Consider the following 144,179-nt stretch of genomic DNA (forward strand, 5'->3'; position numbering starts at 1 on the left):
ACCACAAATGCTCAAAAGGAAACTTCCTATGCTGTTCCTTTAAAAATTTGTATCCACAAAGTACTCACACTAAAACCATACAAATACTGTGCTTTGCACCACCTATTTGAGCAGACAGTTGAGCAGGAGCGAAATAGCATATATTCATTTTAAAAACTGAACACATGCACAGTTTTCTTTTCCTGACCTAAATACACTTCCCATAGACTCTTGTTTCTCACGTATCTCTGTCTTTGACTACACTATAAGCTCTGGGGCGGATTTTAAAAGGCCTGCGCGCGTAAATCCTTCTGGATTTATGTGCACAGGGCCCTCGCGCGCCGGCGCGCCTATTTTGCATAGGCCGCCGGCGCGCGTAAAGCCCCGGGGCACGCGTAAGTCCCGGGGCTTTCAAAAAGGGGCGGGAGGGAGCGTGTCCGGGGGCGTTCCCGAAACGACGCGGCGTTTCGGAGGCGTGCCGCGGCGTTTCGGGGGCGGGCTCCGGGGCGTGGTGCCGGCCCGGGGGCGTGGTCGAGGCCTCCGGACCAGCCCCCGGGACCGGAGGAAGGAGCGGGGCTGCCGGCCGACGCGCGCAGATTTACGTCTGCTTTTCGCAGGCGTAAATCGTGCGATAAAGGTAAGGGGGGGGGGGGTTTAGATAGGGCCAGGGGGGTGGGTTAGGTAGGGGAAGGGAGGGGAAGGTGGGGGGAGGGGGAAGGAAAGTTCCCTCCGAGGCCGCTCCGAAATCGGAGCGGCCTCGGAGGCAACAGGCAGTGCGCGCTGGCAACAGGCAGCGCGCGCTGGGCTACGCGCGTATCTTATAAAATCCAGCGTACTTTTGTTCGCGCCTGGTGCGCGAACAAAAGTACGCGATCGCGCAATTTTTTAAAATCTACCCCAAATTGAATGGATATGTACATAATGGGGTAGATTTTAAATACTTGCGCGATCGCGTACTTTTGTTCGCGCACCAGGCGCGAACAAAAGTACGCTGGATTTTATAAGATACGCGCGTAGCCGCGCGTATCTTATAAAATCCAGGGTTGGCGCGCGCAAGGGGGTGCACATTTGTGCAACCTGCACGCGCCGAGCCCAGCTTGCGCTGCCTGTTCTCTCCGAGGCCGCTCCGATATCGGAGCGGCCTCGGAGGGAACTTATAAAATCCAGCAAACTTTTGTTCGCGCCTGGTGCGTGAACAAAAGTACGCGATCGCGCAATTTTTTAAAATCTACCCCAAATTGAATGGATATGTACATAATGGGGTAGATTTTAAATACTTGCGCGATCGCGTACTTTTGTTCGCGCACCAGGCGCGAACAAAAGTACGCTGGATTTTATAAGATACGCGCGTAGCCGCGCGTATCTTATAAAATCCAGGGTTGGCGCGCGCAAGGGGGTGCACATTTGTGCAACCTGCACGCGCCGAGCCCAGCTTGCGCTGCCTGTTCTCTCCGAGGCCGCTCCGATATCGGAGCGGCCTCGGAGGGAACTTATAAAATCCAGCGAACTTTTGTTCGCGCCTGGTGCGTGAACAAAAGTACGCGATCGCGCAATTTTTTAAAATCTACCCCAAATTGAATGGATATGTACATAATGGGGTAGATTTTAAATACTTGCGCGATCGCGTACTTTTGTTCGCGCACCAGGCGCGAACAAAAGTACGCTGGATTTTATAAGATACGCGCGTAGCCGCGCGTATCTTATAAAATCCGGGGTCGGCGCGCGCAAGGGGGTGCACATTTGTGCAACCTGCGCGCGCCGAGCCCAGCGCGCGCTGCCTGTTCTCTCCGAGGCCGCTCCGATATCGGAGCGGCCTCGGAGGGAACTTATAAAATCCAGCAAACTTTTGTTCGCGCCTGGTGCGTGAACAAAAGTACGCGATCGCGCAATTTTTTAAAATCTACCCCAAATTGAATGGATATGTACATAATGGGGTAGATTTTAAATACTTGCGCGATCGCGTACTTTTGTTCGCGCACCAGGCGCGAACAAAAGTACGCTGGATTTTATAAGATACGCGCGTAGCCGCGCGTATCTTATAAAATCCGGGGTCGGCGCGCGCAAGGGGGTGCACATTTGTGCAACCTGCGCGCGCCGAGCCCAGCGCGCGCTGCCTGTTCTCTCCGAGGCCGCTCCGATATCGGAGCGGCCTCGGAGGGAACTTATAAAATCCAGCAAACTTTTGTTCGCGCCTGGTGCGTGAACAAAAGTACGCGATCGCGCTATTTTTTAAAATCTACCCCAAATTGAATGGATATGTACATAATGGGGTAGATTTTAAATACTTGCGCGATCGCGTACTTTTGTTCGCGCACCAGGCGCGAACAAAAGTACGCTGGATTTTATAAGATACGCGCGTAGCCGCGCGTATCTTATAAAATCCGGGGTCGGCGCGCGCAAGGGGGTGCACATTTGTGCAACCTGCGCGCGCCGAGCCCAGCGCGCGCTGCCTGTTCTCTCCGAGGCCGCTCCGATATCGGAGCGGCCTCGGAGGGAACTTATAAAATCCAGCCTCGGACACGCCCCCCTCCTGCCCCTTTTCGAAAGCCCCGGGACTTACGCGCATCCTGGGGCTTTACGCATGCCGGCGGCCTATGCAAAATAGGCGCGCCGGCACGCAGGCCTTTTAAAATCCGCCTCAATTGGATTACAGCACAGACCATAAGGTTCAAAATATCAGTTTGATTGTTTCGTAACTCTGCCTCTTCATAGCATGACCTTGTTTATCGATTTACTGTATGCCATGTCGTAATATGTTTTTATTTCTCAGAATTTTATACTTTTGCATGAAAGATTTGTCTTGCTTTTAATAAGTTAATTATTCCTTGTAACAGTCTATGATTTCTTTCAGTTTTGCTTCCATTGTTATTTATCAGAAGCATTGACCTCGGCCATGCAATGTTCTCACCGTGTGAATGAAAATAAACTTTTTCACTATCTAAGGAAAAACAGCTTGGAGGACTGGCATATCGTGGAAAACTTGTGCAAATATCTTTGATGCCTTTTAAAGACAGCTTCCACTCCAAATCATATAATACATGGTTGGCTTCCTTTCAGTCCTTATGATTATCATTATTCATTTCCTGAAATATAAAGTTGTTCTAAAATATTGTCTCTTTTCCCAGAGTTTACACTCTCCAAAGCTATTAGCTTTAACTTGGCAGAGGAGCTACTGTGAGCATTATGATGCCTCCACAAAGTAAGCCAAAAAAGTAGGGAAGTGCACTGACAATTTTGAATTTTTTTTTTTTGTCTTGTTCTTTATTTAATTTCATGTTGTGTATTTAAAACAAAACAAACATTAAAGGAAAATAATGAGCCACTGCAGCTGCCACCAAGACCCCCCCCTCCCCCCAAAGTGCTCTCCAAACTCTTCAAGAACCTCCACCAACCATTTATCCAATCCGAAGGTCAAAGGGGGTAGGAGAGAACCTCAGTTGCTCCTGGCCCGCTAGGCCTCCATCTCAAAAAGGCACCAATGCCCATGACACAAGTACCATTTGCTCTACGCTTCAGAAGACCCAACAACGCTATGTTGGTCTTGTGAACAGTCCTCCGACCGTTCCCAGCCCTTTCGGACCTGCCGCAGGGTACGGCATGAAGCGGCAGGCCGGATGGAGGCCAGGGCAGCGAGGACTGGAACATAGATGCAGACGAGACTCAGAAACGAGGTACTGGTAGTGCAGACGTAGACTCAGGCGGAGGTACTGGAAGTGCAGACGAGGACTCAGAGACAAGGTACTGGACGTGCTGACGTAGACTCAGAAGCAAGGTACTAGAAGTGCAGACGAGGACTCAGAGACAAGGTACTGGACGTGCTGACGTAGACTCAGAAACAAGGTACTGGAAGTGCAGACGAGGACTCAGAGAAAAGGTACTGGACGTGCTGACGTAGACTCAGAAGCAAGGTACTGGAAGTGCAGACGAGGACTCAGAGACAAGGTACTGGACGTGCTGACGTAGACTCAGAAGCAAGGTACTGGAAATGCAGACGAGGACTCAGAGACAAGGTACTGGACGTGCTGACGTAGACTCGGAAGCAAGGTACTGGAAGGTATAGACATGGAGTCAGGAACGAGGTATGATGCATACAGGAGACTCAAGGGCGAGGTACGAGACTGGCAACATGGAGCGCCCTACACAGCCTCGCGGGCAGGATCGCAACACTTTATGACATAATTAGGTGAAGGAGCTGGCTGTTTGGGCTTGGGGTTGGTCTTCACTGGAGGCTAAGATGCAACTGATTGGAGGTAACAAATTCACTAGCTGTTTAATATCCTGTGATTCAGGGAATTCAGGACATAAGTCTTCTTCTGAATCAGCCTTTGCAAATGATGCCTCCTTTACCTCAAAAGCAGTAAACATGGAGAAGTGTAGTCTTGGTTCTCGCTGTGCATTTCTGCAGCCCTTGCCTTTTACTGTAGTATAATCCATCAAAGGCTAAATATTGCATGAGTGATGAAAAATCAGGGATTAACTAGTTAACAATTGAAACCAAGAAAATTCACTAGTTAATATTACTGTTATTGGCACTTAAATAAATCTTACAATTTGAAGTTGCATCGTACCATTAAAATATTACTTTTATTATCATGTGTTTCAAATTATCTCCTCGTGTAATAATATTAAATGTCACTACATCCAATCCCGGAAGAAGTCCTTTCCAAATGTTGAAAAATATTTTTTATATGGAAGATAAGACCTCAGCACCGGCATAGAATTCTGATAATGAACAGAAACATTTTGCACCGGTCGGTACAATCACTGGTCTAATGTCTTCCTTTTTATTTTTGCTTTTCTTTAAAAAAATGTTTTTTTGCTGAAACCTGCAATTTGCTCTGCAACTTCAAGATCTTAAACTTGAGCTTGAAATCACTTAGATCTGAAGTTGTCGATTTGAAAATCAAACTGAAACAGTTTTGTATTGTGCCGCCTGACTGTGTGATACTATAGCGAGCAGAATTTGTTATTTTTCCTATACTCCCACAATGTGGAGTTATAGTCCCGACAAACTTTACTTATCTTATTGAGCAGTTGGTGCAGTCGTTTGCAGCCCAAGAATATTCTTTTGGCTGACTGAACCGCTAGATTTATTCTTATTAGAAAGCCGCCAAACTGCCTCAGAAATTAACTCCTGCCGGCACTGGGAAAGTGTACAGAAAAGCAGAAAAAACTGCTTTTCTGTACCCCCTCAGCACCTAAAGTCTCTCGGGTATGAGAATCGAGAAAATTTCATAATTGAGAAATTTCATAAAATATATATTTCTGATTTTGATGGAGTAACCCGCACCTACACGGGAATGTTAGTATCATTTTTCCCCCCATACTTTCTACTTCAGATTTTAATACTAAAAATTTCCTCCTCCTCTCCTGCGTTAATCTAGAAAAGTCGGGATAGATCCAAACTTTCTCCCCATGAAAAATTTCCATTCTTTTCCGCATGTAGAGGCGAAACACTGCGTCTCTGTCAGAAGCAAAAGCAAAAGAAACATGCAATGTTGATCTAGAAGCAATAGCTGTTTCTGTAGTAGCTTCAATAATTGCAGACAAATTTAATGAAGGCTCCCCTGGTTTATCCTGTGATGGGATATAGTGCCTCTTGTAGAAATATAATAAATCTTAGAGATAGGCGGCATAGCTAGTTGCGGCATCTTTAGAATTTGACTTAAATATTCTTTGAACATGTCTAATCGTCATATTAAAGCATGCCTGGGAAAATTCAATACCCTAAGGTTTAAATATTTTAATGAATTTTCAACGGCCTCAAGCCTTTTACCGTACAATATCTCAGCTTTTGTAAGTCTTTGATGGCAACTTTCCAGATTGATCATTCTCACTTCCATGTGCTGTCTTTCTTTTCCAGATTTTGTAATAGAAGTCTCAATATCAGTAAAACGCTGATTTGAATCTATTGTTATTTTGGTTAAGTTAACAATCGCTGCCTCGAACAATTTAACAGTGGACCAGAGGGAGTCTAACGTGATCTCTGTCGCTTTTTCCAATTGCAAGGAAATGTTTCTTCCAGATCTCAATTCCCCTTTTCCCTCTTTTGCCTGGTCTCCTCCTCTCATCCCCTCTTCAACTATATGCAAATCTAGAAAATCAGGAGGAATTAGTTAAGGTGGAGGAGGGGTGCTCGGGGCACCGGGACTTAAAGATGTTTCAGCCAGAAGAACAGGCATCCGCTCTATGCCTAGTTCTTCAATGGCCCTTTTGACCAGTTCATTACCAGGTGCTGGTGAGAAAAAGGCAGGTATCTGAAGCCGGGAAGGCTCAGACAGGGGGGATGATGTAATCACCTCCCTAATTTTTGCCTTCCTTTTAGAATGAGGCCTGACTATCAGGAATATTCAAAAATAAAGTAGACCTCAGATCCCGGAACATTCTTCTCACAACACTCTCAAATCAATCAACTTCCTTCCTGGGTGGAGATTTCAGAGCGAAGAAGTAAGGAAATAAAAAGAAGTTCTTTACACCCAATTTTTTTAGAGGTGGAGTCCAGATCCCTGGAGTTTTATTTAGACAAATCTCCAAGAAAGCCACACGTCCACGGGATTGGAGATAAATTTAAGTGGATTTTAACCCCAAAGTAGGCAGGGCTTCCAACAGGACTAATTATATTTTTTAAATGGCCTCCAGGGACTGGGGAGTTGGTGTTAGTCAGGTGGACAGGGGCTTCTTACGTGGCCACCAACCTTATTTTCTTTTTATTTTCTTTAGTTTGCTCTATTTGTATCAGTTTTGGAAGATCCCCTCTTATGATCTCAGATCTCCTGCTGACATCACCAGTGACATCATTGGATCCAGCTGGTAGTATTCATCATGGCGATGGGGCTTTCCTAAGGCTCCTAATACCATTCTCTCACATTCTTAATGAAATACGTGGCAGCACAGAGTCAGGAGTCGCACCAGATCATGGCCCGGGTTGCTCAGGCATCTTTCCCATTTGCAGCGTTCAGCCACTGACCACTGCCTCCAGCCTCTCCTCATAGGCATGGCCTGTAGAAGATGACACAGTGGACGCCAGGGCTCCGATGCCGTACTTGTTCAGGCCCCTCTCCTTGATCGCGACAGCAGGGAACATCGGGGCTCTCCTTTTTCAGCAGTTCTGGTACCCTGCCCCACTCATCCCTATGGCTTTGTCACTCTCAATGAACCACCACTTCTGCTGTCTCTCTGCCCCGGACATCTGGCCTTTTCTCTCCATCCTGCCTTTTCTCTTGGCAGGCCTCACATGGGGATTTCCCTGCCAGACTCACTTCTGTCTCTTTCATGGAGTCTCCATTCAGGCTCTGGGCCAGCTTATCCTCCCTGGCACCAGGTAATTTAAATTAATATATTTATTTATTTTGGGTACCTACTCCTATTACAGCCAGATGACTTTATTACTTTAATTAAGGCGTTATATTGGTCTTCTAAGGCGACAGTTATTATGAACGGGGCACACTCTGTTTCCTTCCTCATTATGAGAGACACTAGACAAAGCTACCCCCTGTCACTGTTATTATTTAATCTGGCTATGGAGCCTTGAGCCCTCATAATCAGGTCATCAGTTACTATTAGGGGGTTTCAATTTCACAATCACATGCATCATCTTGCATTATATACAGACATTATATTTCTTATGGATGTAAATAGAGCCGCTCCAGAATTATTGAAACTGTTGGATACTTATAGCAAAATGACAGGATAGTTGGTGAACTATATATACGAAGTCTCAGATTCTCCCTATAGGACCAAGGGGCTGGATCCTGGACCGTCTGTCAGAATTTCATATAAGTTCAAGGCAGTTTTAAGTATCTGGGCATACAAATCTCTGATAATGTATATCTTCTGGGGAAGATATGAAGTGATCTGGATAGATGGGATGTTTTTCCCAATCACTTCTGGGCAGAGTGAACTTGTCCAAAATGGTTATTTTGGCAAAATTTTATTCGTTCTAACAGATCCCATGTGATGCTCCTTGTTGATTCTTTATGCAGCTGTGAGGGGTTTTCTCCTCTTTTACATGGCACAGAATAGTTCCCAGGATAAAAGTGGACATTTTGCAAATTCCTACAGTTTGTGGAGGGCTGGAATTTCCCAACATTTACTTGCCTGCAGAACATTGGAGCTCTGGGGTTGGATGGAGATGGAAGGAGATCAAGTTTTGCTGCCTTACTGTTCTACTGGAGCAAGCAGTCTTAACACTAAACGTGGGAAGCACCCTCTGATCTCACATTCTCAAAGATTTGGAGGCAGGTTTGAAAGCACTTAAATAGTGGTGAGGAGAATCATTACCCTACATTTCCCTTACTTGCCAACCCACACCTGTCACCTCTAAATTTTTTTTCCCAGATTTGGAGATTTGGTACAAACAGGGACTGAGATTCCTGGATCAACTTTGGTTGGGACTCTCTTTTTCTACTTTTGATGATCTGAGAGCTCGCTATCAATTGCCAGCGCACTACTTATACCTACAAGTTCATAGATTGACTTATGGGCGGAGTGAGGGGGCTACCTTCCTTCGCAAAATAAATTTTATTGAAAAAAATATTAACACAACCTAGCCAGGTATCCAGGGGTATTACAAAGAGATATCGCTTTCTAGCTTTTTGAGATGATGAGATGGATATCAACACATCTTTTATAGAGGGCTGGAGCTGGACGAAATAGACTGGTAAAGAACTTGAAGAGTGGCTACTACAATATCTAAATGTAATAGCCAAGAACTTAGGTACAACCTATTACATAGGGCTTATTGCTACCCTACTTTCTTCTTCAAGTTCAGTTCATCCAGCCCCATTTGCAAGAGGTAATGGAGGTCCATGGTTAGCTACTGTATTTTCATATGTGGTGGGAGTATGTAAGGTACACTATTTTTGGAGTGAGGTACAAGCCTCTATTCAGGATATCACTGGATCTCCCTTTGAATTAACCCTGAAGTTATGTCTCTTGGGGATATGGGGGGATGCGATATGAGAAAATATATGAAATGACTGGTGGGGCTGTGTCTTGATGCAGTAAGACTGATCATTACTTTTTTCTGGAAGGGCTCCCCTCAGATCTCACATTGGCAGACCACATTGACTGGGATAGGGCTGATGGACAAACTCATTTACAAGCTGCTGTAGGTCACCATGATCTCTTCCTAGTCCGTATGCAATGCCCAGGCTGGGTAGGTGGGGGCCAAGGAGGATCCTGGCACCTATATCTTTTCAGGTGGGAAGGATGGTTGGGGGGCATGGGAGGCCTTGGCCAGCTTGGGTTTTTTTTTCTTTTTTCTTTATTTCATTTTTTTAACTAAATAAATGGAATAAACATTCGATGAAATGAAATTCATGGGAAATCAAACCTCCAAAAACGAAAAGAAAACCGAACATTTTTTCTTCTTCCTTTCCCTTAATAATTGCTTTATTGTCTAATTTATTTTTCATATGGTAAGGATAAAAAAAATGAAATAGGCATACATCAAGTATAACTATAAAATATTTCACTACTATCTTGGAATCAGTAGCCTATGCAAACCACAAGTGTTAACCATCTTCCATACTCAGGCAGGTTCATTATTCTGATTTCACTCAACTTATGCTGTTCCTTGTCACCAGGGCTATACAGCTGAAATTTCTTGCCACTGAAGAAATAGAAACATATAGAAACATAGAAACATAGAAATGACGGCAGAAGAAGACCAAACGGCCCATCCAGTCTGCCCAGCAAGCTTCCCTCATTTCTTCTCCCATACTTATCTGCTTCTCTTAGCTCTTGGTTCTAATTCCCTTCCACCCCCGCCATTAATGTAGAGAGCGGTGGAGGAGCTGCATCCAAGTGAAATATCTAGCTTGATTAGTTAGAGGTAGTAGGAGTAGTAACCGCCGCAATAAGCAAGCTACACCCATGCTTATTTGTTTTTACCCAGATTATGTTATACAGCCCTTATTGGTTGTTTATCTTCTCCCCTGCTGTTGAAGCAGAGAGCTATGCTGGATATGCATCGAAAGTGAAGTATCAGGCACATTTGGTTTGGGGTAGTAACCGCCGTGACAAGCCAGCTACTCCCTGCTTTGTGAGTGTGAATCCTTTTTTCTTCTCCCCTGCCGTTGAAGTTATGCTGGATATGCGTGAAGTATCAGTTTTTCTTTTCCCCTGCCGTTGAAGCAGAGAGCTATGCTGGAAATTCGTGATGTATCAGTCTTTCTCCGATGCCGTTGAAGTAGAGAGCCATGCTGGATATGCGTCGAGAGTGAAGTATCAGGTACATTTGGTTTGGGGTAGTAACCGCCGTAACAAGCCAGCTACTCCCCGCTTTGTGAGTGCGAACCCTTTTTTCTTCTCCCCTGCCGTTTAAGCAGAGAGCTCTGCTGGATGTGTGAAGTAACAGTTTTTCTTTTCCCCTGCTGTTGAAGCAGAGAACTATGCTGGATATGCATTGAAAGTGAAGTATAAGAATGGAGTGATCAAGCTAGTTGAAAGGCATCAGGAATAGAGGAAGGTGGAGGTAGTAATCTGGATATTTGGTTTGGGGTAGTAACCGCCGTAACAAGCCAGCTACTCCCGTCATTGTGAGTGCAAATCCTTTTTTCCACATTTCCTCATGCTGTTGAATCTTAGAGTGATGTTGGAGTCACAGTAACCATGTGTATGTTTATTGACTAAGGGTATTGTCTCCAGGCAGTAGCCATCATTCTGGCGAGTCACCCACTCTTCATTGGCGGCCTCTTGACTTTATGGATCCACAGTGTTTATCCCACGCCCCTTTGAAGTCCTTCACAGTTCTGGTCTTCACCACTTCCTCCGGAAGGGCATTCCAGGCATCCACCACCCTCTCCGTGAAGAAATACTTCCTGACATTGGTTCTGAATCTTCCTCCCTGGAGCTTCAAATCGTGACCCCTGGTTCTGCTGATTTTTTTCTTATGGTAAAGGTTTGTCGTTGCCTTTGGATCATTAAAACCTTTCAAGTATCTGAAAGTCTGTATCATATCACCTCTGATATCATATCACCTCTGTATCATATCACCTTTGATGACAAAATGCAGCAATGTCGAAAGGCTTCTATGTCTGGAAAAAAAAAAAGAAAAGCTGATGATTACAGTAAAATTATTTTGAAGACTAAATTGTTTTGCTGAACATATCATCTATGTTACTTTTTGTATTTTTGACTTTCTGCTAAGGTTCCACTTCTACGTGAGCAGGGCGATAAGCCAAGGCATTTCAGCAAGTAAAACAGTGCTCTATCCACAGAAGTGGAGGATTTGATTATCGACCCTCAATGGGGAGAAATATGTCTGTTCCACAATGCACTTATGGGTTTCCTCCTCATTACAAAGAGCCATTCTCAAGGTTAGGGGAGGGAGTTTGCAAAGAAGGCAGGGGACCAAATAATTTCATTCAGTTTGATTATTCAAAGCTATATGCATTGGTTTTTTTTATGAAAAAGAATTATCCCAAGAGAAAACAGGTGCAGTTCTCTGTGGGGAAGTTTTAGGCATGTGCATTCAGATGTCGAATCAATTTAAAGTTTAGTTCAGTTCATTTGAACTGAATGAGTGCAGTTCCCCAGAAAATCTAAATCCTAAAGGGGAGGCAAAGTGCCTATGTGATAGAAAATGGGATCCTGCCTGGGTTGTGTGTGTGTGAAGGAATGGGAGACTGCCTGGGTTGTGTGTGGCAAAGGTTAGTGCTACCCCATTAAATGCATGAGAAGCTCAAGGTGACTGGAAATCAAATGTTTTCAGATATGGAGAGCAGGGAATTTTTCAATCCTTATTAGTTTGAATTATTGGGTGTTTGATATTTCTACTATTTTAAAATATTTCATTGCTGTTTTAAAACTTTTTATGAGTTTTTATTTATTAGATGTTATTCTATTTACTGTATCAGTTCTTTGAAAACATTCATTTTATTCTTATGATTTTATTACAATGATTGAATTATATTTCTTGATTTTATCATTTGATTTATGAGGACCGGTGATACTTCTGTTTTTCCATTGATGAACTGCATACAGGGCCTGGTTTATTACAGTTTCCAGTTCTGTTTCTGTCAAAATGTTTCTATTTATTATTTATGGTCTCTATGTTGTTTTTGGTGAGAGTCTGTTTGTGTGTTGCATATGTGTCTGAAATTGGATATTCTGCTAGCGTGTAGTTTCTGTGTAAAGATCTATAGCTGCCTGGCTTGTTCTGTTCTCCTAATAGGAGGTGTATTGATGTTTTAAAGCCTGATGTTAAATTTGCAATGTTACCTTTTCATAGGTAGGGTTGTTCCTGTTTGTGTGCTAGCAGTTAGTGCTGTTTTGCTATGGGAAGTTTACTATATTGTAATTGTAATTCAGTTTACCCAAGGCCTTCCAAGGGCCAAACCCAAACCTAGCATGCATTAGAGTAAGCCTAATACCATATCGATTCCAAGTATCTTTTTTTGCAGGTTTTTCTGAATGGCATCACAGCAGTACAACAAAATGGTGCTGGTTACAGAGTGAGCTGGCACCATTTTCACATATTGTTATGTGGGGCAGGAGCACCTGGGGATCACTGCTCTAAATTTAGGCATTTTGGACTTTCAGATGGGGTTAGATAGGTTTGGAGTAGGACAGTGTCAGTTTTGAAAGTTTGGATTGCCAGAAAGAGCAGGGCCTTTTGGGCATGGAAGGGGGATCTGGGACAGACTGTGCGACTGACAGTTTCCATTGTGTGTTGGCTGTTGGAAAAACAAAAATGCTGTGTTAAAAAAGCAAAATGAGGAGGAAAGAAGCACAATAATTGTTCATCAGGGCAGAAAAAAATACTAGGGCCGGCCCTGTGCACAGCACCATGCTCCTCACAGTCTCACAGGCCTAATCATTTAGAATTGATCTTCTATCCCCTCTAGCCCCTTATTCTATTATGTAATTTGTCAAGGTCCATATTCTACCTCTATGTTGCTACATAACCCACTAACTAGTGCTGTATATACTCGACTACCTTAAAGTTAGCGGGTTATGTATGAAACAGGCTAAATTTAGGGCAGCCCTTTAGCCCAACCAGAGTTGACCAGATAATTTATCCTACCAACTCGACTCCTCCCCATCCAACCATTTCCCGCTCCTGACTTGTCTGGCTAAAAACTTACAGGCCAATTTTAAAACAAGTGTGTGTGCACTCATACGTGTATCGGCGCGTATGCGAAGACATATTGTTGTTTTAATTCATGTGCACACTTGTGCATGTATGATTTAAAATATGCCTACCGTATGTAAGTATGCTTCTAATTTTAAGAAGTTACTTGAGGAGACCAACTTCGCGTATCTTCCATAGCACTTTGCCCTCTTTAATGCGCATATGTAAGTGGATTTTCAAACATGCTCGCATGAGGGACATTCCTAGTTTTTCCAATTAGTCCACCAGTTTGCCCAGTCCATATCAAGGTCTTCCAGACCCCTTTGATTTTTCCTTCCTGCATGACTCTCAGTTGACTCAGACCCCTCACCCTGTCCTGTAAGTCCTAAAACATGAAGTCTACAGACTTGATCCTCATCGGGAGCAGTAGTAAAGTTATGCAGCTAACTGTAGCGCCCCCTAGCCGCAATTGTTGGAAATGGCGACTCTCTCCCACTATGGTGGCTCAAGGTTCTGAGTGGCACTGGAGTAGGTGGATGGTACTGGAGTTGAGTTGCAACTAAAGGAGTTCCACACATTGCCTGCTTCCCGACTGGGTAATTTAAAATAAATGGAAAATCCCACGCAGCCAGTAGTGCTCCTAGAGGTTGGGAGGGGAAGCAGGGAGTGAGAAAAGATTTTATGTGGGAAAGAATCAGTTGAAAATAACAAAATCTTTATTTTTGTAACAATTACAGAAAAGTTTAACCAGCTTGACAATGACATTAAAACCAGGTTCAACGGTTAGGGCCGGATTTTCAAAAGGTTACGCGCGTAACCAGCGTATTTTCAAAAGGCCCAGCGACGCGCATAAAGCCCCAGGATGCATGTAAGTCCCAGGGCTTTACTAAAGGGGTGGGAAGGGGGCAGGGCATGGGCGGGGCGGGGTGGTCCGGGGGCAGGTTGGGGTCAGAGGTTCCAGGCACAGCAGCCATTTGCTGCTGTGCTTGGGATCATGTGCTGGCAGTTGGCCAGCGCGCGTAACTTACTTCAGCCCCAGGGCTGAAGTAAGTTTTGTAATAAAAGACAGAAAACAGAAAAGGAAGGAGGAAAAGGGTGGGGAAGGTAGGGGAAGGGAAGGGAAGGTGGGGAGGGGGAGTAGGGAAGTTCCCTCTGAGGCCGCTCTGATTTCGGAGCAATTTCGGAGCGGAATGGGAGGGAACGTGGGAAGGCTGCGCGGCTGGGCACGCCCAAGTTGCACAATTCTTGCACGCACTGACCCCTAATTTTATAACTTGCAGGCGGACCCTTTTAAAATCTACCCCTTATTGTTTACCAACTGTAAATATAATTCACTTTAAATGTTTTGCAATTGAGATATTAGAACAGTTATTAGAACAACCTTTACAAACTTACCCCTAGATGTATCAAAATGCTATAATTATAGCAGAAATAGCACCTGTGATTAAAAAAAGGGGTGTGGCTAGGCTGACTTCCCTGCTCCAGCATCGCACAAGGTGTGATAAATTTATCACACCTGCGCTAATTGTACAATGTGCTCTCTACCTAGCTTCACACACACTAGGTAGAGAGTGCATTGTACAAATCAACTCCTCTTGTACCTTTCATCGATTCAAACAGCAGAAAATCTTCAGTGATGTCAATTTTGCTGTTCGTACTGCCTACTAATATAATCATATGTGAAAACCATCTGCACATCCTAGGAAAAGCAACATTCTTTATTAAATTGCCTGCTGGTGACTTTAATGGGAACACATGTACAAACACCATAATATAATATTAAGAAAGACATGAGTGCCATAAGTGAGTGCCCAACACCGAGGAAATGGATGACTTATGTAGCCATGTATTATCTGACACCTTCATTTGTCAACCATTTAATAATTCTTAACATTACTGGTTCAACATAGTCATGAATGCCTCTGGCACACACAAGTGTCATAAAACTAAATGAGAGAATTTGTCATGGCAGAAAAATGTAACATGGATTTTTTTCTTATTTGGAACTTTGCAGCAAGCTAGGTGATACCAGGAAAAAGCAAAATTATGGCAATGTCCCTTGAGACTTCAGGTGAAAAATGCTAAAGTGAGACAAAGAGGCCAATATTCTAATGAGGAAAATTCTGCAAATGGGATTTTGCACATTAAAACCCCAAATGGTATGTGTTTGTTGCGACCATCGCTGCCCGACGTCTTTACTCCGCCCTCTTTACCTCTGTGGCGACTCCCTCCAGGTCTGAAGGACAGCTGGCTGCCTCAGCGTCTCCCTGCCATCTCCCTCCAGCGTCACCGGACCGGCTCGACGCTGCAGATCTGCCATGCTGCCTGAAGCCTAGGGCAGGCACGCACTCCGAGTGAAGTACCAGCAAGGGCGCGAACCTCAGGGGCGTTCCCCTGAGATGACGTCATCCGCTTCCGATATTTAAAGGTCTCTGATATCGCTAACATACGAGTTAGCAAGGGTTGGGTTACACTGCCTAAGCTACTCTGCCTCCTCGGACTTACCAGAGGTACCCGCTCTGCGGAGGCCTCACTTTCTCTTTACCTTTCAAGTTACAGACAGGAATCGGTACTTGCTCCTCGAGGGCCCTCGTTCCTGACTATCTACTGATTCTCTTCTGCCTGGAAGTCATCGTTATCTACATCATCGTGAGTTACCATTGCTCTCTAAGAGCTTTCCCTGGAACCAGGTACTCGCTCCTCTAGGGCCTATCCTTTCTAGCTCCTGAGCTCCCTGAGACCAATATGTGAGTGTTGTCATCTAGTTCTGTTCATGAACTCTGCATACCCTGCCTACTCACTGTCTACAGTTTCTCAACAGCTCAACCATCCAGGGATTGCTGTTACAGTACCTGAGGGACTTCAGCCCTGCTGGGCATATCAGCTCACTACTGCCACCTCTGGTGGTTTCAAGGCCTGTTTAATAAAAGAACTAGTGTGTGTCTGTCTCCATACTCTAAGCCTAGCCAGTGGTCCCTCTCGGGATCTTCCCCCAGGGGCTTGGTCATCTGCCACTGGCCCAAGGATCCACCTACTACTATCCTCAGCAGTCTATAACAACAGATTGCTAAGTCCACCTACGGATATATCAGATTGATACTCCTATCTGATTGCTCCTCCCATCAGCATAGCAGATTATGACAGTGTTATTTAGGGGTTGTGCACTATTTTAAATTTTAGCTCAAAGAGCTGTTTGCGAAACGTTTTGCATTTGCAACTAGTTAAATTTTGCATATAGTTTGGTACACCTGAAATATAAATTCATAGTTAACGAACTGCTATAATGCAAATTCATATAAAATAGCTCATTAACTATGTTTTCAGTGCAAACCTGCACAAAAATGTCTTTTCAAGCTATTTTCACAAAATGCTGTGTGGTCATCTTATTGTGATATTTTTCATTCCAAAATGTGGTGTGCACTTCTAACTACCCAACTTATTTGCATCAGTACATACATTTTTACTGCTTTTCTGTACTAGTTTTAAGAATGCTCAGCTATTAACGCCTGCACCAGGCAGGCGTTAATTTCTGATCGCTAAATGTGCGTCCTAGATGCACTTTTTGTTTTTGTATCAGGAGTGAATGCCTTATAGCCTCATTCACACGCATTTGCATGTGATGAGCGCTATTAGATTCACTACGTGTTGGACGTGCGTTGTAGAGGCGCTAATCCCCTTATTGCATAAGGGGATTAATTAGCGCCTGTACAACCCGTGTCCAACTGCGGGTTATACAGTGCACTCGGCTGAGCACACTGTATTGCATTGGCCCCATAATGTTTTAAATTTATGAGGTTACTTATTTGTTGTTGAAATTGTAATATATTGTGTTAAATCTTATTGTTTTGTTTGTAAAATATATGGATGTATTAACTGTACTCCACATCAATCACAAGAATAGAGATAACAGATTATCAGAATGGAAAAATTAAATAAATAAATATAAATTCTTAACTTTTTAATTTAAACAGACAGGTGTAGGTAATAACAGAATTGGGTCGAAAATTAACTTGCCAATTGGTCAAGATAAGAATTTGGCTCTGACAAGCCTCTGAGCATGTTTTCCTCACTTTCATATACATTGAGAAGGTAATTTTATAACAGCCCTTGTAGGACTGAAGTCGGCATGTAGAAAGTACACAGAGACTTCAACCCAAATTTTCAAAGTGGACTTATACATGTAAGTCCACTTTGAAAATTAGCGGATGTATGCTGAACTCAGTGTAAGAGGGGAACAAGAAGGGAGCCCAGAAAAAATAATAATAATAGAGCAGAAGGAGAGGCTGTTTTGCTGGCTGGGACAGTCAGCTGCTTGAATTGTCCATTTACGGAAGACACCAGAGGCAGTGTCATCCAGAAGCATTGCACAGCTACAGGGTCCTTTCATATTTAATAAATAAATAAATAAATAAAGAGTGCTTCCATGACCCTGGAACAGTGAAGGGAAGGCAGTGCTGGGCTGACGTCAGGCCACGGGAGCACTTTTGCTTTCTCCTGTGGCTGCCAGCTCTCTTGCTTGGTGTTAAAAGGAAAAAGGTTTTATCGCATGACTGCAGCCATTATCATGGATCGTAGCTATTATTGCTGCTATTATCGACTGCACAATAAAATGAGGCTTTCTGTCTGACACTTACCATACCCTCCTGTGCCAATAAAAACAAAACATATGGCGGTATCGCTGTGATCGACAAACTCCACATTGAAGGGTTTTAGGTTTTTTTACTTTTGATATGAATTTTTGACTTTCCATAGATGGGAATTGTTTGGGAGGATGTAAAGAAGGTGATTTTTCATTGAGGTATATAAGTAAAAATGATTGGGATTTGAAATTTAAAGGATACACGTATATGACTGCTATCTGAAGAAGCGTTTGAGAGAAAAGAAGTATAAAAGAGTATCGCCCTTTCAGAGCACAGGAACTTTGATCTAATTGTGAATTGAAATTGAGTGGATTCCCCTGAAGAAGTTCTGCGTGGCAAAACATGTTGGGAGAAAATTGGGAAATTTTGTTAAATGTTGTTAAATTTAGATTCTTATTGGTGTGAATGGTTGTATGTGTGTGATGATTTAATTGTTTTTTGGAAAATTGTGAATTGTAAATTGTTCCTTGCTTTTTTTACTGGTATTGTATTAATAAAATATTTTTTATATTAATTTTCTTTGTATAAATTATAGTAAAGGTTATATGGGAATATATATGATATCACTTTTTATTTTTGAGATTGTGATGAGCGTGATATATATTTGGGGCCGGATTTTAAAAGGTACGCGCGGGCGAACATTTGTGCGCGCAACCCAGCGTGTACAAATGTACGCCCGATTTTATAACATGCACACACAACCGCACACATGTTATAAAATCTGGGGTTGGCGCACGCAAGGGGGTGCACAATTGTGCAACTTGCGCACGCCAAGCCGCACAGCCTTTCTCCGTTCCCTCTGAGGCCGCTCCAAAATCCTTGGAGAGAACTTTCCTTCCGCTCCCCCCACCTTCCCCTACCTAACCCGCCCCCCAGCCCTACCTAAAAACCCCCCTTACCTTTATCCTATAAGTCGCGCCTGCCTTTGGGCAGTCGTAGGTTACACGCGCCGGCCACCGGCCAGCCCGCAATCCCGGGCACAGCAGCAAATGGCCACTGTACCTGGAGGCTCCAGCCCACACCGCCCCCAGACCGCTCCACCCCACCCTTGCCCCACCCCTTTTTTCAAGCCCCGGGACATACGCGCGTCCCGGGGCTTGCGCGTGTCACCGGGCCTATGCAAAATAGGCTCGGCACACGCAGGAGGGTTTTAAAAGGGTTATACGCGTATATTACGAGTGTAACCCTTTTAAAATCCGTCCCATAGATTTCCCGCATTTTTGGAATACCCTGCATTTCATGACATCTGGGTCCTTCCAGACAACAGAATATCGTGAGAATTGACAGGGAGCATACTCCAGCTTGGCTGCTCTATATTCAGATCACTAGAAGTTGCTTTAAAGTAAAAAAAAATCACTGAAAGAACATCCTGAAATATACTTAATTGACTGTGAGAGTGAGAGAGAGTGATTATAATTAATGAGAATTGATTTAAAGTACACATCACAGATAAGGGACAGGAAGGTTTACCTTTAGTTAAGAATAAGCTGAACCATGGGCATTTATAGTCAGCTGAGATAGGTGTGTGACTGCAAAAGAGAGGCGGACAAAGAATATTTTGCTGAATACACTGATGAACTCCAAAAGAATAAAATCCCTTTACTGGCAATTAAGTACAGTGATAAGGGAGAATATATAAAAGTAAGCCTCTGTCCAAATACAACCTGAAGGTGTATTTCACAGAAGATAAAATGAGCACTAGCTGTCTTTAGCAATGTTAAAAGATCAGCATCTTGATGATATTGACTAAATCAATAAGTTAACACTCTCAGGAAAATTTCTTTTACTTAAGATGTTCTTTTAATCATAGAATAGGGAATAAATAAATGAAAGAGTACAAGACTTCTGGACAGACTTGTACTCTCTAGGGATGTGAATCGTTTTAGGACGATTAAAATTATCGTCCGATAATTTTAATATCGTCTTAAACCGTTATGGAACACAATACAATAGAGATTCCAACGATTTATCGTTATAAATCGTTAGAATCGTGAGCCGGCACACTAAAACCCCCTAAAACCCACCCCCGACCCTTTAAATTAAATCCCCCACCCTCCCGAACCCCCCCCAAATGACTTAAATAACCTGCGGGTCCAGCGGCGGTCCGGAACGGCAGCGGTCCGGAACGGGCTCCTGCTCCTGAATCTTGTTGTCTTCAGCCGGCGCCATTTTCCAAAATGGCGCCGAAAAATGGCGGCGGCCATAGACGAACATGATTGGACGGCAGGAGGTCCTTCCGGACCCCCGCTGGACTTTTGGCAAGTCTCGTGGGGGTCAGGAGGCCCCCCACAAGCTGGCCAAAAGTTCCTGGAGGTCCAGCGGGGGTCAGGGAGCGATTTCCCGCCGCGAATCGTTTTCGTACGGAAAATGGCGCCGGCAGGAGATCGACTGCAGGAGGTTGTTCAGCGAGGCGCCGGAACCCTCGCTGAACGACCTCCTGCAGTCGATCTCCTGCCGGCGCCATTTTCCGTACGAAAACGATTCGCGGCGGGAAATCGCTCCCTGACCCCCGCTGGACCTCCAGGAACTTTTGGCCAGCTTGTGGGGGGCCTCCTGACCCCCACGAGACTTGCCAAAAGTCCAGCGGGGGTCCGGAAGGACCTCCTGCCGTCCAATCGTGTTCGTCTATGGCCGCCGCCATTTTTCGGCGCCATTTTGGAAAATGGCGCCGGCTGAAGACAACAAGATTCAGGAGCAGGAGCCCGTTCCGGACCGCTGCCGTTCCGGACCGCCGCTGGACCCGCAGGTTATTTAAGTCATTTGGGGGGGGTTCGGGAGGGTGGGGGATTTAATTTAAAGGGTCGGGGGTGGGTTTTAGGGGGTTTTAATGTGCCGGTTTTGCGATTTTTAGATTTTTAGATTTTTCACGATTTTTCACGATATTTTACCCCCCCAAACGGCAACAATACGATTCCCTCCCCCTCCCAGCCGAAATCGATCGTTAAGACGATCGAGGACACGATTCACATCCCTAGTACTCTCTCATCAAGGAACACACTAGATGATCGTAAGAATAACAGAGATAGAGTAGGAGACAGGTTTTCCTTTTTGGAGTTGGTTAAAGAGTAGTGTAGTAGGAGGAAGAATAGAGATGAGAATGGAGGATGAGGAAGGACACACAGATGGCACGCTCCCACAAAGAAGTGTCCCACCCAAGCAATGCCAGTCTTCAGCGCTTCCAAGCAACTTTAGAAGGTAACTTTCATCGGCCCATGCCCAAGGACATGGCCATTTTATATCATATGCACATATATACATGCATGTTATAAAATAGCATGACCTCATGCACATCTGCGCACAATTTTAAGTGGGCATGCACCTATGCACGCAAATGTCACTTATACCACGTAAGTGGGAGGATTTTAGAAGACCGTGCCTATGCCATTGCTAGTTATCCCAGTTTGCCCAGTTAAGGGATAGAACTTCCAAATCCTAGTTTAATACTCTTCCTTCCTCCCTGTTAGACCCAAACCTTAAAACCCTGCTGATCTGTCTAGATTTTTTTGTTTTATAAGTTACATGTCATCCATAGCAGAAGCAAAGTTACACAGCAAAGGACTCTGGAAAGTGCTAGTGTGCATAAGCATTTACTTGCTAATTTCAAATTAAATCCAGGAACACCCAAGCCCCACCCAGACCACGCCCATTCCCTGCCCCTTTTTTGAACTTTTCATTTGTGTACGCAGTGGCAAGCGCGTACGTATCCAGGCAGCTTTTAAAATCTGCTCAGCATGTGCCAGCCCAATATAATCACGCATCTCCTATTTTCTGCGTGTATTAGGCTTTTAAAATTTAGCCTTTAATCTGTGCACCTCACCAATATTACAATTAGACAATATACAGGAAAGACCAGACACACAGATATAAAGAAAAGAAAATACATAAAAGAAGCAGAAAACTTAAGGGAAAAAACATACTTACCAGTCTGAGGAAAACCAGGAGCTCTAAAAAAGAGAATTGTTACACAAAGCATGAAATTCTTTTAAGATACAGTAGCATAGTTGAAGCAATTTTAAAGTTTGTTGCAGTTCAAATAATATCTGATATACATAATGTAGAAAATAACCGGTTCTAGAACAAAGAAAAGAGTTAGAATTTGCATTGTTTGTAATTTTTATAGAAATTGCATATAATATTTTTGTTGCCAGTATATTAATTGCTCTTTTAATAAATATTTAAAAAAAGAAAAAGGATACCATCAAATTATTTGTCATTACCCCATTTTTTTTCTCCCTATCTCCGGGAGACTAGATTAAGGGAGTTTTGGGCCCCATTGCAAGGTACCCAATATGGAAGAGGGAATTCTGGGAGAGCACCGTGATCTCCTCATTTACATTCGCACCTTACCACTGGTCATGATCCCCTCTAGTGGGAGGGGCTTCACTCACAGGGGTTTACATACACATACACATGGTATACATGCGGACATTTATGCCTGCTTGGGAACATTTTTAAATAGGTACAGGTACATTTACGTTTGAAAATTGAGAGTCTGCTCATAAATAGTTTCTCCAGCCCAGCTCCACTCTCTGAGAAATTCTCTTTCTAGTAGAGTAAAAGTATGCATGAAATCACTTCCATATATACTCTTACGTGCACAACCTCTGAGGCAATATTCTAAATTCCTTTATTTATGTGCATAAAAATATTTTATGCTTATAAATGAATCTGAAATTCAGGCCCTGATGAATCATTTTCATTAAGCTGACTGGGGGCACTATACATGGGTACTTTTGTACTTGCATAGTTTGTAGTGAATTTTCGAAGGTAAGTTAGATGGTAATTTTTAAACAGGTGCACGGATATACATGAGTATGCGTTTGCCAGCTGGCATCCAGAGAGGCATTCATTTTATAACATATGCGTGTATAGGTGTGCATGTTATAAAATAGGCTGCACGCGTGTAATTATGTGCACTATTTTAAATGGATGTGCCCATGTGCGCACAAATGCTGCTTCTACCACATAAATGGGAGAATTTTCTGAGGGACATGTGCCAATGCCATTCTCTGTCTTCCCAGGTCATTCCCAATTCACCCAGATAAGAGAGAAGACTTCCAAACTCTCCTAATTTAGTAGCCGCCTTTCCCCCCATTAGCCCCGACCCTTAAATCTCCGCTGACTAGCTTAGGTTTTTTTTTGTTTTATTATTACACCATCCATAGCAGAAGTAAGGTTATGCAGCAGAGGACCCTGGCACGCAACTGTGTGCATAAGTATTTACAGGCACATTTCATGGCTTTCCCCCACTCGTCCACTCCCCGCCCAGATCACATTCAAACCTTGCCCCTTTTTGCAAACTTTTTCCTTGTGCTTAGCAGCAGGAAATAAAATCCAGCCCAACTTTTTCACCAATCTCCCACTTATAGTGCACGCAGAGTTTAAATAATTCACCTGTTATTGAATTGGAGTGATTTGCTTTCTCAGTAGAATTACTTTATTTTCAAATATATCTTGTCCTTATAGAGTGGGCTTGGGTATAATGGGAAAGGACCTTTCTGAGACATCCCGGATTGTGCGCATTAAAGTATTTAAGCACTGGTTTCATTGAGAAATCCAGGAACGCCCGTGCTCCACCCAGATCACGCCCATTCCCTGCCCTTTTTTCTGCAGGCAGTGGAAGCTACGCACCTATGTGGGAGCATTTAAAAATCTGCGTGGCACGCACTGGCCTGACTTGTGTGCGCATCTCCCGGTTTTAAAATTCAACTTTTAATGTTTTATTCAGTTAGGTTCATCTGCCAAACCAAAAAAAAAAAAAATTGATAAAAACCCCCAATCCAAAAAAAAAAAAATAGAGAGCAGAGCCAATAAAAAAGATCCTCCGGCAGCCCTGGCTAGGCTTTCCTGCACCAAAAAATGCACAGGCTTGGTGCCGAGGCCTACTCCTGGAACCCAGGCCTAGCTTCGGGTCAGACCCGGTGCTGATATGTAGTCCAGCTCCAAAGTCAAGGCCCGCCACAGCACCAGGGCCATTGCCTTCCTCCTGTATCGCCGCTGAGGCCAGGGAGCTCCTACCCAAGCTCCACTTACCCTGTTTCATGAGTCCAGCATCTAAAATATCAGGAGCAATCCCTGGGCGTGGCTACCCTGGTCCTGGCTCTTTAAAAATGGCATCATCCGCTTAGAAGATGGTGCCAGATAACATTGCTTTGGTGCTATCCTTCAGTGTGGCCAATGTGTGAATTCCACTGGAATATCCAGACAAATTATAGCCCACGTGGCTAAAGATAAAACTTGACTCACACAAAAGGAAATCCCAGAACCACCCACAAGTTAACCCCCTTGTCTAGCAATGAACACTATATGATAACACATCAGCAAGCCTGATGGTGCGACCTCTCACAAATGGGCCACCCGGACAGCTCCAGCATTTGCGAAAAATATTTTTAGTTAACTTTTCTTATATGCATTTAAAAATCAGTATATTCACCTGGAAAATTATTAGTGACCATGGCTCGACAGCAGCCATTGTATCGCATACAGGTTCCTCAGGAGCCCCGTGATCACTTTAAGGTCAATTCTCTTTAACTCGTTATTAGGGATGTGAATCGTTTTTTGACGATTTAAAATATCGTCCGATATATTTTAAATCGTCAAAAATCGTTAGAGCCGCGATACAATAACAATTCCCCCGATTTATCGTCAAAAAATCGTAAATCGGGGGAAGGGGGAGAGGAAGGGGGAGGGCGGGAAAACCGGCACACTAAAACAACCCTAAAACCCACCCCGACCCTTTAAAATAAATCCCCCACCCTCCCGAACCCCCCAAAAATGCCTTAAATTACCTGGGGTCCAGAGGAAGGGTCCCGGTGTGATCTTTCACTCTCGGACCTCTGTGCGTTGTAGAAATGGCGCCGGCGCTACCTTTGACCTGTCATATGACAGGTCAAAGGTAGCGCCGGCGCCATTTTGTTTTTTTGTCCCCCGACGTCAGGAGCATAGGAGAATGCTCCCGGACCCCCGCTGGACCCCCAGGGACTTTTGCCCAGCTTGGGGGGGCCTCCTGACCCCCACAAGACTTGGCAAAAGTCCAGCGGGAGTCCGGGAGCGACCTCCTGCTCTCGGGCCGTATTGCCAGCATTCGAAATGGCGCCGGCGCTACCTTTGCCCTCACTATGTCATAGGGGCCGATGGTCGGCCGACGGTCGGCCCCTGTGACATAGTGACATACACGCTCTCTCTCTTAAATGCATGTACTCTCTCACATACAAATTTATTTATTTATTTATTTATTGTTTTTGTTATACCGAGTTTCATGATAGGCATCACATCAACCCGGTATACAAATAACAAGGAGTGTAAAGCATAACGTAACGTAAAAAACAATATTTTCAATAAGAACCTTGAACTTTAAATACAGTGAATCAGAAAAAGGGAGAGGGAAAGTTACAAAAAACAAGGAAAATAAACTTGGGATGGAAGGGGAGAAATTGAACAGCACAATATTTACATTTCAGCCTATTGATACATTAGAATAGCAAGTGAAAAAATAAGACTATGAAACGGTACATAGGTAATCAAATGAATAAATATGACAGTTGTGAATGGTAATAGTATGATAAATATTCAGCAGGAATTAGTGAGAGAGGGTTTGAGGTTGGTTGATTCGTGTTTACATTCCATTATTGCATACGAGTTAGTGCTAGTGAGAGGAGGTTTTATTCAAGGCTTGGAAATGCTTTTTTGAAAAGCCAAGTTTTTAGTCTTTTCCTAAATGTTAAAGAGCATGGCTCTTGTCTCAAATCAGGTGGGATCGAGTTCCAGAGAGCTGGACCTGCTGATGAGAAGGCTCTGAGACTCAAGGATTTATGTTGGTAGGTTTTGGCCTTTGGAATTTGGAGTGACTCTTTGTAGTGTTCCCTGATAGGCCTGGCGGAGGTGAATTTTTTAAGTGGTATTTGTAGGTCAAGTTGCGTGTGTTGGTTGATAGTTTTGTATATGATGTTAATGGTTTTGTACATGATTCTATAGTGGATCGGAAGCCAATGGAGGTTTTTGAGAATAGGTGAAATGTGGTCAATTTTCCTGGAATTTGTAAGGACTCTGGCTGCAGAGTTCTGAACCATTTGTAAAGGTTTGGTGTAAGAAGCTGGGAGGCCTAATAGTAATGAGTTGCAATAATCTAGTTTGGAAAAGATTATTGCTTGCAAGATTGTTCTGAAGTCCTGAGTGTGAAACAGCGGTTTTATTCTTTTCAGGATATGTAATTTGTAGAAGCAATCTTTGGTGGTTTGGTTAATGAATGTTTTGAGGTTGAGACGATTGTCTAGGATGGCTCCTAAGTCTCTTACGTGGGTTGTTTGAAGGAGTGTGGGTGGTTTAGGAAGTGTGTTATTGTTTTCCGGTGATATGAGCAGGAATTCTGTTTTCGAAGCATTGAGTACAAGGTTTAGACTGTTGAGGAGAAGTTTAATTTCTAACAGGCAACTGTCCCAGTATTCCATTGTTTTTGAGATTGATTCTTTTATAGGGATTACGATCTGTACGTCGTCTGCAAAAAGGAAATGTTTCAGGCTTAATTTTGTTAGTAGTTGGCAGAGTGGTAGCAGGTAGACATTGAAAAGGGTGGGTGAAAGTGATGATCCTTGCGGCACTCCTCTATTAGAAGGGTGGTATTGGGATTCTTTATTATGAATTTTGACTCTGTATCCTCTGTTTTCTAGAAATGTTTTGAACCAGTTTAGTGTGGCACCTGTTAAACCAATGTTTGCCAGCTGTTTTAGAAGAAGGGCGTGGTTGACGGTGTCAAAGGCCGCCGAGAAGTCAAGGAGGATTAGAAAATATGCTTGGCCTTTATCAATACCAGAGAGTAGGTAGTCCATGAGTGAAATTAGTAGCGTTTCGGTGCTTGCGGCTTTGCGAAAACCAAATGTTTTCGAAATGTTTGCGAAAACCAAATGTTTGCGAAAACCAAATGTTCTCTCTCACATACAAATGTTCTTTCTCACATGCACACATATTCACTCACACAAGCACATGTACACTCATACACAAACACATGCTCTCAAATGCATACATATGTGATCACGTCTATCACTCACACGTGCTCTCTCACTTTTGCACACATACAAAACATGCATGTTCTCACACACATGGGCTTTTTCACTTTTGCGCACACACACACACACACACAAACACATACACACACACACACACTTTCATATATGTGCACTATTTTACTGTCACACAGGCTCGAACTCTCTCACTCCCACACACTTACAGGCACTCTCTTACTCATACACATACACATACTTATACAGATGCTCTCTCTCAAACCCCCATGCTGTTGTAATTCACTTGAAGCAGCAGCAATAGTCCCTTTCTTCAGCATTTCTTCTCCTCACGGCTGACAGGACTACTTCTTCAGGCCACGAGGGCAAACCCTGTTGTGTCCATTTCCTTTTGTGCAAGGTAGTCCATGCATCTCCTCCTTTTCCGGTCGGCCGCTACTCCTCTTTTTAAGGCCCCACCAGTAGGTGTTTACTCTTCTTCCTAGGGCCCGCCGGTCGTACTGCCAGTTCCAGTGGGACCACAATGCTTTTCACGGCTGCAGCAGGCAACATCAACCCTTTTGCACCGGCAACACTTTGATAGCGGCCGAGGACATATTGGCCATAGGCAGACTACAGCTCTGAGTTGGGTTCCTTTCTAAAAGCAGTACGTTGGAAACATGTTGCATAATTTGTTAATTGCACTTGTAGGAATCCCTCTGCAGAGGCCTCTGAGGGTTAATTGCAATTACAGCAGGGATAATCCGAATTCTATGCATACTTACTGCTAGACTATTTATATTTTCAACTTCACTCATTATTCATGTTAGAGAGGGCAATTTTCCAAGCCATTTACAGGAGTCAACAGCGATTTACCTGCGTAAATTGGTTTGTCTGAACTTTGCCCTCTCTCAATCCAGCTAAAGGTATGTGTGGGCTTCTCAGCACGAACATTTCTAGCTGGATTGGATGAAGTTATTACCAGGGGCATGTGATGGGTGAGTTCTGAAAACAATGCTTGCAAATTGTCTTTTCAAATTTATGAATATTATTTTCAAGCAAAAATGTACCCATGCTATAGCACATACTTTCCCTTTGCAATCTGGTGCAAAGTCCATGAGTTAAAAAGTACCTGTGGACTATGCACCAAAGTGGCGAGTTTGAAAATCACCTGCAGAAGGCATTAGACTACTCACACATCTTCATCTTTTACTGAGATGGCAACTATTTTCTGAAAATATGCCTAATGCAGCTCCTTAGCATTTGTAAGGTTAACCATTAAGAGAAAATCATTTGAAAGAAGACTATGGGCTGGATTTTCAAAGGGTTACACGCACCGGGCCTGTTTTCAATAGGCCCGGCAACGCGCATAAAGCCCCGGGACGTGTGTAAGTCCCGGGGCTTTACTAAAGGGGCGGGAAGGGAGCGGGGCATGGGCGGGGCGGTCTGAGGGCGGGGCGGGTCCTGGCACAGTGGCCATTTGTTGTTGCGCGGGGGATCGCGCGCCGGCAACTTACTTCAACCCCAGGGCTGAAGTAAGTTTTAAAACAAGAAACAAAAAAAAAAAAAAGGTAGGGGGGAAAGGGCAGGGGAGGTAGGGGAGGTAGGGGAAGGGAAGGGTGGGATGGGGAGGTAGGGAACACGGCTTGGAGCAAGCTCGGCGCGCACAAGGTACCCCGGGGTAGCGCGCGCACATGTAGACCCGCGCGCACCTTTTAAAATCTACCCCTATGTTCATTCCATCTTCCATCCACTTAATTAAACTGTAAGGGCATGTTTGTAAATTAATAACATCTCATTCACTTTAGGTACATTTCTGTGTTGTTGTTTTTGTGAGTTCTCATATTTGTTGGACTAGCAGAAGAGAGTACAAGATGGTGTGTTACATGAACTTTCAAGACCACATTTGTCCTTTCTCCTGATGCTTGCTATTTATATTTGCATGTACATGTATAACAAACTCAAAGTGTTAGGTTATGTTATATTTATATACTGCGTTCCTTGCACAGAGTTCAACCCAAAGCATTTTATGTTTATAGCAAAAAAAAAAAAAAAACCCAACAAGTACATCATAACACAATAATTAATCACTAAAAGTACATATCCATCAATAAAATACAAAAAAAAAATCAATATTTTACAGGCATAACGTAAATGGTATTATATGCAGAGCTTTCAAACAATACCAAGTCTGCTCTCAAATTCCAGTTTGCTGCAAAGAAAATGTAATTTGAGCAATAATGATAATTAGACTATAATAATTAGTAATTGATGGATTTGGCCTCTAAGTGGCAGTGTTTTATTCCCCTAAATGTTAAACACCCCTCAGCTGTCCTCTTATGAAATGTTCTTCTTTTGCACTGGAACAGAATCATTACTGTTTCTGATATAATTTTTATTACTATGTTCTCTTGCCAATGTGAACTGGAGCTGGCAGTCTTAAGCTCACTTGATGTCAGTGAATTATTTACCAACTAGATTCTCTTAGTTTCTCACCACAGAGACTTTTCAAGAGTGTAAAGTGTTTACTGACTTTTTCAAAGGACGGAAGTCATCCAAGAAGTATAAAGAGCTAAATTCTCTAGTGAATGGGATGGGCTGCCATGACAAAGTCTAATAGCCAATTACTACTAGCAGCTTTCAGATACAGCCATCCAATGGCCTTTTATGCTTTGTTTTCATGTGCATTTATTTCTTTGACTTTGAAAAATTATTGTTGAAGGAATAATACAAAAATGATAGTCAGTAAGTGAACAGATTTGACATTAATTAAAGTTTATCATTCCACATGCATACCAAGAAAGGAAATGCACGATGAAGTGCTCCTTGAGAACTACAATATGCTCTGATTTGAAAGCAGGACATCTTTGGCATTGAAGGAAAAATAAATAGCGTGCATTTTCATTTGGGGAGTCAGAGAGAAAGAACATCTTATTCTTATTGTTTACTAATTGCAAAGAAATGTCATTCACAGCCTTAGAACTCAGTTTATTGTAATTGTGTGAGATTATAAAGAAGAAATGCCCTTCAAGCATATGACTCATCTCCAGTTGGCATCGTTGGTATAGTGAAGTGCAGTCCTTGCAAGTTCCTTGTCTGGACAATCTCGGAGATCCCTACAGTGGCAGTCAACAGCAGGGACTGTTTTGCAAGGTTTCACTTTGTGGAAGGACAGAACCTTAAACTCTTTCTCTCAAAGAGCGAGCTCCTTCAGCAGGACCTCTGCAGCAGTGAGATGCGTCATTTAAAAGAGCATCTACTTCCTGGAAAATTGATGCTTTCCAAACAATGGGGTGTTCGATGCATGAATCTGTTATTCACAGGCTGTACCTCATTCTCCCTTCTGAAATCCAGACATCCTTGTAGAACACATATTAGACAAAGCCCTTCCATGAATCCCGTGTTTGACGGGAGCAGAAGAATAATACTTCAGTGTCTCGGAAGAAATGCACAGCTAGGGTTACCAGATGGCTCCAGGACATCAGGGACAGGCTGACTTGGTCCCAGTTCTGCCCACCACCTCACCTCCCATGGCATGCAGGAAGTTGAGGTTCTGCTTTTCTTAGAGAAAACAATGGGGAAATCTGAATACTAAATTCATATGTGCAATGAAAGTAAAGCCGGAGGCTAGCTCAGTCGGTCCCTGAATACCTAGAGCCATCTGTTAACCCTGCATCCAGCATAGGAATGCTTCAGCAAGGGAAAGACTGAAAAGAAAGAAAGAAAAGCAGGGACTGGGAATGAAGAGAGAGAGGGAGAAGTAAAACAAAGTAGCAGCCAGCCTCTTTGCTTATCAGTCAATAGCATAAGCGCCCATTCTTTTCACCACTGGTACCCACTCATCAGCTGCTTGGCAGAAGTAAACTCAGTTCATTTCAAGATTAGAGTTGGCTTTAAATAAACACAATCTGCTGCTTCCACCTCAACTCAGGATATTATTTCACTAAAAAAAAAATATATTTCTTGCAGATGCTATGTGAGCCTGACAACACCCATTTTCTTTCATTCATTTATTTATTTATTTAGTTCTTGCTGGTCCAGTTGAGGGTCAGGGGAAAACAATCGTGCTGCTCCTATATAATTTTTATATAGAGCGATAAATAGATATAGTTAAAAAAAATAATTGCTGGCATAGGACTGGGAGCTTGCACCTTGTTTTAAAAATTCATTCGGTGGGAGAAGATGGTGGAAGACAAGGAAGGGATGACAGCACGTAGGGAGGGAGACTGCAGCTGGTTCCCGCCGCACCAAAATCGTTCCTTCATCGTCCTTTCCACCAGAATCTTCCTCCGTGCCTCACCCGCTTCTTTCACTGCCACCATCACTAAAACAACTCTGCTTTCTCTCCCCCTTTCTCTCAGGATATAAAATGCTTCCGCACATTAAGAAAGGTGGAAAGAAGGCAAAACGATTACCGGCATGGTTAAAAGGGGAGGTGAAAGAAGCTATTTTAGCCAAAAGATCTTCATTCAGAAATTGGAAGAAGGATCCAACAGAAGAAAATAGGATAAAGCATAAACATTTGCAAGTTAAATGTAAGACATTGAGAAGACAGGCTAAGAGAGAATTTGAAAAGAAGTTGGCTGTAGAGGCAAAAACTCACAGTAAAAACTTTTTAAAATATATCCGAAGCAGAAAGCCTGTGAGGGAGTCAGTTGGACCGTTAGATGATCGAGGGGTTAAAGGGGCACTTAGAGAAGATAAGGCCATCGCAGAAAGATTAAATTATTTCTTTGCTTCGGTGTTTACTGAAGAGGATGTTGGGGAGGTACCCGTAATGGAGAAGGTTTTCATGGGTAATGATTCAGATGGACTGAATCAAATCACGGTGAACCTAGAAGATGTGGTAGGCCTGATTGACAAACTGAAGAGTAGTAAATCACCTGGACCGGATGGTATACACCCCAGAATTCTGAAGGAACTAAAAAATGAAATTTCAGACCTATTAGTAAAAATTTGTAACTTATCATTAAAATCATCCATTGTACCTGAAGACTGGAGGATAGCAAATGTAACCCCAATATTTAAAAAGGGCTCCAGGGGCGATCCGGGAAACTACAGACCGGTTAGCCTGACTTCAGTGCCAGGAAAAATAGTGGAAAGTGTTCTAAACATCAAAATCACAGAACATATAGAAAGACATGGTTTAATGGAACAAAGTCAGCATGGCTTTACCCAGGGCAAGTCTTGCCTCACAAATCTGCTTCACTTTTTTGAAGGAGTTAATAAACATGTGGATAAAGGTGAACCGGTAGATATAGTATACTTGGATTTTCAGAAGGCGTTTGACAAAGTTCCTCATGAGAGGCTTCTAGGAAAAGTAAAAAGTCATGGGATAGGTGGCGATGTCCTTTTGTGGATTGCAAACTGGCTAAAAGACAGGAAACAGAGAGTAGGATTAAATGGGCAATTTTCTCAGTGGAAGGGAGTGGACAGTGGAGTGCCTCAGGGATCTGTATTGGGACCCTTACTGTTCAATATATTTATAAATGATCTGGAAAGAAATACGATGAGTGAGATAATCAAATTTGCAGATGACACAAAATTGTGCAGAGTAGTTAAATCACAAGCAGATTGTGATAAATTGCAGGAAGACCTTGTGAGACTGGAAAATTGGGCATCCAAATGGAAGATGAAATTTAATGTGGATAAGTGCAAGGTGATGCATATAGGGAAAAATAACCCATGCTATAATTACACGATGTTGGGTTCCATATTAGGTGCTACAACCCAAGAAAGAGATCTAGGTGTCATAGTGGATAACACATTGAAATCGTCGGTTCAGTGTGCTGCGGCAGTCAAAAAAGCAAACAGAATGTTGGGAATTATTAGAAAAGGAATGATGAATAAAACGGAAAATGTCATAATGCCTCTGTATCACTCCATGGTGAGACCGCACCTTGAATACTGTGTACAATTCTGGTCGCCGCATCTCAAAAAAGATATAATTGCGATGGAGAAGGTACAGAGAAGGGCTACCAAAATGATAAGGGGAATGGAACAACTCCCCTATGAGGAAAGACTAAAGAGGTTAGGACTTTTCAGCTTGGAGAAGAGACGACTGAGGGAGGATATGATAGAGGTGTTTAAAATCATGAGAGGTCTAGAACGGGTAGATGTGAATCGGTTATTTACTCTTTCGGATAGTAGAAGGACTAGGGGACACTCCATGAAGTTAGCATGGGGCACATTTAAAACTAATCGGAGAAAGTTCTTTTTTACTCAACGCACAATTAAACTCTGGAATTTGTTGCCAGAGAATGTGGTTCGTGCAGTTAGTATAGCAGTGTTTAAAAAAGGATTGGATAAGTTCTTGGAGGAGAAGTCCATTACCTGCTATTAAGTTCACTTAGAGAATAGCCACTGCCATTAGCAATGGTTACATGGAATAGACTTAGTTTTTGGGTACTTGCCAGGTTCTTATGGCCTGGATTGGCCACTGTTGGAAACAGGATGCTGGGCTTGATGGACCCTTGGTCTGACCCAGTATGGCATTTTCTTATGTTCTTATGTTCTTAATCAATTGAGAGCATAGGAGCCAACGTCTGAAAAGAATTGGGGGTGCTGAACTCAACACAAATTACAGTGCCCTCAGCAAAAAAAAAAAAAGAAACAGAACACGATGGGCTATGAAATGACTGAGCAGCCTGCACTTAAAGGCCAAGAGAGAACATGGGAAAGGCTCATGTGGCCAAAACCAAAGCCAGGGAAGCACTCATAATTCATTCTTCTCTACAATCCCAGCTCATCCCCTCCAGTCTCCTCCCTCCTGCTCCATCTCCCCACCCCACCAACAACCCGGCCACATCACAGTTTTCCTCTTCCCTTTCCTATCACCACCCTACTATCCCAACCTTCCATTTCTCTCATTCTCCTAATCGACTTTCCCTCTCCCCACCTTATCTTCCAACTCCCTCTCCTGCATGGGAATCCTCTGAGTTTGACATTTGGGGAGGGCGTTTAATTCTCCTCTTCAGCGCTAGGCTCTACATTCCCTTAGAATGCTCTGCTCTCCACTTCCCACTGTTCCCCTCCCAGTTCTTCTTCCCATCCCTGCACTCCCCAGCAGGTTTCTCCTCACCCCTCCTTAGCCGACTGCTCTCCCCTGCAGGCTCGGCTCACCCACCCCCTTTCACCGATTCCCACCTCTCATCAGCATGTAGGGCTCCCCATTCACTAGCAGGCTCCTCTCACCTTTCAATGTGTGAGTCCTCCCCTTTACAAGCTTGGATCACTTCCCTGCTCTGCACTTCCTGAGCCCAGGCACTATTTGTACCGGAACTGTCCCTGCCACCTCCCGCCACTCCCAGATTCCAGTCCACAGCCAGACCCACGTTTGCAGAGTCCACACAAGACCATCCACCACTTGCATGTCCTGAGCCCTAGCAGCTCAGCAGTTAATATCTCCCCAGCTCCAGGGCCACAGCTACATGTGGGGCACCCTGCCCTCGATTTGGAAACCCAGAGATAACTGCTGTCTCCTGTGGGATAAAGCAGGGCAATGTTTTATTTACTTTTGTAGCAAGGGGAGAAATGCTCATCATCTCAGTTCAAGCCCTGATCACAGCCCCTCTCAATACTGAAGATGGCAATTTTAAAAATAGATTTTGAGCCTCCTCCCCCTTCCCATTCCTTCCAGTAAAATACCTTATTTACCCAAGTAATTGCAGGGCTGGAATCAAGGGCAGATACCATCTGCCTCCCACCATTGATCCTGCCCAGCTAGCACTTCAATCTTCACCAACCTTTAACTGAACAATTTTCCAACCTTTGTGACTGTAGTGAGAATCTGTACTCTGTATCTTCTGGCTTTTGCTTTTCTTAGTTTCCTCTCTACCTTAGTCCTTCCTTTTTCTTTTAAAGCTTATTTTCTAGTCTTCCTTTCATTTTTTTTTTTTTAATAATTTATTATTTTTTCTCCATGTGTTTCTCATTATCTTCCCTCACTTAGTCCTGGTCTCACTCCTTCTTGCCACTTCCATCTCCCCTCTCACCTCTGCTTGCCTCTACCCTCCATCATGATCTCCTTTCTTCTCACAACCCTTCTCTTGGTTTAACTCCTCTATCAGACTCCTACCTCAATATACTGCTACAGTGTTCCCTGTAATCTCACACACAATTTTCCCACAGGCACACAGAGTTTCAGCACCAACACCCCACTCCCACCCCAAGATCAGGAATGCCGGCAGGTCCTGGCACTCATTCACAATGACCCAAAAGAAGAGGAGCCCGCAGGGCCGAGATGGAGCTCATCCCATCAGGCCCAAAGAGAACAGGAGGCCATGTATATGTGTGTCTATGTGACAGATTATGTATGTGTGTATGTCTGTCTACGAGCCTGTGTGTGTATGTGTCTATGTGAAAGCTTGTTTGTGTGTGTGTGTGTGTGTGTGTGTGTGTAAAGCCTCTATTCATGTGTGTGAAAGCTTATGTGTGTGTGGCATATGTATGTCTTTGTGATATCCTGTATGCATATGTGTGAAAATTTGTGTGTATGTGGCTTGTGTGTGCCTGTGGGAAAGCTTGTGTGTGGTGGCTATGTAACAGCCTGTATGCATGTGTGCTGGCTGTGTGAGAGCTTGTGTGTATCTATGAGAGCCCATGTGCTTATATGTGTGGGTGTATCTGTATCTGTGAGTGCCTGTCTGCATGTGTGTACCTGTGTGAGCCTATGTGCATGTATGTGTTTGAGTCTGTGTGAAAGCCTATGTGTATGTGTATATGTGTGTTCGCCTGTGAGAACCTATGTATCACATATAGGCTCTGACAGGCATACACACACACACACACACACATACATGTCTCTGTAAGGGAGAGAGTGCCTGTGTATGTGAGAGAGAGGGAGTATGTGTGAGAGCATAGGCATGTATATGAGACAGGGAGTCTGTGACAGAATCAATACGTTATTGTATGTGTGTGTGTGTGTGAGAGAGAGAAGATAAAGTTTGTGTGGTTCTATCTCCCCGAATCCAAGATAATCTCAGGGTGACTGGAAATTAGGGATGTGAATCCTTTTTTGACGATTTAAAATATCGTCCGATATTTTTTAAATCGTCATTAATTGTTAAAGAGTGCGATACAATAGAAATTCCACCGATTTATCGTGAAAAAATCATTAATTGGGTTAGTGCACACTAACGGGAGTTAGGACACAAACTAAAAACCCACCCCGACCCTTTAAAACCGCTCCCTTAGCCTCCACCACCCTCCCAACCCCCCCAAAAAATGTTTTAAAATTACCTGGTGGTCCAGCAGGGGTCCCGGGAGTGTTCTCTCACGCTCAGGCTGTCAGCGATAAACAAAAAACCCACCCCGACCCTGTAAAACTGCTCCCTTAGCCTCCACCACCCTCCCGACCCCCCCCCCCAAAATGTTTTAAAATTACCTGGTGGTCCAGTGGGCCCCGGGAGCGATCTCCCGCTCTCGGGCCGTCGGCTGCCACTAATAAAAATGGTGCCGATGGCCCTTTGCCCTTACCATGTGACAGGGTAACCGTGCCATTGGCTGGCCCCTGTCATATGGTAGGAGCACTGGACGGCCAGTGCCATTTTTAAAGATGGCGCCGGCAATCCAGTGCTCCCTCCATGTGACAGGGGCCGGCCAATGGCATGGATACCCTGTCATATGGTAAGGACAAAGGCCATCGGCGCCATTTTTATTAGTGGCAGCCGACGGCCCGAGAGCGGGAGATCACTCCCGGGACCCCCACTGGACCACCAGGTACCTGTAAAATGTTTTTGGGGGGGTCGGGAGGGTGGGGGAAGCTAAGGGATTAGTTTTAAAGGGTCGGGGTGGGTTTTTTGTTTATCAGCTCGGGCGCAGCCGATAAACAAAATCGCGATCGGGCCGGACGGAAAAAAAAAAACACGATGTGAATTGGAACCGGAATCCGAACTGATTCCGGTTCCGATTCACATCTCTACTCGGCACCATTGTACAGTTCCTCGGCATACCCCGCGCTGCAGGCCACTATCGGATCTGCACTCTGAGCTAATTCAACTAGCCTGCAGGAATCTCCTGGTGTACCCCAAGCTGCAGGCCACTGCCGGAGCTTCGTACCAACATCATCATTTGGACTACTGTACTTTCCTCAAAGACTGTGTTATTACATTTCCTGCTCTTTGGGTTAAGTATCATCTTTTCTCCCTTAATAAAGTCTTGCTCACAGCTGTGTCCTACATCACTGAGACCACGCCCACTGACAGTGAGGCCAAAGGGGCTCCTCCCTGTGGGTGGAGACACCTCTCACCTTGGCCCGGGGTTCACAACTTCATCAAACCATAACAGATCCTAGAGTAACTGACTGCGTTAGATATTTTGACTGGCTTAGAAATTAGCTGAGTAGGAGGTGACCTAGGCTAATGTTATATAGAGTTTTTTCTGGGAAGGGTATTGTTATTAGTAGTGTGCCGCAGGGATCAGTCCTTGGACCGGTTCTTTTCAACAATTTTGTGAGTGACATAAAGGAAAGATTGACAGGAAATTTTTTTGTCTTTTTGCTGATGATACCAAAATCTGTAACAGGGTGGACAGACAGGAAGGAGTAGAAAACATGAGGAAGGATCTAGTGAAGCTCAAGGAATGAGCTAAGATTTAAAGCTAAAAAATGCAGTAATACATTTAACATGCAAAAATCCAAGGGAAGAATACAGTATTGGAGGTGAATTTCTTCTAAGAGCTAAAGAAGAGCGGGATCTGGGAGTAATTGTATTTGATGATCTTAAGGTGGCAAAACAGGTGGATAAAGTAGCAGCAAAAGACAGACAGATTCTCAGCTGCATAGAGGAATGGTCGGCAGAAAAAGGGAGGTGATATTGCCCCTGTATAGGTCCCTGGTGAGACCTCACTTGGAATAGTGTGTACAGTTCTGGAGATCACACCTTCAAAAGGACATAAACAGGATGGGGTCTGTCCAGAGGGTGGCTATTAAAATAGTCAAAGGTCTTCATTCTAAAGCATATGAGGATAGATTTGAAGATCTAAACATGTGCACCCTAGAGGGAAAGAAAGATAGAGATATTTAAATATCTCAAAGGTTTCCATGCACAGGAGGTGAACCTTTTTTAATGGAAAGGAGGCTCTAGGATGAGAGATCATGAGATGAGGGTAAAAGGGGGTAGAATCAGGAGTAAACTTAGGAAATATTTCTTTACAGAGAGGGTAATGGGTGCATGGAACAGCCTCCCCGTGGAGGTGGTGGGGACAAATACAGTCTCTGAATTCAAGAAAGCATGAGATAAATTACAGGGGATCTCTAAGCACGTGATGCTAAATTAATTGGATGGATGGGCAGTCTAGATGGGCCATACTGTCTTTTTCTGCTGTCATGTTTCTAAATGTAATATACTTATTTATTTAAAATCTATTTCTTGTCTCCATACTTCCAGTAGCTTATAGCGGATTACAGAGGAACATACATATTAAAAACTAAACAAACAATTCAACACGCATGTTAAAAATACAGCATAAACAAGCGAACGAAAGATACAAGCCTGTCAGGGAAAAAAATAAAAGTATTTTCTGCTTTTAAATCATGTGAAATTTGTTATAATCACAAATACTTGTCGTTTAAATGGTCACACAAACTTTCTAATAACTCATTAAATCTATTTTACCCCATTGCTGTTACTTATCCCATGAGCCAGTGATCAGTCTCACAGTAAGATAAAGATGATGGCAAATAAAGCCCAAACTGGTCCATCCAATCTGCCCAGTTGAGATTCCTCTGCTTTGGTAGATGAGCATACAAACTCTCAGTGCTAGTGCAAGGATATTCAGTGCGCTCGGCAAAGTTTACAGCCTTGTGTAACCCACTTATAATACACAATAATGACAGTTTCCCCACGATATGTTTTCTCGTGTAAAAATTCTGCAAAAAAAAAAAGTATTGCAGGAAATATGAAAAACGTGCAATAGCAACCCCTTTGGCCTGGGCTTCCACCATCTTAAAGTGCCATGCGGCTTGGAAAGGCCACCCCCCCCCCTCCCCCTCCCTTCCAACGTGCCAAAATCCCCCCGGGGTCTGAATAGACCCCTGCCCACCCCCTCGCCACTTGTCAAGATGGCTGAAAAAAACCCAAAAGTTTAAAAATGCTCAAAGTGTTATGCGGCAACTCCCCGCCCCTTCGCAAACCTCTCCCCCCTTCAAACAAGAACCCGACGAAGCAGTTCTCCCCCTATTGCAGCCCCCTCACTCCCTGGCCCCCTCTTCTATAGCATCTAATCTCTGGCTGCCTGGGGGCCTCCCTGCCCCCTAACATAACACAGATACCCTGGTGGTCTAATGCCTCCACCCCTGGATTCCCCTTACCTAAGAAGAGTTCTCCTGGCAGTCTGTTGCTCCCTGGGGCACCCCCTTAGGCTCTGGGCAGGTCACTGCCATTTTCCAAAATGGCGCTGGATGGCTTTTGCTCCTACTATTAGGTGACAGCACTTATTTACTTTTTTTTCAGTCACCTGGAGAGGTGGCAGGGAAGGGCTTGGGGTCTTCCCAGTCCTCCCAAGCGGGGGGACTTTTGCACATTGTGAGTGAGTGATCCGGCCCACATGGCTTTTTAAGAATATTCATGAGCTTTAGATGGGTCATAGGACTCTGTCATTAGGATCATAAATTCAACATGTCTGAAATATACATATGTTGAAACATCTTTACCAAACTAAGGGCCTCATTTTCCAAGCCGCTCACACGCGATAAGGGACCTTTCGCACGCGAAAAGTCCCTTATCGCGTGCGATACCAGGATGAGGGCGGAGTCGGCCCTGGAAGAAGAGGAGTAGGGGCGTCACTGGGGCCGACTCTGCGCCGACACTGCGAACAGCGAAAAGGTAAGGCCCTTTTCGTGTCCACTTTCGCTCCCAATAGCTGCACCTCCTATGGTGGTGCTATTGGGTGCGAAACCAGTAGTGATCGCACCATGATGGTGCGATCACTGCTGGCTAGCGAAGGCCCACCCCCTGATTTGCCCCGCCCCTCATCTTCTAAAGTATCGCAGGCCTGCAATACTTTAGAAAATGAGGCCCTAAGGCCTGGATTTATCAAAATGTGGTAAGTACTGCATGTGATTGCAAAAGGGGTGTGGTTTATTGCAATCTGTGCTAATTACCTATGCAAAGAGCTAAGTTAGACCTGTTGTATTTCCTGCATATGACCACTGGGTGGACCATTTTTGAGAGGAGAGAGAGAGAGCACACCTGGCTGTTATGTCATTCCCATAGGTAGGTATTTGTATCCCTATGGTAGGCCCACCTAGTAACTCGAGGTGGGGTTTAGGTTAGAGTGTAGGGGGTTAGGGGCCACTTTGACATTCTACGTGACACGTACGAACAGAACAATGGTCTCTTGTGAAGATTTGATGACCTTTGGAGTGAGGAAACTCACTCCAAGATGAGATTTGGTCAATGTTCTCTCCACCTAGCTTGATGTTATCCAGGTAGAGAGTCCATCAAGCTAGGTGGAGAGAACATTGCCCAAATCTCATCTTGGAGTGAGTTTCCTCACTCCAAAGGTCATCAAATCTTCACGAGACCACTGTTCTGTTTGTACGTGTCACGTAGAATGTCAAAGTGGCCCCTAACCCCCTACACTCGTACCTAAACCCCACCTCAAGTTACTAGGTGGGCCTACTATAGGGATACAAATACCTACCTATGGGAATGACATGATGGCCAGTTTCTCTCTCTCTCTCTTTCTCTCTCTCAACCCTTCAATTCACCTTACAGGAGACATCATAAAGGGCAATGAAACCTTACCACTATCACATAGCCTAACACAATTCAAAGAGGTGTTGTTATAGCTGTGCAATAGCTCTTCACAGACAGGCTAACCCAGCACTAACTCCTCCTATTTTCTGAATTTGCATCACACCATTCGATATGGTGCTATCGCATACGTTAAACATGTTTTCGCATGCGATAAGCCCATAACACATGCAAAAATGCCTTATCGCATTTTGATAAATGACCCCCTAAGACTAATACCATGAATGATTTTATTTGATATCCTTTATTTGGAAGTGGTCTTGGTCATTTAACTGTACAGTTTGAAATGTTATAAACCTGCTTAATTGTGCTATATTCTTTCTGCATAAGGCCATCTCCTCTCATAATTGAATTAACAGCAAAAGCAATACAGAAAGAAATGCTGCAAACTGATTGATATGAATTCAACAGCTCAGTAGCAAACCACACACAGCAAGCTGCCCAAAGACCAGCAATCATGTTATAAAGAATCAGTCTGCCAGTCCGTCATTTACCAGCAATCTCTGAAGTTGCTTGGATGAGATGAAATACCATCATTGTGGAACTGTAATGACCCCTGTAATCCAGGTCTATGAAAAACAGAGACATCTGCTGAGAACACAGGAAATAAAATATTAAGTCTATCTGGCTTGTCTACCAGTTAGAGCACTAGCTGTTTGGCCTGAAAGTCCTAAGGAAAACAATATTTTCTTTCAATCTTTTGTTCTTTTTCTCAGTCTGCTATTTTGATCTTATATCTAGTTTTAGGCTTGTCTGTACAGAAAAAAAGATTATTATCTTCATAGCCAACAAAGATTTTAAGTTGCATGGGATTTCAGACCTTACAGTACGGTGAAACTATAGTGAAACACAGTACACAACTTTTGAAATATATTTTTATGTACTAGCTGGGAGGATGGAAAATGCCCAATCTTCCTTTTATATTGCTGATAGCATCTATCCAGCCAGTCCTACCAGACGTTATCCAACCAGTCCTACCCCTTCTCCATGTAATATCTATAGCTTATATTATAGATATTGTAAATATCTTTATCTAATGTAAATATCTTTATCTAAAGTTATCCTCTCCTTTTTTCTTCTCTTCTCCCAAGTTTTAATTCCCTTGTTATTTGTAACTGCTCACTTCCACAGGTTACACTGTTGTTCATTGTACACCCCTGTTATATGTAAACCGGCATGATGTGATTGTATCATGAATGCCGGTATATAAAAATCTTAAATAAATAAAATAAAAATATTTATGTATTTATTTATAAATGTTATGGCATGTGATAGAATTTAGCAATTGATATGGTAGGAAAGAGCTTAGAATGACATTGCATGCCGTAGAAGGGAGTCCTCTTGAACATCTATATGTCAAGGGAAATGCAGTGCATAAGGTAGTTTGATTCACTGGAATTATTATCATTGCTGCACAACTAAATGTCAAACCAATGGATTCAGAGTTGAAACCTTCCAATTGACTACTCCCTCATTCCAACAGCAAAGACTGTATAATCAAGTCTTCTAGGTCAGCAATCCCTATTGTATAGTATTTGACATGACAGAGTTTTATACACAAAAAATAAATGTTAACAGAGAGAAATAAAATAAAAAATAAGCTGATACCTTTCTATTGGACTAACAAGATACCTCTGGGAATTAATGACCCCTTCCTCAAATCATGATTGAAAGAGCAAGGCATCTTGGCAGGGCTATGGCACCAAGTAGGGTTGGACACATTCTGAAGCTGGCCAGCAACTTGGATCGCACTAGTTTTGCTTGGTGTCTCTTCCCTTCCCCCCCAATGGATTGTGGCACTCATTCTGCCTTGACTGGCACCTAGCAGTTGATTTAGAACTGGCTCCCTCCCTGGGAATTAACTCCCAAAAGCTGCTCAAGAAATATATTGAGTTAGTTCAATAAAAAAATATCACTTTTTTTAAAATTTGTATTTGTTAACCTCTATTTCTCTTCATTCAAGTGGACTAACAAGGCATTGCTTTAACCAAGAATTTAATACACTCCATCAAGATACAAAGAACTAGGACAATAATATAAATACATCTTATCTGCAATTAATACCTTTTTTATATGAAGTATTTTTTGGGTATGAGCTTGCTTGTTCTCTTGCTTATTGCTTATATTTGCAGACATTTAGTACTGCCATTTAAACATATTTCCATAGCAGAACAACATGAATGCTATATCACTTTAAGAGCTATGAGGTAGATTTAAAAGCATTGCACATTTAAAAACAACCACAAAGGCGCATAAGTGGGCCGTGCACGAGCACTGCAAATCTTAGGAAGTTGCGAAGTACGCATGTACATACATACCCGTGCACACGTACAGAGTAAGGAGGTGGAAAAGGGACAGGAAATGGGCGGGGCATGGGCTTTCTGGGGTGGGGCCAAGACTTACATGCGTATCTCCGAATTTAAAGCAAACTGACTATGGCATGCGTCGGCATGTTATCCGCGTAACTTTATTGCTGGTCCTGATGAAGAGCAAGTCTGGAGAGCTCAAGTTTTAGGGCTTTCAGCACAGCATGAGGGTTTGGGGTCAAGTAGGGTGCTTACAGGATGAACAACCAGAGGGGTCCTGAAGATCTTAATATCAACTGGAAAAACTGGTGGACTAATTGGAAAAACTGATTTTTCCGTCACGCGAGCATGTTTTAAGATCTGCCTGCATACTCATGTAAAAGTAGAGATGTGATTCGGCAGAACCTTTTGGTTCGGCCTTCGTTATCAGCCCGTCGCGGGAAATTTTGTTTTCCCGCGGTTCGAGCCAATTTTATTTCGGCTGACCCCAAAACGAAACCTGAAACCCACCCCAACCCTTCAAATTTAATTAATTACAAGCCCCCACCCTCCCGGCCCCCCCAAAACTCGCCATCTTAAAAAATGGTGCGGGCCATCCATTGCTCTTACCATGTGACAGGGGCCGACCAATGGCACTGATAGCCCCTGTCTCATGGTAAGGGCAAAGGGCCATCGGCACCATTTTGATTAGTGGCAGCCGACGGCCTGAGAGGGGGAATCGCTCCTGGGACCCTGCTGGACCACCAGTGACTTTCAGTAAGTCTTGGGGGGGGGGGGGGGGGTCGGGCAAGTCTTGGGGAGTCAGGAGGTTGGGGGTTGCAATTAATTAAATTTGAAGGGTTGGGGTGGGTTTGGGTTTGTTGTTTTTTTTTTAATGTGCCGCTTAAGATTACGCGCACACATACATGCGGGAGGGGTATTTTAAATATTAGGCAGGTGTCTCTTTCACACTTAAAAATCTGCCTTTTAACTTAAACTCAGAAATTCCCCATACCTTATTAAGAGTTTGATCACTATCACTATCAGATATATATTGAATACACTAATACATTTAAAGGACCCTAATTGTATACATTCTTATTCCCATAACTTAACTAGAAATGAAGAAATTTAAGATGAAGACAGCAGTCCAGCAGCAAGGGGGGGCCTCCCAGTTTTGTTTTGTTTTTTGCATCGAGTGTCACATGTATGATTTTTTTACCTGCCAGTGAGAAATTGTACATGTGCATCCTATGCAAAGAGCTCCTGTCTCTCTGAGAATGAGTCCAATCTCTGGAGGCTAAAGTGGCAGACTTGGAGGAGCTGAGGCAGACAGAGAGGTATATCGATGAAACCTTCAGCGTCATAGTAGCCAAGTCCCAACTCCAATCTGGCAGCCCTGGTGCTGCCTTGGAGGAGGAAGGTCTCATGATTGGAGAGCATCAACCTGGTACAGAAGGAAATGATCCTGTAGCAAGGACCTGCTCTCCAGGTGGTGCATTGTCCTCTCGCACCAAGGATATCTCCCCAAGTCCTACTGCCCAGGAGGGAAGGGTTAGGTCGGCCATCATAGTTGGTGATTTGATTATTAAGAATGTATCAGCTGGGTGGCTGCTGGGAGTGAGAATCGCCTGGTAACATGCCTACCTGGTATGAAGGTGGAGGACCTCACACATCACCTAGATAAGAATTTAGACAGTGCTGGGGAGGAGCCGGCTGTCTTGGTACATGTGGGCAACAATGACACAGAAAAATGTAGGAGGGAGGTTCTGGAAGCCAAATTTAGGCTCTTAGGTAGAAAGATTAAATCCAGAACCTCCAGGGTAGCATTCTCTGAAATGCTCCCTGTTCCACGCGCAGGTCCCCAGAGGCAGGCAGAGCTCCGGAGTCTCAATGCGTGGATGAGACGATGGTGCAAGGAAGAGGGATTCAGTTTTGTAAGGAACTGGGGAGCCTCTTGGGGAAAGGGGAGTCTTTTCCGAAGTGATGAGCTCCACCTTAACCAGGGTGGAACCAGGCTGCCAGGGCTAACCTTTAAAAAGGAGAAAGAGCAGCTTTTAAACAAGAAAAAAGAGGAAAGCCGACAGTTGCTCAGCAGCGCATGGTTTGGAGGGAGGTATCATCAATGGATACTAATGTAGCAATAGAGTTCAGGCATCCAAACAGAGATGTTTCAATAATAAAAGTAGTCCAAGTGCCTATAATTAAAAACTCACCTGAGTTAAAAGATTCCAATTTATCTCTGTCAACTGAAAAGCAGAATGGAAATACAAACAAAAAACAAACTTTGAAATGTTTGTATGCTAATGCCAGAAGTCTATGAAGTAAGATTAGAGCGTATAGCAGTGAATGATGACAGACTTGATTGGAATCTCAGACACATAGTGGACAGAGGATAACCAATGGGATAATGCTATACTGGGGTACAAATTATATCGCAATGTTAGAGAGGAGCATCTTGGTGGTAGGATGGTGCTTTATGTCCAGGATGGCATAGAATCCAACAGAATAAAGATCCTGCATGAGACTAAATGCACAATGGAATCTTTATGGGTAGAAATCTCGTGTGTGTTGGGGAAGAGTATAATGATAGGAGTATACTACCGTCCACTTGGCCAAAATGGTGAGATAGACAGTAAAATGCTAAGAGAAATTAGGGAAGCTAACCAAACTGGTAGAGCAGTAATAGTGGGAGATTTCAATTACCAAAGTACACTGGTGCAGGATAAATTGTATCACCACCAAATATTCCAAAAGAACTTTTATTGCAATTCAGAGCAGAATCAGGTGAAACAATGTTGAAATGGCAACTCCATCAATTAAAGAGCACATAGTTTAAAGCGATCCCCCGACACGGACCGTGTTTCGCTAGGCTGCATCGGGAGGGACCAGCATGTACATTAAAGTCTTCTCAAATGTACAGTGAACCACAGTGAACCTAGAAGTGAACCACAGGGTTTTGAAAGAACTAAAAAATGAAATTTCAAACCTATTTCAATTACTTTGTAAACTATCATTAAGATCATCTGATGTATCTAAAGAATGGAAGATGGCTAATGTAACCCCTATATTTAAAAAGGGATCCAGCAACTTCACTGCAACCTCCCAGAACAGGGGGCTATAACACACATGTCTTAGCCTCTAGCTAGAAGGAGTATAAATGATGCATACCCAAGCTTGGTCCAGACCCCACCTGGGCAACTGCAGGCTTTGGGTATGTATGGAGCATCATTACCCCAGCGGCTCCTGCGTACTGAGCCTAGTCAGTGCCACAGCCCCAACATGCATTGTACTGTTTCAACAAATTTGGAAATAAAAGCTGAGGCATTTCATATGCCAAATCTGACCCTTATATGTTTAAATGGATTGGGGAGTGGGTGAAGGCATGGGACACATTGATGCCTGTGTTAGAAACAGTTAAACTCTACTTTCATGTCCTTTGCTCTAACACTTGTTAGATATAAACAGCATGAAAGGGCTTCATTGTAATTCAATCACTATCAAGAGAGAGCCATTGCAAAATCCATTAATCTTATTGCATGGTCAAGGTGAGTGGTGACTATAAAATAAAATAGACCTGTAATGCTAAGAGTGTCATTTCTCCATCTGGGATCAATAGTTAAAAATTAAGAACAGAATATTAAGGCAGCCTTGGGTATGCTAATGCACTCTACTAAAAGGAAAAAAGTTGATGAGTTAAGTGAAGAAGCCACTAAAAATTACTTTTATGCCTGAAGTAGGAGAAAATAAAAGCAGAAAAACACAAATGTGAGGGAAAAAGGGTCTACAATCCCAGCTAATCTGTAGTTCTTGACACTGTAAAACTAGTAACATTTCTGTGTTGCCAATGCCACAGGGTAAGGACTATTCCAGGCAATCTGTCTTCAGAAAAAGAGCCTTTTTATTTACAAATCCCTGCGGCCTGCTGACTCCTCTCTGATTAGGAAGACAACAGAAACAATGAAGGAGAATAACAAAAATCAAGCATGGTTTACAGTCTGTCAGCTGCAGGCCTCTCCACGGGGATGAAGAGAACGAGTTTTCAACCTGCTCTGTCGTGTCACAACACGCTTACTGACACTGCCCTTTCCCTCAACACACAGGGAGTCTTTCCAGAGAGGACAACTTGTCATAACATTCAGAGTGTCCGCCTGCCTCTGGCAGCCCAGCGAGCTGTCAGCTCTTGCCTGTGGATCTCTGTCTCTCACAGCTCTGCTAGTTTCTCCTGGGTATGGTTCACTTTAAGCAGCTTGACATTTTACTCTAGCTGAGTTTCCTTAATTGATTTCTGATGACCATTCCAATTGCATTCTCTCTCTCTCTCTCTCTCACTCTCTCTCTCTCTCTCTTTATATATATATATATATATATATATATTTTCATACAAACACACATGCATATATACACACACGTGGGGCTGTGTTCCTACTTCCTTCCATCACCAAGTCTGCCAGTCGGCTATCCTCTTTGGTCTCTACGTTCATGCAAGGAATGGTGGGTGGGGTGACTGACTTTGGTTATGTATTGATAGGACTGGGAGAGAGCAATAGAATTCTTGACCCCGCCCCTCCTTGTGTGTGTGTGTGTGTGTGTGTGTGTATGTGTTTGTGTCTCAGTAGAGGAGCATTGAAAGGGTAATAGCAATTTATTTTTGTTTTATTGATTTTCAACAAGTCACCAAACTGGTTTACAATAAAATGTAAAATTATAAATCATGCATAAAAAAGCATTATGAAGCATATAATCAGACATTATAAAACTATAACCATGATTAACTAAAATATAAACATCTAATAAAACTCAGAATTAAAAAAACAGCAGAGAATACCAATAACCCAAACAATTAATCGAAAACCTAAGTAAGCAGCCATGCCTTAAGTAATTTGATTCACTTGTGTACGTCTGAAGGCAAAGAGTTCCAAAATACTGAAGCCTAGAAGTGAAAAGTTGTTGATCTAGTACCTTCAAGAAAGATCTCACAAGATGAAGGTACTCTCAACAGCTCTTTCTGAGAAGACCTCAGTAACCTTACAGGATTGTAAAGTATCAGAAGATTTGCTACATGTTCTAGTCTAACATTAGAAGTGCTTTGCAGGACACAAAACTTTAAACACAATTCTGTATCATACTGAGAGCAAATATAGTTTACATATTAAATGAAAGATATGATCATATTGAGGTAGGCGTTAATTTCTGTCGGCGCCAGGGAAGTGCACAGAAAAGCAGTAAAAACTGCTTTTCTGTGCACCCTCCGACTTAATATCATGGCGATATTAAGTTGGAGGTCCTAAAAGTTTTAAATAATAATAAAAAAAAAAATTTAAAATCGGCCCACGGCTCGCGGGTTGAAAACAGGATGCCCAATTTTGCCGGCGTCCAGTTTCCAAACCTGTGGCTGTCAGCGGGTTTGAGAACCGACACTGGCAAAATTGAGCGTCGGCTGTTAAACTCTCTGACAGCTGCCGCTTCCGTCAAAAAAGAGGCGCTAGGGACGCGCTAGTGTCCCTAGCGCCTCTTTTTACTGCGGGCCCTAATTTGCATTTTTGTGCCCCTTGAATTGCACGCACAGGAGAGCGGGTGCTTGCCCGCTCTCCCACGATCTTTGCTGTATTGGCCTGAGAGATAGTAGAGACAAGGGTAGTATCTGAATTCAAGAAGGCAGAGGATAAACACAGGGGATCTCTGAGGGCGTGGTAGGGATCATAAAACTGAGTAGCTGGTGTGGATGGGCTGACTGAATAGGCCTTAAAGGTCTTTTTTGGTTATCATGTTCTATGTTTTTGAACATTCATTGCATGTAGCAAGGAACTGATCATTATTTTCTACTTACCATAGCTTAACAGATAAAGACCTGGAAAAGTTCAAGAAGTACATATTCATTTAGAAACATCACATGCATCATAAGAACATAAGAAATTGCTATTCTGGGTCAGACCAAGGGTCCATCAAGCCCAGCATCCTGTTTCCAACAGTGGCCAATCCAGGCTACAAGTACCTGGCAAATACACAAACACTAAGTAGATCCCATGCTACTGATGCCAGTAATAGCAGTGGCTATTCTCTAAAGCCCAAATTTTAAAAGGCCCACGAGCGTAAAATTCAGGGGTTATACATGTGGTCGGCCCTGCGCACACCACACACATTTTTGAACGGGCCTGGCCACGTGTAATCCTTGATATATGCAGAAGTGCCGGGCCAGTTAAAAGCAGTGGGCAGGGGGATCATGGTCTGGGCAGGGAGGGGCAGGATGGGACAGCGCTGTTAGATGCTGTCCCGGGGAAGTGCACGCTGACAGGCAGCTGGTACACAGAGTTTACTTCTGCTCAAGAGGAGCAGGAAGTACAAAAACAAAAAAAGTGGGGACAGGTAGGGTAGGTTTAGGGGTCGGGGAGGAGAGGGGGAAAAAGGAGGAAGGATAGGGTTAGGTTTAGAGAAGTTCCCTCCCAGTCTTCTCCTTAATTGGAGTGGACAGGGAGGGAACTGGGAAAGAGGCCGATTGCATTGCTATGTGTAATTGAAAAATCCCCCCGCCGCGTGCGTGAATGGGGCACCCGCCTGCATAGGCACGTGCCGATTATAAAACTGGGTGCACATGTGCGTGTGGATATTGTATATTATAACCCGCGCATGTTATAAAATCTGTGTGTTCATGTGAGCGCGCTGGGAACCGTGCACATATGGATGCGCACACATTCCTTTTAAAATCGACCCCTAAGTCAACTTGATTAATAGCAGTTTATGGACCTCCAAAAACTTATCCAAACTTTTTTTAAACCCAGCTACACTAACTGCACTAACCACATCCTCTGGCAAGAAATTCCAGAGCTTAATTGTGCATTGAGTGAAAAAAGAATATTCTCCGATTAGTCTTAAATGTGCTACACGCTAACTTCATCGAGTGCCCTTTAGTCCTTCTATTATCTGAAAATTAAATAACCGATTCACATCTACCCGTTCTAGCCCTCTCATGATTTTAAAGACCTCTATCATATTTTTGTTTTATTTTTTTATTTATTCCATTTTATATTCCGCCAATTCCAAATCCAAGGTGGATTACAGCTTTTACATTTATAAATTCATCACATATTACATAAAAATAAACATTATATATTAAAATCATTAATAAAATTAACACAACATATAAAATAAACAAACTTAAAAACTCTGCACTTTAAAATTCTCATTAGACTATCATCTGCTCCTCATATACTTGTTTAAAGAAAAAAAGCCTTCACCTTTTTTTGAAATTTTAGATAATCTGATTCTTGGCATACTTCCACAGGCAAGAGTTCCACAATTTTGGAACTGCCAGTGAAAAAGAACTGTCAAATGAACATTTTAATCAATAAGATGCCATCAGGGGAAGATCCATTAACTTTTCCCAACAGAACCAAAATGCATTTCGGGTTATACCACTGTAATCTATCTGTTAAACAGTAATTCTCCCAATACATGGTTTTATATGCTAAAGTCAAAGCCATCTCTTCTCCAAGCTGATCAGCCCTAACCTCTTCAGCCTTTCCTCATAGGGGAGCTGTTCCATCCTCTTTATCATTTTGGTCGCCCTTCTCTGTACCTTCTCCAGTGCAACTATATCTTTTTTGAGATACGGTGACCAGAATTGTACACAGTATTCAAGGTATGAAATGAGAGCTACATTTGCAGAATAAATGATATTTAAGCTCAGTTACAGTAAGAGGCATTGAAAAGTTTGCTTCTCAATCCGTGGTAGGCAGTTACAACAACCTGTGTTTATTCAACTTAAGTTGTTTTTTTTAATTTATAAATTTTTATTGGCTTATACACGATTAAACCATTGTATATCCTCTATCATAGTACAAATGAATATAGTTATTATAATCCTTACCAGAAGAAAGGAATTAAAATACAATAGGAGCACCAGTTTGATTAGTCATAGTGACATGTTCCCCCCCATTACCCAACCCTGTCCCCCCCCTTCTCCCCCAAGAGTTGAGAAGAAAATCTTCTATAACATGAACAGTAACAGACTAGTATTCATCCAGGCATAGTACAGTATACATCAAGAGTGTACTTCATAGCCCTGCAATCCATCCCAGTAAAATGATTCCCTGTTACCCAACTGGTTTCCATATCTATAATCTATGCATGTGGATGGTACCCTGATATCATTGTTGTCACTTCCAGCAAAAATGTGTTTCCCCTAACTCTGTAATCCTGTACAGATCAAGGGAAGAATGTGAATCCAATAGAATTATTGTATTTTATTCTCTCTGGTTACAAAAAATGGTGATAATAGTATATTGATATACACAATCCACAAGGAGTGCAAGAAGACTATAGGTCCAATAATTTCATCTTCAAAAATATTTATTTTAAACGTTCAAAGGAGGACCCTGAAGCAGTCATTTACTTGTGCATGAATTAAAAATAGGAGTGGCTCCTTTGAACGTTTAAAATAAATATTTTTGAAGATGAAATTATTGGACCTATAGTCTTCTTGCACTCCTTGTGGATTGTGTATATGAATTGTGGAGTGCAGCATTGCTCCTCTATATTTGGATAATAGTATATTGTACATGAAAGGATTTCATAATACCATTGTAAGACTACTAAGTAAGCACTTCACCTTATTATTTTAGAAGAGTAAGGCTCAAAGCCATGACTTATTTTTCATCAATCAGAAAATGGATAAAAGTTCAATATTTTTTATTTCTGCTTTCTTTACAATATTCACCTGAAAGTTATCACAAGGCTGTTAATCAGTTCAGTATTAGCCCTGCATGCTTCTTGAAATCTTGTTTTACCTTCCCACTAAAAAACTACTATTCTGACCATGATGAAGAAAGGCAAGGGTTGAAAAGCTGCCTTATCCAGTTGATTCCTCATTGTGATGATAACATATATTGTGTGACACACAGAGCCACTCTCATTCTGAAAGTTTGACCTGTCCTCTAGTTCCAGAAGGTAAGGTAACCCTTCTATAGAATAGACTAGACCTTGCTATTCCTAAGGATAAACATGCCTGTTTCCATTATTAAATATAGATTTTTATTAATAAAAACAATCTGTCATTTAAATAACCCCTTTCTCATACATTTAAGATTTTTTCACTTAAAAAAAAAAAAAGCAGAAATAAACTTCATGTCTTCTACCAACAAAGGCTAAGTCAATATGAATAAAGAGATAAAGTCAGGAATGGTATTTTTGGAATTTAAATCTCTGAGCAAGAACCAAAGCAAAACTGATTCAGTTCAAGGCAACCAGAAGCTCAGACCACAGAATATTTCTGGAACAAAATATGCAGTCCCTTGCAACACCGCTAATCATTAATACTTCAAGGTCAACCTGTGGTTTACCACGGCTACGCAATCAATAAGAAAAAAAACCTGACTCTAAAACCATGTTTATGCTCAAAGAAATTAGAATACGGTAGTTTTTCTTTTTTTTTTTTCTGTGCTAAATTTCCTTTAGTATTAATTAGAATATGGTATTGCAGATGTGGGTGCCTGTGTACGATTCTTAATGAAGCAAGACAAAGAGCACAGCATTCCATGTGCAGGAACTGTGAAATCCTGTTTTCTAAACATAGCATTAGAGTATTTCAAATGCTTCTTTTCAACCTTGTTCTCGCTGTCTGCTCCACGGAAAAGAATGATCACAACAAAAGTTGCTCTAGTTCATACTGAGCAAGCAAAATAACAGATGGGCAGATATACGCTCACATTTACCTCAGTGCTTTCAACGTAAAATGGTGAGATTTGTCACTGCCATAGAAAATTACAAGTTGAATTAAATAATATTAGTGTGTGCAATGCACTGGCCCCACTTGAATAATACACTTATACTTTGTCTCATTCCACTCTCATTACCATACTTTGATTTCATAAGAGTGCGATCCACCATTCAGCCAATGGCTTTCATAACACAAGCCCCGTGGCCACAGCTTAATAAGTGAACAAAAGGTATTTCTTGCTGTTAGTGCATTTATTCACAAGACCATTTCACTACTATTGTTTTTATTTGTGCATTGTCTATCGTGTATTAATAAATGGTCAATAAATTGTCATTTACATAAGAAAGAAAGTGGATGAGCTGCATTACCGCGTAGTCCTAAATTCTTACTTTAACCTACAATACAGACATAAAACTTTTTGACAATGTTTCTTTATTCTGGCTATCTACCCTTTAATTATTCAACGTTTTCTTTCCATTGTGATCATATCCAGTGATACCGTATTTTACTTCTATAGTTTCTTTTTTTTCAAATTTGCATTTCACTTTTTTTTTTAGACTATCAGATGCAGGAGAATAACAAAATATAAAAACTGTGCAGCTTATAACTTATTTCACAATTGGAGAGTGCACTTATCATGGGGCCAATATAATAAAGCCTGTGCTAATATCAGAGTTAAATTTTAGCATGGGTTTTATTTAACACACCCTTTAATAACAAGGGTCCGGGGTGATATGTATATTATACAGGAACCTCCGGTATATAAATTAATTTAAATAAATAAATAAATAAATGAATGAAATGCAAATAGACAAGGAGCAGAAAAGGCTTGCTAAACAGCATTTTTTTTATTCACCAACAATTTTACATGCCATTAACATGAAATCAGTGCTAAAAAAAAAAGGTTCAAAACGGAGCGGCCGAACCCCCAAACCCCCAGTCATCCACCTTCAAAAAAATATATTAGCTGGCCGAAAGGAACTCCCACCCTCCTACCTTCAAAGGGCCCAGTGTGGCCAGGAAATCTTCACTTCTTCATTCTTTCTAAGCAGGCTGAACCCTCACCTTCCCACTGAAGCTGCTGAGTGGCAGAACCTCCTTGCACCCACCTTCAAAAAAAATTAGCCTGGTCAGAGTGGAACTCACACCTTCTAGATCCCACTCCCATCCATCAACCTGCCTTCTAAAAACAAATAGCTTGTGCCATCCAAATCCACCCTCCCCACCCCCACCTGTCAGTAAATGGACCAATCCACTTTCAGAATTCTGAAAAGACAACCTTCTGAAAGGGGATTGGTCCTTTCATTGACAATTGACAGGGGAGGGGACCAATCAACAGACAGTGAAGGAAAGAACAAATTAATATTAAGTGTTGGTAGGCTATAGGACCTAGGGATGTTCATTTGTTTCAAACACATTTCAAAAATGTGACGAATAAGGGCAATTTGTTTAATTCGGAGGGCCCTGAAACAAATTGGGAGCCCCCTGAATGAAACAAACCTTATTTGTTGCATTAATTTGAAATGAATACATTGGGCCTAGGCCCAAAGCAGGAGCCACAGCCTAGGCCTGAGCATGATGCTGGGGTCTCATCTGAGGCTAGGGGCGATGCTGAGACCTTGGCCGAAACCTGAGGGTCCCCCTCGGGAACAATCACTTATCTGATCCATCAGGTATCTGATGGTCAGGCCAGGTTCCAATGCCTCGGCCTAGATCCAGAGGCTGGGTCCTGATGCCAGGGCCTTGACCCAGACCCAGATCCAACACCATAGCCCAACTCAGTGGCCAGATCCCAACACCTGGGCCTCAGATTAGGCCAGGCCCTGGAACCAGGCCTCATGCTACAGCCCAACCCAGAGACTGGGTCCTGATGATGGGGCCTTGGCCATGGACCAGACTCAATGCTGAGGCCTGGTCCAGAAGCTGGGTCCCAATACCAGGGCCTTCGCCTGGACCAAGGCCCGATACCAGGGTCTGGCTTGGAGGCTGGGTCCCACTGCTTGGGCCTTGGCCTAGCATCAGGCCCAGGCCCAGAGCTCAGGCCTTGGAGCTCCTATGAAGCAGTCCTCTTCTGTATTCTTTCTTCATAAACTGATGATGTGTGCTGGGGTTGTGCCAAAGTTAATTAACTCTGGCACATTCGCTCCAGTGAATGACACCATTTATATATATAGCATTGGGCGTCAGCCCCAACTCCAACCTAGGCCGAGGCCCTTGGCCTTCAAATAGGGCCCCAACATCGAGCCTGAGATCAGGTTGAGGACCAGTTGTCAGGCCTGGATCTGGGCCTTGGTTCAAGCATCAGGACCCGACATCTGAGCTGGCCCCGGCATAGGGTCTTTGTCCAGGTTAAGGCCCTGACATCGAGCCAGGGTCCGGGTTGAGACCTCAGCGTCAGGGCCCAGCTTTGGCCCTGGCTCAGATTCCAGTCTAAGCCGAGACTGAGGCCTTGCGTAGGCTGAAGCCGAGGTCTTGCCAACCTACTGCAGCCTTGGCCTATGCAAGGACGAGGCTTCAGCCTGGGCTTAGACTTTGCTGGCTCTGGATCTCCACCGGACTGGGTAAGTGGGGTCCAGGTAATCCTGGCCCTAGCATTTTTCCGGGTGGGAGGGATAGGTGGTGGGGACAAGACAGGAGGCCTTGGGAGACCCATTTTCATGTATTGGTTCCTTTTTTTGTTAATGTTTGATTCACTTTTTTTTCAGGACTAAAATGAATCAAACATTCCACGAACTGAAATGTATGGAATAAACTCTCCCAAAAATGAACCAAAAAACAAAAACAATTTTTTTTCCCTGCGTACCTCTATTAGTCACTTAATATTAATTTATTCACTTCACTGGCAATTGTTTCCTCCACTGTCAGCTGTCTTTGGGAAGGGTGTTAGTAGGATTGGAGTTCTGCTCTGACCTGGCTAATTTTTTTTAAGATGGGAAGGAGGGGGGTTTGGCCTGCTCTGAACGGGACAGAGAGGATTTGCTCAGCCCAGCCCATCCTGGCCAATTTGTTTGCAGGTGGGATGGATAGAGAAGATTCAGCCATCTTGGAGAGGGAGGGAAGATTTGTCCACCAGGCCTGCCCAAGAGGGGTTCAGTGACCTCCTCTCTCCCACAGGAACTTTAATTCCTGCCTCTGACAGGAGTTAAATTTCCGATGATAAAAGAAGGCCCACTAGGCAGCCTTCCCACTAGCAGACCTCATTGCATTGCAGGATAATAGCTAATAAGATTATTGCCCTGAAATTTGCATGGAGAATCAGTAATCTTGTTGTGTTTTTTTACTTCCATTTTACTGAGGTGGGAGGGGGGGATTTGGCGGTAAAACCTATATTTATTTAGTTAAAAACATATTTATAGCACATGCTGTCATTCGACGGGGTTAGGTTAGCACAAAAAAATCTATGCTAAAACAGTAAAAATGTTGGGAACCCCGGCCGCGGGTTGCCGAAGCCGGGTCCCCCTACCTGTGCCAGCAGATGCCGGCTCCAGCCTCTCTCCACGGTGGTCTGAGGCAGGCCGCCCCGGGACCCTGCCGCAGTGTCCTTCCCATGAAGCAGACGCCTCCGACTTCTTCTGGGGACCTTCCCCCCTAGGCGCGCGTGGCCAAGGCAGCCTATTGAAAGAACCGTGGTCCGGCCCCCAACAAGGACATCATCAGCTGGGGCTATTTAAGCCCACTTCTTTCTCCCATTCCTTGCCTTGGCCACGGGTCTGCTCCTCGGAGATTCTAGTTGCTGCGTTCCTGCATTCTAGCTTGTTCCAGTGTTCCTGTGTCCCTGCCTGTTCCTGTTCCCGTGATTCCACTTCCTTCTCCTGGTTCCTAGCCCTTGGATTGTCTTCCTGGTTCTGACTTCGGCCTGGTTTCCTGATTCTTCTGTCTGTCTGCTGCCAGTCCTGACCTTCGGCGTGTTCCCGGTTCCTGCTTCTCTTCTGCCTGCCCCAACTTCTGTCCTGGTTCCTCGTGCTGCTTCTTTGCTGCCTGCCCTGACTCCTGGACCACCCTCATTCATCCGGACCCTCCGCCAGCCTCGACCCTGACTGTCTACACTGCTTCCTCCCGTGGTCTTCTCTTCTCCAGGAGACCCTCACCTAAGTCCTGCCGGCCCCGGCTCAACCTGAGGGGAATGAGGGCTGCTATAGGTGAAGTTCCTGTCGGGTCTCCTGGTTCAGCACCGCCTCCCAGCTACGAATCCTACTGGGGGGCCTTCCCTCAGTGGAGGTTCTAACTCTCATGCCGGCTCAAGGGTCCACAGCGCTAACAAAAAAGCTGCGCTAGGGTCAGTGCGGCTTATTTGTTCCTATAAATGTAGATACAAATGTGGGTCCCCTCTTGTCTCACATATGTGTCCAATTGAGCTATATGGGAAATAATTGCTTTGAAAACAAGACTCCAATTGATCCCGCAATAAAAACTTTGATGGCATAGTAAAAAAAAAAAGTTAAAGAGGAGTAAACTCACCTATATCCAAAAATATGAAAAAAGATAATTGGAAAACATCCAAAAGCAAACCTTTTGCTCAGTCATGAATGCTACCTAGATGTTCTCCCCAGTATGCCATATTGTACCAAAGCAGAAATCTGTTGTATGCCAAGAAATTATTTTTTTTAGAACAGAAATGAGAGAGTCCAAGCATCATTTATTTGCTTAAACTAGGTCACCTTATTGGCTTAAATTAGGTCACCTTATCAACTATATTAGAGAAGTATACGGTAAATGCATACAAAAATTTAATTTTTACAGACTGCTTTCTACTTGGGGAGAACAAAGGTAAATACTTCATATAAACATTATTTTCAATTACATACAATGATCAGTTTTAAGTTAGAATTGCAAAAGTTTCTTGTAAGATAAGCTAAGCACCACATGCTTCTCTTGAGCTACTAAGCTGGAACTGCTAGCGAGTCTTGACATGAGCTTTGTTGTTGTATATCTGTTAGCATAAGATTCCTTGTCGCCTTGGCAGGTGTGATCTTCAAACAAGAGGCTTTCAGCAAACAATACAAGGAGCTTGATTTTTTAAATATATAACATTGGCATAGTCACAGCTTCCATTATTGTAGTGATGGTGACATTTACAGTAGGATTGTGAAGGGGATATGTCTACAAGGGTACATACTCGTCACCAAACAGCAGCTTCTACAGAATTTGCAGACAATAAGCAGCTAGTTTGCTTACAACCATTGGCAAATATGCAGCACGTTGCTTAAACCCATGGTTGCCATTCTAAAATAAATGTTGAAATATATTTTGCATCAATGGCAAGAGTGGTGTTGGTTGATTCAGAACAACCAATCTGTGCCCAAACTTTGAGCCCCTATGCATTATTAATCATCCCTATAAATTAAATGGTTGATTTACCCTTACTTGGGACATTGAACAATTTCCCATTAAAAATTAATATGTCTCTGCAGGTGAATAAAAATAATGTCCTTTCTGAAAAATGCTTCCAAGAAACTTGTGCATCTCCATAACTCTCTCTATGCTATGGGAGCCTCTATTTAGTGGACCCTTGGGCCGACCTGCTGGAGACTGGGAAAGGTGGACAATGTCTCTAATGAAAAAGCAGGCCGGGAGGCAGATGTTCAGGCAGGACGTAGATGCTCTTCACCCTGGAAGCTGGCACTCCCCCGGGAGGAGCCCCGTAAGGGCCCAGCCGCTGGGACTTAGGCAGGTTGTGGATCAGGACAGGTAACTGGAACCAGGCAGGAACTGTAACAAGACTCGGGTACTGGAACCAGGCAGGTACTGTAGCAGGCAAGCAGGAAACAAGCAGGTACTGTAGCAAGCAGGCAGGCAGGAACCAAGCAGGTACTGTAGCAGGAACGGAGCGATGAAGCCAAGCGAGTCACTCTGGGGCACAGCGCAACAGGAAACCGGGAGGCTAACCCATTGCAAGGCAAAGACTGGATGGCCGCGGCCTGCTTATCAAGGCCGCGGCGTCTGATGTTAGGATTTGGGCGGAGTCACCACTGGCGGGAAACAGCCTAGAAAAGCACCCCAGTGGTGCGCACACGCGCCTAAGAGCAGGGCGTCCACGGAAGAGCTCACAGCGGCGCAGCCCCAGCGGGGATACCGCCATCCAGGCCGCAGACTAGGCCTCTGGAAACAAGAGCAGGTCCGGGAGCCCGGAGGTAAGGGCCTGGCCACGGTGCTCGCAGCCAGAACCGCAACACTCTACACTGAGTTTTAGAACTGCCCACTCCCCAGGGTTTATTATATTGCCAACTTCATTACAAGCAAACAAAGACAGAACAAGACCGTATGTTGTGGAAAGAAGTTCCTTTATTAATATAATTAAATAAATTGCCCAACTCTGGCCGAGTTTCACCTAATCGGCTACATCAGGGGCTGTAAAATAACAAATATAATTTCAATTAATCCAATAAATAATAAAATTTAAAAATAACCAAATAAATAATCCTTTTTTATATATTAAAAAATTAAAAAATAAAATACGACTATAAGAAATAAAGTTAGAATCGAAAAAAAGACATAAAAAACAATCAAATAAAATAGTGTTAAACTAAGCATATCCTTAACGCATAAAAAATAGCATGTGCACATACAAAAGCACAAACGTGAGTATATGCATTTTCAAAACTGAAAAATGCATGCATAAAATCGAGGTTCGCGAGTAAATGTGCTTGTGCGAAAAAGGGGTCTGCCAGGGGTATTCCATGGTCGGGCCAACATTTGCACATATAAGTTGCTATTTTAAAATCTGTGAAAGTGACACACATAAGTCTTTTACTTGCGTATATTTACTCCTGCTCAATATCTGGCGTAAGTGATCATACATATCTCAAAAGTGAAAAAAATGACTGGGTGGGGGGGTCTGAGGTGAAATGGGGGGAATTCGGTCTGAAAATCCAGGAGGGTCTTTATGAGCTGCAGTTGGACTGGGTGAACTGGTAGACTAATTGTTTAAACTGGTAATCTCATTGCCACACACATTTATAAAATCCACTGACATACGTGTGTAAAAGCCAACTTACGGAAGGTAAATGTGCTCAAATAGCATGTGTACATTCTAATCTACAGTAAATAAACCAGCTAGAATCCCAGAAGTAGAACTCTATAATAGTGTAAGTACACAGCGTGATCTTACTTATCAGCAGACCTCATACAAGGCATACATATCTGATGCTAATTAGCAATAGTATACCAGCGGTATAATCATCGGTCATATAATGTCCAAAATATTTTTTAAGATTTTTCTTATGCACAAGTGAACAATAAAATGGCCCATTGACACATCATAAGCTATGTAGCTTTGCAAATTTAGGCACTTAGCTTTTTAGTAACATTGCAAATTTTAGCACTTAGCTTTATGTTCTCGAGGAAATAACAGAGACATGGACGTGAAGACATGCACAGCGTCAAGCCCGACACGGACCGTGTTTCGGCTTCAAAAGCCTTCTTCAAGGGCCAATGATATCTGCAATTTAAGCACATCTTGAGTAAATCGACGTTTCAACACAACTCATATATATGTACACATTATGTAGCAGTGATACCAACGTGAAGATAAAAGTAGCAGCATCTTCAAGCAATAGTATTTTCTCCTCTGCCGGAGGGGACGCTATCGTGCCATTTTTCAAGTAGCTGCAACCAATCAAAATGCAGGCTCCACCCAGGAAATGACGTGCATAGTTGCTAGGTAATTCATAACAAAAAATACCACTCAATGGCCGCATTGAGGCCATCGGGATCTATGCACCGTAATTGGAATATCCAGCGCTGCTCCCGTAAATTAAGGAGTTTCTGAAGGTCTCCCCCTCTCTTCGTGGGGAAAATCCGATCAATGACCCGCCATTTGAGATCAGTAAATTGATGTTGATTATCAAGACAATGCTGTACAATAGGTGCATTGATTTTACCTGTATTTAGGCAACTCCGATGTTCGATTAGTAGTGTTCTGATGTTACGTTTTGTTCTACCAACGGAGATTTTAGTGCATGGGCAAACAATGATGTATATAACGTGGGAAGTAAGGCAAGTAGAATGAAAATAAGCATCATGAGTAATACCAGCATTGTCAATCCAAAAAGGACCATCCGACGATTGTGCACACATAGAGCATTTGCCGCAAGCCCAGTGGCCAAGGGGTTCATCAGAACAAGTAGGTGCATCAACGTACGTCCGGGTTTGAGTCAACAAGTCCCGTAGGTTTTTGCCTCTGCTGAAAGCAATAAGAGGAAAATCTTGAAAAACTTGATGAATCTGAACAATGTGCCAATGATCTCGTATAATCTTGACAATATCTTGAGACCTAGATGAGCATCGAATTGTACACACCAGCGGAGGGTCCAGCCGTCCTTCAGTAGGCTCCAACAGTAGCCATTCGCGCTGTGCATTAGATGCTCTTTTTAATGCTTTTTTAATCACAGATGGGGGTAACCACGATGAAGCAGTTGGATGCCAAACCTTGAGCTTGAATACAAAACTCAGCCTTGTCAGAGCAAAGGTGTCGGAGGCGCAAAAATTGGCCAATCGGAAGGCTCTTCTTTAAACTGTAAGCGTGAAAACTCGAAAAATGAAGAAGTGTGTTTCTGTCCGTTGGATTTTTATAAAGAGTAGTAACAAAATGATCATTTTCTAATGTAATTAAAATGTCCAAAAATGAAATATAAGAGTAATGATATTGCATAGAAAAAAGGAGATTAGGATCCAGAGTATTTAACCACTGTAAAAAATTGTTTAGATGTGCTACATCGCTATGCCAAAGAAAGAATATATCGTTGATATAGCGAGTCCAGTGAGAGACATATGAAAAAATTGGAGCAGGGTATAATAGCTGTTCTTCGAAATTTGCCATGTACAAATTGGCTAAACTGGGGGCCATTCTAATCTAGTCATGTATCCATTTAAAATTTGAAGTTCAAATATGTCGGTATATCACTTGCACATATTGCACTTATCTGACTAAATTACTACTTTTCAGTTAACTAGCGCCTTTGCCGCTAATTAGACAGACAAACCGGAACTTAACTAAGTAGCAGCACTTATCCAGCTATATTCCACTTATGTGATAAAAAGCATCATTTTGCACGCTCAGGTGCCCGTCCACTTAAACTTGTGGGCACATATATGCGCAATCAGGTTATTTTATAAAATACATGCATATATGTGCTTGTATGTTATAAAATGGCTGCTTCCCTTGGTGCTTGTTGGCGAACACATGCACATGTGCGCCCGTGTGCCTATTTAAAAGCTACCGTCCCTGTTAATTGCTATGCTCGAATAATAGAAACCCAATAGAGCTCTTTACATCTTTATTGTATCAACTGTTCTATATATGTCACCGCTATTGTATTGACTATTCCATATACTGTACACACTGGGGCCGATTTTAAATGTTACGTGAGCAGGGTACATTTGTGCGCACTACCCGTCGCGCACAAATGTACACCCAATTTTATAACATGTGCGTGCTACCGCGTGCATGCTATAAAATCTGGGTCAGCGCGCGCGAGGGGGTGCACACTTGTGCACCTTGTGCGCGCCGAGCCCAAGGGGAGCCCCGATGGCTTTCCCTGTTCCGTCAAAGGCCTCTCCGAAATCAGAGTGGCCTTGGAGGGAACTTTTTGTTCGATCCCCCCCACCTTCCCCTCCCTTCCCCTATCTAGCCCACCCCCCAGCCCTAACTAAATCCCCCCCTACCTTTGTTTCCGAAGTTACACCTGCCCAAGGCAGGCATAACTTGCGTGAGCCGGCCGGCTGCCGGTGCACTATCCCACGGCACAGGCCACTGTGCCGGAGGATTCAGGACCGCGCCCGGACTGCCCTCGAACGACTGCCACGCCCTGTCCCCACCCCTGGACCGTCCCCGAACCGCCACCATGCCCCCCAGCCCGCCCATTTTTTAAAGCCCTGGGACATACAAGCGTCCCGGGGCTTGCGCGCGCCACTGAGCCTATGCAAAATAGGCTCGGCGCGCACAGGGGTAGGTTTTCGGGGCTAACACGCATATCTTACGCTCTTAACCCTTTGAAAATCTACCCCACTGTTTTGTTAATTAGTTAATTTATTTATTTATGTTCTTGGAGTTCTTGATGGGGAAGTCCATTAACGGCTATTAATCAAGTTTACTTAGGGAATAGCCACTGCTATTAATTGCATCAGTAGCAAGGGATCTTCTTAGTGTTTGGGTAATTGCCAGGTTCTTGTGGCCTGGTTTGGCCTCTGTTAGAAACAGGATGCTGGGCTTGATGGACCTTTGGTCTGACCCAGCATGGCAATCTCCATGAATCTCCATCTCCTGTGTCAGCCTTGTGCTATCAGCCAGCATGAATTCCTACATCTAGAAGGCTTCTCTGTTTTAGAAAATGGGTGAGTACATATATGCTTCCCTTCTGTAGCATTCTCAATTACTGATGCCTGCCTGAGAAATCTAACTTCTTACCCGGAACACAGAGTCCTGAGGTAGTGTAGAGTTTTGCTAGCCAATGCCATTTTGTTGTACAGCCGTACAAGAAAATGATGTTTGCCAGTCCTAAGAACATCACCATTTTGGTGATCTCAACGTAGCACAGGTCTCAGGGCTAGTGAGCACCATTTTTAAAGGGACACTGGTGAGGCAAGAGTAACTGGGGATTGCTCCTTCCTCTTTCTTCATGGAAATCCCTCATTGAAGGTGTAAGTAGGGGCTGGGGAAGTCCCTGGCCTGGCTCATTTTGGAGGGTGGGAGGGAGGTCAGAGGGGAAGGGGAGGCTAGGATTGCCAACTGGTTCCAGATTGGTCAGAGAGGGTTGATTCAGTTCTGGGTTTACTCCATTGCATGCAGGGGCATATAGTCTTACTTTTCTTAGGGATTGCAATAGGGAAATCAGAACTACAAATCCCTGCATGCAATGGAGTAAACCCAGGATAGGATCAACCCTGTTGGATGAATCTGGAGACAGTTGCAATCATAGGGGAGGCCATAGCTGGCTTGGCTCAGCTAAGCCAGAAAGGACCCAGCCATGGCTTATTGTCAAAGGGTTGAGGTGGGGGTCAGAGGAGATCAGGAAGGCCCCAGAAGACCTCAGGAGAACCCAGGACCTGAGGAAGGAGTGGCACATGCTTGGGATATCTGTTTTGGGGGGATTTTCTGTTTATTTCAGTTTGACAAATGAACCAATCCAAAACAAACATTAAAACAAACTGAAAAATAAATGCAAAAAAAAATGGAAAAACAAACCAAAACAAAAATATTTTGTCTGCAGATCTCTATTAGACATACAGCTTGGTTAATCCAAGTGTGCAATTAAACCAATCATGCCTCTCCAGTAGTTTACTATGGATTTTGAAGACATATTATTGTCTAAGTTCAGAAGGGAAATAGCCTTCAGGTTTGATTGTTTGCTTGTTTTTAGATGCTCATATTTCATTCTTTGATAGCTGAGTAATTTCTGTTTATCTCAGTCTTACTTTTCTCAGATGCATTCAGCCAGGAGCACAGAAATGTCTGAACTAATTATTGTCCAATAATCAAAGTCAATAGCCAGCATGTGTATTCTAGTTACTCTACTTCTAGTTAATCCAATTAAGGCAGACGTCAGTTCATTTCAAGGTGATGTCTTCCATCTTCCTTTCTCATTGCCACCAATCTTCAGGAGAAACTCAGAAAGTCTGCTTCCAATAATCTCCTCTGTCCATGTCTAATAGCTCGGAAGAAAAAGTGACTCTAGACTTCTAGATCATCTAGTAGAGATCATAGATTACTTCTCTATGAAAATTCTTCCAGCAATGAATCAATCATCTTTCATGCTACTGTTTTTTCTTTGGCTCTGTAAAAGGCAAATACTTTTTGAGTACATCCATCTTTGTCCTTATTTATTTTAAGTTTTTTAAGTTTTTCTATACCGGCATTTCTATACCGGCATTCCTTGTTGGAAAGCATGCTCTAACCAATGTGCCCTGAATCAGAATGACGAATGGATTTGCCATTTGTGCCTTTTAGACTTATTTCATCATGGACTCTGTGTGTTTAGAAAAGATCTTCTGGAGTGCCCATAGTTCCTGCTCTATGGCTCTCAAGGCATGGATTAAAATTATAGGCCTTCTGTATATACTGCTGAGGCAATTGTTTCATATGAATCTTCCCAATGGGGTCAAACCCCCTCCAAATAATTGATCATAAAGCAATAAAAAATGCTATTAATTTTCTGTACTGGCTGAGAGTTAAATACCAATACAGGCTGTTCAAAAGGAAACAGGTTAAATTCAATACATCCATATTATGATCAAAAACGTTATTTGGAATGATCTAGCAAATATTTAATTTTTAATTGGTTCTAAAAGCATAAAAAGCATCTAATCATCCACTTTATAAAATTCTGACACTTACACTAATGCCATAACACATGCGATAAACAATGCATTGCGAGCTATGTATGCAAATTTTTAAAATTTCATCAAGTGGGTAGAATTTGGGCAGAGTTTATGAAAATGAGGGGTGCTTAACAATGCATGCAATATGGTAATGCATGGAATCGTGGGATTTAAGTACACTTTTTTTTCCTGGCATTATGCCTGCAATAGCTGTGCATTATAGCCAAAATGGAATTTTCAATAAATATTGCAAATCCCATTTCGGAGAGAGAGAGATAGTCATATTAGTCAACTTCTTATACCACTGTAAGAGGGGCATCTCTTAACTCAGGATGATGTTTTGGTGGTGGGCAAGGTTTAGGAGGCCAGTTTTATATGCACAGTCAGAGGTACAAACAGCACAGTTACCATCAGTGAAGATTTTATGTGAATTGAAGTGAGGAAAGGTACAAAAAGATGATGCATACTCTACCTAGGAGCTATGAAACTAGGTCATGAGACAATATACAAATCTCATCTTTGTGTACCTTTCATCCATCCAAATCACATAAAATCTTCACTGATGTCTACTGTGCTGTTTTTACCTCTGATTGTGCATGTAAAACTGGCCCCCAATACCTAGCCCACCAACAAAACATTACTAGCTACCCCTCTTACAGTGGTATAAATAGTTTACTTATATAAGAGCCTTATAAAGATTCTCTCTCTCTCTCTCTCTCTCTCTCTAGTAGCTCAAAATGTAATAAAAACCTGTCTGGGCACTTCTTGTTGCGCTCGGGGGTTGACCCTTATCCTGGGGCAAGGGTGGAACGACTCCTGAAAGGGAACAGGAGGTAACTGGCACAAGGGGGCGGAGCACTGGAGGAGACAGAAGCTAGGTAGGGCTTTACCACTGGAAGCCTGAGGGACCCGGGCCACTTGGACTTAGGTGGGCCTCGCAGGGTCTCCTGGGAGAATGAAGTCCGGTGTGCCCACAGACACAGAAGGAGCACAGTCAGGTTCGAGCTGGAGCAGGGAGAACCAGAACAGAGTTGGTGATGACAAGGCGACAAACAGAGCCAGAATCTGGAGACGAGGTCAGGCAGGCGAAAGGTCAATGTCCATAGGTCAGTCCGAGGAGTAGTCAATGAGGCAAGGGTCAGATACTGGAGGTCAGATGAAATCAGAGGCAAACAGAAGTCTTGAGGCAGGCGGCAGGCAAGCGAGCAGGTCAGGAGCAGGCTGAGGTCTTGAGGCAGGCGGCAGACAGACAGGTAGGTCAAGAACTAGCAGAGGTCGTAGGCAGGCAGCAGGCAGGCAGGTCAGGAGCAAGCCGAGGTCAGTACCAGAAAGTCAGTCCGAGGATACTACCTGGGTAGACAGACAGACGAACACAGGAACAGGCAGGACTCAGGAACGAGAATGCAGGAACAAGTCAGGAACGTAACTGGAACAGAAGGATCCTGGAACGAGACTAGGAACAAGCAGGAACAAGCACAGAGACAATCTAGCATACAAGCCGACCCGATTGCCAAGGCAAGGAAGTAGAAGCAGGATTTTCCTTATATTCAGGCCGATACAGTAAGGAGCGGTAGGAAGAGCTGCGTTAGTGCCGGGCGCACCCGCGTTTGCCGCACGCACAGTCCGGCTCACCTACCGCTCCATACTGTATTTAAATAGCTTGCAAATGCAAGCCGCGTCCAAGAAGCGTCCGTGAGCATTAGGCTCACACAACCCATTTTACTGTATAGGCGCTTTATACAGCGCCTATACAGTATCCTGGGTGCGCTGGTACCTGTCATTTCAAATGTCATTTCAAATGACATTTGAAATGACAAGCACCAGGAAGAGGATCCCAACTTTAACCAAAGAAAACCTAAAAACCTAAAATCCCCTCCTCCCGAAGCCGAAGCGACTCGACATGTAAAATACGTAAAACCTCAAAACCTAAAACCCCCTCGTCCCGAAGTGACTCGACATGTTAAATATGTGAATAAGTGTAACCAACTTACTTTTTGTTTCTTTTTCAGCCCTTTCAGCCTTCTCTGCCGTCCTCCAGAGGGGGCAGCCGGCGGGGAAAGCCGGTGGCGAAAGTGGCTTCCAGCGGCCCCCGCCGGCGAAGACAGACGAACAGATGCCCGTAGTGCACGGGCGCTCAAGCCAATGAAAGCACATGGACGGGCGTGTGTGACGTACGCCGTGACGTCACGCACGCGCGTTCATGTGCTTTCATTAGCTTGAGCGCCCGTCAATTTAGGCGCTCAAGCCAATGGCTAGAGCGAGCGAAGCGTACGCTGTGATGTCATGTGCTTCGCTGGCTAGAGCACCCAAATTGACGGGCGCTGAAGCCAATGAAATCACATGAATGCGCGTGCATGACGTCACGGCGTACGTCACACACGTCCGTCCATGTGCTTTCATTGGCTTGAGCGCCCGTGCACTACGGGCGTGCATTCGTCTGTCTTTGCCAGCGGGGACCGCTGGAAGCCGCTTTCGCTGCCGGCTGCCCCCGCTGGCTGCCCCCTCCGGAGGATGGCAGAGAAGGCTGAAAGGGCTGAAAAAGAAACAAAAAGTAAGTTGGTTACACTTATTCACATATTTTACATGTCGAGTCGCTTCGGGAGGAGGGGATTTTAGGTTTTCAATATTTTACATGTCCAGTCGCTTCGGGAGGAGGGGATTTTAGGTTTTTAGGTTTTCTTTTGGGAGAAAGTTTGCCGTCTACCCTTACCCCTGCCTCTAACGCAGCGGTAGGGGTAGGCGGTAAATTAGCAGGTTAAACGTGCGGCTAAACTGCAGGTTAAAAAGGCTATAGTCGGGGTTCGCGTTACTGAATGGGGGGGAATAGCTAATCCAATCGTTTACATCTCATATACATGCCGCGGGCAGAAGGGGTTACTCGTTGATTTAAAGAGGCGGTAAGAATGGGTTAAAGGGGATAGTGAATCGCGGGTTGGACTAACGTGGCCAAATTGTGAGTAGAAGGTGGGTTAGAAGCAGGGTAACCACGGCCGCACTTTACTGTATTGACCTGATTGTTAGATCAATCAGGGCATGCCGCGGAATCAAGACCCGCCCTCGGCCCTACAAGTGTCCGGGCGGTCTGCGTGCGCGCGCGTAGGGGCGTGGCTAGCATGGCAGGAGACGTCGAACCTCGGAGTGAGGCCTGGCGCGTATAGGAAGGCCCGGCGACCGCCACCGCGGGACGCCGGGGCCTAGCTGGGCTAGCAACTACCGCGAGGGAGGTCGTCCTGGGACCCGCTGAGGAACTATTCAGGTGAGCGGTCCCGTGCACGGGATGGTTGCGGGCGGGGCGCGTAACACTTCTCAGCTTGCGATGTGAAAATGTTGCAGTATTTGGAAAATTACCCTAACCACACCCCTTTTTTTTATCATGGGTGCTATTGTCGCAACATTTATACCAAAATGATGAATCTAGGTCTAAGCTAGCTATATTGCATAAACTCGGGATAAAAATATAATTCCTCCAAATGTTAATTTAAGGGTTTTATTCCCCCCTTTAGAAGATAATTTTATACCAGCCTGCCTAAATAATTCAGTGAATACATTCTTCAGTTTTCAAAGCAGACTTATGCACATAACTCTGCCTTGAAAATGATCCCACCAAATTTACCCTCAATTACACCTGCTATTACGTGCACCAAATATTTTTGTGGACACTTAAGCATGTATGCCCAAAACCCTCCCCATCTCCACCCCCTGGAATGCCCCCACCCAGCCTGTGTAACCTTACATGTGAACAGGCAGTGTGCACGTAAATTTACTCGCAAATCAGGAAGGCCAAGTTTGTAAAAGGCCGTTTCTGCAGATAAACCCTGTTGCACCCATGGCTACTCCTTTGAAAATTACCGTCTTTGAGGCCAGAATAGGATGAGGTAAAAATGTTTTCAGATTTGCTATGCTGTGTTAAAAAAAAATCATCACTAATTTGGACAGTGAATAGCAATGAAAGGCTTTTAATGAATGTGCAATCAGGGATTATAGCTAGGCCCCTCTCCAAGCCACATAGTCAATTATCTCCCCTACTAAAATATGCATGAGCTTCATGCTTTCTTTTCAAAAATGCTAACTCACTCCTGTTAAGTTAACAGTAGCCGAAATTAGCTGGAAGAAGTATAGGGAGCATGCTGAAACTGTGACACCAGGGCAAAATTTGAACAAGAAGCCTAAAACCTTTGCACAGACTTCAATTAGCTCTCTTCCCTAATTAATATCCTGTCAAACACATACGTGGCCTGGTTCCATAGGCAGTAATGGGGGAATAAACAGCAGCAAGACACACAGTAAATACCATTTTATAGTCCAGAATAAAAGGTCAGTGGCTTACGAGGCAGGAATGATTGAATCCATGAAAGGTAAACATGCATCCAAATTTGTACTTCTCTCTCCCTCCTCCTCTCCCCAAAGAAAGACTTTTCCCAATGTTTGTGTTCTACCTTCTCCTTAATTGTTGAATATATTTTCTGCCCATAAAAGTGTAATATTGGCACCTCGGATGGCAAAGCACTTTTCTCTTACTGCAAGAAGGCAGCACACCTTCACGCTTGGCTGGTCTAACAGCTCTGTTTAACTTAAACCAGGTCAAAGTAACATCGGAAATATAGAGATCAGGACAGCGTGAAAAGGTATTTTTATCTGCTCACATTTGCCATGCTATGGGATACATTTAATGAAGCCTTTATTTATTTATTTATTTATTTATTTATCTGAGTAAGAATTCATAGCCCGCCCAATCATCCACAACCCTGAACAGGAAACAACAGCTAAATATTAATTAGAACACAAATGTAAGGCCTGTGATAGTTGAATCCAGATAACAGTTCCAGAGGCCACATCTCACATGTCTATTTGGAAGGACCCTGTCACATTATCACAAGGTATACATAGATGTAGATATCCAGGATTTCCTGCACGAGGGGAGGGCTGGAGTTTCCTATCAAGGCCCTCACATTGCTCTTAAGTTTGTCCACCTTTAAGATCCTTGCACACAGCACTGGTAATCACAGCACAGAGAAAAAATGAAGTCACTGCACAATGAATCACATGAGAAGGTATTTGGTGGCTTCCAACATTTCTCTTTACTGCTGTGTACTTCATTTTCCAATTGTTGTTACATGTGCTTTTAGTAAGTTTGTGACTTTCCTCAGTCTTCCTTAAATTCAGATGGAAAAACCAATTGATTCAGTTCTTTAAGTAAATGACTTCTCCTCATAGTCATTCTTAAGTTCTTTATGATAAAGCAATTCAATTGATTTTCTTGAGTGGATTTACGTCTTCCCACCCATTGGATGTAGGGCAAGCTAAGGGCTTCCCTCCCAATCAGATGCGACAAAGAGTGGGGATGAGGGGGGCAGTCCTCCCCGGATGGCAGCAGGGGGAGGGCTGCCATTGCCGCCGGCAGGAAAGTCCTGCAGTGGCGCGGAACAGTAACGTGGCGGGAGAAACCATGCCAGCAAAAGCAAGGACCTACAGTGTCAGAGGCTAGTGACACCGCCACCATTTCCTAGAGTCGGCGCGGCAGCAAAGAACAGGGCCAGAGTTGCCACCAGCACTCCTGGAGCCAGCGGCAAAGGAAGAGGCCCCATGGAGCTGCCACCAGCGGAAGAAGGGAGAGACTGGCCCTGTGAAAGTAAGCCCAGTGTATGAGGGTGTGTGTGTTGTATGAGGATGTATGTGGATGAGGGTGTGTGTGTATGTATGAGGGTGTGTGTGTATGTATGAGGGTGTGTGTGTGTGTTGTATGAGGATGTATGTGGATGAGGGTGTGTGTGTATGTATGAGGGTGTGTGTGTGTGTGTGTGTGTGTATGTATGAGGATGTATGTGCATGAGGGTGTGTGTGTATGTATGAGGGTGTGTGTGTGTGTGTGTGTGTGTGTGTGTGTGTGTGTGTGTGTGTTGTATGAGGATGTATGTGCATGAGGGTGTGTGTGTGTGTGTATGTATGAGGGTGTGTGTGTGTGTGTTGTATGAGGATGTATTTGCAAGAGGGTGTGTGTGTGTGTGTATGTATGAGGGTGTGTGTGTGTGTGTGTGTTGTATGAGGATGTATGTGGATGAGGGTGTGTGTGTGTGTGTATGTATGAGGGTGTGTGTGTGTGTTGTATGAGGATGTATGTGGATGAGGGTGTGTGTGTATGTATGAGGGTGTGTGTGTGTGTGTGTGTGTGTTGTATGAGGATGTATGTGGATGAGGGTGTGTGTGTATGTATGAGGGTGTGTTTGTGTGTGTGTGTGTGTGTGTGTGTGTGTATGTATGAGGATGTATATGCATGAGGGTGTGTGTGTATGTATGAGGGTGTGTGTGTGTGTTGTATGAGGATGTATGTGCATGAGGGTGTGTGTGTGTGTGTATGTATGAGGGTGTGTGTGTGTGTTGTATGAGGATGTATGTGCATGAGGGTGTGTGTGTGTGTATGTATGAGGGTATGTGCATGAGGGGGTGTGTGTGTATGTATGAGGATGTATGTGGATGAGGGTGTGTGTGTATGTATGAGGGTGTGTGTGTGTGTGTGTGTGTTGTATGAGGATGTATGTGGATGAGGGTGTGTGTGTATGTATGAGGGTGTGTGTGTGTGTGTGTGTATATATGAGGATGTATGTGCATGAGGGTGTGTGTGTATGTATGAGGGTGTGTGTGTGTGTGTTGTATGAGGATGTATGTGGATGAGGGGGTGTGTGTATGTATGAGGGTGTGTGTGTGTGTGTGTTGTATGAGGGTGTGTGTGCATGAGCGTGTGTGTGTGTGTGTGTGTGTGCATGAGGGTGTATGTGTGTGTGTGTATGTATGAGTGGGTGTGTGCATGAGGGTATGTGTGCATGAGGGTGTGTGTGTGTGTGTGTGTGTATTTGAGGATGTATGTGCATGAGGTTGTGTGTGTGCGTGTGTGTATGAGGGTGTATGTGTGTGTGTTTATGTATGAAGGTGTGTGAGTATGTATGTGAGGGTGTATGGATGTGTGTATAAGAGGGTGTGTGTGTGTGTGTATGAGACGGTGAGTGCAGCCATGCCTGCCTTGCGGCCTAGAGCCTTCCTGTGCTTACCTTGTTCTGTGGCCTACCTAGGCCTTCTACCACTATCTTGCCCCTCGAGGCCTTCCTTGCCTTCGCTGCTATCGGGCTTTCATCGGGTGTTCTGTGTTGTCCCTGTCTTGTCCTGTCCTAGTCTGTCCCAGTCCCAGCCTGAGGTCCAGTGTTCCAGAGCTCCACTCCTACCTGCTCTCTGTTTCAGAGCTCCAGTCTTACCTACACGTTGTTTCAGAGTTCCAGCCTTGCCTGCATGCCACTTCAGTCCAAGCTTTCGTTCCAGCATTACCTGCACTCCGCTCCGGCCCAAGCCTTGACTCCAGCCTTACCTGCACTCCGTTCCAGCCAAGCCCTGCTCCAGCCTCACCCATCATCCTGCTTCACTCTGGTGGTGGTGTCCCCCTTGCTCTGCTTGAAACAGAGCCACAATATAAATATATGCATTTACACCAAAGCAGCTTTTTGTAATAATTAGCATTTTATTTGACATTTAGACAGCCGGAGTAGACTGTTCTACCAGCATAATCCTAGTTCCAAAGGCCTTAGAGAAAGAAGTTCCACCCATAACTATGGGAACTTACTTGTTAGAATGCGCACGTGCATAGATCTGTAAAAAAAAAAAAATAAAAAATCTTCATGCCCTCCTTGCCGTGTCCTGAAAATCTGGTGTGGTAGGATACCAAACACACAAAAGTTATTAAAGGGGGAAATGTGGGCACACAAATACAGACAAGGTGCTCTCACAAGCCTACTTTTCTTCCTTTGGAATAATGACAGATAAGAATTATGAAATGAGGCTGGTAATGTAATGTTTTCAACAGACAAAAGCAAGGACAGGCCTTTCAGACCAGGGACGCCACTAATTATACGATATGACTGAGATCCAAATGCATATCCATCTTAATTACGCCAAGTGGAAGTAAAGTACCACCCGCTTTTTGCCACCTTCCTAAAGTATGTTGCAAATTATATGACATTATCAGAGGAAGTAGTTATCTTTTTCAGGTGCATAAAAACAGACTCACACTTTAAATCAGGGATGGGCAACTCTAAAGCCACAAACAGAATATCCATAATGAATACACATATATTTGCATACAATGGAGGCAGTGCATACAAATGTAATCCACTTTGATGTACACTGTGAAGTGCCGAAGATAAAAGTCCATATAAATCTCATGCATATTCATTGTGAATGAATAAGCATTGCAGGATGTCAAAGGTGACTCTGTGTCTAGTGCTCCCTGAATTTCATTTTTGCAGCCATGCTGAATCAGACAAATCTGATCAGTTTCTTTGATCGAATGACCAGGGGGTTGGATCACGTGAGAGCGCTAGATGTAGTGTGCTTGGATTTTTGTAAGGCTTTGATACAGTTCCGCACAGAAGACTTATAAATACATTGTGTGCCCTTGGTTTGGAACCTAGAGGGACTGACTTGGTTAGAAACTGGCTGAGTGGGAGGCAACAAATGATAGTGGTAAATGGAGTTTTCTCTGAGGAGATGGTGTTACTAGCTGTGTGCCTCAGGGATCGGTCCTTGGACCAGTTCTTTTCAACATTTCTGTGAGCGACATTACAGAAGGATTGTCAGGAAAAGTTTTTCTTTTTGCCAGTGCTACCAAAATCAATAACAGGGTGGACACCCAGGAAGGTATGAATAGTATGAGGAGGGATCTAGTAAAGCTCAAGGAATCGTCTAAAGTCTGGCAGCTAAGATTTAATGCTAAAAAGTCTAGAGTAATGCATTTAGGATGCAAAAACCCAAGGGAAAGTGACAGTATTGGAGGTGAAATTCTTCTAAGCACAAAGGAAGAGGGGGATCTGGGGGTGATTGTATCTGAAGATCTTAAGGTGGCCAAACAGGTGGATAAAGCGATGGTAAAAGCCAGAAAGATGCTTGGCTGTATAGGGAGAGGAATGGTCAGCAGAAAAAGGGAGGTGATATTGCCCCTGTATAGGTCTCTTGTGAGACCTGTGTACAATTCTGGAGATCCCGCCTTCTAAAGGACATAAACAGGATAGATTCAGTCCAGAGGGTGACTACTAAAATGCTCAGTGATCTTTGTTCTAAAGCATATGGGGTAGATTTTATAATTTTGCGCGAGCGCGTACTTTTGTTCGCCACGTCACGCCCCCGAAACGCTGTGTCATTTACGCAACGCCCCCGACACGCTGGAACAGCCTCCACCGGCTGAATTCAAGAAAGCTGAAAGAACTACTGATTTCCGGACTTCTGAAAACACTGCACAGCATCTTTTGGGGGGAAGGAGGAAATATTTTTAAACCCTGACGGCAGCTGACGGAGGAACCTGGGCTCAGTTTCCAGCTCCTCAGGCGGGCTGGGGTTGTGCATGAGACAGAGGCAGAGCTCGCAGCCCCCAGAGGGAATCACAGTCATTGCACAACAGTGACACCTACAGGCCAGATTCGGAGTCCCTGATTGCAGGATTCCAGAAGGAGCCCTGGTGCATTGCCTCCTGCTAAGGGCTATTGCTTCAAAGACTGAACTACAGTAAATTGGCAGAGAGTATAAAATAAGGAACACAATTCCCAGGGTAGTGTGAGTGAAGGCTCATGGAGCCCCGATCCCAGACATGGTTGTGACTGAGCTGAAAGCCTAAAAAAGTAAGAGGCAAATGCCATGCCAAAAATAAAATAAAAATGGGATTGAAGCTGAAGTGTTGTTGCATTTTTTTGTGAGAACTGAACACTGAATATCAAAGCATAATTTTTTGTTTCTAGCACTGCTGATTTCTCCCACTTTCTCCCACCAGTCTCATTTCTGTCGTCTTGGTGTTTCTTCTACAAAAGGAAAGTGACCTCCCTTTTGCAGCAAGTATATAAATAAAGATATCCTTTTATCATGAGCCCTGCAGACATAGCATTTGAGTTCCAGTGTTCACGCTCACGCACACACACACACACGCACTTTCACTGCTTATTTGAAGAGAAAAAGAGGGGTGTAAATGAGAGAGGAAGAGCACAAGACACCAAATAGGAACAAAAAATCTCACTACGGTTTTTGATCATCCCAGATGATATCGATGGGCCTGAAAAATCCTCTTTCTTCAGATGTTACTTGGTGGCTTCCTTCTATCAGTGAATCTTTCCTTTACCCTGTCTTATATATTCCTCTCTATTCGAAGTGCAGAACTTACAAAGAAGTTTAAATCAAGAACAGTTTCTGCACATCCACCTTTAGTGACCCTCAGAAGACTGAGGATACTTTCCAAAGAATAGCAAGGCTGGTCATTGCATTGTGACTAAGGGATAACTCTCTACCTCCCTCTCTCACTCTCACTTCTAGACTCGGACATTCCTCTCACCCCTCTTGCTGCCAGCGGGAGGAGTTCCACAAATACTCAGGATACCCAGGTGTACTCTAAGCTCAAAAGGACCACAGCAGTTCGAGGGTTTTAAACAAACAAATCCTCGCTAGCTGATGCAATACTGCCCTCTGCTTTCACTTTGGCAGCATCGGACCTGGATTTTGTTGTGCCCCAGCAAGGGGGGGCTTCAGCTCTCTGGGGCAGCTCTGGCTCTCCCACTTCCTGACCACTTCTCATTAAGCACTGAAGCTTCTTCACCAACATCAGCAGCCTCTGGATTCCAGGGCTGTCTTTTTTGTCGCGGTTTGGTTTTCTTCCTGCAATGTGGCTTATGAGCCCCAAACACTTGGCCTCAGTTTAACATAGTATAGTACAGGTGGCCCATCCGGTCTGCCCCGTTATTCATGCCCATTATACCAAATATGTCTCCTAGCTGCCAGTCATTGAGCGAGAGACATCACTCCTTATCCAAGACAGCTTTTTGTCATCTTTCTTCTTTGTAGTTGTTAGGATTCCTGGCCCGAGGTGAGGGTTGATGCAACCCGTGGGAAGGAGCCCCACAGGTTCTCACCATCGGGGGTCAGCAGGGGGCACGGTAGTACTAGTAGAGAGATAGGATGTCCTGCATCACAGCCTTGTGATCGCAGGGACTTGTAGAGAGAGAACTGTGAGAGGGTCCCAAGGAGTGGAGCAAGAGACACAGTTCGGCGGGAACACCCAGTACTCAGGCAGAACTGGAGATGCAAGTATCAGAGCTGGAGCCTCTGACAGAGAAGCGCTGGGCAGGCTCCGAAGAGCAGGGAGCACAAGACAGGAAGCAGCAGAGACTGTCCCGAGGAGCGGGACAGCATAGAGAGAGAGAGGCTCTAGTGTGATGACGGCTGACCCGAGGAATGGAGAAGCCCAAGTCAAATCTCCAAAGTAGTGACGTAAGCTTCCCCAAGCAGCAGGGTTGTACACGGTGGAATCTCTGGTAGAGAAACGTAGACACAGGAGCGGGGAGCGGGGAGCGCAAGTACAGTCACTGGTATAGAACGTGGGCACTGCCCCGAGGAGCGGGGAAGCGAGGAGTACAGTCTCTGGTGTAGAACGTAGGCACTGCCCCAAGGAGTGGGGGAGCGCAGAGTATAGACACTGGCGAAGGCACTGCCCTGAGGAGCGAGGCAGTGCAAGGTAGAGTCTCCAAGGCAGTGAGGTAGTTCGAGGAGCAATCCCCGAGGATCAGGGAAGCCTGCAGGCAGGACCTCTGGGAGGCGCACGGGCTACCCCGAGGAGCAGTGAAGCCTGGAGACAAGGTCTCCAACTGGAGTGCGAACAGGTACCCGAGCTAGAGTCCAGAGTCGCAGGTAGATCCAAGGCAGGAACCACAGGTCCAAGGAGACAGGAGCAAGTACCAGTAGCGAAAGAACTCATTGCCAAGTCGATTAGCCTGGGTCAAGAGCGATGTTTATGAATCCCAACCTAGTGATGTCATCAGTTGGGGACGCCTCTGAGGTTCTCGCCATTGGACCTTTAAAGATAGGCCCTGTTTCACCCGCTCATGCCTAGGAAGGCCCAGGGTTGGCGTGGTGGTCAGTGGCGTCCCGGCCACCACGAGGAATCTTTAGAACCCGAAGATATGCGGAAGTGGCGGATAGACCCAGTCGCGAGTTGACCAGGAGAGGAGAGCAGGGCAATACATGACATGAGTTGAGTCGGTTGAGGCCGTCTGCGACAGACGGTCATAACAGTAGTCCAGCCCCTTAAACAGATGATCATTCAAGATCCCATGCAGTACTCTCCCTTTCCAAGTCTAACAACAAAGTACCTTTTCCTAACTAATACTAGCTAGCTGTCGCCAGAATGTCTAGCTTCCTAGGTCCCCATGGCCTTTTCTGACAGTAGCCTGCTGCATAATCCAGACAATACAAGATGTATTCAGGGCCAGTGCTTCCTTAAGGCAAACTAGGTAGTAGCCTAGAGCAGTGGTTCTCAACCTTTTTCGCATCGTGACACACCTGACAGACCACGCTCACATGTGTGACACACTGCTCATTACATTTACAGCGGAAATAAAAAGTAAAGGTCCGGTAATTATTTTTATTTTTAAGAATGACACAAGGAAAAGATAGGTATTCTGTCTGAACAGAAATTGCATAAATAGTAAACATCCCACACCAAAACAGCACCAATTTCCAGCACTTAAGCAGTAACCACCTTACCTAAGAAAAGGCAACACTGAAAATATTACACCAGGCCTTAAAACTCCAATACTCCTCCTATTAGGAAAACGGACGAAACCAGTCTGCTATAGTGTCCTACCTAGAAACTACACGCCAGCAGAAAATCTCACCTCTGTCACAGGTGCAGACCTCATCTAACAAAGAATAAAGAGACCATAAAGCATAACTAGAAACATGCAGACAAAAACTGAAGTGGAAACGGCAACAAGCCAGAGACTGTATGCAGTGCAACAAAGGAAAAAGAGAAACATCACCGGTCTTCATAAAACAAATCAAGAAATATAAAATCAATAGCAGTAAAACCATACTAATAAAAAAAACAGATTATTTCAAAACAGCTGATGAATGGAATATCCAATAATTAAAAACTCATTTCAAAAGTTTCCAGATACTAATAAAATATTTCAAAACAGCAGGCACAAAGACACAATAATTAAAAATAATAGGGATAAAAAATTGTTCTGCTCTTCATACCTAGAAATGTTTGATTTCCAGGTGCCCTGAGATTGTTGTGATTTATCTTGTCATACACAAGCTCTCTCTCTCTCACACCCAGGCTCTCAATCACACACATATTCACATATACACATGCTCTCTCTTTCACTCATAGACTCTCAATCACACACATATTCATATATACGTATGCTCTCTCTCTCACACATAGACTCTCAATCACACACATATTCACATATACACATGCTCTCTCTTTCACACATAGGCTCTCAATCACACACAGACACACATGCTCTCTCTCTTTCTCTTATATACACAGACTCTTAATCATACATACACATGATCTCTCTCATTTACACCCACAGGTTCTCAATCACATACTTATTACTTACATACATGCTGTCTCTCTCTCTCTCTCTCTCTCTCACACCCACACACACACACAGGGTCTCAAACACATATGCTTGCTCACCCACTCTCTCTCTCTCCCCACTGAAGAACAACTAGCGGCAGCAGCAGTCTCCTCCTCTTCCAACCTTCGCAACCTCGAGAAAGGAGTCCCATCGGCCCTGGGGGCCGCCATTACTCCTCTTTTTGCTCCTGTCCACGCTGCTCTTCTCCTTCGGGCCGATGCTGCATGGCCGCTGCACACCACTTCCTCTTCTGGGCCGCAGGGCTGCGGGAAGAAGAGCCCACGCTGCTAAAACCACTGAGTGTTCCTTCCAGCTCTCCTGCCGCTTTCCGCCCAGGCGGAGGAAAGGTTCACATCTCGCTGGGGCAGGGGGGAGCAGCTGGGCCAGCGGGGAACCGGGAACTGTGGCGACACGCCAGCGTGTGCTTGGCGACACATTGGTGTGCCGCGACACGCTGGTTGAGAACGCTGACCTAGAGCACCAAAGTTTTTGGGGGGGGGTGGCCCAGAAGGGTGTGGTGTCAGGGCTCATACTGCCAAAGAGGGGAGCACTGTCCTAGAGCCACTTCTGCTGGCAGGAGGGAGGGCTGTACCAGTCGGTAAGTGGGGTGAGGGAGCTGCATGATCAAATGTTCGCCTAGGGTTAGGGTTGACAACTGGCTCCAGATTTTCAGGACCGGTTGATGCAGTCCTGGTTTTACCCCATTGAATGCTGGGACTTCTTCTGATTTCCCTATTGCCTGCCCTAAGAAAAGCAAGACCCTAAGTACACTGGCCCTAAGTGTATATAGACTGCCAGATAGATCCAGTTACCTATGTGTTTGTGTTTCCACTGGGTCTTTTATTACTGCACTTTCAGCCTGCCAGACCAAATTTACTAGCAGCTGGGTCTCTCACTGCAGCTTGCATGATTGCCTACATTTCTACCAGAATTTCTAGCTGTTTGCAGCTCTGTGCTTATCCCATGCCATGTTGAAGTCCATTATTAGTTTAGCCTCCACCGCCTGCTCCAGGAGGGTGTTCCATGTATCTACAACCCTTTCTGTGAAAAAAAAATATTTATTTCTGTTGCTCCTGATATCATGACCCCCCTTATTTTAGTATTTTCTTTCCATTAAAAAAGATTGAATTTATCTTTATCACGTCTCCCCCGTTGTCCCTATTATTAGCCTTGGACCCTGAAAATTCCTTATTCTTCAGATCACTTTTCTAGCTCGCTCTCTCTCAGCTGTTTCTTGTTTTGTCAGCTTCAGGCTCCAGCTTCCTTTGCTGCTGTTTCTTAGAGGTGTGCAGTGCACTGAGCAATTTACTTCATATGTTTTTTTGCTTGCTGTTTGCTTTATTTCATTTATTTAAAGGAAAACAGGAAACCAAAAGAAAAATGTTGGGTCTGCCCCAGCCCCTTCTCCCTTGCCACTGCCACTGCCACTGCCACCTCTGCCGCCGCCACTAACATAGTCCCCCAAAGCCCGCCCCCCTGCCTAGGAATCCCCCAAACCACGTACCACATCCATGGGTCTAAGGGGGGCTAATGATCCCCAGTCGCTCCTGCCCTGCTGGAATGGAATCAGTGGACCCCGAAGCCGGCACCAGTTTGCCGTACTGACGTATCTCGGTGAGCAGATGCCCCAGCATCAAGGCCCATTTGGAAACAGAGACCCAGCAAGGCCAGAGAGACTGGGAATCGCTTCTGCCTCTTAGATGGGGGTAGATGGTTGAGACACTATCATGCCAACTGCAAACATATGACAGTTTTGATTGGTTTTTGTTTCAGTTCCTTTTCAAAATGAAAGGAAGCAAAATGGAAACTTTTGTCGAAATTTCCAATTTGGTTTCAAACCAAAGCGCATCTTCTCCTGTATTTTTTTTTGGTCTGCTATCTCTGCTGTCTTCTCAGCTGAAAGTATTCTTTAGTATATGTTCAGGGCTTTTGGTCTGAAAACAGCTCCTCTGTTCGATGCTTGCAAACAATATAATCAAAATCTTCTTTACATCTTCAAAGAAGCTTGTAGGTTCATATTTAGGAATTGCAAGTATTCTAAAAAAAATGTGCAAAACTGTGAGTGATACTCATTGTACTGGGGGAAATGTAAGCCTTGTGTAGAAAGCTGACAATATTCCGCAAACACTTTGATACGAATATTTAAACGAAGCACCGTGAGGCTTTCTGCAAGGCTAACTGGTTCCCTACGAAAGTGCAATGTTTCCGTTTGGATTTTTGTGAGTATTTGATGTGATTTCTGTGGGTTTTGAGTTTTGAGATATACAAAATATGACCATTAAGCTGAAGTGCAATTCTGTAAGAGTTTTTTGTGTGATTGTTCAGCTCTTTGGATTTGGGTTGAGGACAGACTTCTTGGACTAGATCTTTATTAAGGATATTCAGAGGCAAAATTTTCATTTCAAAATTTTCAGTGCCATGATCATATATAAATGCTTAAGTGGTTGAGCTATTGCCCCACATAGTCCCCCCTGAAGCAGCCTTTTTGGCAAAACACGGTGTCCATGTAGGGGGACAAACTGACTTTTCATTAATTGCGTTTTGGAATTTTGGAACCTTTTCACTAATAAATTGTGTACTATCACCTCTGAGGGTTTGATTGAATGTTTTTTGAGGACAGTTACCTGCACCGTGCTCCCTTGTTTATAGACTGTCATTGGTTTGCCTGCTGCTAGTACCTCCTCTTCCCTTTCCTCACAGTGGCATGAGGAAATTGGAAGTGGCTACCTGGGCTTTTGATGTCACAATAGACCTACTGAAACTGGGCCACTCACTAATACACTCTAATTCTGACTGTTTGTCTGTCACACACACAATCAAGTTAAAAGATCGAGTTTATTTCCGTGCTTAGCAAGCACTGCCAGCTTCTCAAGATCAGTTAGCAGTTTGCTAGTTGCACAAACTTAGAGGCTGATGCAATAGGCCGCACATAAAAATGGGCATCCAAACTAGCCACCAATTTTTTAACGCACACACAGCCACATCTTCCGGGTGCCCAATGCAGTATGGTAATGAGGTGCCACATTAAAAAGAGCACGCTAGGGATCAATATGCATCCCTAGAGCATCTTTGGCATTGGGTGCTCAGGAGACGTGGCTGTACGCACAGCCACGGGTTAGCGAAATGTACGCTGGTAAATTCAGTGTCCATTTCCCTAAGCTGGCCACAGTCAAGACTTTTTTTTTTCATGTCGCTGCTTTCTGTGGTTCCTCCTGCTTAGTATTGCGATGATACTAAAAGTAGGAGGAACCACAGAAAGCAGGACTTTTTGTTTTTTAGTGAGCCTTTGACGTGCGGCAAGACAATGCCAGCTCCAGGGCTGGCATTAAATTTGCCATGTTAAAAGGTGAGTGTCAGGCGCATGGCAATTTTTGCAGCAGGGTAATAGCTAATTGCTTTATCTACATGGCATTTACATATGATGAGTGCTATTAGCTAAGCATGAGTTTGGTCGTGCGTTTTGGACATGCTAATCCCCTTATTGCACCGGGTATTAGCCTAGTGCATCCAAAATGCGCATCTAATCGCTGGATAAGCTGTGCGCTAGCCTGAGTGAACAATATTGAATCAGCCCCCTCCCCCACCAGTCTCTAACTTCCTAGAGCTATCTCTCAGGGTGTGTGTAAAAATGTTCCCTGTCTCTGTCACACACACACATACACAGTGTATGTGTGTGCGCTGCTGACTGACTCCTTTTGCCGAACCTAAAAAATTGTCAGCAAGAGAATAAACTGAGAAGGGTGGCAAGGCTGAGCTTCTCTTCATTGTAATCTGTCTGTAGATAAGCAGTGCAGTGCACTGTGCAAAGTCAGACAGACACAAAAAAAAATCAGTGTTCCCTGCGTCTGTATATGCAGTCAGGGGTGGGTCTGCTGGCATCCGCTGGTACAACTGCCAAGCGGCCAGAGACGGAACATGACGGGGTTAGAAATTGCTCTACCCACTTTCAGTTCCACTCCTGGAGCACTAACTTCTTCACTGTTGTATAAAAAGGGAAGGCTTTCGCTCCAAGAATCACTCGCGGGTCACCACATTAATGCGGGTTTCAGCGTGGGTTTCTGCGCGGTTCATTACATAGGGCTGTGAGTGCTAGGGATGTGCAATCGTTTAGGATGAATTAGGCAATTTCAACAAAATTGCCCGATTCATCCTGGTTCAGGGACCCCAAAACCCGAACGAACTTTTCCTGAAATTTCAGAAAAAATTTGTTTTTGGGTTAACTCCCATAAAAATGTTAGTGCGCACTAACCCGAAATTCGGGTCCCCCTGAATTTCAAAGGCCCGAACTGCGGGAAATACGATATTTCCCGCGGCGGGCCGAAAACGAAGCCCGACCCAAAAGGTTCGGGCTTTGCACATCCCTAGTGAGCTCGCATTTTTGCGTGGGGTTCACTTTTGTGTGGATTTTCCGCATGAATCTCATTTGCAAACCTGTCCTTTATTATATCCTGCTGAGGCGCCTGTTTTTGTTGCGTGCGCTAAAAAATACGTGTTGACACCTAGCGCCGATTTCATCGGCTTCACGGGAATTAGTTGGTTGCTATAGTTACCTGTCTCACTGCAGCACTTTTCAACTGGCCATAGACTTGAATGGGAAACAAACAAATTAAACAAAACATTCTGTTTAAATTCAGGGGCACCCTCCATTTCTTTCGGGAATCCATTTATTGCATTTTACCGATCATTTCGAACAAAGCCATCCCAAATCTTTATTTCCTATGACTCATGCCATGAAATTATTTATTTTATTTTATTTATTTAAGTTCTTTTAATATACCAATGCTCAAGACCAAGACGTATCGTACAGGTTTACAGCAAAACCAGGGGAAACCATTTAACAACTGTATAGAAGATAAAGTTACATTAAATCGGGAGCAAAAAACAAGGGCTTAGGAAGACAGGACAGATTTCAAGCTAATATAACTGGAGTGCTGAAAATAGTCATCAACAAAGACAATTAAGTAGCGAGACAGATCAAGGTTAACACAATTCAGTGAGTTCGGCAGGTGGCAACTTTGCTTAATGTCTGTATGCATTCTTTAGAATTTATTTATTTATAATGACTTCTATTCTGCCTTTACATACACTGTGGATCCAACCGGATTTCATCGCAAATAGTCACAGTTTTTAAAACACCAATACATTAAAACCGAACATCACACTCATAAAATACAAGAATACATTCATTTTATACCTTATCAAAATACAGAGTTTTAAAGTTGCTTTTTAAGTCTCTCTCTTCCCTCAGACTAACTGGAAATGCATTCCAAAGGTGTGGACCTGCAAATGAGATAGCTTTAGGGTTGCCAACTGACTCCGGATTTTCAGCACAGGCTGATCCAGTTCTGGCTTTACTCCAAAACCAGCAGGGATTTGAGGTCATGCTTTTCTTAGGGAAATCAATAGGCATGCAATGGGGTAAAGCCAGGACCAGGATCAGCCTGTCCTGAAAATCTGGAGTCAGTTGGCAACCCTGCTCTTATCTGCGTCTGACGTGGTCGGTAATCCTTAAGGGCTGGAACAGCCAACAGCTTTGTAAGACACATGTGGGCCCATAAGTCTTCAACCTGCTTTCTCAATATGATTGACTGCCAGCAAGAGTTCAGGTTTCCGTTTTGCCCTTAGCCAACTCCTCCAGATTGTATAAGAGAATGTACGAAAAGCCATTTCTCTGCTGCACGTTGGTTAGCCTTGCCTACTCTTTGTGGGTAATGCAGGCAGCCATGCCACCAGTCTGGGCCGGTGCTAGCTGTTCTGCTGCCCTGTGTGAACAATTATTGTGCTGCTCCCCGCCACACCCACACACACACACACTTCATTCAGTCTCTGTCTCGGGCCTGCCAAAAAAATGCCCAGCTCCTTCCAGCGACCTAAAGTTTAAAACTGTCACCCCTTTAACCTCCGGGACTTCATCCCTTCCTCTGGAACCCATTTCTGGTGCAGGAGGATTAGTTGGCCTAGACAAATCTTATACCCCTGCACCCCGTCTCCTGCTCTCTCCATGTACACAGTTAAAAAGTATGCAGTCAGGTTTTACATGAAAAAGAATATTCAAAGTACAGTCTTCTGAGGTAAAAAAAAATATCACAAGTATTTCCATGCATTTCTTTGGTGCCAACCAGAAAACCTTACAAAAAAAGACACTTGGAACCCATATGGTATTAGGGTACAGTGATGCATGTTAGGTGTGGACTTGACCCTCAAAAAGCTATGAGTAAATTACAATTAAAATATAATAAACCTACCACAACAAAACAGCACTAACTGCCAGCACTTAAAAAATTAACAACCCTATCTATGAAAAGACAGCACCATAAATATTACACCAGGCCCTAACACACCAATACACCTCCTATTAGGAAATCAGAAGAAACCAAGCTGCTATAGATTCCTACACGCTAGCAGAATACCTCTCCTCAGTCATACATGCAGAACACAGGCAGACCCTCACCAAATACAGAACAAAGAGACCATAAAGTATAAATAGAAACATGCAGGCAAGAACTGAATAGGAAAACCGCAACAAGTTAGACTCGGTGCAATAATGGAAAAACAAACCACCACCAATCCTCAGACATTAAACAATAAAATCAAGAAATATAATAAATACATTAATCATAATAGTATAAACAAACTAATAAAAAGAATATTTCAAAACAGCTGGTAAATGGAAGATCCAATAATTAAAAACTCATAAACAATTTGTTTTAAATTTCTCAAACACCAATAAAATATTTCAAAACAACAGACACATCAAACAGCATCCAAAATTTTAAACTAATAAGGATAAAATAATTCACGCTTTCCATACCTGGAAACTTTTGATTTCTAGTCAGTGTAATGGATTAGTGAAAGAGAGATGCATAAACTTTCTCCTCTCTCTCTCATAGATATATATCTATAAAATTACATACATACATATGCTATCTCCCTCATACTTGTACATGCTCCCTCTCTTATATACACATGCTCACATGCAGCACATGCTCCCTCTCTCTCATACACATTCTCACTCACACACATTATCACATATACATATACATGTTCACACACATGTTCCCTCTTATATACACATATTCTTACATACACACACAAGATCCCATTCTTTCTCACATATACATGCTTAAACACACACACACGCTCACAAACACACACATATTCAGACACACACATGAAGAGAACACCCTATGCTTCAATACCTCAACCTTTCCTAATATAAACTGAAGAATTTACTGCTCAAAAACACTTACTACTATTTAGACCTCTTATTCCATCATCCCTAGAGCTTGCATCTGTCTTAGTGCTCTCTCACATACAAACACACTCTCTCTTTCACACACATGCTCAGACACACACACACACACACACACATAGGCCTCCTCTCACACATACTGTGCTTCTGCCCATCCACACACTGTGCTTCTACTCAGACACCCACACACAAACACACACACACACACACACACACACACACACACATGCTCAGACACACACACATGCTTACACTAAGGCCTCTTCGAGCAGCCTCGGCACTCCACCTCTGCTCTGTTATAGCTTGAGAACTGCTTTGCAAATTTTTTTTCTTCTAGTTGCCTAGAACCATCATCCCTAGAGCTTGTATCTGTCTCAGTGCTCTTTCACACACATGCTCAGACACAAATACATGCTTCCTCTCACACATGCTCAACACCCATATACACTCTGCTTCTGCTCAGACACACACACACACACACATGCTTACAAGGCCCCTCCCAACAGTCCCGGCCCTCCACTTCTGCTGCGAAGCAGGTTGGGAACTGCCTCACAGCTTTTTCTCCTTCTGGTTGCCTAGGAACCACGTGGTCCTATAGGCTGCAGCTTCTCATCTTGGCCGCGCAGCTCTCCAACTCATCTGGTCGCATGGCCCTGCAGCTCCTTCTCATCTTCGCCACACAGCATGTTGGGAAATACTGCGTGGCCAACAGCCCTGCAACTCTCTTATCTTTGCTGCGTGATGAATTGGGAACCGCCACGCAGCCCTACAGCTCCTCCTCTTCTTCACCACATGGCAGGTCAGAAACTGCCACGTGGCCATGCAGTTCTCTTATCTTTGCTGTGGAGTGGGTTACAAACTCCACGCGGTCTTACGGCTACTCCTCTTCTTTGCCGCTTGGCCCTGCAGCTCTTCATCTTTGCCGCATGGTGGTTTTGGAACCACCACGTGGCCCTGCAACTCCCTCCTCTTCATTGTGAGGCCTTGCAGATCCATTCCTTGTGGTGGCACCAGCAGCTCACTCAACTCAGTGGGTACCCTCAGGCTGCTGCCCCCTCCAGGCCGCCACCCTATGCAAGTGCACCGCTTGCACAATGGGTTGCGCCAGCCCCGCCACGTTTGTGCAAATCAGCTTTGTCATCTCCCCTTTTCTGTTTCTCTAACTACCATGACAGGTAGATGAGCATAGTTTTTTGAGGATCCTATATAGTAAGTATGGTTAAGAACGAAAAACGACTAATAGAAAGGAAATCAGTAAGTTATTTAAACCTTTTGATCATAACAAGTAAATAAAGCATTATTTGCTTTACAAGAACATAAATTATATTATAAGCCAGATATGCATGATTACTTTCCTATGACAGTAACAACCCAAACAACATGAAGCTGTTATATTTAGAGTTTTATTGCTGGTGATAAGAGCCTCAGTATGGTGCAAATTATGTTTTTGGAGATGGAAATGTCTTTACAAATTAAAACCTGGTTTCTAAAGGCAAGTTTATGCAAGTATATACATCCCCAAGCATGTAACTGCAAGCCACTGTGATCAGCAAGCTTCTAAAATGCCACTGATAATCAAACAATTGTCTCTGTGAAGAACAGTGTACTTCAGGAAGACTAGGAACCTAGACAACTTTGAATAGAGCAGCGTGACAAACCAGATGGCCACTATGAAGTGGCTACATGGAATTTCTGTATAATATTAAGGGATTTGTGGGTTTTGAATGCCAAACAGGTGCTACTTTTTAATCTGTGCTAGAAAAGAAAGGCAAGCTTTGAGAGATCGAAAGAATCACTGCAGCCTGCACCTGGCATACAAGTAAAATTAAGTCAAAAGAGAAACCCAGCAAAGCATTTGCTGCACTCAGACTGAAACACACAAAATGAAGACAGTGGAACATAGAGATCAACAGAATAAAAATTCAAAATAATCAACAAAACATGCTCCCTGCTTGGAAAATAAACACTGGACCTTTAAAAGCACTTTTTGCATGGAAAGATTAGGCAGCGGTTAAAAGTAGGCATTGCATAATTAAAAAAAAAATGTTATGTGATAGAGTAAAATATAAGGTTCATTGTAGCTAGAATTTATTTATTTATTTATTTATTTATTTAACCTTTTTGTATACCGAAACTTTCGTTAGTTACATCAAGCCGGTTTACATGCTTCTTATAAAACAAAAAATAAAACAAACTTTAAATCTTTAACGCAATTAAGGTTGATGCCAAAATTGACACATACTATGCATTTGCCCAAATTGACACAGCCTAAGCATTTACCCAAACTACACATTATCAATAAACGGTATAACACATTATAAAATACATGCTATCAGTAAACATAATAACACATTATAAAATACCTGTTACAATAAAATTCATCTCCATAAAATTATGTATCTATTTCAAATTTCAAAACATTGTAGTAAACATTTTCTAGCTAAGATACAGATATTTAAAACAAATTAAAATTATCATAAAATCTAGACCTAAAATAAATCAATAGTGGGAATGGAGAGAAATTTCATTGTGAATTTAACCAGCTTGTGCATAAGCCTGCTCAAACAAGCAGGTCTTCAGGGCTTTTTTAAAAGAGCTAAACATGGGAGGGCATTCCAGTGAACGGGCCCAGCCAAAGAGCTCTTTCTCTGACTGAAGTAAGATGTGCTAATTTCAGTGATGGAATTGCTAATAAAGCCTTTCCTGAGGACCTCAGGAGAAACATAGCGGATAGCCTTGCCAGAGTCTTTCCAGGGATGCTGGAGAGAGCAGCAGCAGATGCAGTGGTAGCCATCTTCCCAAGGCTAGTAAGGAGAGCAGAGAGAAAAGTGAGGAATAGAGGTCGAACCCGTCTGAGACTGATGGATGCAACAGGAACTTTCCTTCCAGCCCCCCACCTTCCCCTCCCTTCCCCTACCTAATCCGCCCCCCAGCCCTACCTAAACTCCCCCTTACTTTTAACTTAGAAGTTGCACCTGCCTCTAGACAGGTGTAGGTTGCGCGCGCCGGTCGACAGCCAGCCCACAATCCCGGGCACAGTGGCAAATGGCCACTGTGCCTAGATGCTCCGGCCCCACCCCCGGACTGCCCCTCCCCACCCCCTTTTTCAAGCCCTGGGACATACGCGTGTCCCGGGGCTTGCACGCATCGCCGGGCCTATTCAAAATAGGCTCGGCGCGCGTAACCCCCCCTTCACGCGGAAATCCACCTGGATTTCTGTGTAGTCTTTGAAAATCTGCCCCACAGGTTCTAAAATACAGTAGCAACTTTGCGTGCACCCGTATACATGCATAAATGGATGCTCGCAAGAAGTTCTGAAAATTATTCTCTTAAAGTTGAATTTTAAAAGCCTGGCGCATTTATAAATTAGAGGATACATGCACGAGTCGGACTTATGTGTGCCAACAGAATTTTGAAAGCCACTCAGATGTACATGTATCTCCTGCTGTGTACACACTTGATTTCAAAAAGGGGCATGGTTTGGGCAGGGCATGGGTGTTTCAAGGCGTGGCCAAAAGATATGTGCACAAATACTTATGCGCCCCTGTGCATGTCCATATCCATTGTCGCATAAATTTACTAGTGGAGGTGTAAATTTAAAAAAAAAAACATTTCTGCCTGGTTTGAAGGGTCTGGGGTAACTGGAGGGAGTGCAGGCTATCAAACCAGGGGGGGTTGGAGGGCATATCTATGGACTAATCTTACATACCCAGATAAGTCCAAAAATCACTATTTAGATGGACAAGAAGCACTTTTCAGACTTATCTGAAAAAGTGGTGGCACTTATCCAGAAAAGTTCCGATTTATGAGGCTAATTAACAGCACTTAGCCAGATAAATCTGAAAAGTGCTACTTGTCCATTTAAGTATTGCTTTTTGGACTTTTCTGGGTATGTAAGATAATCAGATAAGTCTAAAAAAAACCCACTACTTATCCAGATGAATTCAAATTTGTCTAAGTAGCGGCAAAGGTTCTTCTTAGCTGAATAATTTGGAATTTATCCAGTTGAGTGTGCACAAATGATCTAACCACATATTTCTATGCAGGGCTATGCAAATAGATATTTTTTGTGTTATTAGACACATTTTCCCATTTAGTCAGCTTTTAGACGCGTAAGTTGGGGATTTTCTAATATGTGCGTGGCAATGAAATAACCAGTTTTACCAATTTTTCTCCTCTACCATGCAAAATACAAAGATATACGAGATGCTGCACATTCACATTCCAAAAACTGGCATACCGGAATCACTAAAAATAAAAGGCTTTTATTGACAAAACAAAACTTTATCTGTAACTAGAGGGCAGCAGAGAAGAGAGCAGCATCATGATGCAGAAGCAATAAGCTGCAAGCTGCTATGGAAGCATTTTTTGCCTGTCTCCCATGGGAGGACTGTCCCTGCCTCCCATGGTTTTAAGTGTTTCTGGAGAGGAGGGTTGAGCAAGCACTGACATTGCTGCAATGGTCCAACTGAGCCACAGCAAAAGATAAATGATCTTTACAGTGGCAGCAGGTGAAGAGGGTTCCTTCCGCTCCTGCCGCTGCTCCTTTGCTGGCTCTGGAAAGCTGGAGGAAGTGACTGGGTGCTCTGGGAAGCTCCCGCCACTATAATAGATATGTAATTGGGCCCGGTGGTGATGATGTCATCATGCTTCGCCTCTTAAAGGAACCAGGTCAAAGCAGTGTAGGCACACAAACAAAAACAGAAATATAATAAAAAAAATCAAATGTATCATGGGGGGCACAAAAGTGGTAGGGGGCCCTAGGCAAGCCCTGTAGCATAAATTAATCCCCCAGGCTGAACTATGGCAAAAAGCTGAAATTCCTGCAGCAAGGGGTCTTGGGAAAGCCCCTGCTGCTGAGTTTAGGGAGTTACAAGTGAAACACAGAATTGGGTTGCCCGTGTTCCTCACAGGGCCAGTTATTAAAATAAAGAATATGGCAATTTGAATGATGGGATGCTTTGTGTAAGGCCCCCTCACCTATTCAAAAGTAGCTGGGAAAATTTTGGGGGCCCTTATGCCAGGGATCCAATATGTGTATGGAATCCATGCCAGGTTTTATCAACCAGATATGTATCTGCAATGACAACCACATCAGCACAAGGAATAGCCTCATGACTGATTGCAGTAAAATTCCCTGTGGAATGACCACAGGGTAATAAGACAACTAGCCCCCCCGGGACTTTTATGGAAAGCGCAGCTATTTTAAATAAATATAAAAATTAACTAGAAGTAGCTAGCTTCTGTGCCAGGATATAAGGAGGTTGGGGAGTAGGTTGCAAGTTTAAGGTATGTGATAACTTTTAGATTGCAATATTTTATGGGCGATGTTATCAGAGCAAAATATTCTCTGGAGAAAATGTTTCTCATTGGAAACTTTGGCAGAAAATGGGAGATGGTGGAGAAGAGCAGATGTGTTGTTTACCAGTTCTGCCATATCCCAGAGAAATATTAGAAGCAGGGACTGGTAATGCTTGTGTTACTGTGTGAGTGTGGAAAGGCTGAGAGAAAAAGTGAATTTAATTCAATTGCTCCTGTGCCCTATGTCAAGGAGACAGAATAGTTAATCGTAAAAATATTGAACAGGAACACGGTTTTATTTTACTGTTCTTGATAGAAGAACGAATGGAAGATTGTGAGAAAGAGTAAGTGCTGTTCCACTAATGTGAAATTTAAGACAAGGAATTTCTAATTATCCTTTTATTTTTCCCAGTTAGCAGATTAGTTCATTAAGCAGATGGTCACCTCACTAGGGAAGGCCTAGCTGATGGAAGATTCTTGGTATCAGGAAATTATGCTTTGTTATTAATTTTGTAAAGTCAGGCAGTAGGTGTCCCTGGAGTAGAGAAGAAAAAACCAGCACCAGGAGAATCCTGACTATCGCATAAGGATGCCTGCTGCATCCGGTGCTGTCACCCAGGACAAACCCATTGCATCAGAGCTTTGACAAAAAAGGATCAGCGATAAAAGCACAAGAACATCAAAGAAACACATTGGGTTTGGCCAGACTGGCAACACTTTACTGGATTCAATTGTAGAGCCAAATAAAAAGAGAAAAATAATATTGAGAGGAAAACAGACACACAGAGAAAAGAAAAAACAAACAAACAAACAAAGATGCTTCCCTCAAGGGACTCTGTACCAGAAAAGCCTGTAAAGATAAACAAAATAGAAAGATTCAATGTCTTAAAATACAAACTGTGAATAAAACACAGTTAGAGTAAAGTAAAAAGAAAATACAAAAACAATACTGATCTGACTCATTATTTGGATTCCGCGTAAGATTCTACAAACAAAAATATAACTGTTAAGTGTTTAAGGTATATAAGTTTCAAACTGCTGTCTAAACATTTAACAAAGTTTCTTTCAGGTATTGGTTAAAAATAAGACTTGTTGAAAGATCTTAAGTGCATATGTTATATTGTTTATTGCCAGTCAATTCCTAATTGTTCTGTAGTGTAATAAAATATTAAACCTTTTATTACCTGATCTTTTATTGCAGAGGTTTTTCCGGACTAACATCCTCACCCAGGATGCTTTCCTCTTTTTATCCTCGCTTTCCCTGGGAGACTGGCTGGGTGAGTTACGCTCAAGCACACAGGAGCAGTAACTTTCAAACTGGTGCATGGGCACACATAGACTCGTGTGCGTCAGCATGAGCCCAGAGATGTGGCAGTTTTATAACACACACACATATGCGCGTATGTTATAAAATAGCCGGGGCATATGTATGTGTGTGCCCAATTTTGCAAGTGGGCGGCATGCACAGCCATGTAAAATCGGGTATGAGCCACACAATTTTATAACTGGCACGCATACACGCCATAAGCAATTTCACCGGTTCATCCACCAGTTCTCTCAGTCTATAGCTAGATCCTCCAAACCCACATGATTGTTTAGTCTGCACTCCCCCACCCCAGTAGCACAGACCCTTTAAACCAGTCAGGGATGCCTGTTTTTTGTTTTTTTTTAACTTACACTTCCTCTATAGCAGAAGTAAAGTTACCCAGCACTAGACCCTGGGCACGTGCCCAAGTGCATAGCTACTTGTGTGTCTCTTGTGCCTCACCCTCACCACGCCCTTTTTTTCTCCAATGTGAGATGTGCCCACATTGGCACATGTGCACGCATCTCTCCGCTTTATAAAATCCGGTGGGCACGCGCATGTGCTAGATGCACGCTCATCTCCCGATTTTGGCACGCACATCTCTTCTAAAATCCCCCTCCATAACTGGCAGGAGAGAGGGCTTTTCAGGCTCAAGGAAACATCTTGGGTCCCTATTGCAGGGATCCTGTTAGGCCCCCTACTAGAGTTAGTCAGGACTTTCCATTTGGTGTGGGGAGGGACAGTTTTAAACATAAAGGGGTAGATTTTAAAAGGAGTGGGCGCACTACCCGGCGCGCGCACATATACGCCTGATTTTATAACATGCGCACGCAGGCGCGCAACGGGGGTCGGAGCGGCCTGAGAGGGAACTTCCCTTCCCCCTAGCCTGACCTTCCCACCCCTTCCCCTAACCTTTCCCCCCCTAGCCCTACTCTAAAACCCCCCCCCAATCTTTATTTTACCTTTTGCGCTGGCCGATTGCCGGCACACGATCTCTGACACAGCGGCAAATACTGTGCCAGGAGCCTCTGACCCCGCCCCTGCCCCCCGGACCGCCCCAGACCGCCCACGCCCCACTCCTTTTTTCAAGCCCCGGGACCTACACCCGCCCCGGGGCTTTACGTGCGCTGCCGGGCCTATTGAAAATAGGCCCGGCGCGCGTAACCCCCTTACGTGCGTAAATCCATGAAATCTGTCCCAAAGTGTTTGCAGCTCCCCCATGTGGAAGGCTTGCAATAGAATTGTCCTATAGCTTTATACTGCGAGATCAGCGTTTTACCCACGTTGAGCCCTTTTGCTTTGAAGGAGACAGCGCGTCTGTCACTGAGCTCTGACTTAACTTAAGCCTGCATGGAATTCTTTGCTTCTTTTGGATGACAGTTTCTTTCTACCCTGTCATTCCATTTATTTAATGGATAGGAGTGCCAGATCCTTTTGGAAGTTAGGTTTACTTCATTTGGTTCTTTAATCCAATGGGAGAGGTTCCCTTCCAGTGAGAGGAATCTGAGATCACCAAGAACCAAGGCGAGGATGACTTCCAGCCATCCTGTGAGAGGAAGAAGGAGAAAAGGAAGAGGAGGAGAGGAGCTGGACCACATCAATGGCCCATGAATATCTTCTGAAGATTGGGCAAATGAGGAGAGAACGGTATCACCCTTGATACTACAAGAGGAGGTAGGAGATAAAAATCTAAACACTTTAAAATACACCTTTGATACTTCAGTCTACCATAGGAGGGAAACGCAAAAGCTTTAGCCAGAACCCAATGGCAGGGAAGATATCAAGTAACTAAACGAGCTAATTAAATTGGATTTGATATCTACATTGCTAGAGAGTGTGAGAGGTCGCAAACTTAGTAAACACGCTTGTAACAACTTGAAAAATGAAGTACACAACTGTGAAGACTTTAAAATCATCATTTGCACCTTACCAGTAAAGAGAAAAGTTGGAAACCACCTAACAGCTCTCACGTGTTTCATTGATTGGTGACAACATTGTTTTTAAGCTGTGATCGTCACTGCCGTGTGGAAAGACTGAAAAGCAATGCGAGGTTCTTGAAAGGAAACAGCCCCATCCCACGCAGGACACGTTGGAATTACATCTTGTGGTATAGAAACAATGTCCGTCTCAAAATAAAATGCGAGATACGGTCTCTTGGTCCAGCCATCACAGGGTTACACCTTGACTCCCTCGGCCCAGGACACCAAAGCAGGAGGCGCTCCTCTCGGAGGCGGTTTACACTTTGGTTTTTGTCTTTTATACTCTGGGCATTTTGGACCCCAGCATAACACACCTGCCCCCTAAAAAACAATGACAAGAGTCGGTAGTCCCCAAGCACATTGAAAAAGAAGAACTGGGGCTCGGCATCCCCGATAAAATGTCTACCCCCCACACACACAAAACAAAATGATGGGGGTAACACCTCCCCCACCCAGCAAATGCTCAGTGGCCTTAACATAACACCTTCCACCCCCAACCCAAGCTGCTTTACCCCCTCCCTCCCCTCTCTTCCTTACCCCTCTGCCCCCACCCCAACCCCTTTTTTTCCACATGGAGCCAGGATCTCTTCTATCCAGACAGCAGCATGCCCTTATCAGTCTCTCATCCCCAGAGAGGCCTGGGAAAAGAAAAGAGGGGAATCGCCGGCATCATCCCTCTTCTCTCCCCCACCTCCAATCCCAGGCAGCAGCAGCAGCTCCCCCTCCTCCTCCTCCCAGCAGGCAAGCAGAACCCCCCTCTCCCCCTCTCCCCCAGGCCCACTGGACCCCTGAGCGATGATACTGGCTGAGCCCTGTGGAAAGACAGAAGGGATTCACAGGTATCCTGCAAAACTTACAGGCCAATACAGTAAAGTGCGGCCGCGGTTACCCTGCTTCTAACCCGCTTTCTACTCACAATTTGGCCGCGTAAGTCCAACCTGTGATTCACTATTTCCTTTAACCCATCCTTACCGCCTCTTTAAATCAACGGGTACCCCTTTCCGCCCGTGGCATGTATATGAGATGTAAACGATCGGAATAGCTATTCCCTCCCATACAGTAACGTGCGCCCCGATTATCGCTTTTTTAACCTGCAGTTTTGCCGCGCGTTTAACCTGCTAATTTACCGCCTACCCCTACCCCTGCGTTAGTGTGGAGCATCAGGCAAGCCGAGACGAAATTTCACGGACCACGGAGCAGCCCCAGCCAGCCCCGCTTCACTGCCTGACCCCATCACGCCCCGGGACAAGACCAAAGTGAATCAGGCAAACTTTCCGCCAGCTCCCGCTCACCTGCCCTGGCCGCGCAAGTTATAAAATCAGCAGTCAGCACACGCAAGGGGGTGCACAATTGTGTACCTTGTGCGCACTGAGCCGCGCTGCCTTCCCCCATTCCCCCTAGCCTGACCTTCCCACCCCTTCCCCTAACCTTTTCCCCCTAGCCCTACTCTAACCCCCCCAAATATTTATCTTACCTTTTGCGCCTGCCAGCATGCAATCCTTCAACACAATGGCAATGGCCGCTGTGTCAGAAGCCTCTGGCCCCGCTCCTGCCCCGCCCACGGACCTCCCCACCCTCGCCCCGTCCCCGGACTGCCCCTTTAGTAAAGCCCCGGGACTTACACACGTCCCCGGGGCTTAACACGCGTCGCTGGGCCTTTTTAAAATAGGCCCGGCGTGCGTAACCTTTTGAAAATCTGGCTTAATGTTCTTCAAGTGTGAATTATTTAAAAAAAAACATACTTAGCTCTTGTGAAATGTTTTGTGAAAGCTGTTTATTTTATGTATAGGGGGTTCTCTTCTGCCGGTGACACCTACGCAAAAAAAAAAAAGGAAAGTAAATAAAAATTACTTTTACACGCTAGCTGTGCTATTTCTTCTTTATCTTCATAGGAGAATTCCTACTTTTAACCCACCCCTGGAAGACATAACCCAGCAGAAAAGAGACCATCGAGCGTGCCGCCTTTGTGAGACCGCGCAGTAACATCAGGATCATACACTGGCTGCGGAAACAGGAGGCGGGTAGATCAGTAGGACCCGGGAGGCACTTTGCTAGGGCCTAGCATGCTATTTAATTACTCTCCGACATGCTCTGCTGAACTTTTAGCAGTCATGCACCAGATTTCTATAAACCGAAGCTTCAGCTGAAATGGTCATTCATCCTTTGGGTAGCCCCGGAGAGAGTTGGGTTCTGTATATGGGAAATGCGCAGCCCCCCTGGGAAAAGTCTGGCTTGTGTGCTATGGATCTGAATGCAGCAAAGTTAAGAGTTTCAAAGTAGGAGTTGTTTATATGGGCAACATTTTAGTCAGAGTGTTCCTTTCCTTTTGAGAACTTTATTTTTTCATTGTGGTTTTTATTTCATTTCCATTCATTTTGTTACTTTGCATACGTAACCTTGATTTAATTTGTATAATGTTATACTTATGCCTAAGAAGATGTACTTTGTGTGAGTAAAGGAACTTATCAGGTGAATTTTCAAAAGACTTACACGCATAAATGTAACAGACTATCATAGCAATTTTCAAAAGTCATTTATGCACGTAAAGTGCTTTTACACGAGTAAATCCTATAAATAATTCAATGTCATATATTGTAGCAATTTTCAAAAGCCCACTTACATGAGTAAAGTGCATTTACATGTGTAAAACCCAGTTTTATGTGTATTAATGCTTTTGAAAATCAGCACATCCATAATTCCTGAATGTAATCCACTTTGAAGCGCTGAAAAAAGTGTGAAAAGTGGAATATAAATCTAAATAAATATATAAAGAAGTCCCCCCCAAGTTCAATAAAGCTGCATAATATGAAATCATCTCCTGTTGGCTAGTAGACATTCTACTTTCTTACAAGCAGCATATTTCTGTGGCTAAAGGTATTCATCAGCACATCCAATGAAAATATACCAGATGTAAATGCCACCTCACAATGCATAATTAGATTCAGAAAAAGAACAGCCCGAAGACTGTAAAATGTTAAGCCTGTCAAGTAAGCCATATGAATAAAAAGCACATCAGTGTCATTACTGGCTAGCTGTACTGTATCCTCAAAGTGGACCAGAGATGTGTTCACAAATGTGATGTCGGTATTTAAAGAATTACCAAAGGACATCAGAATGTGTGCTGTGCAATAATACTAACCTGTAAAATATTAATTCCCGGAACCTGAAGATCTCAAAGATATGCACAAACTCCCAGTCATTCTTGTGTTCCCCAGTAATCTGCACCGTAGCTCCATAAACAGAGAATATAATGGGAGAAGTGTACACGCAGAATATGGTAACTCAGAGTAAGTCAGTGCATTGCAATTTTCATACCTGCATCTGTAATTTTTAATAAATGTCACTGCTACTCTGAGAAAATCGATGATGTAAAACTGAATGCAGCGCTAACAGGAAAGAATTGTGATTTGACAAAAGTGGCTCATTTTTAAATGGATACCACCATCTAGTGGTACCAATGGATATTATAGGAATTGTACATCACTGATTAAAGAAAGCACTAAAACTTAGATGAATAAACTAGGTCTTAAACACAATTGGCTGCATCTTTAAAGTTAATGCTGAATGGCTGTGGTTCCAAATTAGATCTCAGGAGCACCCTAGCTGATCATGTTTTCAGGAAACCCACAGTGAATAAGCCTGAAGCATATCTGCATAAGATAGAAGTAGTGCATGCAAATATCTTACACATATTCATGGTGAATATCCTGAAAACCCATCCGGCTGGGGGTCTCTGAGGATAGGTGTGGTACAGTAGGTGAAAGATACATGATTGTCAATACAGAAAAATAAAATATATGTATCCACAGAACATATACAACATGAGCAGCAGGAGCGCAAGTCTATTCAAACCACACTGTCATATCCCTGGACTGACCGGCTCCAAGGGACAAGTGCATAAGTCTCCATTTTGTTAAGTATTTGACAACTGTGGTATCCTATTATTAGGATGACAACGTCAGTTTTGAGATTCATTTTACTGCTTTTAAATCATTGTTCATTGAAAGCTGGACTAAGAGTAGATTGGCAGACCTGTAAGAAGAGAGGCCCCTGGATTACTCTAGAGGGCCAGGTGTGCCCTGTGAAGAACTGAGTGATGGTAGGGTAAAAGCACAGCTTCTTCTGTTCGTAGGAAATATTGGGCCTCTTTACCTAGATACAGAAATGTATGCAACCATTTATTGCCATCAGAATCCATATGGCTGGCAATAATACAGGTGATCTTTTCAGGACAGTAAGACACCTAACAAGTATGACATGCAATTTGGGCAGGGGGCCTATAGGACCAGGGTTGAATCCTAACCACTGCCATGAAATTGCAAATTATTTCTCTAACAAAGCTTTGTGGAAATTTTCCTAACATATCTGATTTACCAATTTCAAAGGACAAACTGAATGACATTCTCTGGGAGCATTTTTCTCCTGTTTCAAAGCTTGAATTATCACAAATATTGAGTAAGATGAATTCATTATCATGTCCCTTGATTCCAATTCCTACAAGTCTATTAAAAGCTATTAAGTAACATCTGAATATATATATATATTCTGAGGCATTTAATTAATCATTAACTGAGGGAGATTCTTTTGAAATAGGCAATAGTATGCCCAATAATTAAAAATTATACCGTTCATCCATTAGCATTGACCAGCTACCATTCCGTCTCTTCCTCACCATTTCTTATGAAAGTTATCAAGAATGCTGTGTTATCTGAACTGATTGATTTTTTGGATTATTATTCTATCCTTGACCAGGATCAATTTGGATTTAGAAAGGGTTTTAGTACTGAAACACTGCTTTTATCAACGTTCAATACAGACATAAGAGGCTTTGACAGTGGTCAAAGGTATATGTTAATTCTTTTAAATATTTCAGCAGCCTTTGACACACTAAGGGCCGGATTTTAAGACATATGCGTGGGCATAGATTTGTGCGTGCAACCCAACGTGCACAAATCTACACCCGATTTTATAACATGCGCTCGCAGCCGCGCGCATGTTATAAAATCCGAGGTTAAATAAGTTGTGCCTGCCTCTGGGCAGGCGTAGGTTGCACGCACTGGCCAAGCGCCGGCGCGCGATTCCCCCGGCACAGCCGCTGTACCGGAGGCCTCGGTCCCGCCCCACCCCCGGACCGCCCCGCCCCACCCCACCCACTCCCCGCGCCTTTTTTCAAGCCCCGGGACATACGTGCATAACCCTTTGAAAATCCGCCCCCAAGTCATCGTATTTTATTGACACAACTTCAGGAAATTGGGATTGGGGGTAAAGTGCTGAGTTGGTTCACTTCTTATTTACAAGGGCGAAAGCAACAATTTTGAATAGCAAACCAATCTTTTCAATGGTACATAGTAAAACTGATGTCCCTATGTAATATGTACTTGGCCCACCTGTGTAAGTTCTTGGCTGGCTTTGGTGTGAATTATAGAGATTATGCAGATGATATCCAATTTTTCATTGCTATAGATGTATCCTGGGCTGTCACATTTAAACACGCTATAATATATCTATCTAGTATCTGCAGTAAAAAGATGGCTGGCTCATAATAGACATACTGAATGTAGGAAAAACAGAGGCCATGGTGCTTTGTCGACACCACCAGCTTGATGTTCCTTCTCATTTTGAATTAGAAGGACATAAAATACCTATTCAGTCCTCTGTTTGCAACCTTGGAGTCTTTATAGACTCAACTTTGTCAATGAAGGTCCATTTCAGGAATTTCATCAAGATAGGTTGTTTAAAATTAAGAATGCTCCAAAAGTTAAAGCCTATGCAATTCAGCCATTGGTCTTTTCGAATCTAGACTACTCTAATTCTTTATTTATTGCTCTCCCTACTATCACTTTAAAATCTCTACAGATACTGCAGCATTGCGCGCCACATATGTTAACTGGAACATCTGTGGAAGGTCATATCACTCCAGTTTTGTTTTACCTCCACTGGCTTCCTGCTCAATGGAGAGTTTACTGTTAATACATAAATTATTAAAGTCTGTTTCATCGCCCTGGATCTTGTCTGTCCTATGAATTTATAAATCATCATGCATGTTGCAATAGGCTGAAGGGCCTACTTGAAATCTCAGTAGTTAAGGGTGCAAGACTTTCAGGGACTAGAGAGTGAGCTTTTTCTGTTGCAGGTCCTAGACTGTAGAACTTAATGCCATAACAACTCTATATGCTCACAAACATAGAAACGTTCAGAAAAGCCTTATAAACATGACTGCTCAAATCAGCATTTGAACTTGAGGAATAATCTGTGTATAATTGTAGCTTAGATCAAATTTTAAATCATTCTAATCACTTAAATCCAGGATCTAAACTATCAGATCTGTTTTTTAATGATCTGCTTGTATATGTGTTATTTTGTTTTTCATTGTTTTTTTATTATTATTTTATTTTGATTGATTTTATGAATGTACTGTATTATTGTAACATGCTGTGAACTTTGCAGCATGCAGGATATAAAGGAGTCAATATTCAGAAACTAACTGGTTATCTAAGTTAACCAGATAGGCATGGCTATGCTACTGAATATCCCTGTAGAAATTGCTACTTAGATGGATAAGTCTTATCCGTCTGTTTAGACCTGCTATTGAATAACTCTAATTTAACCAGATAAGTTATCTGTCTAAGGCTGAATATTGCTAATTAACCAGATAACTTATCTGGCTAATGTATTAACTTATCTGGCTAAGTAGTGCTGCCCCGATCTACCCGTTGCCCACCCATAACTTATCCGGCTAATTGAATAGACAGATAAATGACTTATCCAGCTAGCCAGCAACCGATGAATATAACCATCTGAATATTGACATCAATTATTTTAAATAAATACATTTCCTTATATGTACTCTTCTCTATATTTGAACTATTTATTTAAGTATATGTATTTGACAAATTTATATTACACCTTTTCCTAAAGGTAGTGCCAAGGTGGATTATATAAATAAAAGGCACTGAGTACATATGTAATGGATACATACAGATATAGCACACAAATATGAAGTAGATTGCATGTAAATAGATAAGACATGGGACGCATTAGGTAGGAAAGGTATTAGCTGCACTGGGTCTAAATTGCATAAAGAGGATTGGTTTTCAGGGGGTAAGTGTCAGTATTGGATACCAGCACCTTTTCCTCCACCTGCTTGAATTGTCCTGTGGTTCCTCCCCATGTTGCAGTTGGGTACTGTTGTGAAATAGTGGACCCTTGGACCGACCTACCACGAGAGGCGGGGTAGGTCAGGAGGCGGAGCCAAGGCTCAAAGTGATCACCAGGTGACTGCCCGGGAACCAGGGAACCCCCCAGGAGGAGCCCGTAGGGTCCTGGCCCCTTGGGGCTTAGGTATCAGAGAGAGAGAGTCCAGTAACAGCGAACCAGGAAGTCCAATGGTAACAGAGTCTTGCACAAGATCTTCACCCGGGTACCCAGGACCCCCCAGGAGGAGCCCGTAAGGTTCTGGCACCTTGGGACTTGGGTACTAGATAGAGAGTCCAGCAATAGAGAATCAGGAAGTCCAAAGATAATAGAGTCTCTCAAGGAGCAAACGTGAGTAGTAGCAAGTAGAAACCTGGAGCGGGGTCCGCAGCCAGCAGGTGAGGCAAGGCTGAAGCAGGAACAGAGACAAGCTGAGATCAAGGCTGGCGGCAACAGAGCGTGGTCAGGAACGAACCTGGGTCGAGGCAGGCAGCAGGCAGAGCGTAGTCAGAGATGAACCGAGGTCGAGGCAGGCAGCAGGCAGAGCGTAGTCAGGGACGAACCGGGGACGAGGCAGGCAGCAGGCAGAGCGTAGTCAGGGACGAACCGGGGTCGAGGCAGGCAGCAGGCAGAGCGTAGTCAGGGACGAACCGGGGTCGAGGCAGGCAGCAGGCAGAGCGTAGTCAGGGACGAACCGGGGTCGAGGCAGGCAGCAGACAGAGCGTAGTCAGGAACTCCAAGGTCACCGGCAGGAACACAGCAAGACGAAGCGCAACTCAGAACAACAAGACTGTAGTGAACCTCGTTGTAAGGCGATGATGGAACGTCCGGGCGCCGGTTATATCTGTCTCAGAGCGTGACATCATCAGCGCAGGCGGGGCTTGACTTCCGGGTTCTGGGCGCTCAAAGTGACCATACTCGCGCGCGTGCACGCGAGGCCGCGGTGAGAGAGACAGGCAAATGGCGGATGCCACATGGAACTGAGCGCGTCCTTGGGTCCTGGAGACCGCGGAGTGCGGCGTCCCCCGACGCGGAGGTAGGCGCTGGTCACGGGGAAGAGAGCGGAAGTGGTGCAGACCGCAACACCCCAGGAAAACACGTGTAAGCGTTACTCATGCATACAGAGTGTTCGCCTCTTCCCCTTCAGGTGTCATCTCCCCTACTCAGAGAAGGGACTCCGGGAAGAGAAACTGTTGCCTGAGCAAGGAAGTGGGGGAGAGCTGATGCTGACCCCTGGAGAAAGAGAGAGCAGATTCAGTCTGCTTGCTGGAAGGAGAGAGGTGAGAGACAGAGAGGTCCTGTTGGGGGGAGGTGGCGGGGGAGATGGAGAAGGCAAACAAGGTAGTGTGAGGGGATGGGCAGTGATATGTTTGGGCCGATGAGCCCCGTCATCATTCGTGTGGTGTGTGTGTGCTCATGGGAGGTAGATCTCATGTTGGCGTTAGCAATTCCCCATCATTGTCCATTTGTGCATGGACGGGGAGGTTTTATGTTGGAGCTATTGAGTCCCTGTCACTATTGTGAGAGGGGGAGTTAAGTTAGGGTCCAAAATGTCCAGACAAGTTTCACTTATCACTCCTTTTTAGAAAAAGAGCACATTTGGATTTGAGTTTATGCTCCAATTATTACCCTGTGGCAAAAGACTCCTGTTTGCTAAGATTATAGAAAAAGCAGTTATTTTACATTTGGAAGACTTCCTTGAGGATATGGATGGATTTGCTTACAAGCCAGATAGGTTTTAGATCACATCATAGTGCGAATCTACTTTAGTGGCAGTTATGAATGATATGCTATTGAGAATAGATAAGGGAGAATCAAATATGCTGGTACGCCTAGATTTATCCTCTGCTTCCAATCTGGTTATTGACGATAACCCTTTGGAGAGATGTAGGCAGCTGGATTGATAGGAGCTGTTTTAGACTGGATTTGTTCCTTTTTGCCTGGAAGATCATTTATGGCCTCATTTAATAATTCAATAATTCAATACCTCTAGAAAGACCTATTAAATGTGGGGCCCTTCCTTTTCCCCTCGTTTATTTAATATCTGTATGGGCTCATAGGGCCATTTGATTTGTGCATTGAGATATATTATACATATATTTGTACAATGATGATGTCCTCCTGTTCCTCTTGGAAACAGCTCAGAATTGGCTTAAAAAAAACTGAAAGCAGATGGTGGTTTTGAGTAAGTGGTTTAAGGAAAATAAGATGGTTTTAAATGCCTACAAAACAGAGATTAAGAGGCAAAAGGAAAATGATCGCATTGAAAGTGGGAGCTGAGTGTTCAGCGCCCACTTTCCTAGCGCGCCCCCAGGCACCCCTCCTGGGGGTGCCATGCAATATTTAAATTAGGGGTCACGTTGTCAAGGAGGCACTAGGGTCGCTTGCGTGCCCCTAGTGCCTCCTTGACAGTGGAAGCCCACGAGCAGTCGGCCATCCGCCGGTTAGAAAAATGGACGCTGAATTTATCAGCATCCGTTTTCCTAATCAGCGCACAGCCAGGAATTCGAGAAATGGACACTTGTTAACTGTGCATCCATTTCCTGATCCTGACCACTGGCACTTTTGTTTTTTTAAACTTTTTAAAAGATTATGCTCCTCCAACTTAATATTGCAATGATATTAAGTAGAAGGATGTACAGAAAAGCAGTATTTTCTGCTTTTCTGTACAACTTTTGGTTGTGCTCAGCAATTAACGCCTCAATGTTCTTTGAAACAGCATTCTATTTTCCCTTTCTTGTCCATGCTACATGTTCCTGTGTGTGCTTGTTTCATGACCTCTGTGTATGTTAACATGTGCACAGCTTACAGAGAACATTTCTTACCATGCCACACATTACTAGTGCTCTGCCTTTAGTTCGGTCCACTCTGATTCCATGACCCCCATAGCCCAATGCTGCAGTTTGGGTCTTCACCTGGATTGCATATGTGCAAGCCTGTTCAAGACAGAATATAAACTGCTATTAATGTAATAGAATATACTGACACCTTGTGTCCACTACAGGTATTGCAGCCCCTCTCAGCTCCTGAAGAGACAAAAAAAAAAGTATTATTAGAACAGATATTTTAAGAAGCAAAGATCAACAAATAGGTTGGAGGTCATAACTTATACTGGATTAAAATGAGGGTACATTTTCAATAAGACACCTAAAAGACAAAGTGCATATGTACTTTGTAGCCTGCATAATCCAACCTGATCTTCAAACACAGGGGGTTATTTTCCAAGCCGCGATAGGTTCTTATTGCATGCATTAGGGCCTTATCGTGGCGGGTAAGATTTAAATTAGAGGGAGGGGAGGCGTCGGGGTGGAGTTAGGGAGGGAATTATGGTAATCGACGGCGGCATGATCGCCAGGAGTAGTGCGGGGAATAGCACCACCTTTTATAGTGGCGCTATGCCCATGATAGCCTGCAGCCGGCCGCACCGTAGCTGGCAAAACCGCACTGCCGTGGTGCGGCCGGCTGCAGGCTATCGCCTGACCGCCCCCTGCTTTGTCCCCCCCCCCCCCCCGCCCCTCTGTAGCGCAGGGTTCATCAATCCACACGGAATGATGAATCCTGGCCATAGTTTGTGTTTAAAGCTGAAGTTGCTAGGTGGATGGAAAGTATGTCATTGTCTGCACCTATTGCCATCTCAAATGAGGGTATAAAGAATGGGAATTAGCAATGTGTGTATATTTTTATAAATCAAATGTGTACATGTAATTTGCTTCCCTAACCTAGGGTAATTCATCAAAATGCAATGTGGGGTTATTGCATGCATTAGAGCATCATCGCATGCGATAACTCCCTGCCGCACATGAAATCAACCGCATAGCGGCGGTAAACTTTAAATGAGGGAAAGGGGAGGGGTTAGGGCGGGGTCTGGACAGGGTTAGGGAAATGTTTTTTCTGGTACCGCTGCGGGCGATAATGTTTTAGAAATTATCGACGGCAGTAGCACCAGAAATTACACCACCTTTTATGGTGATGCTGTGGGGGCAATAGCGTGTGCCGCACCTCCACAATGTGGCCGGGTGACACTATCTGCCCCCGTTCCTTTTTCCTTTGCGGCTCATCATTCCGCTGTAAACATCATGGAATGATGAATCCCCCTATGTCCCTAAAATTCCTTTTTCTTAATGCGGCTGACAATGCATGCTTACTTATAGGTGGCTGAAAATCCACTCAGATGGATTCAACCATCCTACTCACATAACCCCTGTTCTTGCCCTCGTAGATCCCAATTAAGCCTTTGAGATTTTACCCATTAATCTATTTGTGACTGGCTTTCGAAGGCTATACCTCCTTCATCAGGTATCCCAATGGATTAACGTAGGAATGATACTACTGTATCCTAGATATTGTCAAGGAAAGTGATGCAGATGCAAGTGTAGTTTAAAGAGATCGTGGTTTATTTTATGTGCTCTAGAAGGGAAGAGAACAGGGAGGGGTTGTTAGCAGAAAAGTGTTAAACTGCACAATACTGTAATATTTATTCTTTATCTTCTGTATTTACCATATCCCAGCAAGGGCCTGGCAATTCTACAGGATGGCAAGCAGAGCTTATCATTAGCAGGAGCTCATTAATAGGTCTTCCAATAATTCATATTATTGGAAGGGACCAGGGGCGGATTGAGGGAAAATAGTGGCCCGGGGGATTTTTCTCCATACTGGCCCATGGGTACCCAATTACATATACAATATAATTTACATATATAATTTACATGTATAATTTACATATAAATGTACACACCCCTATATTTCGGCCTAGTCCTCCCGTATCAACACAGTACTATTTGCCAAAACTCAAACAATAACAACCCTACCTATGAAAAAGAATACCACAAATATTACACCAGAATCTAAAATATCAATACACCTCCTATCAGGAAAACAGAACAGGCCAAGCTACTACAGATCCCTACAGAGAAACCACATGCTAAAAGAATGCTTCATCTCAGTCTTTGCATGCAGAACACAAACTCTCACCAAATACAGAATAAAGCCACATAAAGTATAAATAGAAATGCGCAGACAAAAACTAAACTGTAAAATGTATCATGCCAGACTCTATACAGCGCAACAATGGAAAAACAAAAATGTTACATTCCTCATGAAACAATCAATAAAATCAAGATATTTAAATCATGAATCATAATTATAAAATCATACTAATAAAATAATTTCAAAACAGCTGATGAATAGAATATCCAATAATTAAAGACTCAAGCAAATTTTGAAACCTTTACCAAACACCAATAAAATATTTCAAACAGCAGACACATCACATACTACCCAATAATTAAAATGGTAGTCAATCAAGAAAAATGAACTTTAAAAGCCACTTTTACTTACCCTCTCCAGCAGTTCTCCTATTCCTTTCCCTTGCAGGTCACACCAGAAGCAGCAGTAGCAACTGAAGCTGTCCTCACGGTCCTCTTCCTTAGGGACTACAACCAGTCTCTTCTCTCTCTCTCACACACACACACCAGTCATACCCTCAAGACCAGTTTCTGTCTCTCACACACCAATCATCTCCCCAACCAGTCTCTCTCTCTCTCTCACACACACACACACACACACACAAGCACACACATATCAGTCATCTCCCTGATCAGTCTCACACATACACACGTCACCTCTCTGGCCAGTCTCTCTCAATCACACAATGCTCCCACTCTTACACACAGGATTTCAATCACACACAAGCTCTCTCTCTATTTCACTTACACACAAGCTCTCAATCACACACATGTTCTATCTCACTTACAAACAGGCTCAAGCACACACATGCCCTCTCTCACAGCCACAAGCAGGCCAAAAACATGCTCCATCTCTCTTGCACACACACAAGCACCCTCCCTGACTCACATATACACCACACACATACAGAAGCACCCTCCCTGTCTCACATATACATTATACTCTCACAGAAGCACCTTGCTTTCAGACTTGCAGCATTTTTCACTTTTACTAAAAGTGGAAGTGATGATCCCAACCATTAAATAAGAAAACCATATTCCTATCAGAAGGCGAAATGACACCCTTCCTTCAGGTTCTGTCCTCCCAAGGGACAGCCACCCACACTGTACAGCTTCTCTTGTTTTACGCTTTCAGGCAATAAAGCAAGTGTCTTTCTTCAAACTATCAGTCACATGATTATTCATGTGGGAGATATGGAACCGAAAGACATCCTTAGTCAACTTCCCTTTTAAATGGGAAGATTCCAGTCTCTAAAGGCTTAAAAAAAATAGGAAAACTGTTTCAGATTGGAACTATTCTAGTCTTCATGCTTAAATTATGCTTTAAAAAAAAAAAAAAACCCAAACCCCACCTGGCATCAGTATCTTAAATTTGTGATCTTGCTGAGATGAACATTTTAAATATTTTAATTTTTTTTTTGCTTTAGTATTTGTCTCTACCCACTTTGCTAAATTTTATTTTCCAAAAGAGCGATGCTTAAAATTCAGTAATTTCATCTTTCATCCAACTTTTCAAAAGTTACGCTACCAGCACAAAAGTTGAGGTATATGTATTATCACATTTCATTTTTTTTTTTAACTGGCAGATTCCTTTCTCACATACACACAACACACACAGAAGCACCATTCCTTTCATACACACACACACACACACACAAGCTGGACAGCTGGTCTCTGGCGGCAGTTGGCAGCACCGGTGTTCACTTCTTCGGCCCCTGCCGATCTTGATTTTAATTTCTTTGGCCCCCCGGCTTGGTCTCTGGTGGGGGCCAAAGATCGGGGGGCTGAAGAAATTAAAATTGAGGCCAGCAGGGGCCGAAGAAATTAAAATTGAGGCCGGTGGAGGCCGAAGAAAAGAAGATGGGCGCCGCACAGCCAGCCCCCGCTTTAGGCTGGCTGGGAGGCGCCCATCTTCTTTTCTTCGGCCTCTGCCACCGCTGGCCTCGATTTTAATGTATTCGGCCCCCACTGGCTTGGTCTCCCGTGGGGGCTGGCTGATCTTCTTTTCTTCAGCCTCCGCCGGCCTCGATTTTTATTTCTTCGGCCCGGGCTGGCTGATCTTATTTTCTTCGGCCTCGATTTTTATTTCTTCGGCCCCCGCTGGCTTGGTCTCAGGCTGGGGCTGGCTGGGAGGCGCTGAGGCTGGGTTGAGGAAGAGCCACACGGTCGAGACCACGTGACCAGCTAGACCGGCCCACCGGGGGAAGCCCGATACCCCGATAGGCCAATCCGCCCCTGGAAGGGACTATGGGAAGCTGAAAGACTCCCTGTGGAGGTTGGTGCCCAAGGACATGGGGAGATGGGTAGGGGGAGGTAATTTTCACACAGTCCACTTGAGAATTTGGCAAAAGTGCATAAAAGTTACACCAATTTTCAAAGCGGGCTTCTGCACAATAATGGGAGGTAACATAAAACAGTTCTCACAAATTTAAATGGTGATTTATTGGACTTCAGCAGAATCCCTACAAAAAGGCAAATTATTATTCATGTTGTACCAAGAGATATGTTTTCTCAGATGTTACTGTATTGAAAAATTTAATCAAATTAGTGAAAACATAGAAAGTTAAGGAAACAATTGCTTTCGTGACAGAAGAAAACCCAAAAATACAAATGGGAGGCAGACTGTAAATAATTTTATGCTTTCTAGATTCTGGTTGGTTTTAAAAGAACTCTTTACCATCTAACCGGAAACATCTTTCAGCACAGAGTCATGATTTCGGCAAGGCACCCTGAGTTATCAAGCACTAATATCACAAAACACGGCTATTTGAAATTACATGGTCTAAATGAGAGGGGTAGAAGCAACCTTTAGTTTTCTTACTTCATGGTGGTTGCGTGTAGTGCCCTCTTCTCCAAGAAAGAAACAAAATTGATCATCCACCTGCAGGACAATAAGGAACCCTTGCTGTCTAATTATGTAGGAGGCCTACAGTAAGTCCCCTGGGGTTAACTAGTTCAATCAAAAACTGGTTATTTTTCTCTCTGCAGGCCATTCACAGATTTTGTATTCTTCCTGCATAGGAGACCTTGAAACTGCAATCAAATGTATTGTGTATAGCTTGGTTGTTGGTCTTGCTCATTTTCTCCCTTTCTGTCAGATTATGCTGTTATAAGCATTAGCTTAAATTGCTGTAATTCCGTAACTGTTAAATTAACAAATATTATGATAAGCATCATACTCTTCCAGCCAGATAAACACATACGCCTTCAACCTGATCAAGAGTTTACAATAAAGTTTCTAAACTTTTTTATGAGGCTATGTATATTTCCGCTCAATGGTCGTTTCCTGAAATATTCTCTCTCCTCAACTTCCACAGTTAGGAAGTTTTGATTATGACTTTGTATATCCAGTTTGTTACGAATGTTTATTTGTGCGATAGGATGTCCATGCTTGCTTTCAGTTTTATTTTAGAGAGAAAGAGAGAGAGAGAGAGAGCAGTGTGGATAGGAACAACCAAACAGATTGGGTAGGCTGATTGGTTTGTACTTTTCTTCCGTTGTCTACTCTGTTACCCTGTAAGATAACCTAGCCTATTGTTGAAAGGACCGTTCAATACTTGTAAGCTGCTTATTACGTTTCTACCAGTTTAGGATATGTGCCCCATGGGTCAGTGCTGGATAGTCTATGATGGCTATCAACCGCTTTAATCAATGATTTTCTGTCTGTACCAAGTTTGCAAAAGGATTTGTACAGGTAGCACATTTGGCCTGTGTATCCTTACTAAAATTAAATTGCATTAACCTATTTTATTATCAAGGAGTTTAACAGCTATATCCCCAAAGGAAGTTTCATTTCCGCCTTTTTGGATGAAATTTTCAAACAACAAAATTCATTCATTCTTCTTGTGAACTGAGGTATATATTATTTTTCCAGAACATGGGTTTTCTATTGTTGAAAAATTCATATGGGCATCTGTTCTATTTACCCATAATCCCCTCTTAAAGGGGAGCTAATACCATTTCACAGAAGATTGTGTGTAACATATCAGTGTAGGTGAAAGAAGAGCCATTGCACTGGGAGGCATCATTCGGATTTCTATCAGAGCTTGTGACAAGATGCTTTTTTTGTGTGCAGCCACTGTTTACCCAGATGTAATAGACTGGCTGGAGGGTTTCAGTCCAATGCATTTGATCATCCTATCAGACATTTTCTGCCTGCTATTTAAAGTGCCTTTTTGTCCTATAACATATTCAACTCACAATACAGTGTAATCCCTAGGGATGCAAATTCATTTTAACAAATGTATAATCTGAACCAAATGAGGCCATTTTCATTTCTGTTTCATTAAGTACAAAATAAATTGATGAGATCTGCAAAAAAAAAGAGGAAAATGTTTATATTTTTAATTTCAGCAAATAGGTTGGGCAGTTTGCAAATAGTGGGCCAGATCTTAAAATCTACGCGCGGGCGTAGATTTGTTTGCGCAACCCGGCGCGAACAAATCTACGCCCAATTTTATAACATGCGCGTGCTGCCACACGCATGTTATAAAATCTGGGCTCGGCACACGCAAGGGGCGCGCGCCGAGCCCAAGGGGAGCCCCGATGGCTTTCCCCGTTCCTATCCAAGGCCGCTCCAAAATCGGAGCAGCCTTGGAGGGAACTTTTTTTGCGATCCCCTCCACCTTCCCCTCCCTTCCCCTATCTAGCCCACCCCCCAGCCCTATCTATCAAATGTTTTTTCAGCTTTAAGACTCTAACCAAGTTATCTACCCGTTATCCCCATTTGTTGGTTCCAAGTTTTGATATCCCTGTTCAACGTAATGCATCCTTGTGCAAATGGTTATTGTTAGAATGTAAACTGAGGTGATTTGTAACTTGTTTACAAGAATATCAGTATATAAAAGTGCCAAATAAATAAATAAATAAATAAATCCCCCCTCCCTTTTGTTTCCAAAGTTACGCCTGCCTAACTTGCGCGCGCCGGCTCGCCATCCCCTGACACAGGCCACTGTGCCGAAGGATTCGGGACCACCCCTGAACTGCTGCCATGCCCCCCCCCCCCCCCGCCCTGCGCATGGCCCGCCCTGAGCTGCCACCACGCCCCTGGTCCCGCCCCCGGACCGCCCATTTTTGAAACACCCGGGACATACGCGTGTCCCGGGGCTTGCACGCACCGCCGATCCTATGCAAAATAGGCTCGGCGCGCTCAGGGGCAGATTTTCTTGGGTTACACATGTAGCCTTTGAAAATCTGCCTCGGTGTGCCCCGGTGTGTGTTATTTGCTGAATAAATTTTTTTTTAATTTATAAAATTTATAATCCTCCAAAACAAATTCAGCCAAAAATCAGGCTACTACTTAATTTGGGACTTTGGGGAGTGGGAGTGGGGAGTGGGAGAGCCTGGATCACATTTGTGTTTTTTACCTTTGGGGATGAGGGGTCAAGGCTGGGACGCTATTTTTGTTTTTCAACTTTGAGGGTGTGAGGCTGGGACTGGGGCCCTAACTTTTATTGTGACCCTTGGGGGAGGGGGCTGAAGCAATCACCACATGGCTACATCTTTCTATTTTTTAACTTTTGGGGAGTCAGAGTCTCCTCAAGTGGCAGTCTTGGGTTGAGCCAGGGGTCACCAATAACCCCCGGTCAACCTCATGTAGCCGCAAGATGTTTTATTCCTGGCTCTTTAAATGTGAGCCGGGGGCCTCAGGACCTGCATTAGATTCCAGGCCTCCTGCCTCACATTTAACACTTTTCAACTAGATGTTTTATCACAACTGACTATTTACTTGGATTGCCTATGCATGCCCTTCTATTATGATGCTGCTCACAGAACTCATTCCACGATCAGCCTCTCACCTCGGCCCACCTGGACCGCCACCGTCCTTTCACCTTGCATCTGAGGAGCCGCTGTCAGACCTTGCTCCCTGCGTGGCCCGGAGTGCCGCGCTGCTGCTGCGTTCCCCAGCGGGCCCACTCTGCTGCTGGTTCCTACTTCTTCACGGCTGTGAGCCACTGCTGTCGGCTGCTTCTACGCGGCTCGGATGGCCCAGACCACCGCTGCCACTCTCATGCGGCCGAGGCTGCCACTTCCTCCTCTTCGCGGCAGGAACAATGCCAACATGGCCTCCTAGACTGCATCCAACTCCCAGGCTCCTCTAGGCGCGAGCGCACACCTCTTTACTTTATTTAAGGAGCCAGCGGTTGTCACCTTCACCAGCCCTATAAAATGGCTCAGCTTTCACTCCTCGGGGCCTTCAAACCGAGTTTTACATTTGCCTGTGGCTCTTCTCTGGTCAAGGTCCTCTGTGGTCTCCCCATGTCTAGATGGTTCCTTGTTTGATGTTCCAGATGTTCCTGGTCTCCTTCACCTGATGTTCCTGGTCCTGTTCTTCACTGGAGTTCCTTCATTGTCTCTTCAGTGTCCTGATGTTCCATGTCCTGAAGTTCCTGATGTTCTGTGTTCCATTCCTGGTCCTGATGTCCTTGTCTCTGGCTCTTCGTCCTGCTTCCAGGTTCCCTGCTTGTCCACCCTTTCTGGTGTGCCACCATCATGGTCTGTGACCAGCTCATGGTGGGCTCTGTATGGCGCTTCATGTCACAAGGCCTGTCTTCATGTCTGCAGCGCAAGTCTCCAGAAGGCCCCTTGTTTTTAATTCCGAGGTCTGTTCCTGAATCCGAGTTCCAAAGTCTTGAATCCTGCGTCTTGAATCCTGTTCCCGGTCTTCGGAGTACTTTGTGCCTGCTTCTGTCCATGCCCAAGATTCAAGCCAGAACCTGCTCCCCTTCAGTATGGTCCACGACCAGCCACGGGCAGCTGTGTAGGGCACGCCTCAGTGCACGCCTCTCCTAAATCTTCAACATGTTTCCGGTTCCAAGTCTTCACTTTCTCGTCTGGAGTCTGCTTCGCTTTCGGCATGTTCCGCAACCAGCCTGAACCCTGAATTTTTGCCTGAGTCTTCCAAGTATCCTGAAACCATGTCCGAGTCTTCCAAGTATCCTGAAACCTTGTCTGAGTCTTCCAAGTTCCACGTGTCCTCGTCTGAGCCTTCCAAGTTTCCTGAGTTCCATGTCTTGTCTTGTTCCTGCCCTCAGCCTCCGTCTGACCTCACGCACTCGTCATTCCCAGGTGGCGAGTCCAGAAGGGCTACCGAGTGGCCGAAGAGCTACTCTTGAAACCAGCATTGCATTGCTGGTCTCACCTGTGCATGCGGGTCCAGTGGAGGGCTGAGCCTGCCTTGTTCCAGTTCCTGATGGTCCAGCCTTGTTCCAGCTCCAACTCATGCCTGAACACTCTCACTTCCCATGGTGTGTGTCTTGGGGCTCCTCCCTGAGCCATGCCATGGTCCAGGGGCTCGCAATCTCACTGAGAAAGCGACCACACCTCTGCGCTCACAACACCTTCTTTGCATGCATTTGCATTATTCATGTAAAGAAGGTCATTGTAATAGGGCAGGGTAGAAGGGCAGTGAGATGCAAAATATCACATATATCACTTGATATCACCACAATAGTGCTCTATTGCATGATATACACTGTTTAACACATGTTTGAACACTACCGTGTCTTGATGCAGCTTCCAGGTTGTTTGTTCCCTCCCATCATACCCCACGCTCATCACCCCAGGGTTTTATTTTCTTTAAAAGTTCTTCCATGGAGTTAGGTTAAGTGAATAATATAATACCTAAGTACCAATCTATCATTTTGTAAATTAATCACTATTAACAGAATGTCTTTTATTCAGTGTAATATTTATGGTGCTAACATCCTAAGGCCTACCGTTTGAAGACTTAATGGTCGTTCAATTTGCTTTCAGCTATCTGCAAAGAAAAAGCAGGTGACTAATTTGAAAGAGGAATTGTTCAGGTTTCAACAAACCTCCCTTTTCTTGCAATATCCAGAATATCTCCCCATGTCTCACTGAGGATTCAGAAACTCAAGAATAAATGGTATACAGTGGGCTCTTGTAGAGCAAGACATATGACTATTCAACACTTAATTTCCACACTTGTGTAGCATCCTGAATACCCACTCCCACTCCCACAGAGAAGTCAGACAACCAGGATTCAGAAACCAGAAATAAATGGATTATAGTAGGCTCTGGCGGAATAAGACCTCAGATGAAGAGACACTCACTCTCCCCGCTGTTATCCTTTCATAATACCTTTTCTGCATTGGATATTAAAGAAGCTCCATCAATAGAAAATGAAGTGATGTCTGAAAGGGATGTAGTCACCCAGTGTACCCAGAAACCCTTAAACATTATTAAATGTCATAAAAGGAAGCTTCTCCTGGGAGACTCTGTCATCAAAGGAACCAATCTGGGAAATCATTTTAATAGGGATACAAGAGATAAATAACTTCCAGCATCCTCAGCCAGTAAGAATACCAACCAGATAGTCAATGCAATTGCAGAAGAAGGAAGACACTCCAATATCATCCAACTGGGGACCACTGAACTTGCTAGAAATGGTATCATTGAAGCACAGAAGAATTTTCAAAATCTAGGGAAGAAGATTAGACACATAGCAAAGACATTTGTTGCGCTGGAGATGGATTCTTGGGCTGAGGTGGGGTTGATGCAACCCACAGGCGAGGGCCTACAGGTCCCCACTGTCAGCAGGTGAAGTGAGCTGAAGCTAGAGGCCACTGGAGCTTCACCTATTGTTGCGTTCGTGCCTGTTCTTGCCCTCGCTCCACCCTTTCTACCTTCGGGTCTGACGGACAGATGCTGCTGCGGCTTCTCCTCGCCGCTTCTCCCCGGAATCCCCGGGCTGCCCTGACGCTGCGGATCTGCCATGTTCCTGATGATGTAAGGGCGCGTGTGTGTGCTCCAGACTTTGTACCAGCAAGGGTGTGAACCTCAGGGGCATTCCCCCGTAGTGACGTCATCCGCTTCCAACTTAAAAGGTCTTTACTTGCAACTACAAATCAAGTTAGCAAGGGAAGGAGAACATCTCTCTCTGCTGCTCTGCCTCCACAAACTTATCTACGGGTACCTGCTCCTCAGGGGCCCCGCTCTCTCTTCTTGATTTCAGATTGCTAAGACGGGATCCGGTACTCAAGGGCCTACATCCTTGAATGCTCAGAAGACTCCTTACTGCCTGAAAGCGATTGCAGACGTGAACACTGTGAGTTCTGTTACAGATAGGAACCGGTACTCGCTCCATGAGGGCCTATGTTCCTAATCTCTGAAGACTCTCTTCTGTCTAAGACGTTATCGCAGGTACGGAGATTGTGAGTTATATTTGCAGATTGCAGGTAGGAACCGGTACTCGCTCCACGAGGGCCCATGTTCCTAAAACCCTTCAAAAACTCTCTTCAATCTCAGAAGCTATCGCATACCTATAACTGGTGCATTACTATTTCATATTGCAGATAGGAACCGGTACTCGCTCCACAAGGGCCTATGTTCCTAAAACCCTCCAAAGACTCTCTTCTAGTCCAGAAGCCATTTCATACACAGATATTGTGAGTTCTTGTTCCAGACTGCATATAGGAACCAGTACTCGCCTACGGCTCCTGTTCCTGAATATACTGAAGACTCTCTGTTGCATAGAAGCCATTACAGATATCTACAATTGTGAGTGTATCATCTACTACTGGTTATGTATCCAGCATACCCTGTCTACTCACTACCTATAGTCTCTCTCTACAGCTCAGCAATCCAGAGATCGCAATTCCAATATCTGAAGGACTTCAGCCCTGCCATGCACATCAGCTCACTACTGCCACCTCTGGTGGTTCTACTTCCTGTCTAATGAAGAACTATCTGTGTTTGTCTCCATACTCCAGCCTAGCCGGTGGTCCCTTTCAGGATATCCTCCTGGGGGTGCTGCCATCTGCCATCGGCCCAAGGATTCACCAATTTACATTAAGTGTTCATTCCTTACACTACTAGAGCGGTATCATAACAGACTGTCACTCTGAGGGGAGCCTACCCACAACAGATCACTAACTCCATCTACGGAGTACATCGAACTGCTGACTACTATCCTCGGGGGAGCAGATTCCATTACAGACTGCTACTCCTCCTCTCTGGAGGAACAGATCTACATCAGGTTGCTAACCCCTCTCCTCTGGAGGAGCTGATTACTAACACTCTGCTAACTCCTCCCCTCTGGGGGGCAGATCCACAACAGATTGCTAACTCCTTAGCAGATATACAACACTTATACCAGCCCACGTTCCCCTCAGGCTGAGCCTTTGGGTGCTGGGGCTGGAAAGATTTAGGCGGGCCTTGAGATAGTACAGCAAGGGCAGATAGCTCAGCTCAGAGACAGCAGCCAGCAGGTGGCATAGTATTATCCTGGACTGGTCCCAGTACAGGAATCCAAGCACCAAGGAACAAGACTTGACTGAAGGTGCTTGAGCAGAGAAAGGCCAGAGCCTTAGGAGTCCAAGTGTTAGTGTTTGAGGTAGTTGTGGGTGGATCCTTGGGCTGGTGGCAGATGACCATGCCCCCGGGGGAAGATCTCGAGACCCTGTCACATGGTAGGACCACTGGATGGCCGGCGCCATCTTGTGCTCCTACCATGTGACAGGGGCTGACCAATGGCACCGGTAGCCCCTGTGACATAGTAAGGGCAAAGGCTATTGGCCATTTTTATTACTGGCTGCCGATGGCCCGAGTGCAGGAGATCGCTCCCGGACCCCTGCTGGACCACCAGGGGCTTTTGGAAAGTCTTGGGGGACCCTCCTGACCCCCACAAGACTTGCCAAAAGTCCAGCAGGGGTCCGGGAGCGACCTCCTGCACTCGGATCGTCGGCTGCCAGTATTAAAAATGGCGCCGATAGCCTTTGCCCTTACTATGTCACAGGGGCTACCGGTGCCATTGGTCAGCCCCTGTCACATGGTAGGAGCACAAGATGGCGCCAGCCATCCAGTGCTCTTACCATGTGACAGGGTCCGGCCAATGGCACGGATACCCTGTCACATGGTAAGGGCAAAGGACCATCGGCGCCATTTTGATTAGTCTCAGCCGACGGCCCGGGAGCGGGAGGACGGCCAGGAGCGGGAGATCGCTCCCGGGACCCCCACTGGACCACCAGGTACCTGTAAAAAGTTTTGGGGAGGGTCGGGAGGGTGGGGGAAGCTAAGGGGTTAGTTTTAAAGGGTCGGGGTGGGTTTTTTGTTTATCGGCTCGGGCGCAGCCGATAAACAAAACCGCGATCGGGCCCGATGGAAAAAAACCCACTTGTGAATCCGAACCGGAATCTGAACCAATTCCGATTCCGATTCACATCTCTACTGCTGATAGGAAGAATTTAGATGTTAACGATTTAAATAATATAAGTCTTATTTCGAACCTTCCACATCTTGCAAAGATCATTGAGAAAGTAGTACAGAAGCAACTAGCAGATTGCCTTGATCCAAATAATGTCCTTTACCCTTCTCAATTTGCTTTTAGAAACTTTTATAATACTGAATCTTTGTTATTAGCATTGACAGATACAATTTTACTTCTTAATCCTACTTGATTTATCTGCCACATTTGATACTGTAGATTACAATATACTTATTTAGATATTAAGTGATATCAGCCTTGGTGACACTACTCTCTTATCTTAAAGGTTGTTTCTTTCAGGTAAGGATGGGAAACTCCATATCTGAAAAGGTAAAAATGGATTCTGGAGTACCACAAGGGTCTTTACTCTCAACCACCCTTTCTAACATTTACATGTTACCTTTGTGTAAATTATTATCAGGCTTGGGCATTGTACACTACATCTATGCAGACGATCTGCAATTCCTAGTGCCAATAAAGGACTCCATGCAGGATACACTGAAACTAATAGGGGTCTATTTTTCTGCAATTAGGCAACTCTTGTGGTTAGTGCAGTTGTTGTAGCTGGGTTTAAAAAAGGTTTGGATAAGTTCTTGGAGGTGAAGTCCATTACCTGCTATTAATCAAGCTGACTTAGAAAATAGCCACTGCTATTACTGGCATCAGTAGCATGGGATAGACTTGGTTTTTGGGTACTTGTCAGGTTCTTATGGCCTGGATTGGCCACTGTTGGATACAAGATGCTGGCTTGATGGACCCTTGGTCTAACCCAGTATGGCATGTTCTTATGATCTGCATATTTGACTGAAGTGAAAGAAAGAGCTTTCTCAACTGCTGGCCATAAATTGTGGCATCCACTCCCCTCTAACTTAAGATTGCAAAAAGACTTCCTAATTTTTAAAAAGACCTGGTTGTTCGAGCTTGCATATGAAAGTTGTATAATGAAAAGGGACTAAGGCTCACAGATTATGGTGACTTTAAAATATAAAAAGATTTAGGCCGCAGCTTGAACATTGCCTTTGGGTTCGGCTGGTGAGAGGCCTGTGGAGCTTTTCCTGTATATTTACTTTGGGTCTGGCTGGCGAGAGGCCCATAAAACGTTTCATCTTCCGAGTTGCAGGGCCGGTGACGTCGGAAGAAGGAGGAGCCGGATAGGCATCAAAACCTCGCCTATACCGGCGCGACGCCGCCGCAGCTTGAACATTGCCTTTGGGTCTGGCTGGTGAGAGGCCCGTGGACCTTTTCCTGTATATTACCTTTGGGTCTGGCTGGCTAGAGGCCCGTAAAATGTTGCCTCTTCTGGGTTGCAGGGCCGGTGACGTCGGAAGAAGGAGGAGCCAGATAGGCATCAAAACCTCGCCTATAATGGTGCGACACCGCCGCAGCTTGAACATTGCCTTTGGGTCCGGCTGGTGAGAGGCCCGTGGACCTTTTCCTGTATATTACCTTTGGGTCTGGCTGGCTAGACGCCTGTAAAATGTTGCCTCTTCCGGGTTGCAGGGCCGGTGACGTCGGAAGAAGGAGGAGCCAGATAGGCATCAAAACCTCGCCTATAATGGTGCGACGCCGCCGCAGCTTGAACATTGCCTTTGGGTCTGGCTGGCGAGAGGCCCGTAAAATGTTGCCTCTTCTGGGTTGCAGAGCCGGTGATGTCGGAAGAAGGAGGAGCCGGAAAGGCATCAAAACCTTGCCTATACCGGTGCGACGGTTAAGCCACGCGCGGCCAAGGGGCACGTGGCTTTGCCCGGCTTAGCCCGGATTGGAATGGATTGGAACGAAAAGCTTGAATTCTGCGGTCTTGGAGAACAATGGCAAGCTAAGTACAAGTCAAACTTTAATTGTGTAACTTGTATGCAATTCCGACTGGGTAAATTTTTTGCATTGAAAAGTTACCTTAACTATATCACTAAATCGCTATGCCTCACACTAAGAGGAAAGCGAAATTGAGAGATTTTTCCTCAACTTCAATGCCAAATAAGATGCTTCAACCCAGTATCATGGAATGCTTTCAAGTTCTTTCTATATCTACACAGGAAGGGGCCATTGGTATCACAACTCAGGAGCAGGAGATGAGCTACCTGGCCAACGAAACATCTCTTACTCCCGGTGCCCCAAAGAAACCTGTCCCTCCATCTGTAAAGGCTGTAGAAATTCAATCCTTATTAAAAGAATCCACAAATTCTCAAAAGGATGATTTGAATTTGACTAAAGTATCTGATGATATAGGAGAACAATCTCATGTTGAATTTAAGGATTGGTCTCAATCGTCAACTGAAGGAGTTGGCGGGACATTAAAACAGTTAAGAGGGGATGTAAAATCATCTGGTATTAAGGATATTCCTGTTATAGTTCCAAAAAAATTTCTATTGAAGAATTGGGTTTAATGATGGTGAATATGCAAAAGTCCATAAATAATCTTACTATGGCTGGTCAAGAACTTTAAAAAAGAATACCTATATTCAGAAAAAAAAAAGATAAACTAGAGAAAAATGTAAATTCTTTTGATTTGAAATTTGAAGAAATTCAAAAAATTCAAACTAATTTGATAAAATCAGCAGAAGAAAATTAAGGGAAGATTGAATTATTAGAAAATCAAAATAGGAAATTTAATCTAAGATTGTTGAATTTTCCAAAAATTCATTTAGTTACACCAATTGATTTGTTTAACAGTTACTTGAAGAATATTTTAAAGTATTCTGAAAATTCTATCCCCACATTATCTAAGATCTATTATTTGCAACAATCTCAAGATGATGAAAAAAATCAACAAAGTAAAGAAAACCTGAATTTAACAGACTTTATGGAGAAGTCTTATGAGGCAAAAATTGACATAAGGGCTACATTATTGGTTCAATTTACATCTCTCTTATTGGAGATGCAGTGTTGAAACTGCATTTTAAATATCAAAAACAAGACTTTTATGGGCAACCTATAAGAATATTTCCCGATGTTACATGTATAACCCAGTTGAGACATAAAAACTTTATAGCATTACGAAAAGAAGTATTAGAAAGAGGTGCACAATTTACTTTAAAGTATCCATGTAGATGCTTTATAAAGCACCGATATGTTAGATATATCTTTAACAATCCAGAGCAGCTTTGAGCTTACTTAGATACACACTCTTAGATACTGTTTTAAAGAGGGTAAAGCAGTTTAAATGTGGAAATAGACAAGAATGTATTTCAGGAAAAGCTTTTTTCCTAATTATTGCTCCAGGTTAATTTAGCTTACATGTTCTCTAATTCCTTTTGATTTCTTACGTAATGGATATTATGATAATTTTATTTGGAGTAATTTTGAATTGCTTTTGTAGACATATATGATTATAACTATCCAAGTTTTCTGTATCTTTAACATTGAAATGCAATAAAAAGAAAAAAAAAGGAAAAAAAAAGATTTTAGGTTTTAAAACTGTTTTCATTTTTAGATGTGTTTTAAGTTTTCTTTTAATTTTTAATTCATTTACGCGCGGATTTTAAAAGCCCTGCTCGCGTAAATCCGCCCGGATTTACGCGAGCAGGGCCCTGCGCGCCGGCACGCCTATTTTCCATAGGCCGCCGGCGCGTGCAGAACCCCGGGACGCTCGTAGGTCCGGGGTTTTTGGAAGGGGGCGTGTCGGGGGCGTGTCAGGGGTAGGGCCGAACGACGCGGCGTTTTGGGGGCGGGATGCGGCGTTTCGGGGGCGGGCCCGGAGGCGTGGTTTCGGGCTGGGGCGTTCCGGGGGCGTGGCTAAAGGTAGGGGGGGGTTAGATAGGGCCGGGGGGGTGGGTTAGGTAGAGGAAGGGAGGGGAAGGTGAGGGGAGGGCGAAAGAGAGTTCCCTCCGAGGCCGCTCCGATTTCGGAGCGGCCTCGGAGGGAACGGAGGCAGGCTGCGCGGCTCGGTGCGCGCCGGCTGCCCATGATCGGCAGCCTTGCGCGCGCCGATCCAGGATTTTAGAGGATACGCGCGGCTATGCGCGTATCTTATAAAATCCAGCGTACTTTTGTTTGCGCCTGCTGCGCAAACAAAAGTACGCGTTTTTAAAAATCTACCCCTTATTGTATTTATTTATTTTATAATTTTACATGATTATATGATTGTTTCTATGTTTTTGTAAAATTGATTGAATACAGAGTGATGGTTTAGAAATTTAATAAATAAGTAGCGTTTGAGTATTTGCCAGGTTCTTGTAGCCTGGTTTGGCCACTGTTGGAAGCAGGATGCTGGGCTTGATGGATCCTTGGTCTGACCCAGTATGGCATGTTCTTATGTTCTTACTACCCTTAATCATGTAGCTTACAAGATTTTGACCCAATTGCAACATTACTCCTTGCTTCAACTGGGGGGAAGGGGGAGGGAATTGGATTCAGACAACAGCCAATGCTAGGCCCATAACTTTTACAGTTCGGGGTACTGATACGCAGACATTAGGGGAAAAGCGCAGGACTGCTTCTACAGCCAAGTCCAAAAGCAAAGCACATTCAAGTGGCATTGTCTGAATTATCAAGAAGACTGCCCACCCTGTAAAAATGTTGCTAGCAGTAATTTTGTTATGGGTTTGACAGTTGCTTGGTTCGATTGTTAATATTACTATCCTTAAGGCTTGAGGGTAACCTGCACAGAGCAGCAATTACTGCCATAAGAAACTTGTTGGGCAGACTGGATAGACCAGATGGTCTTTTTCTGCCATCATTACTATGTTACTATGTTTATGTTATGTTTAGCTCCTATATACAGTATAAGATTCTGCAATATTGTGGGCACAGGGATGTATTACTGCAGTTGATTTGTGTCTATACTCTGCACTGAGCACTATCCATATAAGGATCTTTAAAATAACTAACCAGAACTGAGACCTGTGTGCATACAGTACATAATTATTAGTGAGCACAAGTACAGAGAAATATTTTAGTGTTCAGAAAAGTAGATAAATGCTTAGGAGGAAAAAAATTAATCACGAAACCTGAGATTCATCAACCTGACGACAAGGGTTAATCTGAATTTAATCCGGGTGTTCGGTTCCTGTTTGAAAAGAATCTCATGTTTTGAAAAACAGAACCACTCCAAAAGCACAAATACAAATAATATCCTAGCTGTTTTTGAAAAGACAATCTTTTTGGGAGCCAATTGCTGTTAATTTTGACAGGCTGATCATTCGTGGAAGAGTGGCATCAGTACATTAAGTTGAATGAAGCCTGTGCTTGAATTAGTATCAGAGACGTATATTTGAATTTCACTTTATTCTTGCACCTGTTGGTGGAGCCTTATCCTTAATGAAGATAGTGCATGGAAAATATGGATCTTTACACTTTCCTCATGCAATGAAACTTTGTCAAGCTTGTTGCTGTCCAGCAGATGGCAGTGCTCTCATGTTTCCGTGAACAGAGAACCACAGCTCAGTACAGTAATGTGCTAAGAATGGAAAAGCCTCTTCTTGCCTCTGCAGGCAAGGCGTTGGAAATTCCTTCATTTGCTCTCCCAATTCCTGCTTCATAATTTGCAGACTCCTGAGAGGTAGATTTGATGAGAGAACAAGGAGTATACTCTCATTTCCTACTGGCATGAACTGAAGTCAGGATATTTTAAGAGCTCAGCGTGGAAAGACACACAGTGTTTGGTCTCGGCGGAAGAAATCTCCTTCAGAAGAGGAAGAGCTGACCATTCTGCTTTATGGCTGGTTTTTGCAGACATTCGTATGCATCAGTGCGATTTATAATTAGCAAGTATGCCCACATGCCAGTGTTTGAAAGCTTGGGAGAGGAAGATGCATCCTTTTGAACTGCAGTGGGACAGATCCAACTTCTGCAGGGAGAGCAAGCAATAGGATGATGATCATTTCTTTGTCGAAAATACAGAACGACCATTTTGAATTCCCCACTGCCACTGATAAGGAAATCAGATCAACCAGGTCTAAGAATAAACTAACAATATTTAAACTAGAAATACTGGCCAAAGAATACTGAAGTTCAAGAATAAAATGCAATGCCAATTGCCAGATGTTCTAATATGCAATAATTACTCAAAAACTGAAAATAATTAAATGATTTGACATATTACAAACAGCAAGAAAATCATGGATATTATTTATTTATGTTCTTATTTATTTACTTATTTATTCATAAACACTTGATATTCTGTCTTTACCAAGCTGGTCTCAAGGCGACAATCAAATTTATAGTTAAATTCCTACGATATTTGTGTCTCAGTTTCCAGTAAACATAAGGATACACAAAAGGTGACATATAAAAGTGGAGTTTGTAAGAAATTATTGAATTTTCCTGAGAGTATCTGTATTATATATTTGTGAAAATGATTCCTTTCTTTATTTAATATTACTCATTCCCGTGAAATCATCATGAAGATTTGGAATATAGAGGTCAACACTTCATCTACCCAATGACCTTTTAAAGAGAGTAACAGAGAGACATGGTGGAATCTGTCTTCTCTAACAATGGCAATAGTCTTACAAACATGGGTTATAAATAAATCAAGGGATTACCCGATAATATAAAAATTACTTCAAAGAGGTTCTTAAGGAATGCTCATATATATGCGCACGACCCACAATCTACAGTACTTCGGCATGCGTTGTCACAACTCTTACTTTTTTCTTTGGAAAATAAGTTGTCCACTAGATTCATTAAATAGAGGATTATGTATCAATATCTCGAGGAATGCACAGGATGCTTTTCTCAGCAATGCACAGTACCACCTGTTCTTCTAGCAAGTGGAAAAACAATCCTTTCTCACAAAGTACCAACATCCTGAGACTGATGTGTTTCAGCACCACTGAGTCAGGCACCGAGCTGGTGCTAAAATGCAGCTGTGACCGCAGTCTGGCTTTCACCCTCCCAACATTTATCTATTAATTTATTTAAGAGATGTCTATTCCACATATTTGAAGATTCACAGCGGATTTCATAAACGCATAGGGGCAGATTTTAAAAAAGCACGTGCGCGCGTACTTTTGTTCGTGTGACCGGCGCGAACAAAAGTACGCCGGATTTTAAAAGATACACGTGTAGCCGCACGTATCTTTTAAAATCCAGGGTTAGCGTGTGCAAGGTAGCGCAAAATCAGCAGCCTGCGCGCGCCGAGCCGCACAGCCTGCCTCGGTTCCCTCCGAGGCCGCTTCAAAATCGGAGCGGCCTCGGAGGGAACTTTTTTTTGGTCCCCCCCCCCCCCCCCACCTTTCCCTCCCTTCCCCAATCTAACCCACCCCCAGCCCTAACTAAATCCCCCTCCCCTACCTTATTTCATTGAGTTACGCCTGTCGCCGGCTCCCTGCCCCGGCACAGGCCGTTGTGCCAGAGCACTCAGCCCCGCCTCCGGAATGCCATCACGCCTCCTGCCCCGCCTCCGGAATGCCACGCTGCCCCCACCACCCCCCCCCCCCCCCCCCCCCCCCCCCCAAGCAAAGCCCAGGGACTTTCGCGAGTCCCGGGGCTTTGTGTGCGCCAGCGGCCTATGCAAAATAGGCACGTCGGCGCGCAGGGCTTTTAAAATCTACCCCATAATGAATAAAAACATATAATTAAGACTTAAACTATGAATAAAAGAAAAAAACAAGATAAAATACAAAGTACATTATTTACAAAATCATCACAGTCATAAAAACATAAAATAAATGCTGCACTGCTGTAACAAAATCTACACTAATAATTAAAGGGTAGATTTTAAAAGAAGCACGCACGGCCTACATGTGCACACGCTACCCGCCGCATGCACATATACGCCTGATTTTATAACATGCTCGCCAGGCGCCGAACTGCGCTGCCTTCCTCCGGAATGGCACCAGGCCACTCCGAAATCGGCCTGGAAGGGAACTTCCCTTCCCCCTAACCTGACCTTCCCACCCCCTCCCCTAACCTTTCCTCCTCCTAGCCCTACTTTAACCGCCCCCAAATGTTTATCTTAGCTTTTGTGCCTGCCTCTGGGCAGGCGTGCAATCCTCCAACAGAGCAGCAATGGCCGCTCTGTTGGAGGCCACTGGCCCCTCCCCACCCCTTTTTGCAAGCCCCTAGACTTACACGCATCCTGGGACATTACTTGTGTCGCTGGGCCTTTTGAAAATAGGCCCGGCGCACGTAACCCTTTTAAAATACGGCCTAAACTTTTTGAAATGTACTACATCAACTAAGACTAAGTTAGTGCCGATTTTCAGTCTTAATCATTCAAGAGGCCAGTGTGGTAAAGTGTGTTAACATTAGGCATTACAGCAACTAATGTTACTAATTGATATTAATGGTCACAACTTGTCAATACTTAACCGCTACCTGAAAATCACTTAACCTCTACCTATAGAGCACAATAGTCTGTTTTTCCATGCAGTAGAGAGGGAATAGGTTGTGCATTTTTCTTGATGACATCTGCTGGGTTTAAAGGGTTGCCATGAGTGTATGCCCTTTTTATCTGTGCTTTTCTTAGCTTGTAGTTTCCTACAGCATTGTCCGTTGGTGAAGAAACTAGTGGAGGCAACCTTTTATCATGGAGGGGGAGTAAATCAGTTCAACTGCTCCTAGGCTTAAGGCCTAGCTTCTTTTCGGAAGAGAAGGGAGGAATCATAGGGAAAACCGAAGGCACAGCCTGCCTCAGAGAAATCTGAACCTTTATTTCAGCTGCAAGAGCTGAGTGAGTGCTTTGTACTACTACTGATGTACTGTACTGAATTTTACCAGGAACAAATTCTGGGTACTAAGGAATTTGTTTTGCTGCTAAAACTAGTTTTGCTACTGTCTGCATGTTTACGGTGGAAGCTTGTGGTTTGATTTTTGTGAAGAAACCCGTTTTTTTTTAGTTAAATACATTTGGCATTATTGCAACCATCAAATCTCAGATATGAACTTGCTTATTCCAGGGTTTGGATTTCGCTGAGATGGAGGCTGCCAGTGAAACCATTGCTGTGCAGGAGAAGCCATTCACAGAGGGGAAACAGTTGTCCCTGTCCAGTAATGAAATTCATCTTGGGATCCCCTAAGCCCAGTTTATTTTACTGTCTGCTTGACCACAGTTTTAAACCAGTGAACGTTTTAAACTCCCAGCCACAAATTATATTTTGTGTATGCTAGCTTGGGGCTATACATGCAAATAAGTTTTGTGTTGATTTACTAGCATTAAAATTAGCATGATAAAGAAAATGAAAAATGCTACAAAACACCTGCATTTTATTTCGTTTAAAGACAAAATGAAAAAAAAAACCCTCTGAAAGTTTTTATTTGCTTTCATTTTGGGAAGTCAGATCCTGAGAGGTGCCAACATATGGCCAGCCCCATTTTCAAACTGGGACCCACGGGCAGGAGTGTCTGGGAAACATTCCCCTCCCCTTTCTGCTTTACAGACCCAGGAAGGGGGCAAGAGAGCCCTGAGAAGGTTGGGGAAATTATGGGGAATTCCCGGGCTGGGAGGCAATTTTACTGTTTAGCACCAAAGGAGATAGGAAAGGAACTTGAAAGTACACATGCACTTCAGCCCTAACTTTCAAAGCAGACTTAAATGCACAAATCTGCTTAGAAAATGTGCGCATTTACACTTGGAAGCAGATGCAAATGTGTCCATCTACAAGGAGGCACTTGCTTTCAAAAATCAAAGTGTGCACGTAATAGGGTGTGCATTCGTTTTGAACGCATATGTAAAACGCAACTTTTTTTTTTAACTTAAAAAAAGTGATGAGGCGCAACGATCGCGATTTCCAACTTATTCAACATAGCTATGTTGAATACGTTGAACCTAAATAAACACTTAAACCCCCCACCCTCCTGACCCCCCCAAGACTTACCAAAACTCCCTGGTGGTCCAGTGGGGGTCCCGGAGCGGAGGCGCGGTGGACCACGTGACATCCGCGTCACGTCGGAGTGACGCGGACGTCACGTGTTCCACCGCGCCTCCGCTCCCGGAACTTTTGGCCAGCTTGGGGGGGTCAGGAGGCCCCCCCAAGCTGGCCAAAAGTTCCGGTTGGGTCCAGCGGGGGTCCCGGAGTGGAGGCGCTGTGGACCACATGACGTCCGCGTCACGTGCTCCTCGCAAAGGAATACAGGGATGGCTTCCTGACTCCCCGCTGGACCACCAGGGAGTTTTGGTAAGTCTTGGGGGGGGGATTAAGGAGGGTGAGGGGTTTAAATTTTTATTTAGGGAACCGGTGAACGTATGGACAGACCCTCAACTTATGGAATTCTCCATATGTCCATATTGACCGAAATTGACCCTCACCTTCAACTTATCGACTTATGAACATAAACTTTTTGTCTGCACATCCCTAGCACGTAAATGGTTTCCCATTCTACACTCTCTTTCAAATACCTGCAGAAGTACCGGTGAAACTGCTTCCGTGAGTACTTTTATATGTATAGCCACACGGCTAATTTTCAAAAAGCACGTTTACATAGGCAAATGTGTTTGAAAATTCAGCCTTAAACAAACTAAAATATGCATAGAAAAAGACTCTCTAAATGACAAATACAAAGCAAAAACATTTTCTCTCCACAACCCTATTTTCCTATCTTTAAGTAGTCTGTCTCTTTTTATACCTCTTTTGCCTCCAGTTCAAGAAGTTTGAAGACAGATCTCGTGTCCAGCATCACTGACATGCATGTGCATGCCCACTGACACAGATCAGAATTAGTTGGGTATAGATATAGGTGGCAATAATCAGGCCCAACTTGAGTCTACATGGCAACTGCTTGCCTTTTGAAAATTAGTGCAAAACCTCCATAATTTGCAACTATTCTGGTATATATGAAAATTGCCCCATAGTGTAAAAATATAAATATAGATACAGTATATACATTCTTCTTTTTCAGATAAATAAACTCAAAACTGGAAGCAATACCAAACTCAAGACAGAAGTATGTAAACTACATAGCTATTAGAAGAGTCCAGAAACTATGTTGCCCACATTTTTATTCCTCTATGCCCACTCTTCCCTCCTAATTTTCTTTCTCATTGTGAATCAACCTTTATTTTTTTAAAGTACATAAGAACATAAGAAATTGCCATGCTGGGTCAGACCAAGGTCCATCAAGCCCAGCATCCTGTTTCCAACAGAGGCCAAACCAGGTCACAAGGACCTGGCAATTACCCAAACACCAAGAAGATCCCATGCTACTGATGCAATTAATAGCAGTGGCTATTCCCTAAGGGCCAGATTTTCAAAGGGGTACGTGCGCAACTTATGTCTGCTTCGAGCAGGCGTAACTTGTACAATAAAGATAGGGGGGGTTAGATAAGGCCGGGGGGTGGGTTAGGTAGGGGAAGGGAGGGGAGGGGAAGGTGGAGGGAGGTCAAAGGAAAGTTCCCTCCGAGGCCGCTCCGAAATCGGAGCGGCCTTGGAGGGAACGGAGGCAGGCTCGGCGTGCGCAGGTTGCCGATTTTGGGCAGCCTTGCACGTGCCGCCCCTGTACCTTTAAGGGGGTGAGTGAGATGGGAAGCCCCTCCTTAAGAAGTTGTCACCAGGACGGAAGAAGTGGCTCCCCTTTCATCATGATGCATCTTTAGAGAGGAACCATGGCATCTTCCCCCCTTACCCCTCCCTGATCAGCTCCTGCCCCAACTCTCACACCTAGGGGGGGAAATTAACAGGTTAATCTGACCCTGCCTGTAATGCAGTGTTCTAGTTACTGCACTGATCCCTAACATGAACATGTGAAAGTTTAACAACAACAAAAAGCCCTCACCCTTGCAACAATCTGTGGCAACATTAATGAGGATGAGCAAAAAATGAATCACTGTGGTAAAATGCAGAGTAGGTTTTGCCATGGCAGTGTTATTTTCACTTAAAAGCCAAACCATGGGGGAAATCCTTCTGGTGCACTGATTTACACATAGCCACGCCTGAAGGAAAATGGATGATTTGTGCTGCTGTTATGCCCGTTATTTTACCAACAAAACTTCTCCAAAGATGAAGAGCTCCATGATCTTTTGACTCCAGATCATTCCCAAACAGTAAATGACTTGCGTGTTTGGGAAAACTCCTGTATAGCATTTCCGAATAATTACTCTTCTGCTGATCCTGTAAATATATATCACAAGCTGCATAGAATCCAATTCCTTCCTACACGAATGACAATTTCTCCAAACATAAGGAACCGAGTCCATTGAGCCCAGCATCCTGTCTCCGACAGCGGCCAATCTGGGTCATAATTGCCCAGCAGATCCCAAAGCCACAGATCTATTTCATGTTCCCCACTCCCAGGGATAGCAAACCTGGCTGAGCTTGAGAATTGCAAACAACGTGGGGAGTTTACGAATGACCTCCACAACAGAATCACACACAGATTTTCGGGAAGCTCACTTTCCAAACCATTTCTGTAAAAAAGTGCTTTATAACAAGCTGCTTAATGGAAATAGCTTGTCCTAAGAGTGCCCACTCAATAAGCTGATTAACCTGCATGCCTGTGTTCTGTACGAAAGTAACTTTTCCCAGTGAAGGAAGCTGGGGAGCGATTTGAATTTTCGCACGCAAGCTGCTTGAAGCTTTACCGGAACTCATTTTAGGGATCCCAACGCTGGTGTCTAAGTCTCTGTTTCATTCCCGGTTGGGTGGTGAGTAACATTTAAGGTAGCTACTATTATACATATGGTGTTAAATAAATAGTTTGGCTCTTTATGCATCCATGCCGCTTTGCAAATCCATCAGCCTTCATGCACAATGCAGTCAAGCAGTCAGGGTTTGCTGGAAGGGCCATCTCCAAAATTAGTACAATTGGATGAGGCCTGGGAATTGTCTTTTTCAGTAGTGGGGCCCCACTTTTAGGAAAACTCTGCCAGCTTCATTACGCTTCTTCTTTTGTTATAAGGTTTTCAGGAAACAGTTAAAGGGCACACTTATTTCAACAAGTATTTGAAGGACCAAGGTAGTAAATGGATATTTATGATATGAGAACTATTTATGTAGATAAATTTGCTGATAGTTTTGATCATTTTTATTTTCTATGTTCTTAATTATGAATGTTTTTATGTAATTCGCCATGAATAGTGGACTATGTGGGTAATAAATCATAATAATAATAATAATTTTGGATTTTCAAAAGTAGGCACATACATTTTTCTGAAAAGTTTGCTTTGAAAATTGGTGCTTCTGATGCGCATATTCACTGAGCTTCTTATGGGGGCTCCTACAAAATTACCTCTCAAGGGCTACTAAAATGGTGCACGGTCTACAGTTGAAGCCCTATGAGATTGTGAAATCTAAATGCATATTCCCTAGAGGAAAGGCAAGACAGAAGAGACATGACAGAGACATTCAAGTATCTGAAAGGTATTAACAATGCACGAGAAGCAAACCTGTTTCAAGGGAAAGGAAGTTTAGAACAATGGGTCATGACATGAGGCTCCATGAGAAGAAATGTCAGGAAGAGTGGAACATTCTCCCAGAGTATGTGGAGGTGGCTAACAAGGTCAGAAAATACTTTTTAACAGAAAAGATGGTGGATGCCTGGAATGCCCTCCCTGGTAACAGGATTCAAAAGAGCATAGATTAAACACAGAGGCTCCCTAGTAGCTAAGGAAAGCGATGAAGAACCAAGATAACCGGTGGTAATTTTCGTGTAAAATTTCTACATGGGGTAACCTACACAGAGCGGCAGATACAACTCTATAGAGAAGCATGCGATAACCTGCACATAGTGACAGGTTCAACTCTAAACACCTTGCTGGGAAGACTGGATGAGCATTTTTATTCTTTATCTGTGCTCATTTACTATGCTACTATCTGAAAAAGGGGAACAGAAAAGGCATGGGATAAGCATTAAGGATCCTTAGCTGCTAAAAGTATAGAAGGCAGAAAACATGACCTAGTGGCACTTTTTTTTTTAATTTTATTTTTATTAATTTTAGCTTATACAAGTAGGAATAATCCTTACTATAAGTAAATGAAAATAGCATGAAACACATAAAGAAATTAAAATTTTCTAAGAATACAATATAAATAAGCTTTTCCTATTCAAGTAAACTTATGAAACAAAAGGGCACATCATTTTAAGGGAGATATAAGGTAGCATTACAGGAAATCAGCTTAATGTGGCACTGGCAACCCTTTACTTATAACTCTTCTGACCTAAAGATTGCCAGGAGACAAAAGACATAGACTCCTAGCATTAATAAGGGATTTATGTTGTTCCGGGAGGAAAAAAATGAAGCATTCATTTTAGGAACGAACGATACACTTATAGGGGTATCTTAGGACAAAAGAAAAACCCAAAGCAACAATCTGTGATTTCAAAGTTAGGGAATCCCGTCTCCTTTCCTGGGTGGCTCTGGCGAGGTCTGGATATATTCGAACCTCTTCCCCATAGAAACCAACATTGATATTCTTAAAATTCCTTCTCATTACCTCACTTAGGGCCTTATTTTCCAGACGGATCGCACGCGATAAGGGACGTTTCGCACGCGAAAAGTCCCTTATCGCGTGCGATACCAAGATGGGGGTAGAGTCGGCCCCGGAAGAGGAGGAGTCGGGGCATCACCGGGGCCGACCCTGCGAAGACGCCGCGGACGAGGAAAAGGTAAGGCGCTTTTTGTGTCCTAGTTCACGCCCAATAGCTACACCTTCTATGGTGGCGCTATTGGGTGCGAAACCAGCAGCGATCGCACCACGGCGGTGCGATCGCTGCCGGCTAGCGCAGGACCACCCCTCGTTTCGGCCCCCGCCCCTCATTCCCTAAAGTATCGCAGCCCTGCGATACTTTAGAAAATGAGGCCCTTAATTCATTTTCAGAAATAAATGAGAACAGAAGGGTAGCACGTTCAATTATTTCATCCTTAGAGTCTTCCAGGCCCAGCACTGAAGCCCAATGCTGAGTCTTGGTTTTGGCACCAAGGCTGAGGCCCGGCACAGAGGGCATGGTCAAGGCTGGAACTGGAGCCTAGACCCAGCATTGAGGCCTGGTTTCTGTGCTGAAACCTAGGCCCAGGCTGGGCTCTGAGCTTAGGCTCTGGGGCCTGGCTATTTTCTTTTATTCAATGAATACAAAATTCCTGAAATTTTTCTGATATTTTCATTGGAGGCTATTTTCTGTTCATTCCATTCCATAATGGCCTCATTTGTTGCATTTTTTGCATTTGTTTTAAAAATAAATGCACATCTCTGTAGTCCAGCATTTTTTCATGTAAGTGGATGTGCAGAGGTTAATGGCAGAAGCTGCACAGTTTATAAAATATCATATATTACTACTCCAAAAGCACAATCAAATATTTTCACATATTTGCTCCATGTATTTACTCTGTATGTGCATATATTTGAAGCATGAAATAATTGTGACACTGTGGGATCGATTTTAAGACCCGCGCACGTGCATCTATGTGCGCACGGTTCACAATGCCTGCACGTGGACGCGCTGATTTTATAACATCGGGGTGCCGGCGCGTGCATGTTATAAAATCCGATGGCCGCACACACATTTATTTATTTATTTATTTATTTATTAACTTTTATTTACCGACATTCGTGAAGCACATCATGCCGGTTTACAATGAACTCAGGTGGGAGATACAGTATAACAATATGACAATAAAACAGTATGATATTACTAACGCAAGAGCAAAAACAAAAACAACAAAATACAACAAAATAAACAATAAATGAAACCAAGGAATAGAGATTTGAGGGAGGGTAGGGGAGGGAGGGTAGGCTGAGGGGCAGGGCGAGGGGGGGGGAGGGAGGGGAAGGGATAGGAGGTGGGTGGGAAAGGGGGGGGGGAAGGGGGGAGAGGTAAAGTTAACAGAGGTAAAGGGAGAGAATAAAGCAGAAAAGAGGGATACTATGTACAGATGACTAATGTACTGGAATCACTTAACTAAATAGAATTATGGAACAATTGAAACAGGTGGTATTTGCTGGGATAAAGTTTCTTCAAAGGTATGCTAGGGGTGTAGAGGGCAAAGGGACAAAAGGGGGGGGGGTAGGGTGGTGGCTGGGTGTCGAGGTTAGAGGGAGGTGACCAGGGGAGGAGGGGAGGGGATCAGGGGAGAAATTAAGTTTGGTTTGTGTCAGGGTAGGCCTGTCGGAAAAGCCATGTCTTGACTCCTTTCTTAAAGTTGTGAAAGGATGTCTCTTGGACACATGGACACTGCTATTTAAAATCCACGTGCACATGTGCGGGCAGCCCGCGACTCGCCCACGCAGGGGGGAGTTTTACAAAGCAACACGTCATGACACGAGTAGGGCTCCCTAGTTCCCTCCCAGTCCACTCCAATTAAGGAGCAGACAGGGAAGGAATTTCCGTATATACCCTTATCTAAACTTCATACCTTTTCCTCTCTCCTCCCCGACCCCTACCCCTATCTAACTATTAGGTTTGGGTTTTTCTACTTACTTCAGGTTGGAGTTGAATTAACCTCTGCGTGCCGGCAGTGGCCCGCACGCTTCCCTGGGACAGCGGCTAATGGTGCCGTCCTGCCCTCCCCGCCCCTGCCCCTCCCCACCCAGACCACGCCCCTCTGCTCGCCCCTTTAGAGAGGCCTGGTACTTCTGCATATACAGGGGTTTTCGCACGTGGCCAGGCCTTGTGCGCACCATGCACATTTTACAATGGAGGTGGGGAGGAGAGGGGAAGGAGAAGGGAAGTTAGATAGGGGGGCAGGGACTGGGAGGGAACTAGGGAAGGCCAGAATGCATTGCGGCGCAGAAATTGCAAAAATCCCCCCCCCCTTGTGCAAGCCCCCCGTACATATGTGCACGGATAATAAAATCTGGCACGCATGTGCGTGCGGCCTATGGATTTTCCACCATGTGTGCACCAGCGTGTGCATTGTAGAAAATCGGCGCGTCTATGTGTGCGCGTCGGGAAGCGTGTGCCCATGGATGTGGCACGCACAAGTGGAAAATATACCCCTATGGTTTTAGAGGCGGGTTCTAGAGGGCACTAACAAAGGTAGGGGAATACCAAGGAGAAAGAGAAAAACAAGACTGCCCTCAATAAGGAGAAATCTTGCAGATGGCCATACTGCGGCTGGCAGCTGGGATGTAACCTTCGCAGTGTGACAGGATAACTGGGCAGACTGGATGGGACGGAGGATCTTTTCTCGGCCTAAAACTCAGTGCTGTACCAAATCATGCAGGTATCAATTGATCACCCACACCATATCATCAGCTACTGTTTTCCGAAAACTTTGCTATAACAAGCTTGAGACTGTGACAGACAAGTGGTTCATATAAATACTTTCTTCTTCATGTGAAGGGTGTTACAAAACTGAGTTTTGTGAAGATTGGCCAGAAGTAAACACTGGGAATTCTTTTTGATCCCAGTAACATGTATCGCATTTGTGGGCTACCATGAGAAAATTATCCTATATAGCGTGAACCTTCAGAATTGAAATAATGCCAATTGTTTTTCTCATGAGTATTCTTGCTATAAAGGGCATCGGCCAATTATATAATTTTCTCATCATCCTCTCATAAAAAGGGCATATGCTGTAACCTTTAGGGATGCTCAACTGCTTTGTAATGAAATGAAAAACGCAACAAAATTTCTCATTTCATTTTGTTTCACTAGAAAAAAATGCATCAAGAATCAGGCTTGTTTTGGGGTTTTTTTTATTATTTCCTTTTGTTTCAGAAACAAAACCAACAGCACCACTGACATTTTAAAAACTGAACCCTTCCTGGGCCTTCCCCTGTCCCCCAACCCTGGATGCCTCTTATCCCATCCATGAGATCTCAAAAGTCAAAACAAGGCAAGAATGATCCCCAGTTGTCCCTGCCCTGACAAGTCACATTTTCAAAATGGTTCTGTCCTCAGGAACGGCTGGCGCCATTTTGAAAATAGAAGACAGTGGGGTAGGAGTGCCTGGAAATCGCTCTAATTCCATTTTGACTTTGAAGACTACACGGAATAGGTAAGAGGCATTTGGGAAGGATGAAGGGAGGAGACAACCTGGGGAAGTTCTGTTTTTAAATGTTGGCGACGCTGGGAGGTTATCGGCCGAGAGATGGCCCTAACTTTTCCTTGTCCTGTTTTCTTTTTCATTTTGCTTTGGTGTTTATTTTGGGGGGGGGGGGGGGGGGGACACATTCAGAAAGCCGGCAAGCGGACAAGTTATGCAGCTAAAGTTAGCGGAATAACTTGGCCCGGATTTTCAGTGGGATAAACTTCCTGCGGAAGAAACTTGCCTGTATTAACCAGCTGTCAGAGTAGTGCTGGAAGCCCCTGCAGCGTGTATTTGACTACCTTGCTTCCAGTAGGAGTTCTCAGGGTCCAGAGGGGGGAGAGGGGGGAGAGGGGTTCTGTGCCTGAGGTTGCAAGTAGAAGAGGGTGGGAAGAGGGAGCAGGAGGGCAGCTTATTACAATTAAAAAAAAAAAAACAGTGAAGGAGCGGGGTAGGAGCCCATCTGTGGCTCCACGTTTTTTAACTCTTTGGCAGGGTTTAGCTGGGTGCACGGCCCGGCAGGGCTAGTTATGAATTATTGAAGCCGGGTTGGTTATTTGCCTACAGGCCCACAGGGCAATTTTTATTTATGTACATACAATGTCATTTAGCCAGCTCTCTCTATATATTTTTTAATATAGCAGCTATCTGGCTTCATAACCTAGCCAGGTAACTTTACAGCTGTTCTGAGGCAGTCGTAAAGTTATCTGGCTAAAGTTAGCTGGATACAAACAAAAACAGCTCAGTTAGCCAGACAACTCAGTCCTGATCCAGAATGCTCCCGGATGCCTCTTCTTTATCATGCTAGATTTTAGCTGGCTAATGATTTATACGACCAAAATCTAACCAAATTTGTGGCCCAATATTCGGAAATTTGAACTTTAACAAGATAAGCTGTGAGTTATCTGGCTACAGGGTTTGAATATGGACCTCAATATTTATTTATTTATTTATTTATTTTTAATTTTTATATACCGAAGTTCTTGTGAGAATTACAAATCACTCCGGTTTACATAAAACGATGAACTGCCCAACAGAGAAAGGGGCTTTACATGGAATATTGCTAATAAATGAAAGAATGCAAAAAAAAATCTAACAAAATGAAAAGCAAGTTAAAGAAAATAAAACAAAAAAATGTTTCCATGTGCCACCCTAGTATCCTCGGTCCTTGTATATATCAATAATTAAATGATAAAGTTATTCTGCAATGGTTATTATGCAAAATGTGTTAATGGTGGATGTCAGCCTTTGAAAAAGATTTCACAATCCAGTAACAACAGCAAAGTTAGCAAAAAGAATTATTTTAAGAGTTTGTGGGACTTGGATCAGTCATAAACTAGTCATAGAGGCTTATCTAACTCATCTGATTTTCAGGAGTGCCACAGTGAATTTTCAGAATAGGGATGTGCATTTGTTCTGGTTTGTTTTGTTACTTTATACAAGTAAATGTTTTATTTGGTTAAAATTGTTCTTATAAGCATAAAAATAGTTTGCATGTAATATGACTTTTATGCATTTTGCAAACCTAATTAATTATAAAAAACAAAACAATGGGATGAATAAAAAGAACAAAGCAACCCAAATTACATTTTTCCTATGTGCACCCCTAGTTACCCAGTTGGTTGTTCATCACACTTATTTTTGTCATCCCTTTGTTTCCAATAAAAGATATATTAAAAAAAAAAAAAGAATAGCATACTTACAAACAAGTCAGTAGCAAAATGAATGCAACAGCAGCCTTCCTGATAATTCAGACAATGCTGCTTTAATTCTCTTTGCTTTTGCACTTGGCCGTAGAAGTTTTATTCTCAGTGTCAACATATAAATACCTCAGACCCTAAACGCACAAGATGGCGCTGGCCATCCATTGCTCCTACCATGTGATAGGGGCTGACCAATGGCACCGGTAGCCCCTGTGACATAGTAGGCCAAAGGCTATTGGCGCATTTTGAATACTGGCAGCCGAGGGTGTGAGTGCAAGAGATGGCTCCCGGACCCCCCGCTGGACCACCAGGGAGTTTTGGTAAGTCTTGGGGGGGTCAGGATGGTGGGGGGTTGTAGTTAATTTAATTTTAGCCGGGAAACAAATAATTAACGTATCGGGGGCCCCCCTTGCTGAACGCAACGTATCTGCCCCCCCCGATGAATACGAATCCTGAATGCAACTTATGGCATCCCTCTGCACATCCCTAATTGCAGCTCTGTCTAAAACATCAAGGCTAATTAGTTAAGGGTAGTAATCACCCATGCCTTCTGGTTAAGGGTACTAACTGTAATTCCATGCAGGTTATCCCATGCACCCTTTTCTTCATTATCATACTCAAGCCTTTAGGGATCCACAGTGTTATCCCATGCCCTTTTGAATTAATTTGCTGTGTTTGTCTTCACCACCTCTTCCGGAAGGGCATTCAAGGCATCCATCATCACACTCTCAGTGAAAAAATATTTCCTTATGTTAGTTCTGAGTCTTCTCCCCTGGATTTTCATTTCATGACCCCTACTTGTACTGTTTCCTTTCCAACAAAAACGATTCAAAGTTTGCATATCATTAAATCCTTTTCGGTATCTGAATGTATGCATCATATCCCTACTGCACCTTCTCCCTTCCAGGGTGCACAAATTCAGATCTTTCAGCCTTTCCTCATAATTCTTTGGATATAGACCCCACACCATTTTGGTCATCCTTCTCTGGGCTGCCTCCATTCTGTCTCTATCCTTTTTAAGATATGGCCTCCAGAATGAACACAGTACTCCAGGCGAGGCCTCATGAAGGACCTGTACAAGGGCATTATCACCTCCTTTTTCTTACTGGTTATTCCTATCTCTATGTAGACCAGCATTCTTCTGGCTTTCACTATTGCCTTGTCACATTGCCTTGCCACCTTTGGATAGGCAGACATTATCACCCCAAGGACCCTCTTCCAGTCCATGCACATTAATATTTTACCCCCAATCAAATGCAGCTCTTTTGGATTATTGCACTCCAGATGCATGACTCTGCACTTCTTGGCACTGAATCTCAGCTGCCAAGTCTTTAATCACTCTTCAAGCTTTCTTAAATCACTTTTCATTCTCTTTATTCATTCAAGTATGTCCACTCTGTTACAGATTTTAGTATTATCCACAAATAGAAATCTTTATCTTCTCCTCTTCCACAATGTTGCTCATAAATATATTGAACACAACTGGTCCCAAAACCGATCCCTGTGGCCCTCTGCTTACTATGGTTCTCTCTTCAGAGTAGGTTCCATTTGCCATTACACACTGTCTCCTGTCAGTCAACCTGTTTGTAATCCATGCCACTACCTTGGCACCCATTCCCAAGCTTCTCAATTTGATTTGATTCATTTCAAATTGAAAATCCCTCTAACTTGAGTAGGCCCAAATTTATATTTCATGTACTTCTAGGTGCAGGATGTTCAGTATCATTCCCTAAACAGCTGACCTTCATAAGAACATAAGAAATTACCATACTGGGTCAGACCAAGGGTCCATCAAGTCCAGCATCCTGTCTCCAACAGTGGTTTATTCAAGTCACAAGTACCTGGCAAGTACCCAAACATTTTCCCAATTTTAAGCCACTATGCAGGTACTTCTATTTATGTACCTACTATGCATAATGCGAAATCTGACTCTAAACTTGCCCATGGCAAATTTTCAATATTTAGCACATTTTTAGTGCTCCAGTGCCAATTACTATTTCCATAGCACTGATTTATACTGCAGTTCAAGTGCTGTATTGATGTTTTATTAATGAATTCTGTGGTGAGTGTCACTTTACTCTTCCCAAATGGTGATGTGGTCAGTATTAGTGATGAATGAATATCATTATACACTAGTTTCCAAAAGAAAGGTTGAGCTCAGGCAGTTTGTTTAAAAATAATGTGGTCCATATTCAGCTGCTGAATGGCTAGCTGCTGAATGGCACTTAGAGAAGATAAGGCCATTGCGGAAAGATTAAATGATTTCTTTGCTTCAGTGTTTACTGAAGAGGATGTTGGGGAGGTACCAGCACTGAAGAAGATTTTCATGGGTAATGATTCAGATGGACTGAACTAAATCACGGTGAATCTAGAAGATGTGGTAGACCTGATTGACAAACTGAAGAGTAGTAAATCACCTGGAACGAATGGTATACACCTCAGGGTTCTGAAGGAACTCAAAAATGAAATTTCAGACCTATTAGTAAAATTGTGTAACCTATCATTAAAATCATCCATTGTACCTGAAGAATGGAGGGTGGCTAATGTAACCCCAATATTTAAAAAGGGCTCCAGGGGCAATCCAGGAAACTACAGACCAGTTAGCCTGACTTCAGTGCCAGGAAAAATAGTGGAAAGTGTTCTAAATATCAAAATCACAGAACATATAATATAGAAAGACATGGTTTAATGGAACAAAGTCATCATGGCTTTACCCAAGGCAAGTCTTGCCTCACAAATCTGTTTCACTTTTTTGAAGGAGTTAATAAATATGTGGATAAAGGTGAACCTGTAGATGTAGTGTACTTGGATTTTCAGAAGGCGTTTGACAAAGTTCCTCATGAGAGGCTTCTAGGAAAAGTAAGAATTCATGGGATAGGTGGCGATGTCCTTTTGTGGATTACAAACTGGCTAAAAGACAGGTAACAGAGATTAAAACAGGATTAAATGGACAATTTTCTCAGTGGAAGGGACTGGGCAGTGGAGTACCTCAGGGATCTGTATTGGGACCCTTACTTTTCAATATATTTATAAATGATCTGGAAAGAAATACGACGAGTGAGATAATCACATCTGCAGATGATACAAAATTGTTCAGAGTAGTTAAATCACAAGCAGATTGTGATAAATTGCAGGAAGTCCTTGTGAGACTGGAAAATTGGGCATCCAAATGGCAGATGAAAATTAATGTGGATAAGTGCAAGGTGATGCATATAGGGAAAAATAACCCATGCTATAGTTACACAATGTTAGGCTCTATATTAGGTGCTACAACCCAAGAAAGAGATCTAGGCGTCTTAGTGGATAACACATTGAAATCGTCGGTTCAGTGTGCTGCGGCAGTCAAAAAAGAAACATAATGTTGGGAATTATTAGAAAGGGAATGGTGAATAAAAAGGAAAATGTCATAATGCCTCTGTATCGCTCCATGGTGAGACCGCACATTGAATAGTATGTACAATTCTGGTCGCCGAATCTCAAAAAAGATATAATTGCAATGGAGAAGGTACAGAGAAGGGCTACCAAAATGATAAGGGGAATGGAACAGCTCCCCTATGAGGAAAGACTAAAGAGGTTAGGACTTTTCAGCTTGGAGAAGAGGCGGCTGAGGGGGGATATGATAGAGGTATTTAAAATCATGAGAGGTCTAGAACGGGTAGATGTGAATCGGTTATTTATTCTTTCGGATAATAGAAAGATTAGGGGGCACTCCATGAAGTTAGCATGTGGCACATTTAAAACTAATCGGAGAAAGTTCTTTTTCACTCAATGCACAATTAAACTCTGGAATTTGTTGCCAAAGGATGTGGTTAGTGCAGTTAGTATAGCTGTGTTTAATAAAGGATTGGATAAGTTCTTGGAGGAGAAGTCCATTACCTGCTATTAATTGAGTTGACTTAGAAAATAGCCACTGCTATTACTAGCAATGGTAACATGGAATAGACTTAGTTTTTGGGTACTTGCCAGGTTCTTATGGCCTGGACTGGCCACTGTTGGAAACAGAATGCTGGGCTTGATGGACCCTTGGTCTGACCCAAAATGGCATGTTCTTATGTTTTTATATTCTTAGCAGAGATACCTATTTGGCTAATTTAACTGGGATATTCATTGGCACAGCAGCACTGCTGAATATACCTGGCTATCTTAAAATTTAGCTGGATAGTAATATCCGGATAACTTAGGACTTGCCTGCAGGGAGGCCAGCTAACTGGTTAGGTACATCATCTAATTCCGAATATCAGAGTTAGCCAGTTAACCTAACTGGCTAACTCTACTCCTCCCTAGAATGCCTACACCCCCGCTCCAGAAACGCCCCCAACATATCTGGATAAATTCTAGCCAGATAAGTCGCCAAATATCGTGGCTAAGCCATTTAGAAAGATAACTTTTCAATTTTGAATATATACCCCATTATTATTTGCATTCTCTCACATACAAGAAGACATTTGTAATATGCAACCAATAGTGCATGGATCCTACTGAATGTATATGCTTTATGACATTTCTTACTATTTTATGGCAACTAATAGGGCTGCAACTTTTTCACCTTGTAAAAAAGCCATTTGATACATTAAGGAAGCCCAAAGTATTCATCTCCTTCTTCAGATGATCCTAACGTTTTATTTAAAAACAACAGAAACTTTGCTTAAGGAAAAAGGAGGGGCCGGGTAATATAACTGAATTCCAGTGAATTGTCTCCAAAACTAATATTGTATAATATTTTAACTAAAACAAATAATCTGAATGTCAAATTTTCGGCACATGGGATTTGTTGGCTTCTAAAATGAACAGCTCACTGGACCCAAGCAGTGCTTTTCCCTTTCCAAAACCTGCTCAGAATATTTTAATTATCCACTCTGAAGCATCATTTACAGTCCCAGTTATGTCAGTTGGCAGCGTCTGTTAGCTAGAGCGCAAAAGAACTGGTCAATATCTACTCCCCCCACCCCGACTCCAGTAAAGCAGCTGTCTTACGTCCAATGGGCCCAGTTTTATTAAGGAATTGGTTTTTGGGGGGGCAATTCATTAACAGTCCGTATACATTATATGGCAAATACGTGCATAACTTACACCAGTTTTCAAAGGGGAAGTATACCTATGAAAATTATTCCACCAGAACTACCCACATAACAATTTCACCTGCTAAAATGTGCACACACATATTTTTAGGGAATTTTACGCCTATACCTTTGCATAAGTGAGAACGTCTCCCCACCCCTAGAAATGGCTCTGCTCAGTCCGGGTAAACTTCTGTGCGAGCATGGCGTACACCCGTAACATAACGCGGGTGGGCAAGTTTGCAAAGTGCCACTTCACGTAAAACTCTGTTTTACCCACAGGAGTGCCTTTTAAAATTACCTTCCCCGTGTCTATGGGGGGAAAAAACCCCTTCAGTGAGCCAAATCTCACCGTATATATTTTAGTTACATACTTTTCTGAAAAAAATGGTCTTAAGAGATTGAAGGGTTTTTCTTAACACACTTTCTTACGAAGGCTGTACGCAATGCCAGCTTTCCCAGGTTTTAATAACCGTCAGCCTCTAAACTTTGCTTAATCTATATGCTAACTGTTACCCTGAAAGACTCAATCAAAGCTTCACATAGAAGAGCAGGCATTTGGATACAAAACTTATCATCCCACTGAACCTCAAATGTTATCTATCTGGAAGAGAAACATAATCCGAGGCATAAATTGCATTTCCTAGAAAAAACAGAATCTTGCCTTAAGACACCAAACTCACTGATTAGAGAGAATGTCTGTGTTTACACATTTGTGGGAGAGCATGCTGACTGCATTAGTGTCCTAGGAAACAAGCCCTATGTAGTGCAGAGATCCTATAAGCAGTAGTAGAAATTTAAAAAAAAAAAAAAAAATTAAAAAAAAGAGGTTGTGAAATCAGATCCTCAGATCTCTAAATCCTTTCAAATTCCTGAAGCACATTAGCTTTACTACTGCAAGTTGTGCACGGTAGTGTTTCTCCTAATGAAATCCGACTAAAAGTTTAAATGACTTTAATGCATGAAATGCATAAATAAAATGTGTCCTGGATTAAATCTGGACCTGATGCCTACCTTAAATGGGTAACATAAGCCCAGCGGCAATATCAGGTATCAAGGCTATTTTTGGCTACACTTTTCAAAAACATTATACTGGGGGTTTCATATTGTACACAATTCCCTCTGACAAGATAATATAATTTAATATACTTTATCAAGAGTAATGTAAGACATTTTGAAAATCATAGTATATTATTGTTATAGATTTTTGTGTCAGTTGTATGTAAAATGATATGCATCAATATGAATGATATAGAATATACTGTGCACTAGGATCTCTAGGCATGTTTCATTCAAGTCTATTGTTCAATGTATAGTCTATATCTGTAGGCTAGTAACAGGGGATATGGAAAGGATTTCCAATGAACCTTTAAAAAGTAATTCTAAAAACTGATAATGTTTCTATCTACTAAGAAATGTGTTTTTTACACCCACTTTGCCAGGAAATTGTTATATTTTTTGGTATGAGCTTTAACAATTATAAAATTGATTTAGATAAATATGCATATGACATTACATTTGTAGTAAAATTTTCATTGGTTCAAACAAGATCACATGACCCAGAACTTACGGCTAGTAATCACATGCAACAAGCAATAGTTATTATCATGCTTTCCTACATTTTGTTTTTGGAAAGTAAAACTAGTAGTGCCCTAGCCCACCAGGAATCAATTCATAAATTCAATGTAATATATAAAAATCAATTCATAAATAAATGCAATACATAAAATCAGAATTTTTCAACAGTCATCAGAATTACAATTCAGATCAGCTAAATAAGAACTCCGCCAGCATGTACAATTGATAAAGTTTCAATCACAACCTCAAAATAAAACCAATTACATCATATAAATTAATTTAAAATACCACTTACCAGTTCCCGATGGTACTCTGTGCAATATTAATGATTGAAAGTAGAAGTACAAAGGAAACCTTTTACTAATTTCCTAATGGTGCAATAATTATCCACCTTGCATAGCGCACATCGTAAAGGGTTCTATACGTCACAAGAGAAGAACATTTTACTCATCCCCTTCACTCTCACTTCAGAGAGTACTGGCTGTTGTAATAAAATGCTGAATGAAGCTGTCTTACTAGGACATAACCTCTCTTTGAATCCAACTTCATATTCATAAAGGATGTTTTAA

This window comes from Rhinatrema bivittatum, chromosome 4, assembly GCF_901001135.1.
Source record: "Rhinatrema bivittatum chromosome 4, aRhiBiv1.1, whole genome shotgun sequence".
Classification (NCBI taxonomy): Eukaryota; Metazoa; Chordata; class Amphibia; order Gymnophiona; family Rhinatrematidae; genus Rhinatrema; species Rhinatrema bivittatum.